Below are 123,766 nucleotides of genomic sequence, written 5' to 3' on the forward strand. Positions count from 1 at the left end.
CGGATAGGATAGGCTTCAGCCTATCAGGTGCCGGCGGTCCCCGGCCAATCAGAGGCCGGGGATCGCCGATCTCCGCCACGGCGCTGCTGCGCAGCAGCGCCGTATACATGTAAACACCGGGGAAGATCTTCCCCGTGTGTTTACATTTACCCTGCGAGCCACGATCGGAGGCTCGCAGGGTGTTCACGGAGACACCCTCCGTGAACTGACATGGAACGGCGCAATCCACTTCAGGATTCAGGGGCGTAGTTAAGCGTACGCCGAATCCTGAAGTGGTTAATTTATCTCAACTCTGGTACAGTTTAAATCAAATTTTACTCACCTGGGGCTTCTTCCGAGTTCGAGAGAAATCACCGCCGGGAGACTTGGGTGCAGTATACAGCCGGTATACAGCTTATCCTGCTGCTGCACACGTCCCGGCGGTGTTAATTACTATTCCCCCTCCAGGTCCGCATAGATAGTGGGGAATTATGTATCACCCCTCCAGGTCCGCATAGATAGTGGGGAATTATGTAATTCAGCTTCCAGCTATTGCTGGCGGCCGAATTACAGCGTTTAAAAAGTAACTTCAGCTCTGTCTTCTAACGGCGCCGAAGTTACTCACTGTGTGCTGTGATAGCCGTAATTTCCATTACAGCCTATGGTGGCGCCGGCTGCGCCCAAATCTCCAGCGCTCTAATCGACGTGCTGGCTTCTTCCAGCCCATAGCAGCAGTCTTTTGCCCTCGCTGCAGCCCTAGTCCTCTGCTGGCAGCCTGTGAAGATTGCGACCCACACCGGCAGATCGACTCTTCCACGCCCGTGCCGGCGAGTCCACATCTGGCATGTACTGAGCATGCGCACAATTACTGCAGAGGTGCAGTACGCGCAGGGTCACGATCTTCATGAGCAGCCAGTGCGACAATGTGGAGGACCAGGGCTGCGGTGAGGGCAAGAGACTGCTGCTATGGGCTGGAAGAAGCAAGCACATTGGAAGTCCTTTAAAAAAAAATTTCCTTTGTTCCTTGGTTGAACTCGATGGACGTATGTCTTTTTTCAACCAAAATAACTATGTAACTATGTAAAGCTGATACAAATCCTGCAATAAATATGGAATGTGTCTACTTCCAGCTTTCATGGAAGCAGACATATTTTTAAAGGAAAACTGTAGAGAGAGGTGTATGGAGGCTGCCATGTTTATTTCCATTTAAGCAATACCAGTTACCTGGCTATGCTGGTGATCCTCTGCCTTTAATAATTTCAGCCACAGACCCTGAACAAGCATACAGCAGATCAGGTTTTTCTGACAATTTTGACAGATATGAGAAGATTATCTGCATGCTTGTTTCTGGTGCGATTCAGCCCAGGGCTGTGGAGTCGGAGTCTGGCAATTTTGGGTGCCTGGAGTCGAGTTGGAGTCGGGAAAAAATGCACCGACTCCGACTCCTAATGAATTTGTAACTGTAATTAAAATAGAAAATATGATAAAATGTTCTATTTCTCAGATAATAGTCATCAAATCATTTATAGATACAGTAATAGCTGTGCTAATCCACAAAAATGAAATAAACCAATCAAAATTAGTTACTTGTGCTGCTTCAATAAAGCAGTCCCCGTATTTTTAAGGTCAGATATACATATCTGATTGTGACTGTATATATAATGTGTGCACAGGAATCTCTTATATATACTAAATAACATCTATGCTGTAAGAATAAAGCCTGATGTGTAGCTGTGTCACTAATAGAGATGGTCAACGAGATGGAAATAATTCTGCATTGATGCTGGTTTATGCAAATGGATGCACTCTCTTTGCTGATGAAATCAAATAATTTGATATGTTGTTAAAATTTGGTTTGGTGACTACAAATTAAAGGGTACCTGAGACGGTTGAAAAGAAGAGTGTTATACATACCTGGGGCTTCTTCCAGCCCCCTTCAGGCTAATCAGTCCCTCGCTGTCCTCCACCACCCGGATCTTCTGCTATGAGTCCTGGTAATTCAGCCAGTCAGTGCAGTCTGGCCGCATGCCGCTCCCACAGCCAGGAGCATTCTGCAGCTGCGCAATAGTGCTGCACAGGTGTAGTATGCTCCTGGCGGCGGAGTGTGTGCATGCGCACTTCACCCGACTGGCTCAAGTACCTGGACTCATAGCAGAAGATCCAGGTGGTGGAGGAGGACAACAAGGGACTGATTATCCTGAAGGCGGCTGGAGGAAGCCCCAGGTCTGTATAAAACTTTAATTTCATCTGTCTCAGGTTTACTTTGTACACAGTAGTACTATACTCTACATATGCACTCCCCACAGAGCTGCAGGGAATCCACTGAGAATGCTGTGCACATTGAACACAGAGGTGTTGTCTGTCACCCATAAACCTGGTTCAGATTGTGCATGAAGAATGTGTAATAGAGGAAGAATCTCCTTATTCCCCTGCAGAGTACCTGCACATCACTCTTACATGTACCCACAGTTACATTGCCTAGGGCCTGATAGATGTTCTTTGTTCCGGTCTGCACCTTATACAAGTACTCTTACCAAGGACTAGTTTTAGGCTGCTTACACACAGGGACGTTACAGGCGCACGTTAGTGCGCCTGTAACGCTCCCCCAACGCACAGCAATGTAACACAAGTGGGCTGTTCACACAGCCCACGTTGCGTTACATGTAACGCTGCACGTTCTGTGCAAAGTGCAGCATGCTACGGCGTTGGAGCTGCTATAGCCGCGTTAGACTGTTTGCACATGCGCAGTGGGGGGCGGAGAGGAGGCGGGGAGAGCCAGCTACAGTAGCCGCGCACATGGCTACTTAATATTCACTGCACTGGCGGGCGCTGATTGGCCGGCGGGACCACGTGATGCGGAGTGTCTCGCTCCGCATCACGTGGTCCCGCTGGCCAATCAGCGCCACTCTGGGAGACATTATAGGACTCGAGCCGCCTAACGCGGCTCACTCTACCGTCGGCTCTTGCAGCACCATACGTTGTGTTAGGTGCACGTTATGCGACCTTAACGTGCCAACTAATGCAACGTCTTGGTGTGCAAGAAGCCTTAGTCTAAAGGGAATAAATATAGTAGTCTACATATCCTTCTCACTTCAGTTTTCTTGTAAAATTCCTAAGCGTTGGCAGTTAAGAGATGAATTTCACGTTACATACTGTTAATCAACAAAATTGTAATATGCAAATTAGAGGAGTCGGAGTCGGTGGATTTTTGGACCGACCCCACAGCCCTGATACAGCCACTACTTCAGCCAAATAGATCAGCAGGGCTGCCAGGTAACTGGTATTGCTTAAAAGGAAATAAATATGGCAGCCTCCATATACCTTTCAGTACAGTTCTCCTTCCTGTGCTTTCAAATGACATGCTTATCTGCCATGGCAGTCAGGTGATAGCTGCGAGATCAAATTAAACCTTTGATTAGTCACAGATGAGGGGGAATTAGACAGACTAAACTCTCTAAATACATGCAGGGTGCATTTCTCTGCGTTTTCCTTCTGTCCTGTGCAAGAGTTCAGCTCCACCTTAACTGGTTCTTAAAAAAACAAAACAAAAAGATTCTTTCATAGGTAACGTAGATCACATTGCCGCAACGGCAGAACCACTTTAATATATAAAGGTTATATAAACTGTACATTTCTCAGGGTCTATTTATAGATAGATTTTTCTTTTTAAATTATAAAATTGCAATACATATTTAAGCATTTAAATACACCTGGCTTGGAGGCCGAATTCCTCCTTTAAAAAATAAAAACGCATTAAAATCACAAAGTCCGATAACGAAAAGAAATAGCGCTCCCGTGTGCGAGATGTGATATTGCTGTGCAACACGGCAGGAGACAGTCTGTAGTGCGGGGAGCCGCCTCTATCATCCAGCAGAGGGCGGGGCTTCCATCATGTGACAGTCACGTGATAACCGTACAACGGAGACATCACAAAATGAGCCTCTGATTGATTATTTTTCGGTTAATTTCTGCTAGTGCCACGGAGAAAACAAACGCTTTTTCATCTGAGAGGTTGGCGTACATATCCACTTCTTTCTCTTGTTTTTCTGGAGGGGGGAAAATAAAAACATAAATACAAGACATTTATAAACTGCAGCAATTTACTACACATACAACTAGTTTAACGTGGAGCTGTCCGCCATACTATCTCAAAAAAACAAAAACACACATAAGTAGAAAAATACTTGCTCTACTCAGGGCCAGCCCTAGACTTCATGCTGCCTGAGGCAAAATTAGAAAAAAAAAATCGCCCCCCCCCCTGTGGGTGGGGGGCCGCCAAGCTGGAGGGGTAGCGGGTAGGAAGGGGGTATTGGGCCTAGCGGTGGGGAGGGGGGTCGGACCCCCCCCTCCCTTGCCTGGGTCTCCCGATCTGCACTCCCCTCCAGCTTTAAAAAGTGAAGTACCAGCTCTATGATTCAGAGGCAACGGGCGGGGGATCACTCACCTTTTCTGCGTTCCAGCGTGCGCTTCACTGACGTCACTTCCGGCAACGCCGTCCACTTACAATACAGTGGGCGGCGTTGCAGGAAGTGACGTCAGTGGAGCGCACGCTGGAACGCGGTAGAGGTGAGTGATCCCCGCCCTTTGGCTTTTAATCATAGAGCTGGTACTTCACTTTTTAAAGCTGGAGGGGAGCGCAGATCGGGGGACCAGGTGAGGGAGGGGGAGGGTCCGACCCCCCTCCCCACCGCTAGGCCCAATACCCCCTTCCTGTCCGCTACCCCTCCAGCTCGGCGGACGGTCCCCCGCATCCGTAGACAGGCGGGTGCCGCCCCCAGAAATGCCGCCTGAGGCAAATGTTTCACCCCGCCTCAAAAGCGGGCCAGCCCTGGCTCTACTTACATACAGGGATGCTCAAATCTGATCCGGATGAAATCTGGATAGTAGCTATTCGGATTTCATCCGGATAAACTCAAATCACCTGTGCTGACTGGGAGGGGGGTTTAATCTTACCTATCATGACATCTTCTTCGTCCATCCCTCGGCGCCTCCCACGATGCGCTCCAATCCGGCGTCACGTGACTAAACACTTCCTCCTTCCGGGTTGAAGGAGGAAGTGTATAGTCACGTGACGCCGGATTGGACCGCATCGTGGGAGGCGCCGAGGGACGGACGAAGAAGACGTCATGATAGGTAAGATTAAACCCCCCGCCCACGTTTACTGGGTGAAACCCGGATAGCTACTATCCGGATTTCATCCGGATCGGATTTGAGCATCCCTGCTTACATAACATGTATTGCACTGTCCACATTTTGATTTTAGTAATTTTTCTATAGTAGAAAAGAGAAAATCCTTCTTAGGATTTTCCATTATGACTGTATCTTGAAGCCAATCCTGACATCATTTCCTCCCTTACTCTGTGCATCATTGCCCACCCTTCTCCCAGTCTTCAGTAAAAAAATTGCATTGTATGAGAAATATTGGCCAATCAGAGAGGACCAGAGGTGTGTGTGTGTGTGTGTGGGGGGGGGGGGGGGGGGGGACAGGAGGGAAAGAGGCTTCAGCCAATCAGGCTGCATTAGTTAAGACTGAGGGGAAAGTAAAGAAGAAAAAAAGGCAACCCAGTATGTCCTGCAACCTTCTTTGTGCTGCAATGTACCAAATAAGAGCCAGGGAAACTGGGGAATGATCATTTATCAACAATAAAAGTAAAGCCTCTTTTTCCACGGACTGTTGATAGGCAGTGAAATGCCTCTCAAACTCTCACAACTGCTCACTGCTGCCTGGTAACTGCTCACTGCTGCCTGGTAACTGCTCACTGCTGCCTGGTAACTGCTTGCTGAGCACACAGTTCAACTGTCCGTGGAAGAGAGGCCTAAGAGTGATTTTTAACTTTTGTATTGCCTGGTTAGCATCCTTATTACTTGTTTACCAGATAAAAATAAAGAATAGTTTTTTGTTTGTTTTTTTTGCCTGAGTTACACTGTAAAGGAAACCTGATCACATCCAGTCCACATGTAGTGAATGACAGGTATTTCACAACAGTAATCGCAGCAGTTTTTGCACACCACCTCCCCGGTAACTTGGTAGAGTCGTACAAATCTGTCACTATTAAAGCACAGCTGACCAGAGACAAAGCTACCTAAGGTAAACACTGAGATATGTTTATGATGGATCCACACACCTCTGTGCACTGTCCATTCCTCCCTTCATTCCCACCGGTCCCTGTAATCACTCCTTGAAAATGTGACTTTAGCCCAAATTAGAATTTTACAGACAGGAAGAGGCGGACTTGCTGTGATGTTCCCTCCCATTCCCTCCTATTAAGAGGAGTGAATTGGGTGGGGGAGGAGTAGTGAATGGGAGGGTGGTAGTTTGGCACTTTGCTGCAAGCCCGCCTCTTCCTGTCTAAAAATGTGACTTTAGACAAAATTAGAATTTTTCAAGGAGTGATCTGGGGCAGCGTTTCTCAACATTTTATTGGTATGTACCCCTTGTAAAACCCTGTACACACCAAGTACCCCTAGCATAGTCCGGAGGGGAACAAGGAGAGGAGCGGACAGCGCACAGAGGTATGTAAGCATAGCATGAACATATATCTGTACTTACCTTGGGTAGCCTTAGGGCCCTTTTCCACTGCGTTTTTTTTAACCTATTTTGATTTGTGTTTTTTGTGGGGGGTTTTTATGCGTTTGCGTTTTTCTGATTGGCAAGTGTCTTGATTTTTGAAAATAGATACTAGTGGTTAAATCGAAACAAAACGCAAGCGCATTTCTATGCGTTTTTCATGCGTTCCTATACTTTATGTTGAAACGCAAAACGCATCATAATTGCACAGACATGCATTTGTTTTTTTAAAAATTGGTACGCAGCAGTGGAAAAGACCACCCAAGATTCTTATTTTAAACAGGCAGAACTTAAGAATCAGCAAACGTATGCGTTTTTGGCAAAAACGCAGCTAGTGGAAAAGGGCCCTTACCTCAGGTCAGGTGTGGATCAGAGATAAACTTTTACTCATTGCAGAATTGTGTTCCTTTCATATAGTTTATAGGGCATTACTCAAGCCAAATACTTTTGTTTTAATACTCTAATTCCCTATAAAACTAAACAAGCCTCGCCCACAGCTTCTCCAGTGCCTTGGCACTCTCAGCCTTAGTAGCAAGGGCTTATGGGAGCTCAGTCTGGGCAGGAGGAGGAGGAGGAGAAGGTTGCTAGCCAGAGATTTCAGAGGCAGAGGGGGAGGAGGGAGGAGGAGAGGGGAGTGAAGTTTTCTACAAGGGAGGCGAGTCCACCAACAAGCGGTTTTTAATCGCTTTTACTCTTGTTGGCGCCTCTGTTATACTGTTTCACTTCATTGCATGGTTGATGGTAGCAAGAGCAGGGAGAGGAACAAGCTGCTGCAACAGGTATTTTGTTAAAGTGGACCTGTACTCCTGCACAGGACATTAGGAAAACCTAGATTCATCCACCCAGTTTGTGTTTACAGTGAAGAGCAAGTTTAATTCCCCCTCAGTGGCCAGTATTCACATTGTAATTTGATCTCTCAGATGCGTCAGCGCAGGAATCCGGGCTAGCATCGTCAACCTTCGCTAATTTGTAAACATAGGATGTTAACCCTTTATCTGCTTCCATAAATGCAGGAAGTAGACACACTGCAGATTTACTGCAGGATTTGTATCAGCTGTCACAAAGAGATGTTTTTTTAAAAGGTTATTATGCTGTTGCTTATCTTTTTGAGAAGAGAGGAAGTTCTGAGGTCAGGTCCGCTTTAAACCGGAAACTGCATAGCTAATAAATGTTAAATAAAATAATAAATGTTGATTAGTTAAAAGATAAAAGTATAATCCTTGGAACTGAACGTTTCTCTGTCTATACAAGGTTAAAGTGGGCTAAAACTCCATATTAACTAAAAAAAAAAGAAAAAAGAAAATCATCCCCAAAAAAATTACTTATTTAGCTTACCTGTCCTGTCTAAAGGTGCGTACACACATGCGACTATAGTCGTTTGTAACAATCGTTCCCCGATCTTTACCAACGACGATCGTTACAAAAAACGAACCACCGACTATTAAGGCAAACGACGAACGAGCCAAATCGCTACAAAAGAAAGTTCTGTCTCGGCGGATTTTAACCAACGATGATCGTTTGCAAAAGTGGTACATCGTTGGAGAACGGTCGTTCGTACTAGGCTTGACATGCGCATTTCGCTATTTCTCCATGGAACTTCTCATTTTTATGCGCAAGCGGAATAGTTGCTTTACGGGATGTAACGTTCGTTCTAACGATCAGATCGTTACACACATTTTAAAACTAACTTTACTTAGGTCGTTCTTTCATCAATTAAAAGTTCGTTCGTCGTTCTCAACGAACGATCGTTGTCGCATGTGTGTACGTAGCATTAGTGTCAGATATAGGAGAAATGTGACATAAAAAAAATAATATTTCTAGTGGTTTCCATCTTTACTGTTTCTCTGTGATGCCAAGTGTGACATCACTTCTGCCCTTTTTTTTTTTTTTTTTTAAACAGCTTAGTGTTAATTTTCCCTCCCACAGCAATCACCTCCTAGAAAACAGGCTTGCATCACTGTATAAACTCTTCAAAGGGAGGGAGGAGTTTCAATTAACTTCTGGTCGTAGTGTCCTCATTTTATCCAAAAAAAAAAAAAAGGAAGCTTTCTGTTTGCATGCTGAGATGAATGTGTTACTCTAACAAAACAAAAAAAAACAAAAAAAAAGGCCCACAATCCTGCAGGCCAGACCAACTAGAAGGGAAAAAAAATGGAGGACATATAGGGGCCTATTTTAGAGGGGGGGAAAAAAGAGCGGTTTACATATATTTTTGGGGCACTACCTATTTTTTGGGGCAAATATTTATTTTTGCATGTAACAAAGCCCTATAAGACCCATTGACTGTCTCGTTTCCTCTTGGCGGATTGAGGTCAAACAACTGCTCACCACCTATTTCCTGTGAACTGTCCAGTATTGCCTTTTCATGGCCTCTATTGTTCCGTCTACTTTGGGTTTCATTTGGTGACTTTACCCGCTAAAAAAATCCAGCAAGCTGCCATGTAGTGACAAGCACATTTGACCCATGAAGCAGACATTCGGTCCACCACTTTGCATCTACAGGCAGTTTATAATCATTCCGCAGTTTAATTGCAAATAGAATTGGCCTTCAATAGTGTGTTCATCTGGGCTATAACTGGTGATAAGTTCAAATGTAACATACATGCAAATTTCAGAGATTTGCAGATGAACCGGAATTTATCAGCAACTTCCAAAGTTGATTTGCCCCAGCCAAAGGACAACCTAACTCCGTGTTCTCCCCAGGGTCTTTTATCCGGGTGCTCCACCCGGCTAATTCTGGGGAGCACCCGGCTGTCACTGACTCACCTCCTCATTGTCTTCATATGCTATAAGCAGAGTTGTGCCGGCACTGCATTCCCCCGGTTTCGCCCCACCCGGCTATATTTTCATGCCACCCGGTTGGGAAAAAAATCTGGGGAGAACACTGCTAATTTTTACGCAAACACTGGGAAGGAATAAAGCAACAAGTGTACTAAATGACATGGCAAATAATATCACTGTGCTGTGATTTGCCAAATGTACTTTCATGATGGTGTATCGAGAAGACACATCTACTGAAGGCTCCGCCACCCAACCACTTGTATGTATATATGTATATAGCGTGAGAAACAAGAGACAAACCGCAAACATCCAATGAGGCTGCTTCTGTTCGGGGGCATATATGTTAGCACACATCAGGAGCAAGAGGAGGGAGAGACACTCTCACTGCTGTAACAAACTATTGGCTGATCAGAATAAGAGCAAGAGTGGTTGTCTCTCACGCCTCACACTATACTGCTACAGCCTTCATGTGCTTATAGGACAACTGTGCTGAGAAGAATATGGAGGCTGCCACATTTCTTTCCTCTTAAAGGACACCTAATGCTGGGAATACACGGTGAGATAGTTTGTTATCGATCGAGCCGCTGATGGCTCGATTGATAATTTCCGACAGGTCCGATCCCCGCGCGGATCGATTCCCCGCTGGATACCCCGCGGGGACGAGCGGGAGTCGATCCGGGCAGCCGCTGGGAGGCGGCAGGGAGTCGATCCGGTGGCTAATTGAGCCGCCGGATCTAACCGTGCGAGGGCACCATCCAGCTTCAGGGGGCTGAGGGATGCCCCGGGTGAGTAAATATATTTTTTTTGCCTTAAAGGGAACCTTAACTGAAGGGGGGGTAAAGAGTTTTACTTACCTGGGGCTATTACCAGCCCCCTGCAGCAGTTCTGTGCCCTCGGCACCGCTCTGGAATCCTCTGGTCCCCTGCTGTCACTTAGTTTCGTTTTTGACGACTCACCAGTCGCCGGCCGCCATGCGTATTATTGGACGCATTCACCAATGCAATTAGCGCTATTGCGGACCGCAACGCGTACAAAAATACACGTTGCTGCATTCCGCACACGTAGATATGCGGCAACGCGTATTTCTGGACGCGTTGCGGTCCGCAATAGCGCTAATTCAGCCCGTTCAGTTAAGGTTCCCTTTAAGTATTCCTTTAAGGCATCCCACGGTATTATTTTAAATTAAAATCTACATTTTAAGTTACTGTGTCTGAGTCTGCTCAACGACACATGCATTGAAGTAGGCCACAGCTAAACTCTATGAACCATTGACCCTTTTTATCTCTTTCCTGCTCTCAGAAGCCATTTACTGTCAGGAAAATATTTTATGGCTGTAATTCCTTATCAGTGACTGTTACGCTTTAGCCCAACCCAGTCCCAACCTGACAAACTGTCACTTGCATTCATGATTAACTCTTTAAGGCACGGAAATAAAAAAAGGAACGCAGCATAGTTATTTGTACTGTACATACACATGGCTAGCTCATCATGTCACGTCACCTCGGATGTCCTTTGAACAGTACCAGTTGCCTGGCAGCCCTGCTGGTCTATTTGGCTGCAGTAGTGTGTGAATAACACCAGAAACAAGCATGCAGCTAATCTTGTCAGATCTGACAATAATGTCAGAAACACCTGATCTGCTACATGCTTGTTCAGAGGCTATGGCTAAAAGTATTAGAGGCAGAGAATCAGCAGGATAGCCAGGCAACTGGTATTGCTTAAAAGGCGGTAATCCTGAGCTAGGGTCGGGGCGGAAAACCACAGCTAAGAGCTGTAATCCCGACCTCTGCTCGGGGTAGCCGCTGGCGATTCTACATCCCTCCCGGGGGATCCCAACGTCGGCTGCCATTCTTCTTCCTCTCCTCCGGGGCTCTGCTTCCTGCTGGTAAAATAGCCGGCTGTTGTCATTATGACAGCCGCCAATTTCACTTTAGAGTTGCAGCGCCACCCGGAGGATGGAGGCATAACTGCAGCGCTGGATCCAGGGAGGCGAGTGATTGTAGAACTGCTGCAGAGCTCCCTGGCAGCATGATTTTTTCCCAGGTTTTAGGGTCTGAAAGGGTGTAAAAAAATTGCACCGCTTTCACACCCTAAAACCCAGAAAGAATCATAACGCCAGTGGGGATAACAACATGCGGTTGGGTGGGGGAGCCTTCAAATAGATTGATCCATTCTGTGATTCTATCACTTGCGTCCCCTGGGATCATGAACTCTTCCTCATGGGGACGCCATCAGTATCTTCTCAGGACAGTCCTGAAGGTACATTTGACAAATCAAACACATCAATATTATATGCAGTGTCCTTTAGTACGCTCGTTGCTTTATTCATTCCAGTTGTTCATCCAAAAATGTTTAATATTGAAATTTGTCCTTTAACTGAAAGCCGATTAACGCCATGCAAAGCCAAGCTTCAGGTCTTGCAAATTTAAGTCAATGCCGAACCAGAATATACATATTCCTTAAAGGGAACCTTAATTGAGAGGGATTTGGAGGTTTCCCCTTAAACCATACCAGTTGCCTGGCAGCCCTGCCGATCTCTTTGGCTGCAGTAGTGGCTGAATCAGACACCTGAAACAAGCATGTAGCTAAATCCAGTCTGACTTCAGTCAGAGGACCTAATCTGCATGCTTGTTGAGGGGCTGTGGCTAAAAGTATTAGAGACACAGCATCAGCAGGAGAGTCAGGCAACTGGTATTATTTTAAAAGGAAAAATGCACATCCTTCCCAGTTTAGGTTCCCTTTAAAAAAAAAAAAAAAAAAAAAAATTTAGATCATTTCTGTTTCAAACTCTCAGACAATTTAGGGCGTTGGCGGCTGTAGAGAAAAGAATGATGATTGCAAGATAGCAAGCAGAGTCCGATGAGCAACATTTATCAGTTGAATCACAAATGTGGAATTACACAAACATTTACTCAGAATGGATTTCCAAGTCTATAAATTACAAACAAAACTAACTATGAAATGAGTACACTCCTACCAGCCTCAATGTGGTCTTGTTTTATAAAAATGATTAAAAACCTTTGGACCAAATAAAAAGATGGGTCCCTAAATACTTCATTTGAAAGAAAAAGAAAAAAGGTCCAAAAAGTCACATGACCCCTATTGCTCATCAGAGCAATCTTTCCCACAATGCAATTGCTCACAAGCAATCACCTTACCTTCTCCTACACCCTGCTGCCTTCTACTCCGGTCAGCTCTGTGCGTTCTGGTTTCCTCGCTGTTCCCTCCCGACGCTCTGTCAAATCCGGTCTCCTTGCCGCCTCCCGCTGTTGCTGCGGGGTAAGACTAAGGGGTTAGGGTTAAGCTGCAGGGGGGGGGGGGGGGGTGATGTTAGAAATGAGGGGGGAGGAAGGGTTAGCTGTAGGCAGTGCAGCGTTAATATGTAGATCTCCTTAACATACCCTGACATATAAAACTCCCAAAAATTGTAATCTTAAGGTTTACCAATAATAATAATAATAAAAGGACTTGTGAGCATGGGATTTTGCATTTAAACTGCATTTTAATAACATTTCATTAGTGTTTGAACATGGGTTTCATTTGCCTCTGTGTAGCATTACAGCACTACAGTGAATGGGATCAGTGATGCGCTCAGCCTAAAAATGCGTGCAGCAGTACGATAGCGCATCATACTGCTACACAGCGCATACGATCTGAACGGCAGAATTGCTGTCTATGCAATTCTGCCATTCTTGCGTGTTACACACTATACAATGCACACAGCAGCGCGTATAGTGGAAACGAGGCCTTAACCTTATTTCAGCTCACATACAGTGTTTTTATATGCTTCTAAAATCTCCGCTATGTATAAAACACTGGCTCATAGGCATGACCAAATCAGCGGGCACAAATCTGCATAGAAAAACGGAGTAATGGCTTTCTGCTTTGTGCAGTCAATTACTCATGAAGCTCTGAGAAATCTGTACTCCAAATAGAATACGGTAGCCACGGTTACTATGCAGTGCAATTTAAAGAGGAACTCCAGTGAAAATAGTGTAATAAAAAAGTGCTTCATTTTTACAATAATTATGTATTAATTATTTAGTCAGTGTTTGCCCATTGTAAAATCTTTCCTCTCCCAGATTTACATTCTGACATTTATTACATGGTGACATTTTTACTGTGGGCAGGTTATGTAGCTGCTGTTAGCTGTTTTGGCTGTTAGAGACAGCTGTAAACAGCTAATTCCTGTCTGTGAGCTTTGTTACATTGTAACAAACTACCAAAAGTACCGCTGTCCCAGAGCTTCTTGTGGGAGGGGTTTCAGCACAATATCAGCCATACAGCGCCCCCTGATGGTCTGTTTGAGAAAAGGAATAGATTTCTCATGTAAAAGGGGGTATCAGCTACTGATTGGGATAAAGTTCAATTGGTTGGAGTTTCTCTTTAAGCTCTCAGTGTTGGAAATTCATGTTTGGCTGTAAATCAAAGTGGAAATATACATTTTTCAAGTAGTCAGTGCTGATCTATGCCAATTTCAAAATGAATTGATAATTTCCCTTTAAAATACATATATACATTTATTTGTCTAGCTGGTATGAGCGATTGGCTCTGGAAGGCGGGGTGTAAGCAGTGCAGGAGTGATTGGCTCTGTGTGTGGAAGGCGGGGTGTAAGCAGTGCAGGAGTGATTGGCTCTGTGCGTGGAGGGCGGGGTGTAAGCAGTGCAGGAGTGATTGGCTCTGTGCGTGAAGGGCGGGGTGTAAGCAGTGCAGGAGTGATTGGCTCTGTGCGTGGAAGGCGGGGTGTAAGCAGTGCATGAGCGATTGGCTCTGTGCGTGGAAGGCGGGGTGTAAGCAGTGCAGGAGCGGCTGGGGAAGGTAAGGCAGGATGAAGCGGCAGAAGCGTTGTCAGGCTGGTGTGAGGAAGCAAGCGAGAAACAGGTTAGGATGAAGCTGCAATGCATTGGTGGGAGTGCGTTGGTCTATACTTACCTCCACATATCCAGCGCAGGTCTCTGACTCATCCAGCGTCTAAATGCTCTTCACAAACAACAACATTCCCAACAACTACATACAGCTGCTTCTAAACGCATTTGAGACTTTATTTTCCTACTTTTGCCAAGCTTAAAGCATATCTGAAGTGACGTGATGAGATAAACATAGGCACATAAAGTACCAGCCCTAGAAAGACATTTTCTGAAGCTTCTTTTTTCCAGTACAGCAAGAGTTAAAAACAATCATTGAGTTCTTATCTATGCAAAAGAGCTCGTAGACAGCTTGTCATATTCAGTCTGGTTTCCTGAAAAGTAAATAGGGGCTAAAACAGCTGAGAAACCATGAAATAGGGCTCGTTTCCACTATTGCGGTGCGGAATCGCCTGGATTCCACCGCTGATGAAATCGCATGCAGATGCGATTCCGCATGCGTTTTTTGCTGCGAATTCGCATAGGTGAGGGTATATGCGATTTTAACCATGTCACTGCCTGTGTGAATTTACATTGGTACCTATGCGAATTTGCGGCAAAAAACGCATGGGGAAAACGCATGCGATTTCCCTATTAAATACATTGTGTGCGATTCGCCTGCATTCCACATGCAGGCGAATTCTGCAGGGTGTTCCGTGCAGATTTTCTCTGCACAATAAAACGCTCCCGCAGACGCATAAGTGGAAACAGGCCCATTCACTTATATTGTCTATGCGAATCCGCATACGCAAGACGCATGCGGATTCGCGATAGTGGAAACGGGGCCATAAGGTTTCTAATGAGGTTTAATTGCCGCAAAGTTCAAAGGGTCATCACTTCTGTTTCAGTTTAACAAGGCAGAGTGTGGATTCTAAACAGCAACTGTGACAGTCTGATGCAATCTTATAAATTAAGCCATGAAACTGAAAATCAAAAGATAAGACTCATTTCCTGGTTACTAAAGTTCTATTTATCGCCCATAATATACATGTAATTAATTATCTCACAAGTTTATTTTCAAGTCAGATTCACTTTTACCACTTCCAGCCACTCCATAGACATGCCGAGACGGGCGCCCCGCAGCATGCGTGCAACGTGAGTGGATGCGCAGTTCAACAAAATAGCAGTTTATAAAATGTCCTATTTGCACTAATTAGGTAAAAATCAGACGTTTCAAAATGTCCATTTTGCAGGAAGTGGTTAATGAATATCAAATGACAAAAAAAAAAAAAATTAAAAATGAAAGGACACCCGAGGCAAAAATAAAGTAATGATATAAACAATTGTATCTATCTTCCTTCTCCTAAAAATGACTTTGCAAGATATTCCACAGTTTTATTTTATGTTTAAATCTACTTTTTTTAAGTTTTAACAGTTTTTTATTGTTTTTGCTCAGAGCTAAAATGTATGAACTATTGAGCCTTTTTATCTCTTTTCTGCTAGGAAAGTTTTTTACAGTTGGAATTTCTTATCAGTGAGGGTCACACTGTAGTCACTTCTCGTGTTAGCCGTGGTAACTGTACGGTCATCACTAACTATTCATTGACACTTACTTAAAGGTTACCAGAACTGACATGTAACGTGATGCGATGAACATGAGAACATATCAAACCTATCCTACTTAGAATATGACCGTTCACTTTTTTTCATTGCAGGAATTAAAAGGAACCAGAGGTGAGAGGAATATGGGGGCTGATATTTATTACTTTTTAACCTCCTTGCCGGTTATCCCGAGCTCAGCTTGGGGTAACCTGCGTAGGAGGATTTTTCAGGCCCCGCTGGGCCGATTTTCAAATTTTTTTTTTTTTTATTGCATGCAGCTAGCACTTTGCTAGCTGCGTGCATATCTCGATCGCCGCCGCTGATTCGCCGCTACCCGCCGTGCCACGCCGACCCTTCCCCCCTCCAGACCCCTTGCGCAGCCTGGCCAATCAGTGCCAGGCAGCACTGAGGGGTGGATCAGGATTCCCTCTGACGTCGGTGACGTCATCCCGCTATGGCGACGGGGGAAGCCGAGCAGGAAATCCCGTTCTGAACGGGATTTCCTGCTTTCAAAGATCGCCGGCGGCGATCGAAGTACGTAGGGGGAAGTCGCTTGTCAGCGGCTATCATGTAGCTAGCGCTAGGCTAGCTACATGAATTAAAAAAAATAAATTTAAAAAAGTGCTGCGCCGCCCCCTTGCCGATATAATTGGAACGGCAAGGGGGTTAAACAATGTACATTGCCTGGCTGTCCTGCTGACCCTCTGCCTCTAATACTTTTAGCCATAGACCCTGAACAAGCATGCATTAGATCAGGTGCTCTGAGTGAGGTGTGACTAGATTACCTGCATGCTTGTTACAGGTGTGTGATTCAGACTCTACTGAAGCCAAAGAGATTAGCAGTATGACAGGGGCATACATGTAAAAATGGTGTTAATTACTATCCCCCCTCCAAGGAGCCATACAGTGGGGGGGTAAGAGGCAATTTGGCTCCCAGTGAATTGTGCTGTTTTTATCGTAATTTGGGCTCTATCCTTTGTCAGCACCCAAATTACTGCGTGAGCCCTGCTATAGCCGTAATTCATATTACAGCCTGTGATGGCCGCCAAATGACCCCGGCCATGTAGTGCCCTTTTTACCTGTCCCGTGCCAGGCAACTGGTATTATTTAAAAGGAAATAAATATAGCAGCCTCCATATCCCTCTCACTTCAGGTTCCCTTTAACAAACAAGTGCTATATTTTCAGTCAGATTGCAGCTCTCCTGAAAACTAATTAGAGACCATAAAACATCTGAGTTGTTACAATCATTAATGATGGTAGGAGAGTAATAAATCGTTCAAAAAGTCATCAGGGGACTCCAGGAAAGTTCTATTTACTGTATATTTGGACCATAAGACACACTTTTTCTCCCGGGGAGTGGGTCTGAAGGTGTCCCCCAAAAGTGTCCCCTCTGTCCTCCTGTCTCTGTGCCCCTGTGTCAGTGGTGTACTCCCAGTGGCGAATTATATCCTTGCCACCGATCCAATGGTAAATTCAAATGATGCAGCAGGAGTGACAGGGGGGACACAGAAGGACACCACAGGGGAACAGAGGAGACACAGGGGGACAGAAAAAGTTGACAAGGGAGGCAAAGGAGGACACCACAGGGGGACAGAGGAGGATAACACAGGGGGACATAGGAGGCCACCACAGGGGGACATAGGAGGATAACATAGGGGGACAGAGGAGGTACAGAGACTGACACGAGGTACAAACAAGGTACAAAGGGGACACAAGAGGTACAATGGGGACATAATTGTGAGGATTGAGGGGAGAACGTTCACAAGATACCCCTGCACCATGGATGCACCAAATTTAGTATATTTTTTACCTTGGTTTTTGCCCTCTAAACCTAGGTGCGTTTTATAATCCGAAAAATACGGGTAGGATTAATGGTACAGATACAAGTAATCATTTATTTTCACTTCAGGTTTGCTTTAAAGTGACACTGAAGCAAAAAAAATAAATCATGAAATAATGAATTAGTTGTGTAGTACGGATAATTAATAGAACATTAGTAGCAAAGAAAAAAGTCCTTTTTATTTTCAGTTATAGTTTTTTTTATAACATTGCATCATTCTCTAATATTTTCAGTTTACACAATACACTCAGCATTCTAAAGTATTTTACAGAGCAGGCCAGTGAACTTTTGAACTGTTCTCTGCAGAGAAAAAAAAAAAAAAAAAAAACAGTCCCAGACACTTGAGATAACAACAAGCTTCAGAAGACAGAACTCTCTGATCGTGGAGCTCAATGGCTCTTTTGCATAGGTAACAACTAGCGTTTCTTGCCTCTTCCTGTACTGGAAACAATATTAGACTCATGTCTCTGCTCCTAATGTTATATTTCTTAGCTGTACTACACATAAAAATAATCATAATTAGTTTTTTCTTCAGTGTCTCTTTAAGTCCCTGCTGATGTCACTGAACAGTAAATAGAACCCTTCTGTATCAGACTGCGACGACTTTCAGGTCCAATTTTAAATGTGATTAAAAAGAAAACAACAATGAAGAGCTTTAATTCCTACAGAAGTATGTAAAGTATAATCAACCAATTACCAAATAATGCATTCATCATAGAAAAGGCAGCTATGACATAAACAGTGTTTCAGAAATAAATGTGTGCAGACAAAAAACAAAAAGGATATATGATATGCAAGTACTGTTATAACTGACTAAACACTGAGGCCGGCGCCCGCTGGGAGCAGCACTTGCGCAAGTACTTTTGGTCACCGTTTTGGCCAAGATTTTCGTCACAATTTGAGATTTGTATTTTGTATTTTGAATAAAGTTTTTACGTGCTTGTTCCGGCTTCGGTAATGTTGCCCCACCCCTTGCACGTAATGTCATCACTTCTGTGCAAGGGGGTGGGGCTACATGTCAGAAGCTGACGCACGCACCCAGCACGTAAGTAAAAACTTTATTCAAAACACTCCAAATGCACACAAAATCACTGCAAAAAGCAACTTTGAACAGAGATTCAAAATCGATTTTGCAATGCTCCTATACATTATTGGAGTGCAATCGCTCCAAAAAGGTTTTCCCAATAGGGTTTGGGGACATTTACTTTAATTAGCCTAGCACTGTAACTGCATGTTGAAAGCATGCAAGCATACAGTGCATCAATCTAAGGATTAGGAGCACATATCCTGACGTCCTCTTCTGGGACAGATAGTGCATCAAACTAATCCCACAAGGGAGCTACTATACACACCTATATGCACCATACACACCAGCATGAGCTGCGTGCATGCAGACTATGGCCACAGACAGGGGAAGAGGGAGAGCACCGGATTAAACTGGTCATAAGGATAAGTTACAAGAAAAAAAAAACAAACAAAAAAAAAAAACACAGAATCCAGGCTCATCCCCTTAAGTTAAGACATTTAATAAAGTGGACCTGAACTCTTGCACAGGAGAGAAAGAGAACACAGAGAAATCCACCCTGTGTGTGTTTATAGGGAACAGCCTGTCTAATTCTCCCTTCTCAGCAAGTAATGAGCCAGTGTAATTTGAGCTCTCAGGTGTTTGCCAACTCTGACGAGTTGAGAGCTAATATGTAAACACTGGAGGTTAACCCTTTCGGTGCTCCCAGCAAACCAAGAATTAACTACACTGCAGCATTTCTGACGGAGCTCTATGAGCTGTAACAAAGACATGTTTTTCTTTAAAGGTTATTATGCTGTTGCTTATCTTTTAGAGCAGAGAGGAAGTTCTGCGTTCAGGTCCACTTTAAAGAAGGTAATTATTGGCTTCCTCAATTATTAATTATCCTTACTAATCAGATCACAGCAGCAGTGAAATTATCTACTCCAGAATGTAAATATCTCCAGAACAGATGTGCTATTAACAAGGGTGGTCGTTCAGATTTATAATGTAAAAAGTTGGTCCTAAAACTTCGAAGAATGCGGCATTTCTTATTCTCTGATGACAAAACACTTTTGAAGAAAAATAAAAAGAAAAAGAAAATGCTGTCATTTGAGAATCAGACACCCATGAAACCATTATCTGAAGAGAAACGGAATCCTTCTTTATTTGCACTGAAAGTTCATCATGAAAGTGCCTCAAGTCACATCAGCCAAACAAAACACAAACAAAAAAAACACACAGAACAATAGACTTTCACAAAGCCAGAAACTAAAGCATCTTACCAGCAGCTGTTTTCCCAGAAGACCTCCATGAGATCCCATACCCCAGGGGCTGGCCTCGTCTACCTACAGGGACAAGTAAGAGGATAGTAAGGCAGCCTATCTGAGTATTCCACACAACAAGGAGCAGGGGTGACTCATCTTAAAGGAACACTATCGTGAAAAATTGTAAAACTTAAAAACACACGGTTAAATTAAATGCAGTATAAATGGCTTTTCTCCTGTGTTGCTGAAGCTCACAATAGACAAAATAATGACAGGTTTTAGACTAGTTCATCTCCTTATAAAGTGATTTACAGCATTTTCTTTATCCTTTACAAAAGCACTCTAAGGCCACATACACACATCAGATCATAGTCTTTTGAAAATGAAAGATCACAGATCAATTTTACCCCCTTCCATGTAGTATGAGAGCCATACCTACACAGTCTATTCTATAGAGCTGGACTCCCCATCAGACAGAAATCTTTGCAAGATGCTGAACACATTCAACAGATCAGTATCTGCAAAAGATCCGTTCCTGCAAAATGCATTCATAGTCTATGAGATCTGCAGATCCTCATACATACCTTGTTTAACAGACATTCATCTGCAGATCAGACCATCATCTGCAGATCTGAAAATCCATCCTGTTGGATCTGATCTGCAGATGAATGTCTGTTAAACAAGGTTTGTATGAGGATCTGCAGATATCATAGACTGTGAATGCAATTTGCAGGAACGGATCTTTTGCAGGAACAGATCTTTTGCAGGAACTGATGTTTTGCAGATACTGATCTGTTGAATGTGTACAGCATCTTTGTGTGCAGCATCTGGCAAAGATTTCTGTCTGATGCGGAGTTCAGCTCCATAGAATAGACTGTGTAGGTATGGCTCTCATACTACATGGAAGGGGGTAAAATTGGTCTGTGATCTTTCATTTTCCAAAGACTATGGTCTGATGTGTGTATGCGCCTTAAAGTGAACCTTAAAGGATACCACAACTGAAATGTGACATAATGAGATAGATATGTGTATGTACAGTGCTTAGCACACAGATAACTATGCTGTGTTCCTTTTTTTCTTTCTCTGCCTGAAAGAGTTAAATATCAGGTATGTAAGTGGCTGACTCAGTCCTGACTCAGACAGGAAGTGACTACAGTGTGACCCTCACTGATAAGAAATTCCCCTTTTTTACCTCTTTCTTGCTCTCAGAAGCCATTTTCTGCTAGGAAAGTGTTTTATAGTTGGAATTTCTTATCAGTGAGGGTCACACTGTAGTCACTTCCTGTCTGAGTCAGGACTGAGTCAGCCACTTGCATACCTTATATTTAACTCTTTCAGGCAGAAAAATAAAAAAAGAAACACAGCATAGTTATCTGTGTGCTAGGCACTGTACATACACATGTCTATCTCATTATGTCACATTTCAGTTGGGGTATCCTTTAAGTGATCCAAAGAAATTGAGTTTTACTCACCTGGGGCTTACCTCAGCCCCCTGCAGCTGATCGGTGCCCACGACGACTTGCTCTGATGCTCCGGGTCCCGCTGGCGGCCACTTCCGGTTTCGCCGTCAGGACCCGTCAGGCTGGGGAACGCGGCTGATACTACGCGTTCACAGCCTAAATAGCACCCCTACGCGGCCTATGCGGCCATATGGCCGCATAGGGGTGCTATTTAGGCTGGGAACGCGTAGTATCAGCCGCGTTCCCCAGCCTGACCGGTCCTGACGGCGAAACCGGAAGTGGCCGCCAGCAGGACCCGGAGCATCAGAGCGAGTCGTCGTGGGCACCGATCAGCTGCAGGGGGCTGAAGTAAGCCCCAGGTGAGTAAAACTCAATTTCTTTGGATCACTTAAGGATCACTTTAAGGAATGAATCCATGGAAACATGCCAGCCAGCCAGCCAGCCTACTCATTTGCACACTGTTTTGACAGCTATACTTCAGTAAGTAAAGAAAAACCTGAGAGTCCCCCATGAGGAGATGGGATAGTCCACCCCTATGGGGAGATATTTTTTTTTTTTAGACTGTAGATGGACTACAGTAGCGTACATTATATACTCGCGTATAAACCTAATTTTTCAGCAAAAAAAAAATGTGCTGAAATGTTACCACCTCGGCTTATATGCGAGTCAGCGGAGCAGAAGGGATGGTGGAGCTGGTTTGTTACTGTCAGAGGAGCGTAAGGATCGTGCACTAGTGATTTCTTGCCAGCTGGCCCCCTGCTGTGTCTGTGCCCCCCATCCCCTGCAACATGGTGTGCAGAGTGCGCTGCTCAAGACTATCTGTGTCCCCTGGCTTGTGGAGCAGAGCGTGCAAGCAATGTGTCAGAGGTGCAATGATCAGGGATTCTGCCTGTGTGGCAATTGCTGTCTCTCGTATCTATGACGCCATCTAGCGGTGTCTGAGACACAGCTGTATCATCCTTGGGGCACATCTGGCTACTGTGGAGGGGGCTGACTTGTACTGGGGGAACATCTGGCTACTGTGGAGGGGGCTGTACTGGGGAGGGGGCTTATACGCGAGTCAATCACTTTTTCCTGCTTTCTGAGGGAAGAGTGGGTACCTCAGCTTATACATGGGTCAGCTTATATGCGAGTATATACGGTACCTTTATAGTAAACTCCAAGGGACCAAGAAAAGTAGTTTACCACATCAGAAGTTTACTATATCAGAATTGGTGTATATTATATATATATATTGTTCTCCCCAGTGCTCCACCCGGCTAGTATTGGTGAGCACCCGGCTGTCATCGGCTCACCTCCTCCTATGCTGTAAGCAGAGTTACACACAGAAGCACCGGCCCAGCATTCTCTCATCTCGCCCCACCCGACTACTATTTCATGCCCCACCCAGCTGAAAAAAAATTATGTGGTGAATATATATATATATATATATATATATATATATATATATATATATATATATATATATATATATATATATATATATATATATATATATATATATATATATATATATATATATACACACACACACACACACACACACACACACACACACACACACACACACACACACACACAGTGGGTTGCAAAAGTATTCGGCCCCCTTGAAGTTTTCCACATTTTGTCACATTACTGCCACAAACATGCATCAATTTTATTGGAATTCCACATGAAAGACCAATACAAAGTGGTGTACATGTGAGAAGTGGATCGAAAATCATACATCATTCCAAACATTTTTTACAAATAAATAACTTCAAAGTGGGGTGTGCGTAATTATTCGGCCCCCTGAGTCAATACTTTGTAGACCCACCTTTTGCTGCAATTACAGCTGCCAGTCTTTTAGGGTATGTCTCTACCAGCTTTGCACATCTAGAGACTGAAATCCTTGCCCATTCTTCTTTGCAAAACAGCTCCAGCTCAGTCAGATTAGATGGACAGCGTTTGTGAACAGCAGTTTTCAGATCTTGCCACAGATTCTCGATTGGATATAGATCTGGACTTTGACTGGGCCATTCTAACACATAGATATGTTTTGTTTTAAACCATTCCATTGTTGCCCTGGCTTTATGTTTAGGGTCATTGTCCTGCTGGAAGGTGAACCTCTGCCCCAGTCTCAAGTCTTTTGCAGTCTCCAAGAGGTTTTCTTCCAAGTTTGCCCTGTATTTGGCTCCATCCATCTTCCCATCAACTCTGACCAGCTTCCCTGTCCCTGCTGAAGAGAAGCACCCCCAGAGCATGATGCTGCCACCACCATATTTGACAGTGGGGATGGTGTGTTCAGAGTGATGTGCAGTGTTAGTTTTCTGCCACACATAGCGTTTTGCATTTTGGCAAAAAAGTTCCATTTGGTCTCATCTGACCAGAGCACCTTCTTCCACATGTTTACTGTGTCCCCTACATGGCTTGTGGCAAACTGCAAACGGGACTTCTTATGCTTTCTGTTAACAATGCCTTTCTTCTTGCCACTCTTCCATAAAGGCCAACTTTGTACAGTGCATGACTAATAGTTGTCCTATGGACAGAGTCTCCCACCTGAGCTGTAGATCTCTGCAGCTCGTCCAGAGTCACCATGGGCCTCTTGACTGCATTTCTGATCAGCGCTCTCCTTGTTCGGCCTGTGAGTTTAGGTGGACGGCCTTGTCTTGGTAGGTTTACAGTTGTGCCATACTCCTTCCATTTCTGAATGATCACTTGAACAGTGCTCCTTGGGATGTTCAAGGCTTTGGAAATCTTTTTGTAGCCTAAGCCTGCTTTAAATTTCTCAATAACTTGATCCCTGACTTGTCTTGGACCTGTCTTGTGTGTTCTTTGGACTTCACGGTGTTGTTGCTCCCAATATTCTCTTAGACAACCTCTGAGGCCCTCACAGAGCAGCTGTATTTGTACTGACATTAGATTACACACAGGTGCACTCTATTTAGTCATTAGCACTTATCAGGAAATGTCTATAGGCAACTGACTGCACTCAGATCAAAGGGGGCCGAATAATTATGCACACACCACTTTGCAGTTATTTATTTGTAAAAAATGTTTGGAATCATGTATGATTTTCGTTCCACTTCTCATGTGTATACCACTGTGTGTTGGTCTTTCATGTTGAATTTCAATAAAATTGATTCATGTTTGTGGCAGTAATATAACAAAACGTGGAAAACTTCAAGGGGGCCGAATACTTTTGCAACCCACTGTATATATATATATATATATATATATATATATATATATATATATATATATATATATATATATATATATATATATATATATATATATACACACACACACACACACACACACACACACACATATATATATATACATATATATGTATATGTGTATATATATATATATATACACACATATACATATATACATACACACACATACATACATGCATACATTTGCTGGGATATCCAGAGGTTTAGTCCAAAACCTGTAATATCTGTCAGATTTTTGAAACCCACTGTGACAGCGACATGGGGAAAAATACATTTATAGGCAAATTTACTCTGAACAAATGTACATCTGTATACATGTGCATTTTAACATTTTTCGCCATAGTGGTGGTTTCATTCTACTCTAGGGTGGGAAGTAGTGGAGGGGTCATGGAGGACTCCTAGAGATACAGTCAAACGGAAAACAACATTGTGTATGACCAGAATGACATGCAGAGAATTTAAACAGGACAGTATCAGAGGAACGGCTGCCGGTGTCTGTGCAGGTCGTTTACCACCATGTCCGTAAAGCACCAAATTAGGGCTGCACGATTTTAGGGAAAAATTGAAATTGCGATTTTTCTCTCAGAAATTGCAATTTCGATTTTTCACGATTTTTTTCCACTGGTTGTGTGACAGAGAAAAGATTGGGGGGGGGGGGGGGGGGTCATTCTTTGCTGCCGCACACCCAGTGACTCACACAGACCCCGCCACTACTAGGCTCCGCCACCCTCATTCACTGCATTACGGTGTGTCACAGTGTGTTCAGCCTCTTCCAGCCAGATCGCAGACCCTGACCCCATACACTACAATATCTATATATATATTTATATATGTGTGTGTGTGTGTGTGTGTGTGTGTGTGTGGTGTGTGGTGTGTGGGGTGTGGGGTGTGGGGTGTGGGGTGTGTGGTGTGGGGTGTGGGGTGTGTGGTGTGTGTGTGTGTGTGTGTGTGTGTGTGTGTGTGTGTGTATATATTGTAGTGTATGGGGTCAGGGTCTGTGATCTGCGCCTCCCTCCGCATTTAGCATTGCAACATTGTTACACTCGCCGCTGCACCTTTATTAACTTTTCTGAACTCACAGCGACATCACAGGCTTCTCTGCATGATGTGTGTATATATATATACACACATCATGCAGAGAAGCCTGTGATGTCGCTGTGAGTTCAGAAAAGTTAATAAAGGTGCGGCGGCGAGTGTAACAATGGCCTCAATTCACTAAGATTTATCAAACACTTTATCAAACGTTTGATAATTTACCTCATGTGTAAAATCTAATTTTGAATTCACTAAAGTGTTAAATATTTATCAAATGTTTTATTGATAAAACGTTCAATAAATATATAACATAATATAACACCTTAGTGAATTAAAAATTCGTTTTTACCCATGAGGTAAATTATCAAACGTTTGATAAAGTGTTTGATAAAGCTTAGTGAATTGAGGCCAATGTTGCAATGCTAAATGCGGAGGGAGGCGGGGGGTGGATCCACTCAAGTCAAGCGTGCCGCCCTGTCATACATAAGCTTGCTAGTGATTGGGCAGAAGCGGCGTACAGCTCCACCTACCGCCGCTGCCGTCATATCGTTGCTAACAGGCGGTAGGCGGAGCTGTACGCAGCTTCTTCTGCCCAATCAGTAGCAAGCTTATGTATGACAGGACGGCACGCTGTGGATCCATCCCCCACCTCCCTCCGCATTCAGAACTGAATGCATTCAGGCTGGCAGAGCCGTACGGGCACTCGGGCAGGCGAAACCGCGATTCGCAAAAAACTGACGATCAGAAGATCGTCTTCTAATGGATCGCGGTTTCGATTTAAAACCGAGAAACCGTGCACCCCTACACCAAATAATGCATTAAATTAATCATAAAAAAGGCAACTATGATATAAAGAGATGGCTTCAGAAATAAATGTGAACAGATAAAAAACAAAAATTATATGTAATAAGCAAGTACTATTATTACTGACTAAACACTGAGGCCGGCACCCGCCGGGAGCAGCGCTTGTTAAGTGCTTCCTAAAGCACAAGCCCTTTGGTCAGCATTTTGGACAAATACCTGAAGCAGCTGACTGATGTATAGTCAATACGAGGCAAACTTTCTCCTTTCAGAACTTTTCCTGACGAGAGTTGGCCAGCCAAGCCCCGATGAAAGGACAAAACAACAAAAGTTTAGTGACCGCGGTATCTGAAATTCCCAGGCTCCTCAACCCGCCCAATTTTTGCCTGTTGTCCTCTCACCCTCCAACTTCAAGGACTCCAACTTCTTGTGCTGGTATGATGGGTTTTAAATGCCACAGTTCTTTTAATTTTAATTTTTCTATCTTTTCATTCATTTTTGTGCCATATGCTGTGTAAGATGGAATTCACTGTCACTATTCATTTTATTTGCTTTCAGGTGCTGGCTTTAAATGCCACAATTCTCTTAAGCTTAGAATTAATGGTGCATGTAACCAGCCCAGTTACCATTTGGATTCGGAATTTACCATGTCTCTTCATCACCAGAGTCTGCTTATGTCATGTTGAGGATTCTATTGATCTTATCAATTTAGATAGGATGCCTGGGGAAGTCTCCTCAGTAACAGTTAAAGAGGAACTCCAGTGAAAATAATTTAATATAAAAAGGTGCTTAATTTTTACAATGATTATGTATACATGATTTAGTCAGAGTTTGCTCATTGTAAAATCTTTCCTCTCCCAGATTCACATTCTGACATGTATTACATGGTGACATTGTTACTGTGGGCAGATTATGTAGCTGTTCTGGCTTTAACAGACAGCTATAAACAGCCATTTCCTGTGTGTGTCATTGTTACATTGTGGCAGTTTGCCCAGAGTACCATACGGTACCAGAGCCTCTTGTGGGAGGGGTTTCAGCACAAAATCAGTCATACAGCGCCCCCTGATGGTCTGTTTGTGAAAATCATTATATTTTTCATGTAAAAGTGGGTATCAGCTACTGATTGGGATAAAGTTCAATTCTTGGTCGGAGTTTCTCTTTAAGGCATCTAATTACATTTATGTTTGCTAAAGAATGTTTCTCCTCTGTGTGTCAGTGTATATAAGCTGTGTTTTTCAGTTCTGGTCAGGAACCAGTCCGACGAAGGATTTTTATAAGTCGAAAGCTCACTGTTTATCCATCTCTAAGTTAGCCAATAAATGGTATCATCCTGATTCAAAACTTCTTGCTTGTCCTCTCACCCTGACAGGAGGAAAATAGACAGGGCAGCGCCTGTGTGTTGCCTTTCCAGCGTTTTATTGCGGCCCTGTGTTGCCGGTTTTTGCTGCTGTATGGGCAACATTTTCATATGGCAGTGAATACCGGCAACACAGGGACTGCAATAAAACACAAGTGTTTGTGTTCAATAATAAATCACATCCCGTTATGCCTTATTGTGGTTTTTCCACAGTTGAATCTTTTACTCTACACTCTAATGCAGGAGTGGGGAACCTATGGCTCGGGAGCCAGATGTGGCTCTTTTGATGACTACATCTCACAGACAAATCAGTAGGGGTTAATTCGCTGAGCTACTCTGCTCAAGCAGCACAGATTAGTGTGGCAGAGAAAGTAATTTTTTTAAAGCAGGCACGCTACTGCTGTAGCATGCATTACTAATTTCCTCGCGCTACCCAAAAACTTGGCCCAATAGGCTGCCTGTCACTTGACAGGCAGCCGCCTATTGCGCTAAAGTGTGGGGTTCTCGTCATAGTGAATCAACCCCCAAGTCAGCAAGCTAATTGTAGAAGCTGTTAGTCGGTATTTCTCCTGTCTGACTCTAGGGGGAAATAGCTGATGTTGCTGATACCCAATAGAAGCTGAAGATGTGTCTGACTCTTCCGCTGCCCGGAGGATCAATTGTATACACATCACCATGGCAACAGGGATATGAGCCCTCTGCTGCGCATGCGTACTGTCCCAGTTTGGAACCTATTGTATGGCTCTCACGGAATTACATTTTAAAATATGTGGCGTTTATGGCTCTCAGCAAAAAAAGGTTCCTGACCCCTGATTTAATGGATAGAGGGTCTCTTGGAAGGAAGGAGTTACAAACCTCTTTCCTCTTCCTGCTTCTTGACGGATGTGGTTTTCGGCCTCCCCCTGCCTCGGCGTTCCGATTGGCTATTGGACCGCGACCTCCTCCTGTTCTCCAAGTCTCTGCTGACTGTGATGGTTATCCTCTCTCTTCTTATCCGCTCCGTGCGCCGTCTTTTAGGGTCCGATCTGTTTTCTGAACCAAAGCAAAAACTATTAACTCATGATCCGTCTGCCGCTTCCATGGGCAGGACAACATAAAAACATTAGTGAGGAAGAGGATGGAGTGGGCGGGTACCTGATGTGGGATGTACCCGCTCTGTCTGTCTGGCGTGTAGCAGCTTCCTGCTGATAAATATGTAGCCACACGGACAGGATTTGCAGGCCACAGGAACCTGGAACACAAAAGGCGTGAGAATGAGGATTGTGTCGCTCAGTCGCACATCTCTGCAGGTACAGGTAGTCCCCGGTTAACGAACGAGATAGGGATTGTAGGTTCGTTCTTAACCTGAATCTGTTCTTAAGTCGGAACATTGTGCCATCTTTGTCCCCTGTACCTCCTCTGTGCCTCCAGTGTCCCCCTGTGTCACCTCTTTCCCCTGTACCTCCTCTGTGCCTCCAGTGTCCCCTCTTCCCCCCTGTACCACCTCTGTGCCCCCCTGTGCCTCCAGTGTCCTCCTGTGTCACCTCTGCACTCCTCTGTGCCCCCGTGCCTCCCTGTGTCACCTCCTTTGTGCCCGCCTGTGCCTCCAGTGTCTCACTCTATGTCACCTCTGCCCCCTGTACTCCCTCTATGTCACCTCTGCCCTCTGTACCTCCTCTGTGCCCCCCTGTGCCTCCAGTGTCCCCCTCTACCCTCTGTACCTCCTCTGTGCCTCCCTCTGTGTCACCTCTGCACCTCCTCTGTCTCCCCCTGTGCCTCCCTCTCTGTGTCACCTCAGCCCTCTGTACCTCCTCTGTGCCCCCCCCCCCCCCCCCCCCCTCTGTTACCTCTGCCCTCTGTACCTGCTTATACAAATTTAAAAGCTGTTTTTTTCTTTGAATTTTTTTAAATCAATTTTCTCAAAAACTAAAAGTACAATTTGAAACATTTTTTTACTTGTTCCCATGGAAACACAAACCATGCTATTCGTATCGGCGGGTCGTTCTGACATAATGATTTGTATGTGTAGTACAGCTAAGAAATAAAACATTATTAGCAGAGATATGAGTCTCATATTGTCTCCAGTACAGGAAGAGTTAAGAAAACTTCACTTGTTATCTATGCAAAAGAGCTTCTCTGAGCTGTGACTTTATAAAAGTTGTGGACAGCACTGTCTTATCTAAGCACTTATCTCAACTGTCTCATTGTTTCTTCTTTATGTTTTTTTCTGCAGAGAAAAGTTCAAAGGGTCATTTATCCTGCTCTGTGAAGTCATTTAAATGCTGAGTGTAGTGTGGGAACTGCAATTATTAGAGAATGATGCAATGTTATAAAAAAAACAGCTATATACCGGAAAATAAAAAAAAGACACTATTTTCTTTGCGACTAATGTTCTATTAATTATCCGTATTACACAACCAATTTATTACATCATGAGGTTTTTTTTCGGTTCAGTGTCACTTCATCGGGACCATCAGGAATCCCACACAAGCCAGTCACTAGCAGTCATGTACAGGGGACAGCCATGTCCTAGGGCTGGTGCACACCAAGAGCGGTTCTGAGCGTTTTTGTTTTTTTTTTAAACCTTGCGGGGGGAAAACTGCTTGGTTAATGTTAGTTAATAGGATGGTGCACACCAGAGCGGTTAATTTTTTCCCCAAATGCAAACTCCGGTCCTGCAGCATTATTGCTGTTTTCTGAGGCGTTTCTGCCTCAATGTAAAGTATAGGAAAGTGGAAAACCGCTGAAAGACGCTAGATCAGAGCGGTTTGCCAGGCGTTTTTGTTACAGAACCTGTTCAGTTACAGTTTTACTGTAACAAAATATAAAATCTGCTACAAAAAAACGCTCCAAAACACGCTAGGCAGGTTAGAAAAATTGCACCAAACATGCCTAGAATCGCTCTGAAAAACCTCTTCAAAAATCGCTAGCCTTTGCAGATCTGCTAGCAGTTTTTGGTGTGGCCCCTACAGAGCTTTACAGAGAAGACCCACTCAATTCAAGCTCACTAACAAAAAATATTATTTCTGGCTTCCGTCAGGGGAATGGGGTCAGAACCTCAAAGCAGATCCAGATGTTCAGAGCTTACAACACATGTATAGACCCGATGCCAATGATCATTCAGCCAATGTACCACCTTCTCAGCAATATAAATTAGGCCCAGATTCTAGCTACATGCCATCCTTAGAGTTTTACGCTAGGTCCACAGCGGATATGCAGTGTTCTGTCACAGCGCCCGGCAAGATTTTCATACTACTCGCCATTGTGCATCCAGTCACCCACTGCCGCCATTCGGGCCATCCGCCACTGGGCTCGGGGGGACAAGAGCCGGTACATAAAATCAGTTACGGCAGATGCAGGCTCCCTTACGATGGTGAAAGACAAATGGGAGACCTACCTAGCAACAGGAAGGATTTTGATTGGTCTACCACTCCTCCATGGTGCTAGGAAGGATTTGCGCTGGACTTCTGCAATCCAATGGGAGGCCTATGCTTCTGCTGGGTCTCAGATAAATATGTTACAGAGCTCAGACGTGGTGGACCCAAATGATGGAGGAAGACACAGAAGACAGGTTGAGTAGAGCTGAACTTCTGTGGGCATCCACAGCATCTGCGGTGTCCTGAATCATTCACTCTAGTCCCTCGTCCGTTCCATTTTAAGTGGTGAGTAAAAATGGATCTTATGCTTAACATAGGATAGATTACCATATTAGCTCATACACTGGCCTAGTGTGAAGCGGCCCTTATAGAGGACCCAGTTACATCATGGTGAACCACAAGGTATTTTTAAAGGAACAAAAATAATCTAAAATCCTGCTACTTAAACAAAAAAAAGTGGTTAAATATAAATGCAGTGTTCTCCCCAGGCTTTTAGCCGGGTGCTCCACCCGGCTAGTTTTGGTGAGCACCCGGCTGTCATCGGCTGACCTCCTCCTATGCTGTAAGCAGAGAAGCGCCTGACCTGTATTTTCTCATCACGCCCCACCCGGCTACTTTTTCACACCACCCGGCTGGAAAAAAAAATTCTGAGGATAATACTGAAATGTCTATGTCCTAGTAATCCAACAGGCAGACGGCTGTTTCAGGCTTTAGTTGGCCTTCACCAGCTTTCTACAAGTTGGATTACATGGCTCTATAAAATGAATAGGCCACTGGCACGCCACACACCAGCAGTTCTGCATGGATGCCTAGATTTTAAAGGACGTAAAGGAATGATTTGCATATTCACTCACTGAGCAGAAATGATGCATCATGGGAGTTCCTGCTTGCGAGAGGCACACATCTTCCTGAGCGTTTAACAAGCAGAAGTGAGAAAGTATCACCACGTGGCCAAAAGTTTTAGCTCAAGGGTGCAAACTAATATCCCTCTGCAGTGTCTCCCCAGAATTTTTTTCCAGATGGGTGGTGTGAAAAAGTAGCCAGTAGGGTGAGATGAGAGAATGCAGGGCAGGCGCTTCTCTGCTTACAGCAGAGGAGAAGGTGAGCAGATGACAGCCGGGTGGTCACCAAAACTAGCCGGGTGGAGCACCCGCCTAAAAGAGCCTGGGGAGAACATGGCTCTGTACTTTGAACTACAAGACAGAAGCACTCTGAGTTTCAATGCTGGATTTGGCGATATTTATTCTGAGGCACTCCGAATACTCACCACAGGATGGCAATTTCTGCAGTGAAAACAGGAAGAGGCAACCACAAAAATGAAAGACTTTGAAATCAAAAATGAGGCTTAACTCAAAGATTACACAAGTTATGGACAAAAGTGAAAGCTTATTCACCCTATTATTTGCACTATGACAACGCGTTTCACAAACACATACTGCTCACTTCTCAGGTCAAATATCATAGCCTAAAAACATTAAAATGATAACAGGTGCTCAATGCTAAAATTCAGGTCATATGAATATTTTTAGGCACTGACATTACACCTGAGGAAGTTAATCGTACTTTCTCACAAAATGCGTTGCCATAGTGCAAAAAATTTTTTTCCATAACTTGTGTGTCTTTGAGGTAAGCCAACTCTTAATCGATTTAAGTGTTTTATAGTATTTTTCCTGGGCTTCTCTTCCTCCTGTGATATTCCACACCTTCCATTGGAGGGTGCCTTCCTGACAGCACTCTGCAGCTGGTAGGGTTGTCACGATAAAAATCAAATTTCAACAGCAACTAGTCTGAGTGTATTAAGTGATAAAGATGCTAATCCTGCATTCAAAACTTGCAAAACTTTTTCTGCTGTTATGGTTTGGAGTTATCACATACCTTAGGAGCACTGGCACTTTAATTGCCATTGCCTTCGGCTGGCAATACCAGGGCTGTGGAGTCGGTACAAAAATCCACCGACTCCAACTCCTCAGTTTAGGATTCCACCGACTCCGACTCCTCTAATTTGCATATTACAATCTTGTTGATTGAAAGTATGTAACATGAAATTTGTCTCTTAACTGCCAACGCTTAGGAATTTTAAAAGACAACTGAAGTGAGAAGGATATGGAGACTGCCATATTTATTCCCTTTAGTCATAGACTAAAACTAGTCCTTAGTAAGAGTACTTGTAAAAGGTACAGACCGGAACAAAGAACATCTATCAGGCCCTAGGCAATGTAACTGTGGGTACATGTAAGAATGACGTGCAGGTACTCTGCAGGGGGATAAGGAGATTGTTCCTCTATTACACATTCTTCATGCACAATCTGAACAAGGTTTATGGGTGACAGACAACACCTCTGTGTTCAATGTGCACAGCATTCTCAGTGGATTCCCTGCAGCTCTGTGGGGAGTGCATATGTAGAGTATAGTACTACTGTGTAACAAAGTAAACCTGAGACAGATGAAATTAAAGTTTTATACATACCTGGGGCTTCCTTCAGCCCCCAGTGTTCTCCCCAGGATTTTTTTCCAGCCGGGTGGCATGAAAAAGTTGCCGGGTGGGGTGGCATTGGGAAATTTTGGCGGTGTGGAAAATTAAATATGCACTAATTATGTCCTATACATGCGCCCATGTGTACGCTGGCAACCACGTGGGGCATGTGTATGGATGATGGACGCAGCCCAGAGCTAGCGGTGCACACGGACAGATAAAGTATAGGTGCGGGGGCACACTGCATATTAGGGGGATAGCGGATGCGGATACTTACAGGCTTGACAGTAGTGTCCGTGCATGATGACAGCCTCTATGCATGCCTCTGCAGACTGTCTACTTAGCCTTGGGCGCTGGTCTCGCCTCTTACTACCGCTGAGCAAATGACTGCACAAGCTCACCGGGAAGCGCGAGATCTCATGCACAGAGCTGTGCAGATTCGGGAGCAGCGTGCACGATAGCCGGCCACACTGTGATGGCAGCTGGGAACGCAGCCAGCCGGGAGGTAATTGATTTTACCAGGGCCGCCCACCTGTTTGATCCTGGGGAGAACACTGCATTGGCATATCTGTGGTTCAGGTATGCACACAACATTGATGACATCTTATTTTGAATACATTGCTACGACAGCACGTCAGTATCATCAAGTTGTGCATGTAGATTCTCACAGCTCCACTGATTCATCTGCTGCTCCAGCCATGAGATCCATAGCAGCCTGGACCTCCCCCCCCCCCCCTCCTCCCAGTGACCCAGCCATATTTCGAGTGTAACCCTGACCCCCGATTGCCCCCTCTGCCAAATGCCGGGCAGAATCCGTGCTGCAGAATCTCAGCTCAGTGAGCTGATGTGTTATGTCCCGCCCCCTCTACTCGTCTGAGTTTTTAAACAATCCCCGGCAGAGCAGAGTAGTCGGCTAACAGCAGCGTGTCCGTCCCCCGCTTGCACGTACAGGCTCTATTAGCAGAGAAGTTTTCACTCACCGCTCCTCGCCGTTCGGGTTTCCCTGCTTTGCCTGTCACCGGCTCACATCTATGTCGCAATGCAGTGGTGCCTCGAGTCGCCACTAGAGGGCATCATAGGTATGAGCCGGTGACAGGCAAGCAAGGGATACCCGAACGGCGAGGAGCGGTGAGTGAAAGCTTCCGCCGTACACTCTAATAGAGCCTGTATGTGCAGGAAAGGGACGGACATGCTATGGGTAACACCTACTTTGCTACTCTGCAGCGCTGCTCTGTGCAGATTCGGGAGCAGCGCTGGTTTTTGCTAAGTAACCCAGTGCGATAGCTGGCCACGTGGTGATGGCAGCTGGGAACGCAGCCAGCCGGGCGGTAATTGATTTTACCCGGGCGGCCCGCCCACTTGATTGATCCTGGGGAGAACACTGAGCCCCCTTCAGGCTAATCAGTCCCTCGCTGTCCTCCTCCGCCACCTGGATCTTCTGCTATGAGTCCAGGTACTTGAGCCAGTCAGGCGTAGTGCGCATGCACACACTCCGCCGCCGGGAGCATACTACACCTGTGCAGCACTATTGCGCAGGTGCAGAATGTTCCTGGCTGTGGGAGCGGCATGCGGCTGGACAGCGCTGACTGGCTGAATTACCAGGACTCATAGCAGAAGATCCGGGTGGTGGAGGACAGCGAGGGACTGATTAGCCTGAAGGGGGCTGGAGGAAGCCCCAGGTATGTATAAAACTTTTCTTTTCATCCTTCTCAGGTACCATTTAATTTGTAGTCACCAAACCAAATTTTAACAACATATCAAATTATTTGATTTCATCAGCAAAGGGAGTGCATACATTTGCATAAATCAGCATCAATGCAGAATTATTTCCATCTCGTTGACCATCTCTATTAGTGACACAGCTACACATCAGGCTTTATTCTTACAGCATAGATGTTATTTAGTATATATAAGAGATTCCTGTGTACACATCATATATACAGTCACAATCAGATATGTATATCTGACTTTAAAAATACGGGGACTGCTTTATTGCAGCAGCACAAGTAACCATTTTTGATTGGTTTATTTCATTTTTGTGGACTAAGCACAGCTATTACTGTATATATACCGTATATACACATTATTTATGATGACTATTATCTGAGAAATAGAACATTTTATCATATTTTCTATTTTAATTACAGTTACAAATTCATTAGGAGTCGGTGCATTTTTTCCCGACTCCGACTCCAGGCACCCAAAATTGCCCCGACTCCGACTCCACAGCCCTGGAAAAAACAGTTGCATGCTGGGGAGACTTTTTATCTATAATATATTCCTCCTCTTCCCTTTATCTCCCCCTCCTTCTAATGACATAAGACAGTGCAATTCCTAATATAGACCTCAGTGGGAGTGGGAGGACTCTGGGAGGAGGGCGGGTAACAAATACAAAATTGGCAGGAGGAGAAAAAAAAAAGAGCAAGGGAGGAAATGATGTCAGGATTAGCTTCATTCAAAGGTAACCAGGGCTGTGGAGTCGGAGCAATTTTGGGCACCCGGAGTTGGAGTCGGAGTCGTGGTTTCAGAAACTGAGGAGTCGGGAGTCTGATGATTTTTGTACAAAATCCACAGCCCTGTTAAGTATTAGACTAAGGAGTCGGAGTCGAAGAGTCGGAGTCTGAGCAATTTTGGGTACCCGGAGTCGTGGTTTCACAAACTGAGGAGCCGGAGTCGGAAGATTTTTGTACCGACTCCACAGCCCTGAAGGTAACCAAGATGGAAACTGCCTATAGTAGGATTCTCTGCTTTTCCTTTATAAAATTCACATGAATCATAAAGTGGACAGTGCAATACATCTGTTATGTAAGCAGAACAAGTATTTATCTACTTATATATGTGGATTTTATTACTAGGTTAGCATGGGTGTCACTTGTTCTTTAAAGCGGATCCGAGATGAAAAACCAACTATAACAAGTAACTTGTCTATATATCTTATCTAAAGTTTAGATAGTTTACACAGCAAATCTAGCTGCAAACAGCTTCAATCAAATATAATTATTTCTTCCTGTGATACAATGACAGCAGCCATGTTGTTTGTAAACATTACACACATGCAAGCTTATCTGCATCTTCAGCACTCAGCCTGTGAAAAAAACCTAATCCCCTCTCCTCCTCCCCTCTGCCTCTGAAATCTCTGGCTAGTAATACCTCCCCCTCCTCCTGCCCAGACTGAGCTCCCATGAGCCCTTGCTACTGTCTGAAAATGCCAAGGCTCTCTGAAAATCTGTGGGCGAGACTTGAATAGTTTATAGGGAATTAGAGTATTAAAACAACTATATGGACTATATGAAAGAAACACAATTATGCAATGAGTAAAAGTTTATCTCGGATCCACTTTAAGAGCGCAAACTACAAGCACAGAGAGACCTGAGGAAACTGAGTGGAGATGTTTATTCTCCACAGACCCCTTTGGTTGGTTGCTCGGGCTGCTCATTTTGCGACTACCATTATATCTTAAACATATCTTCCTATTATCTGGACATACTACATCAGTTGGACTCCTGCTCTCTCAGTATTTATTCATTTCAAGGTTTTGTTTTCTCGTATCTCTCTAACTTCTGTAGTGAACTCATGATCTGTTCCATTATGAGCAAGCTACACTCACAAATTCATTCTGTACAATTTTATAAAAACCTTCCCCCTGGTCTCATAAAGCTGAATAATGGCAAATAACTTCTGTTTTAAAGGAGAACTGTAGTGAGAGGTATATGGAGGCTGCCATATTTATTTCCTTTTATGCAATACCAGTTGCCTGGCAGCCATGCTGGTCTAATTGGCTGCAGTAGTGTCTGAATCGCACCAGAAACAAGCATGCAGCTAATCTGGTCATATCTGTCAAAATTGTCAGAAACACCTTATCTGCTGCATGCTTGTTCAGGGCCTATGGTTGAAAGTATTAGAGGCAGACTATCAGCAGGACAGCCAGGCAACTGGTATTGCTTAAATGGAAACAAATATGTCAGCCTCCATATACCTCTCACTACAGTTCTCCTTTAAGAAGACAAAATTTCCATTTAGCACCCCTGTTGGAAAAAAAAGGAGGAGCTGCAATACGAATGAGAAGACAGTAGATGGCAGACTTGTCCAGAAATTGTTTTATATAATGTCGAGATTTCCATATGGCGTAATATCGTTTTTCCGATAAACTGAACTGTGTATAATCAGATACACATAGACCTAATAATTTCCTTTCCTTAGGTTACAGAAGACAAAGACTTCTTAATGTAGGGTGATTATAGGTTAACATATACATTGATCATTGAGAAAGGCAGAGCATATTTTAATATGGCGATGTAATATTGCCATGCAAGGCTGACTTGTATGTGTCTCTAAAGGAAGGTCAGATGTTGAACAACAGGCAGTCAGCTGATGTGCTATTTGCAATGGGTAATCCCATTCACCTTACTGGGAACAATGATATCAGACCATTCTTTGTTTTAGGTCAAAACACTTGACAAGATAGCAAACAAGAGGAGTCTGAGTGACAATAGTGTGTTTAAAAATGGACTAATATCTGTATACAATGGCTCAAACCTGGCTACATTGAATGTGAAACCAAAACCCATGCAAGGTTTCTATGCAATATTTGTGTTTCCAAAGTCCAGACACAAACACAAGGCTTAGGAAATACCTTTATTTTTCTTATAGCTGGGCAAACCAGTAACAATATGAAAATGTTATTGAAAATGTATACGTGTTAATATAAAGATTCCCTGAATGAATATATCCAGAATGGTATAGAAATGTTATATGGTTACCAGTGTTGTATATTAAACAATAATGTTAGAGATATAAAACCATGCTAACAAAAACAATGTTTTATATAAGGAGGTCCATGGTGGTTTTCAATATGCCACTATGATTTTGGATAAAATCAAATCTATCTTGGATATGATAGAAAAGGTCACTGTATAATAAATAATAACCAGTGATCCCATCCAGATCAGCTATCCATAAGATATGAAATGTTTATAACATTGATTCATTCACTGTGGGCTATAATAAAACACAATCAAAATGTCTTTAATTTTGCCACATATCCCATTAATAAGGTGATTAGTTAGCCAACAGCACCTCCAGAGGGTGAAATCCAACATTACACTTGAGTTAAAGATTAGTGACTGATCACTCCCATTGGTCACTCCCACTGCCCAGTGATAGGCTAGAAGATTTAATCTCCTGGGCAGGACCATAGGTAGTGAGGGGAATAAGATGAGAGGGGTCATTCAATGAGGATAATCATCAGACCATCAGGAGATCTGAGCAGACCAGGACATAGAGGATTCATGCCATCTGAACACAGCCACGCCTAAGAGGAACACGCCCAGAGGCCATCTTGGTGACTATACTTGAACCCAGTTCTGATTTTTCTTTTTAGTCATATGGCTTATCACAGCACGAGTATCTGAACTTTTGATTTATTGACGATTGTCTTTCTTAAGTTTATAGTCATTTATAGCCAAAGGGAGTGCGTTCTTCCAGTGCACAGGAATTACTCATTCCATATATTTGATAAAACCCATTCAGTGGGTATATTTTTCTGTCGTTTAACACAACCAATAGTTCGAGAATCGCTGACTGTGAATGCCATAACTTGTTTTGGATAAAAGCGCTAGATACTTTAAGCTACCTCCTCTAGATATTTTGATACTTTGCCGCAGCATGTGCAAGCCACACCTAGCCAAATTTAGGACGACTCAATAGATATCTTATTCCAAAATTATATGTATTTTACCCGCTTGCTCTGTGTAGTATCACAGGCCAGCGGAGGTTAAAGTGTAGACAGAGGGAAAATTCCTGTCACTTATAGTTGATTGCATAGCGATTGTGGGGCAACGCCCAGTCGTCAGATCCACTGAGTCATCCTAAATTTGTTATATTGAATGGTATAGCTGACATCAGCCAGTTTATTTTGGGATAGCGCATTTTTGATTTTGGACTGCGCAATTTTGATTTTTGATAGCCACCATTTTGTTTTTGATAGCCACCATTTTGTTTTTGATAGCCACCATTTTGTTTTTGATAGCAGCCATTTTGATTTTGATAACAGCCATTTTGTTGTCGTTCAATTCATCCATTTTGTCTCCAGAGACCCTGTGGTAAATTGAGTAACAGGGCCGACGGCCATATTTGATGAGTCATAACTCTGCACTGTATTTGAGTTGACTGCTAATTGGTTTAAGCCTTTTGTATTGGTGAATAAGTATAATAACATTTTGATGTTTTACTGAAATTATTATCCAGCTCATTGCTTATTATAAGAATGACCTTATGAGTTTTGTTTTATATCAAAAGTGCAATATTATATTGTTTTGATATTGTAATATTTATTAAATTGATATTTTTATAAATTGGTCCACATTTATTTGCATGTTTAAACCAGTACTGTAAAACCTCGGAAAACAAGCTCACACAGTTAGGCGTATGTTTGTATTTTAGCTCCTCCTATTTTCCCAGGAGCATTACATTTACATTTTTGATTTTATATTTATTTTTAAACAAGTTATACAAACATTGACAAAACGCCCGACAATAAGCCATATAAAGACTTGTACAGTACTGCTGCACGTCTTCAGAGACTTAAAGGGAACTGTAAACTTTTACTCCTAGTCATAAAACACCCCCTGCCATTTACTGTCCTCACCTCTTGGGCTGGCTCAATCCCCTGACACTGACACCGGCCGAGTCGCGGTTGTCCTGAATACGGAGTTTCAGGACAAGCTGCGCTGATGTCTCTATTCTACCATTGTTGCAAACTGATACAAAAAACGCACTGCAGTGGCACACAGAATGGTTCAGGAAACGGTTTATCCCATTGATGTCACAAACTAGGCTGTTTTGGCATGTGGAATTCTCCTCTCAGAGAATACTGGGAGACCAAGTATATTTTGTACTGGCTTTGGAATTTTCAGAAACAAACATTCCGCAAAGCTGCACCTGACAGGACTAAAGATGTCGCCACCAGTGATACATTTCAGAATGTCAATCAAAATGTGGACAGATTTTACAACACTAAATAATTTATAAATGATTAAAAATAGGCAATTTTATCCATCATATTATTTTCCCTAAAGTTCCTTTTAAAGATCACTGAAAAAGTAATTTTGTAACTGAATGCCTTTAATGTGCTGTAACGTTGTTCTGACAATTAGCTGGGAGCAATGGGAGCCGGGCTAATGCTTGGAGTCAGACCAAATTCTCCTCTGTCTGCCCCATTGCTTCATAAGTCTGCAAAAAGCAGTAAGTAAAATGCATTTCTCCCTTCACACCTGTACTTTACAGCAGCGAGCTACTCGTCACATCTACGGGGATGGTAGCAACGCAGCCGATGGGAGGTATCGCTCCAATCTCAGTGACGGCTGCCTCATATGAGTGTTGTCCGGGGTTTTTCTGATCCCAGAGCATTCTGGGAAACCAGGTATATCTTCACCAGGTGCTAGAGTTTCTAAAAGCTTCGTAGAAGCACTTTTGTAATGAAATCCCATGTGCGGGTTCTCACATGAGCGATGAGCTTTTCCCCCCAATCGCAAACACAGGTCCTGCACCATTTTCTGGGTGATTGTGCTTAATCACTTTAAAACCGCTTTGAACAGTGATTTTGTGTGCGTTTTTCAAGCAAAATTTGCTTTAAAAGACATTCAGTTCTTGTTCATCTGCGCACACAAAATAGTTTGCCAAAACCGCAAATCGCCCTAAAAATGACAGGAATTGTTTGAGACAAGAAGTGTCTGAGGTACCATACTTACCTGGGACTTCCTCAATCCCCCTAAAGGCTGCTTTGTCCCTTGCCGTATCCCCGGGTGGCTCTGGGCCCCCCGCATTTCAGACTGAAAGCTTGGCCGAGTTGCGCTGCGTCGCGCATGCACAGCCCTGCGTGCTCCCGCAGCTGCGACCACTTTGCGCTTGCATAGTACTACTAGACAGTACCGCACAGAAGGCTCCCAGGGACGAGTGAGCACGTCGATAAAATATCAGTACATGAATTATATTTTACAACAGCTTAATTATTCTCACCCCCTCCCTGGACTCCCAACCTTATCCACCCGCCTCCCCCTATGCCTAACGTTTACCACCCCCCGCAACAAAAACTTTAGGCCACGGCCATAGGCGCCCATATAAATAGCGGCTATGGGCAGAAATGTGGGCGTCTGCGGCACCCGATAAAAGCAGGCGTCGGGGCTGCCTGCAATGCAAACTGCGGCAACAAATAGCAACCGCCATTTATTGGGCTCTGTGGTCACCCAAATTTCTTCTTGTGTTGATGGCATCCAGGGAAAATCGGAAACGGAAATTGGATTTGCGATTTGCAGTGTGCAAGAGCCCTGAGGACTGTTTTTGTACCAAAGAAAAAAAAATAAAGGAAAAACACACACTTAAAGCCTGAAACCCATTCGAGCGCTTTTTTGAGATTTTAGGGAGCGCTTTAAATTACTAGCGATTTCCCTAAACGCTCTGCCAATGTAAGTAAATGTAACAAACTCCACTGTAGCGATTGTGATTAGCAAAATCGCAATCGCAGGACAAGCAGCTCATGAATCGCTACACACAGTGATTTGTGCGTGATTTTAAATTGCTGCAAACTTTAAAAAAAAATGTATAATAATTTGAAATGATCAATCAGAATTAAAATCGCTAATCACAAAGCTTACACTTTTTAAAATCGCTACCAAAATCGCCGGTAAAAACGCTCAAGAAATAGCTTCGTAGAAGCACTTTTGTAATGAAATCCCATGTGCGGGTTCTCACATGAGCGATGAGCTTTTCCCCCCAATCGCAAACACAGGTCCTGCACCATTTTCTGGGTGATTGTGCTTAATCACTTTAAAACCGCTTTGAACAGTGATTTTGTGTGCGTTTTTCAAGCAAAATTTGCTTTAAAAGACATTCAGTTCTTGTTCATCTGCGCACACAAAATAGTTTGCCAAAACCGCAAATCGCCCTAAAAATGACAGGAATTGTTTGAGACAAGAAGTGTCTGAGGTACCATACTTACCTGGGACTTCCTCAATCCCCCTAAAGGCTGCTTTGTCCCTTGCCGTATCCCCGGGTGGCTCTGGGCCCCCCGCATTTCAGACTGAAAGCTTGGCCGAGTTGCGCTGCGTCGCGCATGCACAGCCCTGCGTGCTCCCGCAGCTGCGACCACTTTGCGCTTGCATAGTACTACTAGACAGTACCGCACAGAAGGCTCCCAGGGACGAGTGAGCACGTCGATAAAATATCAGTACATGAATTATATTTTACAACAGCTTAATTATTCTCACCCCCTCCCTGGACTCCCAACCTTATCCACCCGCCTCCCCCTATGCCTAACGTTTACCACCCCCCGCAACAAAAACTTTAGGCCACGGCCATAGGCGCCCATATAAATAGCGGCTATGGGCAGAAATGTGGGCGTCTGCGGCACCCGATAAAAGCAGGCGTCGGGGCTGCCTGCAATGCAAACTGCGGCAACAAATAGCAACCGCCATTTATTGGGCTCTGTGGTCACCCAAATTTCTTCTTGTGTTGATGGCATCCAGGGAAAATCGGAAACGGAAATTGGATTTGCGATTTGCAGTGTGCAAGAGCCCTGAGGACTGTTTTTGTACCAAAGAAAAAAAAATAAAGGAAAAACACACACTTAAAGCCTGAAACCCATTCGAGCGCTTTTTTGAGATTTTAGGGAGCGCTTTAAATTACTAGCGATTTCCCTAAACGCTCTGCCAATGTAAGTAAATGTAACAAACTCCACTGTAGCGATTGTGATTAGCAAAATCGCAATCGCAGGACAAGCAGCTCATGAATCGCTACACACAGTGATTTGTGCGTGATTTTAAATTGCTGCAAACTTTAAAAAAAAATGTATAATAATTTGAAATGATCAATCAGAATTAAAATCGCTAATCACAAAGCTTACACTTTTTAAAATCGCTACCAAAATCGCCGGTAAAAACGCTCAAGAAATAGTTTAAAAAAAACGCTAATTCAAAATGCAAGTGATTGCGATAGCGCTTTGTAGTGGGTTCCAGGCCTAAAGGCGCGTACAGATGCCGGATTCCTTCAAATTATGGCCGATCGGTCAAAACCAGCCTTATCAGCCTGCCGATAGACTGTACGCACGAGGATACTGTCGTCAGAACGGCCGCCCTGCGGGCAGGTCTAACCCGTCGTTTGAAGGAATCAGGCGTGTGTACGCGCCTTTAGTCACATACACACAGAACAATAGTCTTGCAGCACTGGGCAGTAACATGCAGCCATGGACGGTAGCCCAACCCTAACATTTATATATCGATTTTCTCCAGTCGGACTCAAAGCGCTCAAGAGCTGCAGCAACTGAGGATTTGTTCACATGTAAAATTGAAATCTCCGAAGGGCGTGTTTTGTGATTTTTTGCACAATTTTTTTTCTCATCCCGGCGCTCACCTGCGCTGCAATTTTGTGTACAGCGCTTTTGTAGAGCGATTCTGTTTTTTCACTTCCTGATGTCAGTCAGGAAGTGAACTCTTTGACCCGGAAATTAATACAATTTATTTATTCATCAAAGCGCACAAAGCAATTTTGTGGGCGTTCTGCACTTTTCCTATACCTTCCATTGTATTAAAATCGCCCTAACAAATGGTACAGGCAGCGCTTTGCTGAGCGGATCGGAGATGAACCGCTCAGATGTGAACGTTCTCATAGGGAATCATTGCACAAGTGCTTTCAGGGCGATTTTGCAAGTCGCCGGCGCTTAACAAATAGCGAACACGCCCTAGGTGTGAACAATCCCTAATAGGGCGCTCAAGAGGCCACCCTGCAGTGTTAGGGAGTCTTGCCTTGAACTCCTTACTGAATACGTACTGACCCTAGCCAGGATTTGAAACCTGGTCTCCCATGTCAGAGGCAGTGCCCTTAACCAGCACACTATCCAGCCATCAGAAATGGTTTATACGCTAGCTCTGTCCCTCTTTATATTGTGGTAGGCATTCTTTTGCTCTCAAAAAAAGCCAAACGTTACGCAATATAGAGAGAGATGCAGTAAAAAGGTTTTCCTGATTCTACTTGGCACGGCTGCTGTATTGCTTTACACCCTCTAAAAAAAATATCCCCAGTGTTTCTCCTTCTCAGTGCTGTAGCAATGTTCTCACAAGCCCGGAAGGTATTGGCAGATATGCCCTTGTTGAAGGAAAATTTTCTTGAATAAGTGATAATTATAGCTGGTTGCTAAACAAGACTTAGGCCTCAATTCACTAAGCTCATCTCCTGACTTTAATAACATTTCTAGAGTGGTCACCATGGTGATGAGGCATGTCCTATTCAGGAAACATTTTACCTCAGGCAAACCTACAATTAACTGTTCTGTCTTTAAGTTAAGGTGAGATCTCTAAAGTTAACGCTTCAATCTTTAAAATAAATCCAGAATTCTAAAGTTAAAGACAGGCTGTTAATTACCTGCGTGTGAAAATAACTACAGAGGAGGAAACTTAACTACAGAGGAGGAAACTTAACTACAGAGGAGGAAACTTAACTACAGAGGAGGAAACTTAACTACAGAGGAGGAAACTTAACTACAGAGGAGGAAACTTAACTACAGAGGAGGAAACTTAACTACAGAGGAGGAAACTTAACTACAGAGGAGGAAACTTAACTACAGAGGAGGAAACTTAACTACAGAGGAGGAAACTTAACTACAGAGGAGGAAACTTAACTACAGAGGAGGAAACTTAACTACAGAGGAGGAAACTTAACTACAGAGGAGGAAACTTAACTACAGAGGAGGTAACTTAACTACAGAGGAGGTAACTTAACTACAGAGGAGGTAACTTAACTACAGAGGAGGTAACTTAACTACAGAGGAGGTAACTTAACTACAGAGGAGGTAACTTAACTACAGAGGAGGTAACTTAACCATGGAGGAGGTAACTTAACTACGGAGGAGGTAACTTAACTACAGAGGAGGTAACTTAACTACAGAGGAGGTAACTTAACTACGGAGGAGGTAACTTAACTACGGAGGAGGTAACTTAACTACGGAGGAGGTAACTTAACTACAGAGGAGGTAACTTAACTACAGAGGAGGTAACTTAACTACAGAGGAGGTAACTTAACCATGGAGGAGGTAACTTAACCATGGAGGAGGTAACTTAACTACAGAGGAGGTAACTTAACTACAGAGGAGGTAACTTAACTACAGAGGAGGTAACTTAACTACAGAGGAGGTAACTTAACTACAGAGGAGGTAACTTAACTACAGAGGAGGTAACTTAACTACAGAGGAGGTAACTTAACTACAGAGGAGGTAACTTAACTACAGAGGAGGTAACTTAACTACGGAGGAGGTAACTTAACTACGGAGGAGGTAACTTAACTACGGAGGAGGTAACTTAACTACGGAGGAGGTAACTTAACTACAGAGGAGGTAACTTAACTACGGAGGAGGTAACTTAACTACGGAGGAGGTAACTTAACTACGGAGGAGGTAACTTAACTACGGAGGAGGTAACTTAACTACAGAGGAGGTAACTTAACTACAGAGGAGGTAACTTAACTACAGAGGAGGTAACTTAACTACAGAGGAGGTAACTTAACTACGGAGGAGGTAACTTAACTACGGAGGAGGTAACTTAACTACGGAGGAGGTAACTTAACTACGGAGGAGGTAACTTAACTACGGAGGAGGTAACTTAACTACGGAGGAGGTAACTTAACTACAGAGGAGGTAACTTAACTACAGAGGAGGTAACTTAACTACAGAGGAGGTAACTTAACTACAGAGGAGGTAACTTAACCATGGAGGAGGTAACTTAACTATGGAGGAGGTAACTTAACTACGGAGGAGGTAACTTAACTACGGAGGAGGTAACTTAACTACGGAGGAGGTAACTTAACTACAGAGGAGGTAACTTAACTACAGAGGAGGTAACTTAACTACAGAGGAGGTAACTTAACTACAGAGGAGGTAACTTAACTACAGAGGAGGTAACTTAACTACAGAGGAGGTAACTTAACCATGGAGGAGGTAACTTAACTATGGAGGAGGTAACTTAACTACGGAGGAGGTAACTTAACTACAGAGGAGGTAACTTAACTACAGAGGAGGTAACTTAACCATGGAGGAGGTAACTTAACTACGGAGGAGGTAACTTAACCATGGAGGAGGTAACTTAACTACGGAGGAGGTAACTTAACTACAGAGGAGGTAACTTAACTACAGAGGAGGTAACTTAACTACGGAGGAGGTAACTTAACTACGGAGGAGGTAACTTAACTACAGAGGAGGTAACTTAACTACAGAGGAGGTAACTTAACTACAGAGGAGGTAACTTAACTACAGAGGAGGTAACTTAACCATGGAGGAGGTAACTTAACCATGGAGGAGGTAACTTAACTACAGAGGAGGTAACTTAACTACAGAGGAGGTAACTTAACTACAGAGGAGGTAACTTAACTACGGAGGAGGTAACTTAACTACGGAGGAGGTAACTTAACTACGGAGGAGGTAACTTAACTACGGAGGAGGTAACTTAACTACGGAGGAGGTAACTTAACTACGGAGGAGGTAACTTAACTACGGAGGAGGTAACTTAACTACAGAGGAGGTAACTTAACTACGGAGGAGGTAACTTAACTACGGAGGAGGTAACTTAACTACGGAGGAGGTAACTTAACTACAGAGGAGGTAACTTAACTACGGAGGAGGTAACTTAACTACGGAGGAGGTAACGTAAGGACTGAAGAGATAAGATAACTCTCTCACTGTGTGGTGGCAAGCTAACTCTTGCCTTATTATCTCCAACATGATCTTAGTGAATTGAGGCTTTTGACACACTAGACAGTGCGGGGAAGGTAGCGTTTTGCTGCATATGCGTTTGTGCATTTTAGTGCGTTTTCCGTGAGTTTGCGTTTTTCCTGCGCACACATTTTTCTTGCGTTTTGTGTGCATTTTAATGCGTTTACAGTTCGCATATATCAATCACATATGCTTTTTTTAGTGCGTTTTATGCAAATCACTTTGAAGTCAACAGGAAGCGGAAATACATCAAACTTGTTTTTTTAAAAGAACACATATAAAATAAAAAAAAATAAAAAAACACACTAAAAACGCAATACCTCTTCGTCACCATTGACTGTGATTATGTGTGTTTTAGAAAACTATGCAGCAAGACCAGCATTTTTAAAAACGCACATTGTAGAACACAAACATATACGTTTTTCCATGCGGCCCATTGACTTGCATTATATGCGTTTCCGCAACGCTAGCGTTTCTGCCTAGTGTTCCGAACCTTTTTGCAATTGAAAATAATTTAAATGAATCGTACCAGATTCCATCTGCAGCCAACTAACAAATGCCAAAGCTGACAACCACCTCAAACGAAGCGGCTTTGCAACCCTGACAACAAGTGTTCTCTGAACTCTGTACTGTTCTCACGTTTGGAATACTGTTGTCGTAACCAGGGCTGTGGAGTCGGTACAAAAATCCACCGACTCCGACTCCTCAGTTTAGGATTCCACCGACTCCTCGACTCCGACTCCTCTAGTTTGCATATTACAATTTTGTTGATTGAAAGTATGTAACATGAAATTCGTTTCTTTACTGCCAACGCTTAGGAATTTTAAAAGACAACTGAAGTGAGAATGGCATGGAGACTACTATATTTATTCCCTTTAGGCATCTTGCACACCAAGACGTTGCGTTAGGTGCCACGTTAAGGTCGCATAACGTGCACCTAACACAACGTATGGTGCTGCAAGAGCCGACGGTAGAGTGAGCCGCATTAGGCGGCTCGAGTCCTATAATGTCTCCCAGAGTGGCGCTGATTGGCCAGCGGGACCACGTGATGCGGAGCGAGACACTCCGCATCACGTGGTCCCGCCGGCCAATCAGCGCCCGCCAGTGCAGTGAATATTAAGTAGCCATGTGCGCGGCTACTGTAGCTGGCTCTCCCCGCCTCCTCTCCGCCCCCCACTGCGCATGTGCAAACAGTCTAACGCGGCTATAGCCGCTCCAACGCCGTAGCATGCTGCACTTTGCACAGAACGTGCAGCGTTACATGTAACGCAACGTGGGCTGTGTGAACAGCCCACTTGTGTTACATTGCTGTGCGTTGGGGGAGCGTTACAGGCGCACTAAAGTGCGCCTGTAACGTCTTGGTGTGTAAGCAGCCTTAGTCATAGACTAAAACTAGTCCTTGGTAATAGTACTTGTAAAAGGTACAGACCAGAACAAAGAACATCTATCAGGCCCTAGGCAATGTAAGTGTGGGTACATGTAAGAGTGATGTGCAGGTACTCTGCAGGGGAATAAGGAGATTCTTCCTCTATTACACATTCTTCATGCACAATCTGAACATGGATCAGGCCCTAGGCAATGTAACTGTGGGTACATGTAAGAGTGATGTGCAGGTACTCTGCAGGGGAATAAGGAGATTCTTCCTCTATTACACATTCTTCATGCACAATCTGAACATGGATCAGGCCCTAGGCAATGTAACTGTGAGTGCATGTAAGAGTGATGTGCAGGTACTCTGCAGGGGAATGAGGAGATTCTTCCTCTATTACACATTCTTCATGCACAATCTGAACATGGATCAGGCCCTAGGCAATGCAACTGTGGGTACATGTGAGTGATTAGAGGGGAGAACAGATGTAAATAATACACTGGGGAGGTGATCGGAGGGTCTAGGAGTGATCTGAGGGTGTGGGCGGGTGTTTGGGTGCCCGCAAGGGGCAGATTAGGGTCTGATCTGATGGGTAGCAGTGACAGGGGGTGACAGGGTGATTGATAGTTGATCAGGGTGCGATTAGAGGGGAGAATAGATGCAAGCAATGCACTGGCGAGGTGATCGGGGGGGGGAAGGGGTCTGAGGGCGATCTGAGGGTGTGGGTGGGTAATGAAGTTCCCGCAAGGAGCAGATGAGGGTCTGATCTGATGGGTATGATGGGTAGCAGTGACAAGTAGTGACGGGGTGATTGGTGGGTGATCGGTGGATGATTAGAGGGGAGAACAGATGTAAATAATGCACTGAGGTGATAAGGGGGGCTCTGAGGGCAATCTGCGGGTGTGGGCGGGTGTTTGGGTGCCCGCAAGGGGCAGATTAGGGTCTGATCTGATGGGTAGCAGTGACAGGTGGTGACAGAGGGTGACTGGGTGATTGATAGGTGATCAGGGTGTGATTAGAGGGGAGAATAGATGTAAGCAATGCACTGGCGAGGTGATGGGGGGGGGGGGATCTGAGGGTGTGGGCGGGTAATTGGGTGCCCGCAAGGGGCAGATTAGGGTGTAATCTGATGGGTAGCAGTGACAGGTGGTGACAGGGCGTGATTGATGGGTGATCAGTGGGGAGAACAGATGTAAACAATGCACTTGGGAGGTGATCTGAGGGCGGGTCTGCGGTCGATCTGAGGGTGTGGGCGAGTGATCATGTGCCTGCAAGGGGCAGGTTAGGGTCTGATCTGATGGGTGGCAGTGACAGGTGGTGATAGGGAGTGACTGATGGGTGACTGACAGGTGATCAAAGTAGGTGATTACAAGGAAGGATAGATGTATACAGTACACAGGGGCTGGGGGAGGATCTGAGGGTGTGGGGGTGATCAGGAGCCCCCAGGGGGCAATTTAGGACCTAATCTAAAATATAGCGTTGACAGATAGTGGAAGGGAGGGATTGATGGGCGATTAGGGAGGTGATTGGGTGCAAACAGTGGTCTGAAGGGGTGCTGTGGGCGATTAGGGGGCAGGAACAGTGTTTGTGTGTGCTTACTAGGGGGGCTGCCTCCTGCCCTGGTGGTCCCTCGATCACTGGGACCACCAGGGCAGGAGGCAGCCTGTATAATACTGCTCGCGATCCCCGCCAATTCAGTCCCCCAGGTACCGACACCTATGGGTGTTACGCGGTCCTGGGGGAGCCACTTTGCTGACATCCATAGGTAGTGGGCAGTCGGCAAGTGTTTAAAGAGACTCTGTAACAAAAAAAAAAAAAACATCCCCTGGGGAACTCACCTCGGGTGGGGGAAGCCTCAGGGTCCCAATGAGGCTTCCCCCTCCCCTGTAGCTGCAGGCAGTTCAGCGCTGGCTCCCCCGAAGTGTCCTGGAATCCTCCCTCGACAAGCGCTGACAAGGCCTGGCTCCAGCGGGGGCGCTGTTGCGGCTCTCAGCACGGAGATAGGCAAAAATAGTCGATCTCTGTCGGGTCCCCTCTACTGTGCAGGTGCAGGAGACTTGCGCCTGTGCAGTAGAGCGGTCCGACAGAGATCGGCCATTTCCGCCTATCTCCAAGCGAAGAGCCGATACTGCGCCTGCGCTGGAGCCAGGAAGGTAAATATTTACATCCCCGCTGTTCGGAGGGGCACAGCGAGACCGCCGTGGGACACAGGAGGATGGGGGAAGCCAGGATAGGATCCGGAGGCTTTCCCCAACCAAGGTGAGTATCCCCCAGGGGAGGTTTTTTTAGTTACAGGTTTTCTCTAAAACAGGATACCGAAGCTGTTACAGGCAAATGGAGGGGAACGCAAGAACAAGGGAGGTGCAGTAAAGAAACTGCACACCTCACCATACACTAACATAGCGTCTTCCCCTCAAATTATAAGCTCTCCCCGAAAATAAGCCTCAGCACATCTTTTGGGGGTAAAATTAATATAAGACAGTATAACTTCTAACAGCAATGAGGAGGATGTGTGAATATAAACATTGTACATAAACAATGTAGCCCAGAAAAGCTTTACTGTGGGCCAAATGGGACAGATTCTGCGGTACAACTTGCTTTCAGAATCTGCCTTTTCAAATGTTACATTTAGTTGGGCTTTTGTAACAGCTGTCATATCCGTGTTTGGTAAAAATAATGACTTCCTCTACAGCATCTGAACAGCTGAGGCAAAGAAAAAAAAAACCCTCAAACACAATAACACACACTGTAAGACACACAAGGCTCCTCCCTGTGGACACTGCGACACCCCTGGGAAGAAGATTGCCGAGACTTGCACAGGATCCCTGCAGAGTGCACAGCGGACTGCCATGGATGTCACATAATCCTTTCAATCCCAAGGAACCTGAAGTGAGAGAGATATAAAGGCTGACTTTTTTTTTTTCCTTTTCAGCAATACCAGTTGCCTGGCAGTCCTGCTGATCTATTTGGCTGCAGTAGTGACTGAATCACAAAACAAACCAGCATGCAGGTAATCCAGTCAGACTTCAGTCAGATCTGATCTGCTTGTTCAGGGTCTACAGATACAATTATTATGCTAGGAACACAACACACATTTTTTTGGCAGATAAGATGGTTCGATAAATTCCGACATTTCCGATCGTTTTTCTGGTCGATTTCTCACAGAAGTGAATGGAAATTAATAAGAGAAGATAAAATAGCGCAGAAAAGCTTCTCCACTCGAATCTCTCATCAATTTCCATTCACTCCTATCAGAAATTAAGCAGGAAAACGATCGGAAAAATAATATCGGATATGACGGAAATTATCTATCGAAACATCTTATCTGCCGAAAAAAACCTTATAGTGTGTTCCTAGCATAAATCCACATCTACACCATACAATTTTTGGTGCGATTTGATTCATCGATTTGATCCGACATGTCCGATCAGGATTCAATTTGATTTGCCATTGCAAAACAATGTATGATTGAATCGAATCGCACAAAAAAAATTGTATGGTGTAGATGGGGCTATAGAGGCAGAGGAACAGCATGACAGCCAGGCAATCTGTGTTGTTTATAAAGGAAATAAATATGTCAGCCTCTACGTCTTTCACCTCAGGCTCCCTTTAGGCAACTCGAATCAAAATGCAGTTAGGCCCAGCAGACACAGTGATAAGAGTTTTCCTGATCTAAGTACCAAACACCACCCTCCCTGCAGCTATCAGTAGTTACAGGTATTAAAGGGAACATTACCTGTGAGGGAAAAAGAAAAAAAAAAAAAACGGGTTTAACTTCCCCAGGGCTTCTACCAGCCCCCTGCAGCCTCCCTGTGCCCGCGCCAGGACACCCGATCCTCCGGTCCCCCGCAGTGCCTTTCTTTTGCCTGGTCGGTGCACCTCCTAATCACGCTCCTGTGGGCAGGACTCTGCGCATGCACAGCACGAAAAAAAAACCCTACTGTGGATGCGCAGAACGCTCCTGGTGATTGAAGTGTGATTGAGGATGTGCGCACAGTGCCCCGTCGACCCGCCACTTGGCTGGCTGGAAGAGGGTCGCTGCGGGGGACTGGAGGAACACTTAGTGACAGCGTGAGCACAGGGTGGCTGCAGGGGACTGGAGGGACACTTAGTGACAGCGTGGGCACAGGGTGGCTGCAGGGGACTGGAGGGACACTTAGTGACAGCGTGGGCACAGGGTGGCTGCAGGGGACTGGAGGGACACTTAGTGACAGCGTGGGCACAGGGCGGCTGCAGGGGGCTGGAGGGACACTTAGTGACAGCGTGGGCACAGGGCGGCTGCAGGGGGCTGGTTGAAGCCCCAGGTAAGCAAATTTTTATTTTTCCTACAGTTAGAGCGCAACTGAATATTTTAAAGAGTCTCTGTAACAAGTTTTCTACCATACTACAAGTTCCTAAACCTATTCTAATGTGCTCTGGCTTACTGCAGCACTTTTTACTATCACCGTCTCTGTAATAATTCAATGTATCTTTCCCCTGTAGGATTTGTCGCCCTGTGTCTGGGAGGCTGCCAACTCTTCAGTGTTGTTGATCTGTTATGCACGCCCCCTCTATGCACACTTCCGTGTGTTATTTACATTAGGCAGCCTCTCTGCTCTCTTATCTTTTACAAGCTGGATAAATCGTCCTCGGTTAGGCTGTGAAAGGAGCTGGCTGCCTGGGCTGTCACATGCTGAGGAATTACTGACATCGGGCAGAGCTGTCTGCAGGAAGAAACAATCAGCCTGTCACTCTTCAGTGGATGAGAGCTGCAGGGAGAAGGTAAACACACAAATGATCTCTTGAGAATTCAAAAGGAAGGGTGTATACAGCCGGCTTGTGTATGAATGTATTTTCTATGTGTGGACATACTGTACATCAACCTTCTTCCGGCTTTGGTGGCCATTTTGTTTGTTTATAAACTTTTTAAAAATATTTTTGACCACTTTTAATGCGGCGGGGAGCGGCGTAATTGTGAGAGGGGAATAGGAGATGTCCCCTAACGCACTGGTATGTTTACTTTTGTGCGATTTTAACAATACAGATTCTCTTTAATAAAACAAAGTATTTCACTTACCTGGGGCTTCTGCCAGCCCCGTCTCTCTGGGCCAGTGCACAGCAAAAACCTCTAGCAGATCCGCAAAACACTAGGTTTTTGGAGCGGATTTCAGAGCGATTCTAGGCATGTGTAGAGAGGTTTTCTAAACATGCCTGGAGCGTTTTTGTGTAGCAGATTACATATATTGTTACTGTAAAGCTTTTACTGAACAGCTACTGTAACAAAAACGCCTGGAAAACCGCTCGGATCTCGCGTTTTCCAGAGCGGTTTTCCACTTTCCTATACTTTAACTTTGAGGCAGAAACGCCTCAGAAATCGAAAGAATTCTGGAGGACGGGAGTTTGCGTTTTTGGAAAAAAAATGAACCGCTCTGGTGTGCACCATCCCATTGAAATACATTAGCCAAGCGGTTTTCAAACCTCTAGCGTGTTCAAAACCGCTTGCGAACCGACCCCCTATCTCTCCTCTTTCTTATCTTTTTTTGTTTGTTTGTTTGTTTAGTTTGTTTTATCTAACTTTTGCTTCATTCTACTGTATGGATGTTTATATCACAGTATATTGAGATAGTAGCAATAACATAACATACTGTATATCAATATGTATGTTTATTTATTTGATGCGTGAGTTGAAACACCCCCCTCCCCAAACTCTCCGAATGCAGAATTATTTAACCCCCACATTTCCTCAGGGCTCGTTCCCACTGTAAGCGTTTTTGGGGGGGTTTTACACCCGGGCGATTTTTAAAATCGCCCAAACGCTTGTGCAATGAATGTCTATGAAAAGGTTCATATCAGCGGGGGTCGTGCGTTGTCCGTTCAGTAAAGCGGTGCGTGTAAAATTTTTGAAGCGATTCCTCCTCAATGGAAAGTATGGGAGAAACGCAAAACGCACACAAAATCGCTTTGTGTAGCGACTGCGGTTTTAAGAATACATACATTGTATTTATTCTTTTCCGGGTCAAAGAGTTCACTTCCTGAGTTGCGTCAGGGAGTGAATTACAAAACCGCAAAAAAACTCTTAGAAAACCGCTAAGCACACAAACAAATCGCCCACCCCAGCACCGGGAATCGGAAAAATAAGACGCTCAAAGCGGACGGACACGCGAGCCGAACGCAATGTGAACAAGGCCTCTAGGCCGCGTGGCCAAGTCAATTGAGAGGACATTGGTCACTTTTAGCCAATTACGATATTCAATGCAATATGTTGGCGATCTCCAGGACCATCATTCATTTTTGGTCTTTTATCTGCTGCTTAAACTCGGTTGAATTGTAAGCGGAATGATATGTTCTGATCTGTGTTAGTTATAGGATTTTGCATGTATGCTTTATTAACTTTTAACTTCAATAAAAAGTTTATTGGAAAAAAAAAAATATGCACCTTTACTGTGCCCTGAACACCTGCAGTCTAAAGAGCGAGCTAATTCTAAACATGGCTGCTGCTGCACTTTCATAGTCTGCTATTAAAATGGATCTGAACTCAGAACTTCCTCTCTGTTCTAAAAAAGATAAGCAACAGCATAATAACCTTTACAGAAAACATTTCTTTGTAAGGCCCAGTGCACACCAAAAACCTCTAGCAGATCTGCAAAACGCTAGGAGGTTTTTGAAGCAGATTTCAGAGCGATTCTAGGCATGTTTAGGACACATCTGAGCGATTTGCCCGCGATTTCGGCAAAACGCTCAAGCGATAGCGCTTTTTAAAGCGCTAGTGCCATAATACCCTATGGGCCCGTTCTCACTTGGGCGATTTGCGTTAATCGGCGGCGATGAACGCAAATCGACAAACGCAAATTTGTATCCTGCACCATTTTCAGGAGATTTTCTGGCGATCGCGTTTAGTGCTATAGAAGCGCCAAATGCGATCACGGAAAAAAAAAAAAATCGCCATTCACATTTTTTTTTTCGCATTAATCACCAAAAATCGGCAGAGCAAAACGCTAGCAAAAGTGCTCGCGTTTTTTAAGTGTAAACGGGCCCTTAGAGAGATATTCTAGCATTTGGAGCATTTTTGTGTAGCAGATTTCATATATTGTTACAGTAAAAGCTGTTACTGAACAGCTTCTGTAACAAAAACGCCTGCAAAACCGCTCTGATCTGGCGTTTTCCAGAGCAGTTGGAGCTTTTCCTATACTTTACATTGAGGCAGAAACGCTTCTGCAAACCGCAAAAGTCCTGCAGGAGCCACGTCTGCGGTTTGCTAAAAACCTCAAACCGCTGGTGTGCACCATCCCATAGAGATACATTGGCCAAGCGTTTTCACAGGCGGCAGCGGTTTTGAAAACGCTACCAAAAACGCTTGGTGTGCACCAGGCCTTACAGCGGATACAAATCTTGTGATTACTCTGCACTGGTTCTACATTCCTGCTTTCATGGAAGCAGACACATTGTTAACATCCTGTGCTTTCGATTGAGCTCATCTGCCATAGCAGTCAGGTGACACAGGGGAGATATCAAATTACAACTTGTGATTAGTCGCAGATGAAGGGGAATTAGACATGCTAAACTCTCTAAATACACACAGGGGGCATTTCTCTCTCTTCCTTCTGTCCTATGCAGGAGTTCAGAGTATGCCATTATCTGCTGCAGCTGGGCTGCTTCACATGACTGGATTTCACAATCACGCGAAGCCTCTGTGGACAGGAATAATAGATGTAACATTTGGGTTCCCTGATTACTCAGCTATTATATGATATATTTAGATCTCTGCCTGGAGACTGGCTTTTCAGCAGTGCTGGGGTCTATTATTCTGTATACAGCCATCTGGTATTTATAGGTTTAAGCTGCAGTGACTCAGTCATGATCGCAGAGCGCCAGTTTGGGCATTGCTGGTTTATAGGCATTTAAGAGAAAATACTTTTCTACGAATTATGTCTTAAAGAGAATCTGTATTGTTAAAAATCACACAAAAGTAAACATACCAGTGCGTTAGGGGACATCTCCTATTACCCTCTGTCACAATTTCGCCGCTCCTCGCCGCATTAAAAGTGGTTAAAAACTGTTTTTAAAAGTTTGTTTATAAACAAACAAAATGGCCACCAAAACAGGAAGTAGGTTGATGTACAGTATGTCCACACATAGAAAATACATCCATACACAAGCAGGCTGTATACACCCTTCCTTTTGTATCTCAAGAGATCATTTGTGTGTTTCTTTCCCCCTGCAGTTCTCATGCACTGAAGTTTTAGGCTGCTCGTTTCTTCCTGCAAACAGCTTTTCCCTTGTTTGTAATTCCTCAGTATGTGAAAGCCCAGCCAGCTCAGAGGACGATTTATCCAGCTTGTAAAAGATGAGAGAAGAGAGAAGCTGCCCTAATCTAAATAATACACAGGCAGTGTGCATAGAGGGGCCTGGAAGGGGGAGATGCATCACAGAACCACAACACTGAAGAACTTGGCAGCCTTCCAGACACAGGCCGACAAGTCTGACAGGGGAAAGATACATTGATTTATTACAGAGACTGTGATAGCAGAAAGTGCTGCAGTAAGCCAGAACACATTAGAATAGCTTTTGGAACTTGTAGGATGATAAAAAACAGGATGCAATTTTTGTTACGGAGTCTCTTTAAAGTTGAGCTGACAGCCATACTATCTCAGAAAAAACACATATATAAGTAGATAAATACTTGCTCTACATACATAACATGTATTGCACTGTTCAGCTTGAGTCCTGGAACCCACTACAAATCGCAAATCACTCACGTTTTTAATTAGCGTTTTGTAAGCGATTTCATTTGTGTTTTCAGGCGATTTTTGTAGGGATTTGCAATAGATTTTGGGTACTTAACAATGCAAAATTTATTGCAAAATTGATCAGAAATAATTTGGACGTCTACACACGATGCAATTCCTTATCAGATCACCGGTCGATCTCATGTGTAGATGAGGCTTTAGGCTAAGTAAACAGAGATTTTCTGGCAGATTCACTGTCAGATCGAGTATTTCCAACCTGTCCAATCTGATTTCCTATTGATTTCCGACTGTTTTCTGTTCACTGCTATCGTAAATCAGATCGGACATTATAGCTGTTGAAAAGACTTAGGCCCCACCCACATAGAAAGCACCTTACAGCTGATGAGCAGACTGAGGCCCCACCCACATAGGAAGCGCCTTATAGCTGATGAGCAGACTGAGGCCCCACCCACATTGGAAGCGCCTTATAGCTGATGAGCAGACTGAGGCCCCACCCACATAGAAAACACCTTACAGCTGATGAGCAGACTGAGGCCCCACCCACATAGAAAACACCTTACAGCTGATGAGCAGACTGAGGCCCCACCCACATAGGAAGCGCCTTATAGCTGATAAGCAGACTGAGGCCCCACCCACATAGAAAGCACCTTATAGCTGATGAGCAGACTGAGGCCCCACCCACATAGGAAGCGCCTTATAGCTGATGAGCAGACTGAGGCCCCACCCACATAGGAAGCGCTTTATAGCTGATGAGCAGACTAAGGCCCCACCCACATAGGAAGCGCCTTATATCTGATGAGCAGACTGAGGCCACACCCACATAGGAAGCGCCTTATGATGGGCAGACAGGCCCCACCCACATAGGAAGCACCTTATAGCTGATGAGCAGACTGAGGCCCCACCCACGTAGGAAGCACCTTATAGCTGATGAGCAGACTGAGGCCACACCCACATAGGAAGCGCCTTATAGCATGATGAAAAGACTGAGGCCCCACCCACATTGGAAGCGCCTTATAGCTGATGAGCAGACTGAGGCACCACCCACATAGGAAGCGCCTTATAGCTGATGAAAAGACTGAGGCCCCACCCACATAGTAAGCGCCTTATAGCTGATGAGCAGACTGAGGCCCCACCCACATAGGAAGCGCCTCATAGCTGATGAGCAGAGTGAGGCCCCACCCACATAGGAAGCACCTTATAGCTGATGAGCAGACTGAGGCCCCACCCACATAGGAAGCACCTTATAGCTATAACTAACATAGAAATCAAAAATCAAAGACCTGGCGCTCCTCACTGTGATCCTTACTCTCCTCTCTCCTATAACAGTCTGGTTCGCTTACTGCATAAAAAGTGTGTGTAACACTCACAGGGTAAAAGATATTAAAACATAAAAGCAGAGCGATCAACAGTTAACATAAACTACAGCACTATTGCTGCCTAATGCTCAAATGTCCTTTTTGGGGTAAGCCTAATGCCGTCCAAAAAAAGTTCGTCCACATTTCATAAGTGTATATTCTTCACTGTAAACCTCCTCCAGAGAAATTGGCCAAATCCTGTCACAGCGCTTATCAATATACGCTCACCAGATCGGTTGGCCAATCCTTTCAGATCAGCAATCAGCGTTTTTGGCCTTGCCAGCAAAGGTTCCTCCGGTCACTCCACCAGCCTCTCCGGGCATCCAACCATATACTCAAAATAAGATAAGGGAAATGCAATAGTGTGATACCGTTTAAACGAGTCGTAGTATTAACACCAGTGCACCCCTTCCCTCAACAGTGCCACCCGACGTGCTTCCACCAACATAGATACACAGGGCGCTCACCAGATGCACTGGCCAACCCGCAACAGACCAGCAGTATAACGTGTTGATATAGTTTTAACTCCAATACTTGGGGTAAAGAGCATCCTAGGACTCAAACAAAGCCGACCATAGCATAATTCCGTTTGATTTTAATAAGTAGTAAAAAGTAGTGCACTTACAAATTTGCAGTAAAACATGCGCATATAAAAACACAGCACAGGATCCTCCAGCGTCTCCTCAGCTGCTTAGGCTCCGCCCTACTAGTTTCGTCCAATGACTCATCAGGGGCTCGACCATTCAGAGCTGAGGGACGCTCTAAATACTCTCCACCTCTATCACATGACCAGCTGCCTCAGCTGGATTCATTCGCTGCTGCCGCTGCTGTCATAGCCAAACAGCTGATACAATAGGCTGTCCATTTTGGACTACAGTACCCATATTACTTTGAGGCTACTTCCGCATTACGGGTGTATATAAAACAATACCCAGATTGCTCCAACGTTTATGTCTACTAGTTTATAGAGTCTGACCTCCCTTCAGGTTAACATAGGTGACCCCGTTGTCAAGCCACAGTGCGCAGATAGATTCACCGCACTGCTCCGCTATACGTCCCCCACCTACTAACTAAGGACTACATAACCCAGAATCCCCCTGTTTAACAGCGGCGGCCATCTTGTCTCTTACTAACTACATAACCTAGAATCCCGAGTCAAAAGCGGCGGCCATCTTTAGAAAAAACGGACTACAGGGACAAAAATGCCCTCTACTCCGTATTAAACAGCACTTAGACAGAAGATTCTGCCAAATTATGCGGACGTGAAAACATGGGAGTGATAAGTAGCCTCAAAGGATTAAACATATACAAAACATCCGAAAAATAAAATAAAATTAACTAACAAAATATTATTATTAAAAAATGTAGAGAGTAAGGTCATATCATTAAAATAGGGACATCAGGGAGTTCAAAACCAGAGGTTATCATAATTGGACAGTATATCCATAAGATCGAAATCCTTATCATCTGTCCCACCATAAAAGGAGGGTCTTATGTATAAAGGGGTGTGGTTACCGCGTGACTCAGAATCCTCCCATGGTGTACCCCCAGACGACCGCCTATCGGGGCCCATCCACTAAGGTATACACAGTGTTCCCCACTTATCTGAAGACATGAACTCCCCTGTTTGAAAAACCATAACATTACAATGGGCCCTATAGTGTGAACCTTGTCTTTTTTCACAATGTAGAATAGTGCGGCTCATGAATCCAGCCTAAACAGTGGGAAAAATACCCTATAGAATACAGTTTATATATATTACAACTACCTCACCCCCCATACACCCAATAAAAACCTAATCATCTGCAATAAAGCAGTTTATGTCAAGTTCCACATTCAAACCCCCAGGTGTCAGTGTCTTGAGCTCATAAATCCATCTCGTTTCCATTTTAGATATTTCCCTAACCTTATGGCAGCCCCTCCACCTAGCCGTTAATTTCTGTAACCCACAAAAACTAAGTGACGCCGGATTTTTACTGTGTTTCTCCAAAAAATGTTTAGAAACACTATGCCCCCCAAAACCTCTCGCGATGTTGTTGATGTGTTCCCCAATCCTCCTTTTCAGGGTCCTTTTCGTGCGGCCCACATATTGCAGGCCGCACGGGCACCAAAGGAGGTAAACCACATATTTGCTACTACAATGAATAAACTCCTTAATTTTGTGACTCCTCCCAGTTTGCAAAGAATTGATTTACTGTTTCCTAACACCATGTGCTCTTTCACAGGCAACACATTGGTGACACGGGTAGAAACCCACGTTTCCCCATGCGTCAGTTCTATCTCTAACTTTAGGGCCATCCACGTATGTTTTAACCAATTTCTGCTGTAAATTACTTGCTCGCCTGTAAATGAACTTCGGCTGCTCTGGTAGAGACCTACCCAGAACAGGGTCATTCCTCAGGAGACTCCAATGTCTCCTATAGCTCCTTTCCACCTGCTTATATTGTGAATTGTAATCCATCAGAACCGCATATTCAAAGGCATTGGACCCATTATTTCCCTCTCTTTTATCCTCTAAATAATGTTCTCTCTGCGCGTTCAAAACTTCAGTGGAGATTTCATCAAGATGATCCCTGCTGTACCCCTTTTCCACAAACCGCTCAATGAGCATTTCTGCTTGCATAATATAATCTGTTTCAGTACTGCAGTTTCTCCGTATTCTACTCAGTTGGCCTTTAGGGATGTTACGCATCCAGTTGGGGTGATGACAACTCTGTATCGGGATATAGGAATTCCGGTCGGTTTTTTTAAAAAAAAGTTTTCGTTCCTACAGTCCCCTCCCTTTTCATAACCACCACATCCAGAAAATCTATTTGTTCTTGACTACATTTCATTGTTAGTTCAATCCCCCATTCATTATTATTGGCCCACTGTATGTATTTTTCTAACTCCTCCTTATCACCACTCCAGACCCAAAAAAGGTCGTCAATAAACCGTTTCCAGTTAGATACTCTACTGCTTTCCTGTGCCCTCAATATCCTTCTCTTCCACTGGTCCATAAAAATATTTGCTACACTCGGAGCAAACTTTGCCCCCATGGCACATCCAACAGCCTGCACATAAAATGCGCCGTTGTACCAAAAATAGTTGTGTGATAAACAGAATTCCAATAATTGCAAAATGAACCCAATTTGGTCCTCACCTACCTGCCCAGAATCTATTAAAGCTTCCCTTACAGTTTCCAATGCCCTTGTATGCGGAATGATGGTATACAACGCGGTTACGTCTGCCGTCACCAACATATCACTATCCCCAATTTCCATACCATTGATGGTCCGTAAAAAATCTTTAGTATCCCTTAATAAATACGGTAAGGTGCCCACTACTGGCTGCAAAAAAATGTCAATATACTCACCGATTCTCTGGTTAAGTGACCCTATCCCACTCACAATGGGTCGTCCAGGTGGGTGGGTTTGACTTTTGTGGATTTTAGGGTTAATGTACATAACCGGGATTCGTGGGGCATCCACCATAAGGTATTTAAACTCTGCATCCCTTAGGATCCCTTTCTCCAACCCACCCCTGAGGACTTTCCTCAATTTTTCCATATACTCACTTGTTGGATCTCCCTTGAGTTTTCTATAGGTAATACTGTCACTGAGAATATTTGTCATCTCTTGTGTGTATTGTTCATGATGCAAAACGACCACCCCTCCCCCCCCTTATCAGCTGGCCTCACCAAAACATAGAAATACCTTGTAGCTGATGAACAGGCAGCACAGAACACCATCTCTCACTTCAGATGTCCTTTTACCACTCTGCGACCACTTAACGCTGATCAGCGGCTGCAGAGTGGCTCCCCCAGGACCGCCTAACGCCGATCTGCGTCAAGTCATGGGGGCGGAGATTAGCAGGGACCGCTCACTCGCATGCGCGATCGTTCCCTGCCGAGATGCGGAGCCAACAGGCTGTATAAGAGGAAAGTATTTCTATGTACAGCGCTGCAATCTCCTGTGTCAACCTCTGTCACTGAGCTGTCCCCTTGAGTGGCTTACAAAGTGATCCCTCTCATAGGCTAATGCCTGTGAGAGCCAATAACACTGATTGGCTCTTTTGGGGGGAGGGGAAGAAAAAAAGAAGTTAATTAAAAAAAAAAAAACACACACATTGCAGCAACAATCAGATGCCACTATCTGTTGGTTGCAAGTTAAAGGAGGCAGATTAATTTGAGTGGTAAGTTGTATGGCCATGCAGCGAACTGCTAAAGCTGCAGAGCGCTGAATTGTAAAAATTGGCCTGGTCATTAGTGGGTGTAAGTCTATGGTCCTCAAGAGGTTAAAGTTGAGGAATTTGCAAAATAAAGAAATATTTCTTTAGAGGAACTGTCGCGAAAATCTTAAAATTTAAAACGCTTACAAATAAAAAGTACACTTCTTCCAGAGTAAAATGAGCCATAAATGACTTTTCTCCTATGTTGCTGTCACTTACAATAAGAAGTAGAAATCTGTCATTACCGACAGATTTTGGACTAGCCCATCTTCTCATTGGGGGGTTTTCTTTATTTTTAAAAGCACTTAAACGGCAGGTGCTCCGTCCAACTGCCAATATTGTGCAGCGAGCAGAGAGGCTGGCCAGCATCTTTGTATAAATCTTTTTCAGGAAATATTTTTGTAAAGAATAAAGGCCATGCTGAGAATCCTCTATGGCAAGATGGACTAGCCCAAAACCTGTCGGTAATGTCAGATTTCTACTACTTACTGTAAGTGACAGCAACATAGAAGAAAAGTAATTTATGGCTCATTTCACTATGGGAGAAATGTACTTCTTATTTGTATGTGCTTTAAAGTGTAACTGTCGGGCATAAAATCAAAAATCAATCCTTTATTTTTATCTGGTAAACAAGTAATACGGATGCTAACCAGGCAATCCAAGAGTTAAAATCTCTATTACTTTTCTTGTTTATAAATGATCATTCCCCAGTTTCCCTGACTCTCATTTGGTATGTTGCCGCACAAAGGAAGTTAGAGGGCATGCTGGGTTGTCTTTTTTTGCTTCTTTATTTCCCCTCAGACTTAAAGTGAACCTTAAGTGTCCAAAAAAAATTTGAGTTTTACTCACCTGGGGCTTACCTCAGCCCCCTGCAGCTGATCGGTGCCCACGACAAGTCGCTCTGATGCTCCGGGTCCCGCTGGCAGCCACTTCCGGTTTCGCCATCAGGACCCGTCAGGCTGGGGATCGCGGCGGATACTACGCGTTCCCAGCCAAAATAGCACCCCTATGCGGCCATATGTCCGCATACGGGTGCCTATGCGGACATATGGCCGCATAGGGGTGCTATTTTGGCTGGGAACGCGTAGTATCCGCCGCGTTCCCCAGCCTGACGGGTCCTGACGGCGAAACCGGAAGTGGCTGCCAGCGGGACCCGGAGCATCAGAGCGACTTGTCGTGGGCACCGATCAGCTGCAGGGGGCTGAGGTAAGCCCCAGGTGAGTAAAACTCAATTTTGTTTGGACACTTAAGGTTCACTAATGTACAGAAGCAAAAAATGACAACCCAGCATGCCCTGCAACTTCCTTTGTGCGGCAAGGTACCAAATAAGAGTCAGGTAAACTGGGGAATGATCATTTATAAACAAGAAAAGTAATAGTGATGTGTAACTTTTGGATTGCCTGGTTAGCATCCTTATTACTTGTTTACCAGATAAAAATAAAGAATTGATTTTTGATTTTATCCCCGACAGTTACACTTTAAATTTTAACATTTTCGCGATAGTTCCTCTTTAAGTGTATTGATAACTTCTCTCTCCATGGAAATGCAAATAAATTATTTTGGACATCCAGCACCATCTCCTCCTCCCAGTTCTCAGCAAAGAAACTCTGTAGCCATGTTCACACTGGCTGTTGTGTTCCTTGTGACAGCGGGAACACATCTGGTCTACGGTGCCGCATAGTATTTCAGTACAGTGAAGCACACAGTCAATGCAAAGTATGCTTCACTTATATGGTGCACGTTTAGAGGTAGCATACTGCATTCAGTGCGTTGCGATGCCACAATGCAGCGGGCACACTGTGTAGCACAAAGTGGCCATGTTACAACGCAACACACCACTGACCGTGGCCTAAGGGCCGGTTTACACGGTTAGTTTTGCCAATGTAAACGCTTTTTTGCTAGTGAACATTTGGCATTATTTTCAATTTGTCAATGCGTTTTGAGACGCTGGCTACATGCAGCCCCGTGGAAAATCTGATAAACTGTGACACAAATGCAATCAACAGCAAACGCTTTAAGATGAACGCTACCATTCATCTCAATCTGGACATGGTGGATACTGGCAGTAAGCAAGGAGCAGGAACGCTGCCAGTCGCCCATGTACACTCTTACTGTACCCATACATCTAGCGATGACGCCCAGATTCGACCAAAAGACAAATCTCTCTCTAAAGGTGGCCACACACGATAAGATAAAATGATCCGATTTTACGGCAAGTCGATCAATATGATCGGATCTCCCCCCAAAAAAATCGAAAGTTTTTTTTTCATTCGGCTGAAAAGTCCGATCGGATTTCCCATTTTTTCCCCCCCGATTTTTATCCATCCGGAATGATGGAAATTTTTGTTACATTTTTCTAAAGATTGTATGGTGTGTGTTAGATTGTCAGTTTATTAACCTCCCTGGCGGTTTTTTTCATTATGTAGCTAGCCTATCGCTAGCTACATGATTCCCCCCTCCCTGCTCTCTCCCTCCCACCCTTCCGATCGCTGCTGGCGTGAATACCTATCAGGAGATCCCCTTCTGAACGGGATTTCCTGCTGGGCTTCGCCCGTCGCCATGGCGATGAACGGAATGACGTCATGACGTCACAGAGAGTCCAGATCCACTCCATAGCGCAGCCTGGCGCTGATTGGCCAGGCTGCGCAAGGGGTCTGCGGGGGGGGCCCTCTTTCGCGGCGTGTAGCGGCAGATCGGCGGCGATCGGGTAAGACACGCAGCTAGCAAAGTGCTAGCTGCGTGTATAAAAAAAATTATGCAAATCGGCCCACTAGGGCCTGAGCAATCCACCTCGACGTTACTAGATTAGCTGAGCTCGTCCGAAACGCCCAGGTGGTTAATATACACACCTTAGCAATTTTCTTAAGAGTTTCCAATCATTTTTATCATAATTGGGGAGAAATTTAACATATATGTGTGTCTGGTACATTGGTCAGATTTTTGAAATGTTACAATCAGTCAGAAAAATGGATTGCAATTCTTAAATTGAACAAATATTTAATTGTATGGTGTGTGGTCACCATAATTGAATCGAATTAGAGATAGATCTGTTGGCTGTCCATACACCGCAGACCGATTCCCAATCACTTTCAGCATGAAATCAATAGGGAATCGGCCTCGTAACGCCGCATCAGCCACCTCGCCGTCACACACGTGCCTTACCTAAGCAATCACGGACGGCGGAGGAGCCCGGAGCAAGCAGCACCTGTGGACAGGTAATCTATAGAGTGCACTGGGCTCATAAAACATTGGGGGGGGGGGGGCAGCGTCAGGTGTTTTGTCGCATTCATCCCGATATCGCTTGTCGTTACTGCCGCGCACCTGATCGAGATAATTGGCCCTACGTCTTGCAGCATGTCTGACCAATTTCAGCTCGAAATTGGGCGCATTGTTGGTTGGGCATGCACTTGGCAGCACCGATTTTCATCCGATTATAATAATCAGATTGGTTGGTCGATTGGCCACCAAGTCGGCAATGTATGGCCACCTAACGTTTTCTTTGCAGCGTGATAATAAATGAATACAGTGGCCGACATGAAGACAGAGAGAGCACCAACACAGCATAATAGATCTAAAAATAAGCATCCCCTGCCGACAATACGACTGAAGACAGACAAGAAGCAGCCTCCATTGCCGCACGCTGTAGTCTGCAGAGAGCGCAGCACTTCCTGGAATGCAGACTCAGGAATACAGACGCAGAGGGATCGGGGAGAATACACCATGGATGGAAAAAGCAGGCCAGGAAACAGAGCAGCCGCTTGTTGTGAAACAGCCAAGAATCTGCAGAAAGCTCAGCCAGCCAGGAGCCAGCGCTGAACTCCGGCAAGAAGTCTACACATGTGATTAAAACTATGTTCAAATGAAGAAAAGTTTGCAGTCATCCAATCGTTGCTGCTCGTTTGTAAACCAGCAGGTTTTTTAGGTCTTTTTGCCTAGCATTTCAATAGAAAGCTTTTCTTTCTGTGGATTTTCTTATCCGATTCATCTGCCGGGAATAGATTCCCCAAAAATTTCAGATCGATAGTTTTGATCGATTTTGACAAACTCATTCAAAAGTACTGATTGGACAGGGTAAAAAATTGAAACCAATTGGGGGTGGGGAAAGAGGATTGGCAGGTCGACGGCCTAGAGTTTTGTGTTGCATCAAATAGTGCAATCTGCTGGAAAATTCATTTTCAGAACAGAATGAATCGTTTTTGAACATTGGGTGGAAATGTATGTGTATGGCCAGCTTTAGGCTCCTTTCACACGGCAGAGTTCGTGTGCGATTTCCGGTCTGGCGAATTCGTGTAAGCTGCACATCTAAGTCAATGGCATCGCATTTGACTTGCATTGTTCAAATTTTCTGCAGAGGAACAAAAACTAAACACAAAAAAAAAAAAAGCCTACATATGTTTTGGGGGTTATTTTTAGCACCAGAGATGCAAATTGCATACAATGCAAGTCAATAGAAATGCAAGTTTTTGTATTTTTTAAAGGGGCACTACAGCGAAAAACTGTAAAATTTTAAATATGTGCAAACATATACAAATAAGAAGTACATTTTTCCAGAGTAAAATGAGCCATAAATGACTTTTCTCCTATGTTGCTGTCACTTACAGTAGGTAGTAGAAATCTCACAGAAGTGACAGGTTTTAGACTAGACTATCTCCTCATGGGGGGTTCACAGGGATTTCTTTATTTTCAAAAGCACTTAGGCTGCTTTCACAGTGGGACGTTACAGGCAGGGCTGTGGAGTCGGAGTCGTGGAGTCGGAGTCGTGGAGTCGGGCAATTTTGGGTGCCTGGAGTCGGAGTCGGAAAAAAATGCACCGACTCCGACTCCTAATGAATTTGTAACTGTAATTAAAATAGAAAATATGATAAAATGTTCTATTTCTCAGATAATAGTCATTAAAAATAATGTATATATACAGTAATAGCTGTGCTTAGTCTACAAAAATGAAATAAACCAATCAAAATTAGTTACTTGTGCTGCTTCAATAAAGCAGTCCCCGTATTTTTAAGGTCAGATATACATATCTGATTGTGACTGTATATATGATGCGTACACAGGAATCTCTTATATATACTAAATAACATCTATGCTGTAAGTATAAAGCCTGATGTGTAGCTGTGTCACTAATAGAGATGGTCAATGAGATGGAAATAATTCTGCATTGATGCTGATTTATGCAAATGTATGCACTCCCTTTGCTGATGAAATCAAATAATTTGATATGTTATTAAAATTTGGTTTGGTGACTACAAATTAAAGGGTACCTGAGACGGATGAAAAGTAAAGTTTTATACATACCTGGGGCTTCCTCCAGCCCCCTTCAGGCTAATCAGTCCCTCACTGTCCTCCACCACCCGGATCTTCTGCTATGAGTCCTGGTAATTCAGCCAGTCAGCGCAGTCCGGCCGCATGCCGCTCCCACAGCCAGGAACATTCTGCACCTGCGCAATAGTGCTGCACAGGTGTAGTATGCTCCTGGTGGCGGAGTGTGTGCATGCGCACTACGCCTGACTGGCTCAAGTACCTGGACTCATAGCAGAAGATCCAGGTGGTGGAGGAGGACAACGAGGGACTGATTATCCTGAAGGCGGCTGGAGGAAGCCCCAGGTATGTATAAAACTTTAATTTCATCTGTCTCAGGTTTACTTTGTTACACAGTAGTACTATACTCTACATATGCACTCCTCACAGAGCTGCAGGGAATCCACTGAGAATGCTGTGCACATTGAACACAGAGGTGTTGTCTGTTTACAATCTCCTCATTCCCCTGCAGAGTACCTGCACATCATTCTTACATGTACCCACACTTACATTGCCTAGGGCCTGATAGATGTTCTTTGTTCCGGTTTGTACCTTTTACAAGTACTATTACTAAGGACTAGTTTTAGTCTAAAGGGAATAAATATAGTAGTCTACATACCCTTCTCACTTCAGTTGTCTTGTAAAATTCCTAAGCGTTGGCAGTTATGAGACGAATTTCATGTTACATACTTTTAATCAACAAAATTGTAATATGCAAATTAGAGGAGTCGGAGTCGTGGAGTCGGAGTCGGTGGAATCCTAAACTGAGGAGTCGGAGTCTGTGGATTTTTGGACCGACTCCACAGCCCTGGTTACAGGCGCACGTTAGAGCAGCCTGTAACGCAGCCCACCGCACAGTAATGAAAAATCAATGGGCTGTTCACAGTGCCCACGTTGCGTTACATTGTAACGCTGGCCGTTCTGGGAAAGTGCAGCATGCTGTGCGTTATACTGGGCTTTAGCTGCGTTAGACTGCTTGCACATGCTCAGTGACTAACCACATGGCTAATTAATATTCACTGCACTGTGGTGATGTAACCTGGACTCCTAGTGTTGTCCAGATCATGAATGAATCCTTCAATTGATCCGGATCTTTTTTGAGAGTCGAATCATCCGGATAATCACAAAGAAAGATTCGGTTCACAGTGGATGTCTGTCTGGAAGAAACAGGAACATACAGAATGTACAGTGCAGGGAAAGTCCTGTCCTGCTAGTCAATTCACCCCCAGTCGGCTTCCCTAGTAAAATGATTCAAATGATTCGGTTCAAAGATCCGGATCTTTTTAATGATCCCATTCGAATCATCCGAATCCTTGAAAAGACCCGGACTTCCCATCACTATCCTGGAGCGGCTGCTCTATCAGTATAGATAGAAGGAAAACAGCGCACCAAGAGCTGCATAAGGCCCGGTTCACATTAGCAGTCGCTGTCCGGAATCGCCGTGCCGGAGCCGGACCGCATGCAGAAGACACGGAACGGACGCACGGCATAGCAATGAAAACCTATGCGTCCGTTCACATGCGTCCGTTTCATCCGGACCGGATCCGGACTCCGGCATAAGACCCAACCTGCGCTATTTTTTGGTCCGGCTCCTCCGGCAGCCGTATCCGGAGCGGAGCCGGACTGCACCATCCGGCCAATACAAACCAATGAGAACCGGAGAGCGCACAACACACTGGCTAAAAATCCGGATGTTCTACCCCACTTCCTATGCGTATTGTAGCGGCGATTTTGGATGGGGACACATGGGCAAGCATTTTGGAGTGGAGCAGCAGTGATTTTAAACGTGCTGGAGATGTTGGCAGTATGTCGGAGGTGGAGGTGAGTGCTAAACAGCGGAGGGCCTGATTCCACAGGTCCACCTTCTGCTGACCTCCCAGACCCCAACATTTTTATTCGGTTTCTACTATCTTTTGCCAAACGGATCCGGATCGCATCCTGATGAACACCTGATGCAACCTGACCGGATCCGGATCAGAACCGTACGGTTCCGGTCCGGATCCGGTCAGGTCACCCGGTCCGTTTGGCAGAGAACCGCAAGTGTGAACCGGGCCTAACACAGCTCAATCTGACGTCCAACTTCAACACCACCATACGTTGCGTTAGGGGCACGTTATGCGATCTTAACGTCCCCTAAAATGCAACGTCTTGGTGGGAAAGAGGCCTTAGGGAATGGCAGTTGCTCTGTCCAACTACCAAAAAACTGTGTAGGGAGCAGGGAAGCTGGCCAGCATCATTATATAAATCCTTTTTAGGGAATATATTTATCTTATTTTATATAAATTATCTTTATGAAGAAAAAAGCCTTACTGAGAATCCCCCATGAAGAGATGGACTAGTCCAAAACCTGTCACTTCTGTCAGATTTCTACAACCTACTGTGACAGCAACATAGGAGAAAAGTAATTTATGGCTCATTTTACTCTGGAAAAAATGTACTTATTTGTATATGTTTGCACATATTTTAAATTTTACAGTTTTTCGCTGTAGTGCCCCTTTGAATGCAAAAATTGGCATGCAAATGTAAAATTACAAACAAATTCAAGTAACTGAACTTTATCGGTATGCGTGGAAGAATCAGATTACAAAAATTAGCATTAAAAACAAAAACGTTGGATGCAGAAAAATACACATCTCAAAATGCAGAATTACAAATATGAAAGGTTGCTGGAAATCGCAGGGATAAGAAGGCGCAACTATGTTTTATAACAAAATCCTCTATTAGTATGGCACCAGGCTCAGGGCTCTGGCACACTATAAGCCCTTTTCTGAGCATTTGCGATTGCTGAGCACTTTTTAAAAAAATTGCTCCTATTCACTTGCATCAAAATCACGGTAAAATCGCATTCTTTTTTTACACGTTTGCAATCGCAGTGATTTGTACTTCGATTTTAATGCAAGTGAATGGGAGCGATTTTTTAAAAAGCACTCAGCAACCGCAAATGCTCAGAAAAGCGCTTAGTGTGCCTGAGCCCTGAATGTGTGTACACACACAAATTACTGTCTCCCGTCGAGATCGCGATTGGTGAAAATGCTGTACATCCTGGAGCCTAGCAACTCACTCTGTTGCTATGGAGGGGAGAGGAGGGGGGACAGTGCGCTGCGGCACAAAGTGGGCGGGGCGAGTCAGAAATGGCCTCGGCTAAGATGATTTGCCAGGCTGATCACTCGCCCACACACTAAGGGGTTATCAGAGGCCGCTATCTACATATCCGACTCCCAACTTAGGCAGCCGCAACTGGCCATACATGTCACTATTTATAACAGATACAATCACGATCTGAGGTGACAGGTACATGGAGGCTGCCATATTCATTTCCTTATAAATAATACCAGTTTCCTGGTAGTCCCACTGATCTCTTTGGCTTCAGTGGTGTCTGAAGCACACAACTGAAACAAGCATAAAACTAATCTAGTCACACCAGGCTTGTTTGGGGTCTATGGCTAAAATTATTAGCGGCAGAAGATCAGCAGGACAGCCAGGTAATGTGCATTGTTTAAAAGGAAATAAATATGGCAGCCTCCATATACCTCTCACTTCAGTTGCCCTTTAAATCTGCAAAGGATCTACTGACCCCAACATACTCAGTCGATCATTATTACAAGACATTGCCTATATTGTTTTCCAAAATTTCAACCTCCCTTTTTCATGCACCTAGAAAATGATCTTTAAATGTGATGCCAATCTGGGCATAGCTTATGGGCTCAGCTACAAGTCAATAACTGTAAGGGGCCCTTATGCCAGAGGCTTGCCATTTCCTCCTTGGTCCAGAGCAGTGTGTGAGTCCGCGTGATAAGTAAGCAGTGCACGAGCCTGCGCAGTAACCAGAAGTCGCTCGTCCAACAGTGCAGGCAACAGAGCCACACCTGATCCAAATTATTTTGCACCCACTTTGATAAATCAGCTCCAAAGCATACACAATGGCCGTTTCATTTACAGTCATGGAGTCACATTTGAGCGCGGACATGACATGTTATGGTTCTCTGCCGTGCAGTAACACCGCCACGTGTCAAGCACTGACAAGGGTGGTGTTACTAACACTGCCTTTCAGCTGCATTTATAAGAGGAACTGTAGTGAAAATAGCAATGAATAAAATGGTTTATTGTTTACAATATTTACAGATTAGTTAGCGTTTGCCCATAGAAGAATCTTTCCTCTCCCTGATTTACATTCTGACATTTATCACAGGTGGTGACCTCTTTAGCGGAGCAGTACTTCTCGGCGCAGCCATAGACTATAATGGGAATCAGTCTATAGCGGCGCTCAGTGCGTAACGTCGGGCCGTCAGAGGACGGAGCCGAAGTTGCTTAAAAAAACACAATAATTCGGCCTACAGCAATCGCTGGAAGCCGAATTATTTCATTCCCCCACTATCCATGTCGGCCTGGAGGGGGAAAAGTAATTAAATCGGCTCGGACTTGTGCAGAAGCCGAATCAGCCATATCAGGCTGTATCCTGCGCCCAAGTCTACCGGCGCCCATTTCAAATGTACTCCTGTTTAGTTCTGCCAGGTGATCTGTACAGATTGTTCATTACTGAGTGTTCTATGCACAAAGGGAGATATTGCTTGCTTGGCAGTTGGAAAAGCGGTTATTTCCCACAAATCCCTCCACACACTGTGCACAGAATTTCAATAGATCTGTCTCTGCGCATGTTGCCTGCCGGGAACAATACAACGCCGCCACCACCACCACCTTTCACAGTACGCTAAGCAACACATCTGCTTACAGTTACAGAGACACACATATACACTTTTCTCTTTAGCATTGCAGACACCAGTAAACAAAACACACGGTTATAACTATCTTGGACTCAGCATAACGTATAAGCCAGGCTCAGTCCTTGCTGAGACGTGTCATTCATCTCTCCTTTGTTTTCCGCAATATACACATATGCCAGAGAACAGCAGCCCCCTCTCCGGCCCGGTTCACATTAGCGGTGGCCGTCCGGAATCGCCGTGCCGGAGCCGGACCGCTTGCAGAACGGACGGAACGGACGCACGGCATGGCAATGAAAGCCTATGCGTCCGTTCACATGCGTCCGTTCTGCCGGACCGGAGCCGGACCGGAGCCGGACCGGATCCGGACTCCGGCGTCCGTTCCAACATGCGCTATTTTTTGGTCCGGCTCCTCCGGCAGCCGTATTCGGAGCGGAGCCGGACTGCACCATCCGGCCAATACAAAGCAATGAGAGCCGGAGAGCGCACAACACACTGGCTACAAAAACCGGACGTTCTACCCCACTTCCTATGCATTTTGGATGGGGACCACATGGGCCCAGCAAAGAGTGGGGCAGCAGCGATTTCATGCTGGAGCTCTTTTTGGCAGCAACATGTCTGATATGTTTGACAAGGAGGCGAACAACGGGAAGGAGAGAATTCCCAGGCTTACGAGTAAAAAATGCCTGGATCCATGGTCCCAACTGCAGTCTCTGTATCCACGGATAGTCTCCACACGTCCACCTGTCTCCAACAATGACCCCAGACCCTTCTGCTGACCTCCCAGACCCCAGGTATTTACAGGATGTTATCTCCTTAAGAAACCGGATCCGGACCGCAACCGTGTTCACACCGCACGGAAACCGGATGCAAACGGACCGGATCCGGACAGGAACCGTACGGATCAGGTCCGGTCCGGATACGGTGCGGTCCGGACATCCGGTGCGGTTTTTACTAAACCGCAAGTGTGAACGGGGCCTCCCAGCTCTGCAGCTCCATGTCCTCTGCACCCCTCCAGCCATGAACCGTAGTTCCTACATTTACTGCTGCATTTCCTAATCTTTCAACTGAAGTTTATAGCTCTGTACACACACTAGAGCGCGGTCACTGGAAACAAACAATAAACGAGGGGTCAGCCAGGAATGCAGTGTTCTCCCCAGGATCTTGTAGCTGGATGCTCCACTCAGCTAGTTTTGGTGAGTATCCGGCTGCCATGGGCTCACCTCCTAAGCAGAGGTGTGCTGGCCTTGCATTTCTCTCATCTCGTCCCACCCAGCTACTTTTTCATGCCACCCGGCTGGAAAAAAAATTCTGGGGAGAACACTGGAATGGTTTAAAAAAAATAAATAAATAAATGTGTGCCTGCGAGGGGAAAATAATTATCCTCCATGTAGACTGGCAACTCCTGGCATTCATACCAAACGATGACATCTGATCCACTCCAACTACTCATGTGTTGCTTACTTCGCACTTACGGGTTCTTAATTGTTACGCTTTGATCCGGACCATCATTGTGCCATCGCTGAATTCAAATGCGCGCCAACTTAATTCGGTCATTGCTAACCGGCAGGGATCACTCGTCTAAAGTGTATACAGAGCTTAACAACTAAAGGATCATACCCATGTCACGATTTAGTGTTTAAGTCTTCCGACAACCGGTTATTTTTTTGAGCGACAAGCGATTGTTTCCAGATCTGGCAACGTGGGTACGAGTACACGATTAGGCAAAGGTTTTGCGACGCACAGAAAAAACAACTCTCATGGCGGGATCAGATCTTTAAGATAGAGGCCTGCATCAGGTCGGGGACCCGCAGGCTACACGAAATACAGGTGGGTTCGAGTACCCATTTTGACTTTCATTGGATTGCGGGTCAGGTGCGGGTAGGGTACCAGATTCACCAAAAAGTGAGTTGCAGGTCGGGCGCGAGTAGCGGAGCTGCGGGCTCGGGTCTGAAAAATTCGACCGGCACAAAGAATCGGGTTGGGTACCCTCGGGTCAGGTTCGGGTACCCGCTTTGATTTTAATCGGGGTGCAGCTCGGGTGCAGGTAGCAGGGCTGCAGGTGCGGATCTGAAAAATTAGTCCGCACGGGGCATCGGGTCGGGTACCCGCAGGTTACCTAAAATGCGGGTCGGGTTCTAGTACCCGTTTTAATTTTAAATTTGGTTGCATGCAGGTTGCTGGTACCAGAGTCACCAGAAAGCAGGTTGCGGGTCGGATGCGGGTCTGAAAAATTACACCTACGCAGGCCTCTACTTTATGAACCCTGACGACTGTCGCGCAAAATGTCTCGGTCATTTGAACGCTCATTCACACCCATCACATGACACTGCGCATTCCCGCGAGCAGGAAGATGGATCGGGGAGCATCGCTGTGACCGACCATCCTGCGTCTTCAGGTGAGTATTCAGCATAAAGATGGCCACTAACGGTCCAATTTCTAGCGAAAAATCGTTCGAGCAAAAATTCTGATCGGACGAAAAATCGTTCACTACACCATCAACTAACCAATCATGGCTTCCTATCTATCACGACCAACAATAAAATCCAAATTTTGGTTCGACGAAAATTAAATCAGACGATTGTTTTTATAATCGTTCTTTATCGATTGTGCCCATCAACTGAGATTATTTACAACCAATCCGACTAGAATTTATGATCGCTCGAACGATTTTTTGCTAGAAATTGGACCGTTAGTGGCCACCTTAATGATACATACACACGGGTTACAACTGTCGCCGCAACCACATGGTTGCGGCAACAGGTCCCCCGTGTGTACAACTCCCGCGCCACGAACCGTCGCTAGTAATGGCCCATACTCACGGGCTACTTTTCTAGCCTGTCACTAGCACACGGGAGCGTGTGCGCGACAGCTCGTTGCCAGCTCCCTCCGCATACACACGCGGAAAAGGGATTAGTGAAGCGACGGAAGCTGTCGCCGACGTTCCTCCCCCCCCCCCCCCCCCCGCCGGAAGCGCCGTGAGTTCTTTATTGGTCGCATACTCACACGGACTAGCGACAGTTGCGGCGAAGTTGTGGCCATGCGATTGACCGCCGCCAATCGCCTGGCGACAGCAGCGACGGTTCGGGGTGCGCGCCTCATACTCACAGGCGACCTGTCGCCGCAACACGCGCGTGCCACATGGTTGCGGTGACAATTGTAGCCCGTGAGCATAGGCCATAAGAGCAATCGCCAGCAACAGCTGTCACCGTAACTTCAAAGCAACTGTCGCTAGTCCACGTGTGTATGCGGACTAGCGACAGCAACCCATAGCCGGAGCACGGAGCTTCCGGCGGGGAGGGGGGAGGAACATTCGGCGACAGCTTCCGCCGCATCTCTGTCCCTCTGTGCGCCGTGTGTACGGCTGCTGCACAGAGGGACCTGGCGACGAGCTGTCGCGCACACGTCTATGGTGTGCAAGCGACCAGCTACAACGGTCCCCCATGTGTACTTAGCTTAAAGAGACTCTAACATCAAAAAGATCCCCTGGGGGGTACTCACCTCGGGTGGGGGAAGCCTCCGGATCCTAATGAGGCTTCCCACGCCGTCCTCTGTCCCACGGGGGTCTCGCTGCAGCCCTTCGAACAGCCGGCGACAGACCCGACTGTAGCTTCAATATTTACCTTTGCTGGCTCCAGCGGGGGCGCTGTGGCTGCGCTCGGCTCCGAACTACACGGAAATACCCGATCTCAGTTGGGTCCGCTCTACTGCGCAGGCGCCAGAAACTTGTGCCTGCGCAGTAGAGCAGACCCGACGGCGATCGGGTATTTCCGTGTAGTTCGAAGCCGGCAGAGCGCCTGCGCAGGAAGGTAAATATTGACTTCATCTTTCACGGAGGGCTGCAGCGAGACCCCTGAGGGACAGAGGACGGCGTGGGAAGCCTCATTAGGATCCGGAGGCTTCTCCCACCCGAGGTGAGTACCCCCCAGGGGACAGTTTGACGTTACAGGTTGGTAATAGACACTAGCCTGGCCACTGTCTGCAGATATATGCCCCACTGATAGGGGGGTCTGTGGGTTGCTTGTATAGCAAAACAAAAACACACTTGCCCAATGGTAAAAAATAATAATAATGAGACTAATGGAGACTCAATGCTGCTGTGTCTGCACAGAGCAGCAGAGGGGGGAGCATGATATACCTAATACCCCCCCCCCCCCCCCCAGGTGGAGGCAGCACTCAGCTGTACCCCCCTCCCCCCAGGGGCAGAGTGACTACAACTCCCAGCATGCCCTCCGCAGCCCGGCAGCCCCTCACCTGTTGGTCGCAGTGCGGACACGACTTGGTGGCCATCTTCACTTTCTTGGCTCTGGCCCCGGACATGCTCGCTCCCGCTGCTGCGCGCCCCCCAGGCTCGTCCCCGCCCCAGCAGAGGAGGAGGCCGCTCCAGAGCGCGCCAGTGACGTCACTGCTGCTGAGGCGCGCCTGCCTCTCCCCGCGCATTGGCTGAGGCGGGAGGGGGAGTGTGGGCGTGTCCCCAGGCTGTCCGTCACAGCGCTGTGGGCGGGGACAATGTACAGATTTGGGCCAATTTGCTTGGAAGGCATAAATCACCCCAACAATGGCTGCAGCTGCTTGTGTGCCCGGATGTGATCAGAGCTACATAGTGACAGCACATTTACCAGCCTACTGCTATTACTGCCATGTGCTGTACATGCTAGGGGAGTTACATGTTATTATTACATTTATCATAGCTCCCAACTGTCCTTGTTTTGGAGGGACAGTCCCTCTTTGGGAGCCCCGTCCCTCTGTCCCTCTTTCCCACTCATTTGTCCCTCTTTCAGGACTTTGTCCCTCTTTCTATGCAAATATGTATATTTCTCTACTAAAAAATGTGTTTGAATGACTCTAAACTTTATTCCTATCCTTTAAAAGTATATATTACTAATTTTAAAATGTTAATATGACGGAAAATGAACCAGGATAGAAAGGACCAGGGTGGTTTGAATTATAAAACAACATATTTTTCTTATGAAATCTTTATGGTATGCCTGACTAGGGGGCGTAATCAGGGGGGTGAGGCAGGGCGTGGTTTAATTGTCCCTCTTTCTCACCTCAAAAGGTTGTGAGGTATGTATTTCAATATAATTCCTATTATTATACTTTGTAAATGTGCCCATTAACGGTATAATCCTGCAGCTGATTGATCATTTCGATCACCATCAATAGGAAACGATTGGTTGTGCCCATTAATGGCCAGATTCACGTTTTTTTAGATCAATCCCATCTGTCTGATCAGATTGGTCAGCTATAATCAATTGGCCAAGGGATTGTACTGTTATTGGCAGAGCCGGGACAAGGTCTTCCAGCACCCAAGGCTGAGACACCAAAGTGCGCCCCTCCATCCCTCCCACCCCAGCCGTCACACATTGATTGCTATTAGACTAAGAGGCGCCCCAGGGCCCCCAACACTTTAATCTCTAGTTATTTGGCTTGCAGTCACTGCCATGTATCCCCTTTTCTTATTTCTCTCTGCTTCAAACACAATAGGGGAATGATAGCTGAGTGAGTTGTGCGTCCCCTCCTACACTGCGCCCTGAGGCTGGAGTCTCTTGCCTCTGCCCCACCCTGCGCTCCCTCCTACACTGCACCCTGAGGCTGGAGCCTCTCTCGCCTCGGCCCCGCCCTGCACCTCCTCCTACACTGCGCCCTGAGGCTGGAGTCTCTTGCCTCTGCCCCACCCTGCGCTCCCTCCTACAGTGCGCCCTGAGGCTGGAGTCTCTTGCCTCTGCCCCACCCTGCGCTCCCTCCTACACTGCTTCCTGAGGCTGGAGCCTCTCTCTCCTCTGTCCCGCCCTGCACCTCCTCCTACACTGCGCCCTGAGGCTGGAGCCTCTCTCGCCTAGGCCCCGCCCTGCACCTCCTCCTACACTGCGCCCTGAGGCTGGAGCCTCTCTCACCTCTGCCTCGGCCCCACCCTGCCCCCTCCTACACTGCGCCCTGAGGCTGGAGCCTCTCTGCCTCGGCCCAGCTACTGGGCACTTTTAGGGCCTGTTCTCACCTGAGCGGGAAACCGCTAGCAGTTCTGCAAAAACCGCTACACAATGTAGCGAGTGTCAGTGTTCTCATTGCTGCGGTTGCGGTTAGCGTTAACCGCAACCACGCTGCATGCAGCGGTTTGCCGGCGACAAGCGTTCCGCGATTAGCGATCGTGATTAGCATACAAAGCTCGCTAATCGCGATCGCTCCAAAACCGCCGCAGTGTCCAGTGATTTTTACGCGCTAATCGCGGGAAAATCACTCCCGAAAAACGCCGGCGGTTCTGCGATTATAAGTGTGAACGGGCCCTTAGGAGTGGTCAACTGGATGCAAATTGTTCCAAGCTGATGCAATGATGTACAAATTCTGTAGGAACGTGTATGTAGTTTGGGAAATGGACCAAATCAAATCTTGCTGAGGTGGAATTTGATTGGTCCATTTTCAAGCTGCATAGATTTGCATATATAATTTGCATAATCTTGCATCACTTCAGAGCGATTAGCATCTTATTGACTGTCACTAGTTATTATACATTATTGCTATTCATCTAATATACTAGGTTCTTGCATTACGTATGAGGGCGTCGACCAGCAGCTGCTCTAAAAACGCCAGAAAACACTTATGAAATCGCTTACAAAACGCTAATTAAAATGCTAGCGATTGTGCGGCAGGAGGAGGTCGCAGCAGCAGGGGGAGCGGACATAATAGTTATAACACACCTTCTTTCAGCCGTTCCTCCGCAGCTTCAATGTCTTTCCTCTCCTGGCGTCCGTCGCATGGTAACAGCGCCCCCTGTGATGACGTACCGCATGTCATCACAGGGAGCGCTGTTACTAATGAGACAGATGCCGGGAAAGGAAGGACATTGAAGCTGTGCGGGATCAGCGGCGGAATGTGAGTTATAACAGCTATGTCTGCTCTCCCCCCCGCACATATTATCTAACCCAGGCATGGGCAAACTTGGGCCTCCAGCTGTTACGGAAGTACAAGTCCCACAATGCATTGCAGGAGTCTGACAGCCACAGTCATGACTCATAAAGGCAAATGCATTGTGGGATTTGTAGTTCCTTAACAGCTGGAGGGCCAGGTTTGCCCATGCCTGATCTAACCTATACTGCAGGCCGAGCACCTACCTATCTAACCTACACTAGGGGCACCTACCTATATAACCTATACTGCGGGAACCTACCTATCTAACCTACACTGGGGGAACCTACCTATCTAACCTATACTGCGGGAACCTACAATGGGGGAACCTACCTATCTAACCTACACTGGGGGCACCTACCTATCTAACCTACACTGGGGGAACCTACCTATCTAACCTATACTGCGGGAACCTACAATGGGGGAACCTACCTATCTAACCTACACTGGGGGAACCTACCTATCTAACCTATACTGCAGGCCGAGCACCTACCTATCTAACCTATACTGCGGGAACCTACAATGGGGGAACCTACCTATCTAACCTACACTGGGGGCACCTACCTATCTAACCTATACTGCGGGAACCTACCTATCTAACTTATACTCGGGGCACCTACCTATCTAACTTATACTGGAGGAACCTATCTATCTAATCTATACTTGGGGCACATACCTATCTAACCTGTACTGCGGGAACCTACCTATCTAACCTATACAGCAGACACATACCCATCTAACCTATACTGGGGGAACCTACCTATCTAACCTATACTGCGGGAACCTACCTATCTAACCTACACTGGGGGAACCTACCTATCTAACCTATACTGCAGGAACCTACCTATCTAACCTATACTACAGGCACCTACCTATCTAACCTATACTGCGGGAACCTACCTATCTAACCTACACTAAGGGGAACCTACCTATCTAACCTATACTGCAGGAACCTACCTATCTAACCTACACTGGGGGCACCTACCTATCTAACCAGTGGCGTAGCTAAGGAGCTGTGGGCTCCGATGCAAGTTTTACAATGGGCCCCCCCCAAGCACTCTATACATAACTGATACGGCGCACCAAAATCTGCCAATGGCAACTACAGTGTCAGTGGTGCAAGAAGGGGATGGGGAACTTTGTTTGTTAATAATTACCACTATTCAAAGCATCTATAGAACAGGCATGGTCGGAATAGCCAATTTCCGATTCCGCGCAAATTCCGCTTTCCGCAAACGATAAATTCCGTTACCGCTGTATTCCGGCGGTATTCCGCGGTATTCCGTGGAATTCCGCATAATTCCGCATACTACCTGTATGTCCATAATGCCTACGCGTATTTCCGTTTGCTTGTGTGTAGTCTGGTGAACAACTAATAAAGTTTTAGAAGGAAGCTGTTTTAAAAAAATTCGTATTTTAATACGAAAATCCGTTTTCTATAAACGCTGGCACGGATTGGCTGCTGCCGGGGCGGAAGTACGTCATCAGAGGAGTCAGGACTCAGGAGGACTGCACGTGGACGGCGAGACTCGAAAACACAGCTGCCTTGGGTGACTTTATCTCGTCCAGAGACAGTTCAGAATCAGCAGCACCTTTCTGGTAAGTTTAGTAATTTGTATTTATATATGTGTATGTGTGCAAATAGTATATATGTGCCAGTGTATGTATGCAATGTATGCAGCAATGTTTTTACATGCTTAAATTTTTTTTTCTCATTTTTACCTAACAACAGTTGTTTTTGTAGAGACAGTCCCTCCTAGTCCTTTTTGTATTTTTTTTGTTTTCCTATTTTTTCCCCCTCTTTCTGGAGTGCAGGGGTGTAGCAATATGGCGGTTGCAGAGGTTGCAACTAGGAATCGGGTGTTTGGGCCAGGGGTGCCCCAAAAGGGCGTGTCTCAAGTACAGGACTATTTCTATATTGATGGTCATGTGCTGCTAATAATAATCACTTCTATAGATGCTTTGCTGTGAATATTAGTAATCATTAAAGGGAACCAGAGAGGATCAAAGAAATGTTTTATACATACCTGGGGCTTCCTCCAGCCCCATACGCACGGATCGCTCCCACGCCGCCGTCCTCTGCTGCATGGATCCGCCGGTACCGGGTCCCGTCATTTCCGCGAGTCGGCCGGCGGACGCGGCCGATTCTCCGCATCACATGGCGCTCCCTCAATACAAGTACGCATGAGGCTGCCTACTGCGCAGCCGCATGCGTACGGGTATGGAGTGAGCCCCTGTGATGCGGACAATTGGCCGTGTCCACTGGAAGTGACGGGCCCAGTACCAGCGGTTCCAGGAAGCGGAGGATGGCGGCGTGGGAGCGATCCAGGCTTATGGGGCTGGTAGAAGCCCCAGGTATGTATGAAAGCGTTATCTATTTTAACAACCCATTCCTCTCTGGTTCCCTTTAACACACTGTTTACCATACCCTACTTGCACCTGTAACACTGTAGTCGCCACTTGCCAGTGACAGGTTTTTGTGTGCTGTACTATTTGTTACATATATAGTGGTTGTGGGCGGGCACCATTGTAAAACTTGAATTGTGACAAGCGTGAGGTGGGTCTGCCTGTTTCCCGCTGTGTGGTGGTGCCCCATAGGCCTACGTGTGACGTAACTGTGTGTGGGACGGTGGCTGCCGGTGTAGTGTCAGAATGGGCAGCCCCGCAGATTGGGCAGCCCCGCATGCGCATTAGCAGCCTGCGTCCCATTCAAATGTGCAGCCACGTACAACATCCTAAATATCTCCGCTTTCGCAGCACGTACATACCCGAAATTTTCAGGGGAGGGAGGGGACCCCCAGATCTAGCTCTGTGCCGAATTGTAGCCCCCGAGCCCGGCTAGTTCCCGAGACTGATTACAACAAACCGGGAACCAGCGGGGGTCGGGGGCTTCAATTCGGCACAGAGCTAGATCGAGGGGTCCCCTCCCTAATCTGAACATTACGAGTGTGTACGTGCTGTGGAAGCTGAGATATTTCATGAAAATACCTTCTACCTCCCCACTGAGCATGCGTGATACTCAGTGAAGAATGGAGCTTCTGTGCTGCCCATGCTGACATTACACCGGCAGAGGCGTCTCTAGACATTTTGTCACTCCCGAGTCCCGGCAAGAAATCCTTGGAACCCCCCCCCCCACCACCCCCCGTGATTGCAGCTCAGCGCCATCCCCCCACCCTCGTGGTGAACACTACCCCTGTGGTGAACCCCTCCCCCAAGACCACCCCAATACAGCAGCGTTTCACCCGAAATTCAGAAAATACACTTATTGCGGCATGGGTTCACCAGAAAATAGTTGTAATGCAGCAGAGTGTGTCACCATAAAATATACTTATTGCGGCATGCACTCACATATACCACACACACACAATATACAAATGCACACAGTACATACACTATACACGCGCGCACACACACACTGCACACAACACACACACTGCACACAACACACACACTATGCACAGTACACTATAGGCCTGAACGATTTTAGGAAAAGATTGAATCGCACGATTTCTGTCAGAAATTGCGATTTCGATTTGACCCACGATTTTCTTCAAATCAAGCTTTAGCAGGCTGTAAGCCTCATTCAGAATTCTACTGTGCAAAGGAGGCGGGCGCTGAACTGTGATCCTGTAATTCCATTTCCTAAGCCTGATTGCTGGCCAGTGGCCACACTATTTTTATCTGACAGGCCCAGCTAGCAATGGAGAGAGAGGGAAAACAAGCCCGTGTGTGGAGGCTCTGAGGTACAATAAAGAAGTAAAGCTTTACTTGCCGGCTTCTTCCAGCTCCTAAAAGTCTACCTGAGGCAGCTCTGATGTTCCACTGTCCTGCAGAGGAAAACAAGTGAGAGCCTGTTGGCGGAGTCTGATGCCCAGCGCCCGCCCAGCTGATGACACGCTAGGCAGAGGAAGAAGCCAAAAGAGCTGATGACGGAGGAGGAGAGGCGGCGCACAGTGGGAGAATGAAGTTTGCAGGCGAACCGCCGGGAATGAGAGCCGATGAGCTGCCGCGAATTGTACACAGAGCGGCAAGGGGAGTGCAGAGCGGGAGGGCGGGGGATATCGTAAAAATCGCCACTCTGACGATCACGGAATCGCCGTTTCCGTGATCCCGATTTCGGTTTAAAATCGATAAATCGTTCATGCCTAGTACATTACACACACACACACTATACACACGTACACACACACTATACACACACAGCACACAGTAGCCATACACTATACACACACACTCTGCTGCTGCCAGGGGAGGACTTGGACCTTTTGGCCTGGGGGAAAACATAGACTTGAGGCCCATTATCATGGCAGCCTCAGCCCAAATTATCAAGTCACAATTTCAAATTGCTGGCGATTGCTATTGTGATTTTGTCGTGCACTAGCACAGAGAGAGGAGGAATGGAGTGAGACTGAGAATAGCAGAGATGGAGCAGAGAGCTAATCTGTATTGCAGTCCCACATTACACAGAGTCAGAGACTAGTTGCAGGTAATAGGACTGCTGTCCCTGCCAGTCTTGCACACAAGTCAGAAAGCAGCCTTCCTGGAGTCTATGGCTATCCAAACTTTTCAACCTGTTTCACGCCTTATCTGCAATTCTTCACATGCATTCATTATAACAATGGAGATAGATCAAACAGATTTTTTTTCCCAAGGACCCTCCAGATCATTTCTGTATCATGCTGTGTATATTTACAAGCTTGCCTGCCCTCTAATTGCACTGTTATCAGCTAGCAATTTCTGATTTGATCGGGATCATCTCTACTATGCGCTACCTCCAAGAGAAGATGATTATAGTAATCTAGCCCTGCCTTATATGCTGGGAGATATGCCTTGAGGCTGCAAGCCCGTTTGGACGGGGATGAACTAGTTTTAATTGCTTTTCCAGACATTTCCCATCTCCCCATAGATGTAATTTTCACAGATAAAATTGTATTTTACCACACACATCAAAAGACTTCTTAGTAAGGTTTTCCAGGCTTCTTTAACATTCCAGCAGGCTGTCATATTTAAATTCATGGCTCCTGTGCTGGTTTGATCAATGCACACTGCATCCAGTCCAGGTGTTAATTCTGGACCCTGCCTGGCTAATAGTCTAATTACCCGTTTTCTTGTTATAGGCACTGTAGACTTCTCTACTAAAAGTTACAGGTGACAAAAGCAAAATACACATATGAGACAGTATTTCATAGCAGACCAAAGTGCTGGTTATTGGTATAATAAGCTATTTCCTTGACAGAGGGTAGCAAACCAATGTAGCATTTTCTGCTCCCACTATTCACAAAAGCTCACCTTTAGATGCAAATGTACTATACTGTCCTCTTAACATACATACACATCTGAAGTAGTACACAGCCGACAGAAAATTGGCAAAAATATGCTGCGGTATTATCCCAACATTATAACTAGCTGCTATATCATGACATAGTTGTTTAAATAAAATGTTAACCTTTGAAAGAATGTATTTCTTATTTGACAATTTTAATATTTATAGACTTGCCGGATTGCCAGTGTGCCATCATGACAGCTGCAGCGACGAGCAGTAGGAGGGAGAGGACCAGCACCTCCGCCCGCCTCAAGAAGGCTGAAAAAACTTTTATAATTAAAGTAATTTTTTTATTTACTGTATTAATGCCTGTCTTGCAGTGTTGCTTGGATACCTCATTATCCTATTCGAGTTTGGTCGAATTCGGATAGTAAACTATCCGAAATCACTTGAAGTTCAATATCCGATGTAATTGAATATCCGGTTCAAACTCGGATATCCGACGTCACTATCCGAGTCTGTATTCGAGTAAAATATTCGAGCTGGCCTTAAATAGCTTGTAAAACTTGTTTGGAGGTCAATGATGCATGAAACCACCTTTTTTTTCTGAAGAAAAACATCAAGTGATTAGGTGGTGATGTAGTAGTTATAAAAAAGATATAAAAAATTGTAAATTAACTTCATGAAAAGTGTTTGCATGAGAAGGTGGAGGAGTAATGTGTGTCAGGCAGTGTGATGTGACTGACATAATAGGCCCTGTTTCCTAGCGGTGGTTCTAGGGCCGTAAATGAACATCATGAGGTTCCTGACAGCGGTCGTGAAGCCCACATTGTGTCCAATACACAATTGGGACAGCACAGTTTTCAACCCGGACACCTCTAAAATAATTACATTTTTTTTTTCCCAAATTAATGCAGCTATTGTTGAGCGTAATAGCTGGTGGCGCATGGGCAGCAGCACCTTGTAATGTGTTCCCTGGCAGTGGAAACACACAGACAGCAGCAGGCAATACAGCAGCAGGCAGCGTGAGGAGGATGAGTGTGTGTGGCAGACTGGCATTTGGCAGCAGGCAGGAGTGCAGGTAGCGAGACATAGTAGGCCCTTGGTCCTAGCGGTCGTGAAGCCCACATTGTGTCCAATACACAATTGGGACAGCACAGTTTTCAACCCAGACACCTCTAAATTAATGACATTTTTCCTTTTTTTTTTTTCAAATTAATGCAGCTATTGTTGATCGTAATAGCTGGTGGCGCATGGGCAGCAGCACTTTGTAATGTGTTCCCTGGCAGTGGAGACACAGACAGCAGGATGAAATACAACAGCAGCAGCAGGTGTAGCCTGGTGTGTGCCAGTCGTCACTTCATGTCCCCCTCTCGCCGACAACAGGGGCCATGAATTCGCCTTCCACCCAAGCCTGGTTCATTTTGCGAAACATCAGTCTGTCCACAGACTTGTGAGACAGACGAGATCGCTTCTCAGTGACGACTTCACCGGCTGCACTGAAGCTACGCTCTGACAGTACGCTGGAAGGGGGGCAGGAGAGCACTTCCATGGCGTACTGCGCAAGCTCGCTCCAGATTGGCAGGTGCTTGACCCAATACTCCATGGGATCAACAGGGGCCACGCTGTCAAGCCCGCTGAAGGACCCCATGTAGTCAGCCACCATGCGGGTCAAGCGCTGCCTGTGACTGTAGAAGGATGCTGCTGCATGCACCTCCTCTCTAGTCCTTGGCAGCTCTACACTCATGTAGAGCTCTTGGGTCAGATACAGCAGGTCTGTGGTGCGCGTGCGCTTGCTGCTGGTGGATGCAGGCACCTGCTGCTGCCTCTGTGCTGGCTGGACAGTGGGGGTGGATGTCTGAGGGAAGGCTTCTTCCAAGCGCTCAACAAGGGACAGCTGCAAGTCCCTCATTTGTTGCGCACGGTCTCCTCCTGCAGGCAGGAACTGGCTGAGCTTCCCCTTCAGACGTGGGTCCAGCATCATGCAGATCCAGATGTCCTCCCTCTGCTTCATCTGGATCACCCTTGGGTCCTTGCGCAGGCACCTCAGCATGTGCGCTGCCATTGGGAAGAGTCTGGCCACGTCTGTTGGCACATCATTGGCATCCCCAGAGCCGAGAGTGCTGTCCTCCTCTGAGGCGGGGGGTTTGGGCTGGTGTGCCGGAGGATGGAAGCGGATCAGAGGAACCTGCAGCTGTTCCGCTGACCCTGCATGGTGGCACCACCTACTGCGTTGTTGGTGCTGCTGCTGCTGCTCTGACAGTGCCGGCCGATGCTGCTCCCCCCTCCTCACCCCCTTCCACCAAGCTGACCCAATGCACGGTGAAGGACAGATAGCGGCCTGTCCCAAACCGGCTGCTCCACGAGTCCATGGTGACGTGGACCCATTGACCCACCGCGTGCTCCTGCCCTCTCCCGACATTGGCCATCACAAGGTGAAGTGCAGGGATGGCTGTGCGTGCAAAATAATGTCTGCTGGGGATTGACCAATCGGGGGCTGCACACATCAGGAACGCACGCATGTCGCTCCCCTCCTGCACAAGGGAATAAGGAAGGAGTTTGGAGCACATGGCCCATGCCAGCAAGCCGTTCAGCTGACGCACGCGACGGCTGATGGAAGGCAGAACCCTGACCACCCCCAGGAAGGTGTCGCTGAGCAGGGTCTGGCGAGGCCTTTTGCTGGCACTGGAAGCAGTGGAGGGAGCAGAGGAGGCCACTTTCGGACTGCCAGGACAGGCCTCAGTGTCGGCGGCAGGAGTTGCAGAGGGAGGAGGAGCAGTGCGTTGCTGACACACTCCTGCTGCCGATGGCTTCGCAGTGGTGGCAGGTCTGCCACTGCCAGCTTCCTTCAACTTCACGAACTCCACATGCTCGTGAAAGGTGGTTGACCAGAGAGGTGGTGCCAAACGCAGAGGCCTCCTTCCCTCTGCTGAGCTGTTTGCGGCACTGGTTGCAGGTGGCATACTTGCACTCCAAATATGTAAGGGTGAAAAAATTCCATATTGGGGAGGTGAAGTTGCCCCTTCGGCTGGAAGGTGCTGCTGCCGCTGGTCTCCCTGTTGTGGTTGGGGGGGTTCTTGGTGCGGCTGGTGGTGGCACTGGCATAACTCGTCTCCTGATCAGCACGCTGTGTGGCCTGCATACCACACCCACTTGTGATCCTTCCCATTCCTGCGATGCTGATCTTTCTAGCAATGCACGCAGACGCATCCTCCTCCTCCTCCTCAGAGCTGATGACATCCCCACTCCCAGGACATGGCACCAAGTCTTTGTCCTGCACCCTGTCATCATCATCCTCCCCCTCCACAAACATGTCCTGCTGGGATCCCCCAAACTCCCCTTCTGCATGCATGGGCGGATGGACAGTCATCACTGTCTGACTGTCCAAAGCATCACCCCCCAAAGTGCCCATGAGCATTTCTTCCTCTGCCAATTCTTCCGCAAAAGCATTCCATAACCCCGCTGTGCTTTGGGATATAAAGGTGCTGAGTGACAGGGTGTTTATGTCGCCCGCTGGGGCTGGAGAACTGCACTCCTCCTCCTGCTCCCCAGGCAGTGCTGGTCGTCTGCTGCTGCTCTTGCGAACAGGAGTGGTGACGGGGATGGAGGACTCGTTTCCAGAGCTAATGGTGGCCTGCTCATCCACCATCAGTTCCACTACAGCGTCTGCGCCCTTCTCCTCAATAGGACGGCTACGACCTGCCGGTGGGAGGAACATCTGGGCCACATGTTGCTGCTGCTGCTGCTGTGTCTCTGCAGCGTGACTCCCAGCTGTTGGGCTGCCAAGGCGTCCACGGCCAGTGGCTAATGGCGGAATAGCCACTGGTGCAGACGCAGAACTGCACATGGTGATGGTGGCGCGGCTGCCACGCCCACGACCTCCTCTCTTGGCGATGGCCTTGCTGCCCTTGCTGCCCCTGCCCAAACCACGGCTGCCGGCGCCAGACATATTTTTAATATTATACAAATGAAAAATAAAACTTATGTATGTAAAGGCGAGTAATACAAGTGTGGTACTTTAATGTGGTGGGACTGGTGGTGGTGGGTGTGTGAGGTGACGGACAGGTGTACTCTACAGCAGAGATCGGTGTAGCGCTAACGAGTGAGTGCGCACTGCGCACACAAAGACCCTAGCTGACGCTGACTGACGGTGTCCCTATACACAGACTACAGTTAAAGTCAGCGAATACACAATAGAAGTAATATATAAACAATAGGACGGGTGTAGCACTAACGAGAGGGTGCGGACAGCGCAGATGTGCACTGCGCACACAAAGACCCTAGGTAACGCGGTGACGGACGGTACCTATACACAGACTAGAGAACAGTACACTACAGTACTACTAACTAAACAATAGAAGAATCTAGCTAAATAATACAACAGGTGTGACTAGATTACAGAGAGCAGATACAGCAGGACAGGTATAGCATTAAATCTGGGCCTTGAGAACTACAAAATAGTACAAATCTATTGTAACACAGAAGTAGTAGTAGTACAGGAGTAGAGTAGGACAGGTGATAGCACAGGTAAGTTAACTAGAGACTAGAGCACAGAGCAGGGCGGGCTGCCTTGCCTAGGCACAGGGCCTAACTGCTGGCTGCCTGCAGGCCTGCAGCAGCACCAGTGACAGTCTCTCTCCCTCCCTAGTCCCCCTAGTAATCACCCAAACTAAACTACCGAAAATACAATCTATCTACAATACAAAGCAATACAGTTGAAGATCAAGTGTTGGAGTGTAAAAACGCTAGGTTTAGAACAATAGCAATGCACTTGCACACAGACAAAAAGCACTGGAGCAGTTCTATCAGTACTATCAGTCAGTAAGTCGCAAGCAGGACGAGTGAGGCAAGATGGCGTCCGCTATTTATAGAGGGGGGGTGTAATGATCGCTGCTGCAGCAGCTATTGCTGGAAGTAGTGCTGCAGCTCAGGCAGTTCTGATCTATTTCCATGCAAGTTGCATAGCTTTGTCTGTCTTTCCCTGCTGTCGGCTTGTGACTGATTATCATTCACCTGTGTGGGAATCTGCATGTCTGCTCCCATTGGATGACCTCAGTATAAAGATCTGCTTCCTGCAGGGTTTCCTTGGGTTTTCATAGCTTCAGCTTAAGCCTGTCTTGCTGTCGCTTTAGCCCCCGATCGTGTTTCTTGTTAAAGATACTTTGCTGGTCTTTGCATCATATATTGGTTCATTGCCAATATATATGCATACCAGAACGTTTATTATTTTCCTTGTATTTGTGTTGCGTTGATTTATCAGTGTTGCTGATATATACGTACACGAACTGTTTATTTCCTGTGTTCAGTTAGTCAGTTTTCCAGCACGTTTTGGTAGGTTGCGCGTACCGTGAACACCCGTGCTGAGCTAGTTATCCTGTTCCTGGTCCTGTTTGTGGATTGCGTTCATCTCTGCGTAGAGATAACGAATCCTTCTGAATCCTGTTCTGTTACTGTTTGTGGATTGCGTTCATCTCTGCGAAGAGATAACGAATCCTTCTGAATCCTGTTCTGTTACTGTTTGTGGATTGCGTTCATCTCTGCGAAGAGATAGCGAATCCTTCTGAGTCCTGTTCCCTGTATTACTCCAGTCCTAGTCAGCGTTCCTGCTTATGTCATATATCGGTTCATTGCCGATATATACATATGTTAGTCAGAAGTTACAAATAGTTTCATTGATAGCTGTAATTGTAATACGCTAGGAAAACATACTTATTGTATATTTATCTGTGTTACGTTCATCTATCTTAATCCTGCTATTTCCTGACTATCCTGTCCTGTCTTTGTGAGGCACGCCATCGCCGCATCGCATTGGCTGCCTCATTCCAGTCTGTCTGGTTTTGGACGCTTGCTGTCGCTAAGTAGCCGCTAGCTAGCAAGCGTTCATTCTGTCTACCTGTCCTGATCTCCTCAGTTCTGGTTTATGCGCTCAGCGCTACTTTGCGCTGAGACGTTATAACGAAAGCATTGTTTGTGGCTGTCAGATCTGCACCGGCTCTGTGCGCCACAATCTCCTATTGGAGTCAGTCCTCCCCTCCACTATACTAGGGATAGCCTGTTTCCTTGTGCTAGTGTGTGTACCTCCTCCACGCCAGCTCATGCGTTGCATGCTGACTGTGGAGAATACACCACCAAGCCTCACAGGGGGCTTGTCCATGCTCCCCCTCTGTGATTGGCTGCAGTCAGAGGGCTTTGAGCCCTCTGATTTGCTGGTGAGGACTCGAGGTGACGTCTGGCGTGCCGCTAATAGCTCGTGACGCTATCCGAGCTCGGATAGCTAGGATAACTCCGGATAGCTGCTTGCTATCCGAGTGCGCTCGGATAGCACAGCCCAGATAGCTAATACTATTCGAGCTCGGTATTCGAATTAGAATAGTGGAAAAAGAGCTAGGATATCCGAGTAACGTGGAGATCCTAGCTCAGATGAGCACCACTGCTGTCTTGTAATACATTTCTCAATAACTACAATGAATGCTTCATCTGTAACGACTTTCATAGTCACCAGTGACAATTTTTTTTTTTTTTTTTTTTTGGACTTGTATTGATATTGTCTTTATTGCTGCATTTGATGTTTACAGTACTACTTACAACTTAGACAATTTATTTTTTATATATATTTACAGACCATGTTGGAAGGCCGTTATGATAAGGGCAGAAGAGAGGAAAAGAGGATCGTATTGGGCCAGCTCTCTGACGGTCTTCGCTCCAGGTTCAATCGCACATGGTCTGTAAAGAAATTACAGACCATGTGGAGTGATTTCCAATCTAAAACTCCAGGAGCAGTGAGGAGAATAAAACGTGACATTAGGAGATGTAAGTAAATTCTTTGTTTTGATATTTCTATATCATTTTTTATTTACATTGACTATTCTCATCTTTAGCATAACCAGCCCTAAATACACTCACCTTAAAGGGAAGGTTCAGGGAGGGGAGTAAAAAAATAGAAATCCATTTCCACTTACCTGGTGCTTCCTCCAGCCCGTGGCAGGCAGGAGGTGCCCTCGCCGTCGCTCCGCAGGCTCCCGCTGGTCTCCGGTGCCCGACCCGACCTGGCCAGGCACTTCTGCGTCCCACGCCGGCGCGCTGACGTCATCGGACGTCCGCTGGGCTGTACTGCGCATGACGTCAGCGCGCCGGCGTGGGACGCAGAAGTGCCGGGCATTGGAGCACAGAAGAGCCCGACCTGGCAGCCGGCCTGGCCAGGTCGGGTCGGGCACCGGAAACCAGCGGGAGCCTGCGGAGCGACGGCGAGGGCACCTCCTGCCTGCCACGGGCTGGAGGAAGCACCAGGTAAGTGGAAATGGATTTCTATTTTTTAACCCCCCTCCCTGAACCTTCACCTTTAATGATTTTTAGGAACACCATTATGGAGTTTGGCTCATGTTCACCTTCACAAGTGCCTTAATTCTACGTGGCATTGATGCAGGAAGGTGCTGAAAGCATTCTTTAGAGATGTTGGCCCATATTGATAGGATAGCATTTTGCAGTTGATGGAGATTTGTTGGATGGACATCCAGGGCACGAAGCTCCCGTTCCATCACATCCCAAAGATGTTCTATTGGGTTGAGATCGGATGACTGTGGGGGCCATTTTAATACAGTGAACTCATTGGCATTTTCAAGAAACCTTTTTTTTTTTTTTTTTTTTTGTGATATGGTGCATTATCTTGCTGCAAGTATCCATCAGAGGATGGGTACATGGTGGTCATGAAGGATGGACATGGTCAGAAACAATGCTCAGGTAGCCCGTGGCATTTAAATGATGACCAATTTGCACTTAGGGGCCTAAAGTGTGCCAATAAAACATCCCTCACACCAGTACATCACCACCACCAGCCTGCACAGTTGTAGCAAGGCATGATGGACATGGGCAGCACGGTGTTATAGTGGTTAACGCTCTCGCCTTGCAACGCTGGGTCCATGGTTTGAATACCAGCCAAGTCAACATCTGCAACGAGTTTGTATATTTTGCCCATATCTCCGTGTGTTTCCTCTTGGCACTCTGGTTTCCTCCCACATCCCAAAAATATACAGATCAGTTAATTGGCTTCTCCCTAAAAAATGTCCGTAGACTATGATGCCTGCACTATACAATACATACATAAACATATGATTATGGTAGGTACTAGATTGTGAGCCTCTCTGAGGGACAGTTAGTGACAAGAGAATACACTCTGTACAGCGCTGAGTAATATGTCGGCGCTATATAAATACTGAAATAAAGAAATAATTAATGATGGTTCCATGTTGTCATTCTTTTTACAACAAAATCAGAGTCTATCGAGAATGATAGCACCGGGCAACATTTTTCAAATCAACTGTCTACATTTGCTGAGCTTTGGCAAATTGTACCCTCTTTATCCCATTTGTAGTGGAGATGAGTGCTACCCGGTGGGTTCTTCTGCTACAGTAGCCCATGTGCCTCAAGGTTGTGCATGTTGTGGCTTCACAAATGCTTTGCTGCATACCTTGTTTTTAATGAGTGGTTATTTCAGTTAACGTTGCTCTTCTATCAGCTTGAATCAGTTGGCCCATAATCCTCTACCCTCTATGTAACGATAGGTGTAACACAGAGAGGGTCTGATTACCGGTGATCTGCAGTATCACCGAGAATGCAGATATATACCTGATTATTGATGATCTGCAGTATCACCGATAATCAGATATATCTCTAACCTCTGGACACCTGAGAGATGATAGTGTTCGGTGCAACAGTATATATTGAGCCAAACACCTATAGGATAGGTGCTAGACAGTAAGAGCAAGTACTCTGGATCAGATTCCTTCCACAGGCCTGATGCTCCCCAAGGGGCGGAGCCAGGCTGAGAATAGTGGGAAGGACAGAACGTGAGTGACACCAATGAGGGAGTGTCACTAACAGGTCTGGGAACTGCCTCTAACAGTGAGGCCAGTTCTCGAGGTCGGACAAGCCAGGTCATTAACACACAGACAGATAAGGTACAGATTCAGGAGACAGATACGTACTCCAATGGACAGGCAGAGTTCAGCAACGGGGTATCATAATAACTGCATTAATCATAAATTGAAGGGGTGTTCCTAATAATTCTTTAGGTAAGGCTATATACTTATATTGATAACGTCTATCATTCACTTTGTGTAGTTATTGTTCCCCAATGCAATGTTTACCTTTACTTAGTATGTGTTTTTTTTTTGATAATTTTCCAACATTCTTTTCCAGCTCGTCATCATCGTAGGACAGCACGACTGCAGGAGCCGGCCCGTTCCTCCTCTTCTCCACCCTCTTCAGCCAACATCACTCCCAGGACCAGCCCTGATCGCAGCCCTCCTACCGGTGACTCAGCTGAGCCAGTGGAAACTCCTGCTGCTGCAGATGAAACCGCTGCTGCAGCTGAAACGGCTGCTCCTCCTACTGCACAGAAACACAGAGGCCGGAGTAGGAAACGTAGGCGCCGTAGCCGATCGGTTGCATGTAAGTTTTTTTTTTCTTCATGATGTTGAAAGTAAGCATTGGTAAGGAAATGACCGCACTCTGTATGTTATCAAAGTTGTGAATCCGACTGCTTCAGCAGTTTTTTGTTTACCTTGTACTTCAAAGTTTTCATTTGCCTCAGTAAGTCACTGTCATAGACGGTTTCCATGCTGTAAGCAATATTTCTTAACAATGGCAGCAGTTATATTAATAACAGGGCACATCATTGTTTGCAAAACAGAGTTGTTCATGTTCAGTACTGTGCTGCAGTACAGTACATTACTTCAGAAGTAAGATAAAATAGGCAAAAGTGCAAAATAGAATAGAAGGCGTAAGTGAATAATACATATGGACTGTGTGAGGACCCTCTTCAGATGGTAAGCATTGTAGCAGGAACAGAGCAACTCCAAGCAGGTTTATATGCAAACATAAATCAAAGTTTATTTTGGCAGCAGGTTCACAAACAACAGTTTGCAGTTCAGTAATAAAGTAATTCCACCAAAACAAAGGTAAGGCCAACTCCGGCCGGGTGCTTACTTTCAGCGTTGAGTAACACACAAATGTCAGTCCAAACACATGCAGTCCCCTGCATCAGCTTCTCAGCAGAGCTACTTCCTGGAAACAAACGAAAACCTTTTCTGTCCAGACTGACAGAACCTGCTGGACACACCCTGTGACAAATCAACGTTTATTCGTCCTAAAAAAGTAGTTAGAGCCTTATAAAATATTCCCTGTTGCCACTATTAAAAAAATGACAGCAGATAGGGAAAGGCTTGGTTTATAAAAAGACCAGGGAAGCCTGGGGTTAACAGTTCCTCTCCCTGGTCAAATGTAGAAAATGCTCTTATTACCTAGTTTTTTCAAACCTCCGTGTGACAAAGGTTCCTGGGCATTCAGGGACCCCCAAGCAGGCAGAAAGAGGGAAATCTCACACCTCCACTGCCTAACCCAGACTTGGTGGCTCCTCAGCTCCTTACATGAAAAGAGCAGCCACAGGAGGTCCTGCTAACATCCTGCAGAAGCCACTTAGAGACTACAGCTGGCTTTCTCAGTGACTAGTAGGAAACCTATCTGTGACCTCACAAATATGAAATCCATCTTTTATCATAAAGATGACTTCCCAAATAGGCAACGGCCTGTAGAACCCGCTTATTCTGAAATTTTGAACCAACCGCACGCTTGGATGTTTCTGATTTCAAGGTAAGCCCTGCCAAAGCAGAGATATGCATTTTGGGGTCACCGTTCACTCTAAACCCCCCAAGTTTGGTATCAACGTTCTTGATAAATTCTGACAAACCTAAAAATGTTATTAGATTTAACATAACTTGTACGGTTTGCAGATGAGCACACTTATCATGATTCAGGTAAATTCTTGCCTCTATGAGAGGGGCAGAGACCTCCTGTTCCAAAGAGGTGTGTGATCCACGCCCCCTAACCCCTCCTTGCTGGAGTGGGGGCTATAACCAGACAGAGCCCAGAAAGCTCTGGGTCCTTTACCTTCAATCTGATGCCTAGTAACATCCTGGCAGCTCGCAGGGACACGGGCCAAAACCTCCATCTTCGAACTTTCTAACAAAGGCCTGTTGGCCGCATGGCAACCGCCATTTTGGGACTTTCGCCAAAGACTTGCGATTGCCGCAGGGACTACCAATAACGGTATTTAAACTGTATATTCAGACATTCTGTTTCTCTTCCTCTCTTCTCTCTGTCCAATCAATCTGTTCTAAAATAAGCTGTGTGTATGTAGTTTAGAAATAAACTAACGATTTTATCGTTCAGTTGTGTGCCTTTTCTGGTCATCTGATTGCTGCTATAACGAATCTGCCCTCTGAAGAGTCAGTCATACTACCGCATTGTTTTATGATTTGCTTATAAATTGTTTGCTAGCTAGGTTGTAAATAACCGTTTCTTCCTTCTAGGATTAGCTAGTACCAGATTTCCTGTGCGAAATCGATAACTTTCGTTTCTCGATTGTAAATACAATTCGAGATTGCATCATATAGGGACCCAGTAACCGTTCTTTAACGTCACATTGCTCAGTCTTTAAGCCGTCGGAAGTGACTATTCCCCGAACGGTGACTTGGGCGTGTTGAACGTGATTGGGCTGGCTACCGTATTATGATAGCGGGAGTCTTTTTCTTCCCTGAACTTGAGAGAGTGGTGGCAGTTTATTACCCGATTTCCAGCGCGAAACCGATATTTTTAGTTTACCGATTGTATATACAATCAGAATTGTACATGTATGGGCACCTCCAACCAATCTTAACCGTTTACTACGCACACAGTGAATTTGCCTCCAGCAGTCTCTAGTGCATGAGACCTGCATGTCAACAGTGGCCTAGTAATACGGGATTGGTGGATGTTTGTCCCATTACATATTGTCGGCAGCTGCAAGACCAATCCTTATTGTCAGTCTGTTCACCGTACTTCCTGCGTATGCTAACGGGAGCAGATTAGACGGGATTGGCATGCTCTGTCTCCTTTTTCATTTTCTATTTTACCTCTGACGATCCAGCAACCGATCTCGTTGTCCGTCTGCGCCCGTACTTCCTGCGTACGCTAACGGTAGCAGATCTCGACGGGATCGCGGGGCTGGATTGTCACACACCCCTCCTCACCTCTTCCTCTCCAGAGACTTGTTAGCTCTGTTGTTAACCCTTTGTGGGCTAGACAGGCAGCAGTCCACAAATATAATGCATACTATATTCCACCCAGGACCTGGCGACCAGATGCACCCACCCTGCTCTACATCTGGTCAGCTCCGGACCCTTCTCAAGGCTTTAACCCCTGTCACTCCTGACAGTCAGCAAAAGCCTATCCTCCGGAGCTGCTACAGGATGTAGCGCCTGAACCTGGGTGCAACATACCGTCCATCGCACATCACTTGTGACAAAGAGAGTGGCACCTTCCCAGCCACTTTGTCACAACTGATATAATATGGATTCATGTGAAATTTATAAAAAGTATATATTTAACAAGGGTTAATAGGTCAGATCCCAGTGTAGGTGGTGAAATGGTGTTATAATGGGTAATTAACTTTTTGCGCATTCTCTTGCCTTTAATGATTAGGTGATTGTCTTGCTATGCCCTGTTTAGTTCTTCAAGTTCTATTCAAAACTTTAAGTTTCATTTGACATAATAATTTATGTAAGGTAATCATTGGATTGCTGTATGTACTGTGAAAGGTTGAAAAGGTTTACCATTGTACTAGAAAGAATTGACTTGCACTGTAGACCTTGTCTGGTTAAAAAGCTATTTGTTCTGTAAAAATTTGGGTTTTTGTTGTAATTAGATCGTTCAGTCGTTTATAATACCATGTTTTTCATTTTCCATAGCTTCATTGTCTGTGGAACATAGGCACAACCTCCGCTGCGCCAGCAGGAGTACAGCTGGTAGAAGCACATCCACCACACCAGTTGATCGTAAGTTCGACTTACATTTTTATAGCATAAAGATTCAGCAAGTAGGAAGGAACTGATACACTACTGTATGACAGTTTTCATACACCATTTTTCTCAGCTGGCATTGTTCTACACTCCCATGCTTCTCAGCGTTATACACAACTGGGTTGTAACAAATGTATAGTATATAAATTACTGATAATGGTAATTTGTCGAATTTTTCCACATTAAATAGTTACACTCATTGGAAGGATTATTTTGAATGCCGTACTAATATGGTGTTTCACCCACTTTTCCCTTCAGACCACACTTAATTCTATGAGGCATAGATCTTGCATTTGATGGAGATTTGTGGGATGGACATCCAGGGCACGAAGCTCCTGTTCCATGACATCCCAAAGATGCTCTATTGGGTTGAGATCTGGTGACTGTGGGGACATTTAAGTATAGTGAACTCATTGTCATGTTCAAGAAACCATTTTGAAATTATTCTTTGTGACATGGTGCATGATCCTGCTGGAAGTGGCCATCAGATGATGGGTACATGTTGGTCATGAAGGGATGGACATGGTCAGAAACAATGCTCAGGTAGCCCGTGGCATGTAAATGATGCCCCATTGGCAATTTGGCACTAAGGGCCCTAAAGTGTGGCAAGAAAAGATCTCCCAAAAATTTAAAGAACCACCGTCAGCCTACACGGTGGTAAGAAGGCATGATGGTCCCAGGTTCGCAATCTTTTCTCGCCACATTCTGAATCTATCGAGACTCATAACACCAGGCAACATTTTGCCAGTCTTCATTTGGACAATTTTGGGAGACTTGCTCAAATTGTAGCCTCTTTCCCATTTGTAGTGGAGATGAGTGGTACCCGCTTGGGTCTTCTGCTGCTGTAGGCCATCCCTTTGATGGTTGTGCGATTTGTGGCTTCACCAATCGTTTTCTGCATATGTCAGTTGTAACAAAATGCATTCAGTGTTAATCAACAATGATTACACAGTGACTACTTAGATAACGGGCCAACTTCCAATTAGACCGTCGACCAAAAAATATTTGCAATATATCTGAAATCAATTTTCAAAAATCTGCACATTCACCATGTCAACATGAATAGTAGTATAAAACAAAGCTAAGAATTGACTCTTGGGCGCATGTGCAACACTATCAAAAGATAAATTTCATGAAAAAGGTTATCTTAAATATAATAATCTAAACAACATTTAATTTAGACATACAACACAAGCGGCTAAAACTTGCCTGCTGACATCATGTGAGAGGTTTTGGGGCTGCATTCCCCGGACCCGCTAACTAGTGAGGATTAAAATGTCCTTGCTAAGGGTCTTACAAGTTTATTCTAAGTTGGAAAATGGATGGTGTCATTGAATGATAAAGTTACAGTTGCAAAGCTTAAAATGAACCTCTGGACTAAAAATCTCCTCAGCAGAACTGAAAAGGCTTTGTGTTTCTAACAGTTTCACAGCATCAGAACTTTTTTTTTCTTACCAAAGAAACATTTTTTAGCGGAATTTTTAGCAAAGATCTGTCCTTCAAATAAAAAAAAACAGGGCTTTTTTACCCTGATTCTGTGAAGAGCATGATGGGATTTTCTATTTTGTTAATCACGTTGCCTAGCAACTGGGAGAGGTGATCAGGACACAGGACAGTTGGAACTGCGTGTCATGCTCCCTATCTCCTCCTTTCAAACAAAAATATGGCTGCCATCATGAAATCACACACCTTTGCCTGTCCTTTTAAAACAGTGTGCTTAAGAGATTATAATACCTATCTATTTTAATTTACATAACTACTGTAACTTGTACATATGACAGTATGTTTGTTTAGGCTAGAGTTCCTCTTTAAGGTCCAGTGTTAGTATCACAGATCCCCACAAGGCAAAAGTAGCACTTGAGAAAATAAATATTTCAGCTCGTTCTTTTGATTATTAGTAGTGCACACCCCCCCCCATTTTCTACACGCTACTCCTCCTACAGTTTTATGGGTAAAAGCGCCAAAATTTCCACACTTATTCGTCGTTTGTGCTTTATTAAGCGTTCCCACACTCTGGGCCCTTGCAGCGGATCCTGGAAGACCCCTGTTTCCGTATGGACTTTGACAGATAAAAATTTCAAATCGCTGCCACTCCGACAATTTTGAAGCTACAACCCCCTTACTCGGAACACATATTGTTGGTGTCAACCCAAATACAAATATTTTTTTTTGGGGGGGGGGGGGGGGGTCATCCCAAAGTGGGTGGAGTTATTAACGGCCAAAAAAAATGTATCAATTTCCTATACGCTACTCCTACCAGAGTTTAAGGAGTAGAAATCTGAAACCCCATATTTCAAATAGACTTTTATTGGAAAATTTGAAACTATTGCCACTCGTAAAGCTTTGTTACAGTTACAAGTTACACTCACCAAACTTGGGTCACTTGGTCATGGAGTGAAGCTGAAACATTATGTCACATTTTGGGGACTAAAAAAATAGGGCGGAGCAACAAAAAGTCAATCTCATTTTCCCTAGTGACTTCAATGAGTAAATGTAAACAGCTGTAATTCTCAACGTATTAAAGACAGACTTCCCATACTTGGTTGGCACACTGGGTCACTGGGTGACTGGGGTGAAAATTGGTCAAGTTAGGCGGAGCCACATACAGTCAATCAGACACATAGACAACATCATGTGGCAGTGTCGGACTGTGAGGGGGAAAAACTGAGCAAAAACTGGCCAAGCTGCAGTAACCCAATGCTATCACACCCAAAGCAAACCTTCAGCAAGTCTTCTTTACTGTGAGCAGCAACACTTGATTATTACTGCTGCTTGGCCAGCAAGTGTATTTCTTCAGTTTCTCCAGCTCCCGGTCCGACCCTGTCCTGTGGTTTCCTCTTAAACGACAACGTCTAGTTTTTACATTGAAATGTGATCGCAGTTGACTTTTATTAGTACTTAGGGTTAATGCATATTGAATTTTTTTTTTTTTTTTCATCTTTTGTTTTCCAGGCACAGGAAATGTCAGTGAACGTGTGGGTCAGTTTGAAGTTCAGGTTCAGGGTCTAACTTCAACACTAGCTTTATGGAAGTCAGAGTATGAAAGCGGGATGCAGCAACAAAGGGCAGAATTTGAAAATCGCCTGCAACAACTGGAAGCCCAATTTAACCAACATGTGGCGAATATGGTTCAACAAAGAGAGGCGGCAGAGGCAGAAGCTGAGGTTCAGCGGCAGAGGGTATTGCAGTACAGACAGGAGGCACAGCAGCTGCATGAGTCTTTTTCCCAGCTTGCTGGGAAAAGAAGAATGTAACTTGTTCCTGAAGTCTTGCTCAAGACAGAAGAAAATCATAGAGATGATAAACCTGAATGGTTTTCTTTTGGCTCTGTTTGTGCTGTGGGCGGAGAGAAGGCTTACTCTGCTTCACTCTCGCATACAGCATCTCCTTGTGTAAGTGTGGCCATAGGTTGAATGCTGCACAGTCACTGCATCAAGATGATTATGCAGGTCTTTTGTGTTGTTCTGATGATGGTTGACTCTGACTGTTCTCATCATTAATCCCTTGTGTTTATCTGAAAATGTTATTGCTTTTTAACTTCAAGCCTTACAGTGGTTTGCAAAAGTATTCGGCCCCCTCGAATTTTTCCACCTTTTGTGACATTACTGTCACAAACATAAATACTGTATATTCTGGCGTATAAGACTACTTTTTAAACCTTGAAAATCTTCTGAAAAGTCAGGGGTCGTCTTATACGGCGGGTGTAATTGATGCATGGTGACACGCTCTATCCTGTTACCGATTTTCATATCTCACTGCTGGGGACTGTAGTGAAACGGCGCAGGCGCACATGTGCGCGATCTGAGAGGCAGAGAAGGAGGTAAATAGGGGAAGGCCAGAAGGTGAAAGAGGCGTGTTTTATGGCCATAACGCAGTCTATTCTTCCATGCCGCTCTGATAAACAGGGAGACAAGGAGTGTTGACCAATCCAACCAGTCAATCGCCTATATACTGTTATATACTGGGCACCACGTACAGTACAGCACCAGTATCTGTTCATACATAGCACCAGCATATGATATTTTTTATTTGGTGTTCATTGGAAGAAGTGTAGTCTTATACAGCGAGTATATCCCAAACTCTATATTTTAACTGGAAAAGTTGGGGGGTCGTCTTATACGCCCTGTGGTCTCATACGACAGAATATACGGTAATTTTTTTTTTATTCCACCTCAAAGAACAGTATATAGTGTTGTATACATACACGTGAGAAAAGGCTCGAAAATCGTACATGATTCCAAAAACTTTTAAAAAACAAAATAAATAACTGCTTAGTGAAGTTTGGTGTGCGTAATTATTCAGCCCCCAAAGTAAATACTTTGTAGAACCACCTTTTGCTGCAATTACAGATGCCAGTCTTTTAGGGTATGTCTCTACCAGCTTTGCACATCTAGCGACTGAAATCCTTGCCCATTCTTCTTTGCAAAACAGCTCCAGCTCAGTCAGATTAGATGGACAGCGTTTGCGAACAGCAGTTTTCATATCTTGCTACTGATTCCCGTTTGGATTTCAATCTGGACTTTGAGTTGCCCATTCCAACACATGAATATATATATATTTTTTTTTACCATTGTAATTTGGTGCCCTGGCTTTCTGTTTAGGGTCATTGTCCTGCTGGAAGGTGAACGTCCACCCAAGTCTCCAGTCTTTTGCAGACTTCAAGAGGTTTTTTTCCAAGATTTCAAGAATGGCAGCAGTACAATTTTTTTGTCGACAAACGGCTGCTTTACATTTCTCAATAACTTTACCCCCGACCTGTCTGTTGTGTTATTTAGTCATCATGGTGTTGTTGCTCACAATATTGTCTTTTTCAACCTCTGAGGCCATCACAGAACTGACATTCGAATACACACAGGTGCACTGTAATTAGTCATTAGCACTCATCAGGCAATGTGTATGGTCAATTGACTGCTCTCTGACTGCTCTCAGAGCAAAGGGGGCTGAATAATTACTCACACCCCACTTTTCAATTAATTATTTCCAAAAATTTTTTGAAATCATGCATGTTTTTCATGCCACTTCTCATGGACACCACTTTGTATTGGTCTTTCACGTGGAATTAAAATAAAACAGATGCATGTTTGTGGCAGTAATGTGACAAAATGTGGTAAACTTCAAGGGGGCCGAATACTTTTGCAAGCCACTGTAACTTGAAGTGCGTTGCTGTTAATTCATTCAGGTCTGGGTCTGGGTGAGATGTCAATTCCAGAACGTTGTACTTGTACCTCTGCTGCATGAATGCCTTATTGCCTTAGTGGATTTTGATTAGTGTTTTGGGTCGTTGTCTTGTGGCAAGTTTCAATCCTGGCGCAGCTTCAGATTTATCACTGATTCTGAGACATTGGTCCCCTGATACTGATACTGAGTTGAATCCATGCGTCCCTCAACTTTGAAAAGATTTCCAGTCCCTGCACTACCCACACAGGCCAACAACAATACCAGCACCAAATTTTACTGTCATTAGCAGGTGCTTTTCTTGAAATGATGTGCTTTCTTTTTTTCATACATACATAACGCACCTTGTTATGAAAAAATAACCTAATGTTCTATCAGGCCGCAGCACCGTATTTCAAAATGAAGGTGGCTTATCCAAAATGTGCTTTAGCATAACTCATGCAGCTCTGTTTGTGGTGTGGGCAGGTAAAAGGCTTCCTCTGCATCACTCTCGCATACAGCATCTCCTTGTGTCAAGTATGCCGAATGGTTGCACAATACACAGTGACTCCATCTGCAGCAAGATGATGTTGTACGTGTTTTGTGCCGGTCTGTGGGTTGACTATGACTGTTCTCACAATTTGTTGTTTCTCTCTATGAGAGCATTTTGTTATTTTGCCATTTAAATCTTTAAATGGATAAATCTGTATATGTTTATTGTTGTTCATGTTTGTATATTTTATATTTATAGACACATATATATATATATATATATATATATATATATATTTTTTTTATTTTTTTTTTTATTGCAATTAAAATATTGCTTAAAAAAAAGTCCTTTTTTTCTTTTTTTTTTTTAAATTAACCAATTTATGCATTCACTAGCTAATGGCCTGGCGGTGGCCGGGTATGTTTTTGTCTGGTGTCGGCTCCAAAATTTATTTTGGTAATGGGGAGAAGTATCCAATATGTTATGTCTGTGTTAAGAATTTCATTGTACAACATTCAACAAATGTTGCGTGATCAACTAAAAAAACATTCTAATGTCCAATTTAACCAAGGCTTCATTTAAAATTTTACTCTTTCAAAAGATCGGTTGAAATTAAATCAGAAGTTTAATTGTCCCTTAAATTGTTCAGGATTTAAAATCTTCCTCTCACTCTACTACTTAGAATACTTTTATTAATTTGTGACGATCACAACACTTCTCTAACCTGGATTGAAGGGTATAAAGTCCAGCAGTTGAAGTAGTCACAGCAGCAGTGGTAGGTATCATGAGGTTTGACACAGCAGGTGGTAAGAAATAATTTCAGCGGCGGTACAGGCCCTCGGCCCCTAGAGAGACCTGGATTGAAGGTTATAATGTCCAGAAGTTGAAGTTGTCACAGCAGCAGTGGTAGGTATCATGAGGTTTGACACAGCAGGTGGTAAGAAATAATTTCAGCGGCGGTACAGGCCCTCGGCCCCTAGAGAGACCTGGATTGAAGGGTATAAAGTCCAGCAGTTGAAGTAGTCACAGCAGCAGTGGTAGGTATCATCAGGTTTGACACAGCAGGTGGTAAGAAATAATTTCAGCGGCGGTACAGGCCCTCGGCCCCTAGAGAGACCTGGATTGAAGGGTATAAAGTCCAGCAGTTGAAGTTGTCACAGCAGCAGTGGTAGGTATCATCAGGTTTGACACAGCAGGTGGTAAGAAATAATTTCAGCGGCGGTACAGGCCCTCGGCCCCTAGAGAGACCTGGATTGAAGGTTATAAAGTCCAGAAGTTGAAGTTGTCACAGCAGCAGTGGTAGGTATCATGAGGTTTGACACAGCAGGTGGTAAGAAATAATTTCAGTGGCGGTACAGGCCCTCGGCCCCTAGAGAGACCTGGATTGAAGGGTATAAAGTCCAGAAGTTGAAGTTGTCACAGCAGCAGTGGTAGGTATCATCAGGTTTGACACAGCAGGTGGTAAGAAATAATTTCAGCAGCGGTACAGGCCCTCGGCCCCTAGAGAGACCTGGATTGAAGGTTATAAAGTCCAGAAGTTGAAGTTGTCACAGCAGCAGTGGTAGGTATCATGAGGTTTGACACAGCAGGTGGTAAGAAATAATGTCAGCAGCGGTACAGGCCCTCGGCCCCTAGAGAGACCTGGATTCAAGGTTAAGTCCAGCAGTTGAAGTAGTCACAGCAGCAGTGGTAGGTATCATGAGGTTTGACACAGCAGGTAGTAAGAAATAATTTCAGCAGCGGTACAGGCCCTCGGCCCCTAGAGAGACCTGGATTGAAGGTTATAAAGTCCAGAAGTTGAAGTTGTCGCAGCAGCAGTGGTAGGTATCATCAGGTTTGACACAGCAGGTGGTAAGAAATAATTTCAGCGGCGGTACAGGCCCTCGGCCCCTAGAGAGACCTGGATTGAAGGTTATAAAGTCCAGAAGTTGAAGTTGTCACAGCAGCAGTGGTAGGTATCATGAGGTTTGACACAGCAGGTGGTAAGAAATAATTTCAGTGGCGGTACAGGCCCTCGGCCCCTAGAGAGACCTGGATTGAAGGTTATAAAGTCCAGAAGTTGAAGTTGTCGCAGCAGCAGTGGTAGGTATCATCAGGTTTGACACAGCAGGTGGTAAGAAATAATTTCAGCGGCGGTACAGGCCCTCGGCCCCTAGAGAGACCTGGATTGAAGGTTATAAAGTCCAGAAGTTGAAGTTGTCACAGCAGCAGTGGTAGGTATCATGAGGTTTGACACAGCAGGTGGTAAGAAATAATTTCAGCAGCGGTACAGGCCCTTGACCCCTAGAGAGACCTGGATTCAAGGTTAAGTCCAGCAGTTGAAGTAGTCACAGCAGCAGAGGTAGATATCATGAGGTTTGACACAGCAGGTAGTAAGTAAAAATGTCAGCAGCGGTACATGCCCTTGGCCCCTAGAGAGACCTGGATTGAAGGTTATAAAGTCCAGAAGTTGAAGTTGTCGCAGCAGCAGTGGTAGGTATCATCAGGTTTGACACAGCAGGTGGTAAGAAATAATTTCAGCGGCGGTACAGGCCCTCGGCCCCTAGAGAGACCTGGATTGACGGTTATAAAGTCCAGAAGTTGAAGTTGTCACAGCAGCAGTGGTAGGTATCATGAGGTTTGACACAGCAGGTGGTAAGAAATAATTTCAGCGGCGGTACAGGCCCTCGGCCCCTAGAGAGACCTGGATTGAAGGTTATAAAGTCCAGAAGTTGAAGTTGTCACAGCAGCAGTGGTAGGTATCATGAGGTTTGACACAGCAGGTGGTAAGAAATAATTTCAGCAGCGGTACAGGCCCTTGACCCCTAGAGAGACCTGGATTCAAGGTTAAGTCCAGCAGTTGAAGTAGTCACAGCAGCAGAGGTAGGTATCATGAGGTTTGACACAGCAGGTAGTAAGTAAAAATGTCAGCAGCGGTACATGCCCTTGGCCCCTAGAGAGACCTGGATTGAAGGTTATAAAGTCCAGAAGTTGAAGTTGTCACAGCAGCAGTGGTAGGTATCATGAGGTTTGACACAGCAGGTGGTAAGAAATAATGTCAGCAGCGGTACAGGCCCTCGGCCCCTAGAGAGACCTGGATTGAAGGTTATAAAGTCCAGAAGTTGAAGTTGTCACAGCAGCAGTGGTAGGTATCATGAGGTTTGACACAGCAGGTGGTAAGAAATAATTTCAGCGGCGGTACAGGCCCTCGGCCCCTAGAGAGACCTGGATTGAAGGTTATAAAGTCCAGAAGTTGAAGTTGTCACAGCAGCAGTGGTAGGTATCATGAGGTTTGACACAGCAGGTGGTAAGAAATAATGTCAGCAGCGGTACAGGCCCTCGGCCCCTAGAGAGACCTGGATTGAAGGGTATAAAGTCCAGCAGTTGAAGTAGTCACAGCAGCAGTGGTAGGTATCATGAGGTTTGACACAGCAGGTGGTAAGAAATAATGTCAGCAGCGGTACAGGCCCTCGGCCCCTAGAGAGACCTGGATTGAAGGTTATAAAGTCCAGAAGTTGAAGTTGTCACAGCAGCAGTGGTAGGTATCATGAGGTTTGACACAGCAGGTGGTAAGAAATAATGTCAGCAGCGGTACAGGCCCTCGGCCCCTAGAGAGACCTGGATTCAAGGTTAAGTCCAGAAGTTGAAGTTGTCACAGCAGCAGTGGTAGGTATCATCAGGTTTGACACAGCAGGTGGTAAGAAATAATTTCAGCAGCGGTACAGGCCCTCGGCCCCTAGAGAGACCTGGATTGAAGGTTATAATGTCCAGAAGTTGAAGTAGTCACAGCACCAGAGGTAGGTATCATGAAGTTTGACACAGCAGGTAGTAAGAAATAATGTCAGCAGCGGTACAGGCCCTCGGCCCCTAGAGAGACCTGGATTGAAGGTTATAAAGTCCAGAAGTTGAAGTTGTCACAGCAGCAGTGGTAGGTATCATCAGGTTTGACACAGCAGGTGGTAAGAAATAATTTCAGCAGCGGTACAGGCCCTCGGCCCCTAGAGAGACCTGGATTGAAGGTTATAAAGTCCAGAAGTTGAAGTTGTCACAGCAGCAGTGGTAGGTATCATGAGGTTTGACACAGCAGGTGGTAAGAAATAATGTCAGCAGCGGTACAGGCCCTCGGCCCCTAGAGAGACCTGGATTCAAGGTTAAGTCCAGCAGTTGAAGTAGTCACAGCAGCAGTGGTAGGTATCATCAGGTTTGACACAGCAGGTAGTAAGAAATAATGTCAGCAGCGGTACAGGCCCTCGGCCCCTAGAGAGACCTGGATTGAAGGTTATAAAGTCCAGAAGTTGAAGTTGTCGCAGCAGCAGTGGTAGGTATCATCAGGTTTGACACAGCAGGTGGTAAGAAATAATTTCAGCGGCGGTACAGGCCCTCGGCCCCTAGAGAGACCTGGATTGAAGGTTATAAAGTCCAGAAGTTGAAGTTGTCACAGCAGCAGTGGTAGGTATCATGAGGTTTGACACAGCAGGTGGTAAGAAATAATTTCAGCGGCGGTACAGGCCCTCGGCCCCTAGAGAGACCTGGATTGAAGGTTATAAAGTCCAGAAGTTGAAGTTGTCACAGCAGCAGTGGTAGGTATCATGAGGTTTGACACAGCAGGTGGTAAGAAATAATTTCAGCAGCGGTACAGGCCCTTGACCCCTAGAGAGACCTGGATTCAAGGTTAAGTCCAGCAGTTGAAGTAGTCACAGCAGCAGAGGTAGGTATCATGAGGTTTGACACAGCAGGTAGTAAGTAAAAATGTCAGCAGCGGTACATGCCCTTGGCCCCTAGAGAGACCTGGATTGAAGGTTATAAAGTCCAGAAGTTGAAGTTGTCGCAGCAGCAGTGGTAGGTATCATCAGGTTTGACACAGCAGGTGGTAAGAAATAATTTCAGCGGCGGTACAGGCCCTCGGCCCCTAGAGAGACCTGGATTGAAGGTTATAAAGTCCAGATGTTGAAGTTGTCACAGCAGCAGTGGTAGGTATCATGAGGTTTGACACAGCAGGTGGTAAGAAATAATGTCAGCAGCGGTACAGGCCCTCGGCCCCTAGAGAGACCTGGATTGAAGGGTATAAAGTCCAGAAGTTGAAGTTGTCACAGCAGCAGTGGTAGGTATCATCAGGTTTGACACAGCAGGTGGTAAGAAATAATTTCAGCAGCGGTACAGGCCCTCGGCCCCTAGAGAGACCTGGATTGAAGGTTATAAAGTCCAGAAGTTGAAGTTGTCACAGCAGCAGTGGTAGGTATCATGAGGTTTGACACAGCAGGTGGTAAGAAATAATGTCAGCAGCGGTACAGGCCCTCGGCCCCTAGAGAGACCTGGATTCAAGGTTAAGTCCAGCAGTTGAAGTAGTCACAGCAGCAGTGGTAGGTATCATGAGGTTTGACACAGCAGGTAGTAAGAAATAATGTCAGCAGCGGTACAGGCCCTCGGCCCCTAGAGAGACCTGGATTGAAGGTTATAAAGTCCAGAAGTTGAAGTTGTCGCAGCAGCAGTGGTAGGTATCATCAGGTTTGACACAGCAGGTGGTAAGAAATAATTTCAGCGGCGGTACAGGCCCTCGGCCCCTAGAGAGACCTGGATTGAAGGTTATAAAGTCCAGAAGTTGAAGTTGTCACAGCAGCAGTGGTAGGTATCATGAGGTTTGACACAGCAGGTGGTAAGAAATAATTTCAGTGGCGGTACAGGCCCTCGGCCCCTAGAGAGACCTGGATTGAAGGTTATAAAGTCCAGAAGTTGAAGTTGTCGCAGCAGCAGTGGTAGGTATCATCAGGTTTGACACAGCAGGTGGTAAGAAATAATTTCAGCGGCGGTACAGGCCCTCGGCCCCTAGAGAGACCTGGATTGAAGGTTATAAAGTCCAGAAGTTGAAGTTGTCACAGCAGCAGTGGTAGGTATCATGAGGTTTGACACAGCAGGTGGTAAGAAATAATTTCAGCAGCGGTACAGGCCCTTGACCCCTAGAGAGACCTGGATTCAAGGTTAAGTCCAGCAGTTGAAGTAGTCACAGCAGCAGAGGTAGGTATCATGAGGTTTGACACAGCAGGTAGTAAGTAAAAATGTCAGCAGCGGTACATGCCCTTGGCCCCTAGAGAGACCTGGATTGAAGGTTATAAAGTCCAGAAGTTGAAGTTGTCGCAGCAGCAGTGGTAGGTATCATCAGGTTTGACACAGCAGGTGGTAAGAAATAATTTCAGCGGCGGTACAGGCCCTCGGCCCCTAGAGAGACCTGGATTGAAGGTTATAAAGTCCAGAAGTTGAAGTTGTCACAGCAGCAGTGGTAGGTATCATGAGGTTTGACACAGCAGGTGGTAAGAAATAATGTCAGCAGCGGTACAGGCCCTCGGCCCCTAGAGAGACCTGGATTGAAGGGTATAAAGTCCAGAAGTTGAAGTTGTCACAGCAGCAGTGGTAGGTATCATGAGGTTTGACACAGCAGGTGGTAAGAAATAATTTCAGCGGCGGTACAGGCCCTCGGCCCCTAGAGAGACCTGGATTGAAGGTTATAAAGTCCAGAAGTTGAAGTTGTCACAGCAGCAGTGGTAGGTATCATGAGGTTTGACACAGCAGGTGGTAAGAAATAATTTCAGCAGCGGTACAGGCCCTCGGCCCCTAGAGAGACCTGGATTGAAGGTTATAAAGTCCAGAAGTTGAAGTTGTCACAGCAGCAGTGGTAGGTATCATGAGGTTTGACACAGCAGGTGGTAAGAAATAATTTCAGCAGCGGTACAGGCCCTTGACCCCTAGAGAGACCTGGATTCAAGGTTAAGTCCAGCAGTTGAAGTAGTCACAGCAGCAGAGGTAGGTATCATGAGGTTTGACACAGCAGGTAGTAAGTAAAAATGTCAGCAGCGGTACATGCCCTTGGCCCCTAGAGAGACCTGGATTGAAGGTTATAAAGTCCAGAAGTTGAAGTTGTCGCAGCAGCAGTGGTAGGTATCATCAGGTTTGACACAGCAGGTAGTAAGAAATAATGTCAGCAGCGGTACAGGCCCTCGGCCCCTAGAGAGACCTGGATTGAAGGGTATAAAGTCCAGAAGTTGAAGTAGTCACAGCAGCAGTGGTAGGTATCATGAGGTTTGACACAGCAGGTGGTAAGAAATAATTTCAGCGGCGGTACAGGCCCTCGGCCCCTAGAGAGACCTGGATTGAAGGTTATAAAGTCCAGAAGTTGAAGTTGTCGCAGCAGCAGTGGTAGGTATCATGAGGTTTGACACAGCAGGTGGTAAGAAATAATTTCAGCGGCGGTACAGGCCCTCGGCCCCTAGAGAGACCTGGATTGAAGGTTATAAAGTCCAGAAGTTGAAGTTGTCACAGCAGCAGTGGTAGGTATCATCAGGTTTGACACAGCAGGTAGTAAGAAATAATTTCGGCAGCGGTACAAGCCCTCAGCCCCTAAAGAGACCTGGATTGAAGGATATAATGTCAAGAAGTTGAAGTTGTCGCAGCAGTGGTAGGTATCATGAGGTTTGACACAGCAGGTAATGGCAGCAGTACAGGCCCTCACACACTAGAGACCTGGGCAGAAAAGTATAACGTCAGGTAGCTGAGTTGGCGGCCGCAGAAGTAATTTTGGTTAGAGGCAGCAGAAATTATTTTTAAATAAAATACATTAGTTCCAGCCAGGCAGCGGTTGCGAAGCCACAGTTGGACTCTCGCCACAGCTCGGACATCACTATTTTTCAACCCGGACAACACACAGAGTGCAGATACAGATCAGTTGCCTTTGTAATGGAGGAGATAGGAGTACAGAGTACAATATGCAGATATGCAGATTTGCATGCCTAGACACAGATAAGCGTGCCTGTGTGTGTAATTGTGTAATAGTGACAAGCAGAAAACATTTCTGCTCACATTTGTATCACGGGAAAAAATAATATTGTTGAAAAATATACCGTTGAAGCTGTTTACAGCTAGATTTGCTGTGTAAAACATCTAGGGCCTGATTCACAAAGCGGTGCTAACAGTTAGCACCCTGGTGAAAAGCCCTTTATCACGCCTAAACGCAGTTTAGGCATGATAAGTTTAGGTGTGATAAGTTTAGGTGTGATAAGTTTAGGCATGATAAGTTTAGGGGCCTGATTCACAAAGCGGTGCTAACAGTTAGCACCCTGGTGAAAAGCCCTTTATCATGCCTAAACTCAGTTTAGGCATGATAAGTTTAGGGGCCTGATTCACAAAGCGGTGCTAACAGTTAGCATGCTGGTGAAAAGCCCTTTATCATGCCTAAACTCAGTTTAGGCATGATAAGTTTAGGTGTGATAAGTTTAGGTGTGATAAGTTTAGCTATGATAAGTTTAGGTGTGATAAGTTTAGGCATGATAAGTTTAAGCACCAACTGCGTTAGCACCGCAGTGCACAGCTGATCAAAAGTTTTGCGCTAGCAAAGTCTGGTGCACTTTGTATAAAGTTTAATGGCGCTGCTTTGCGTGCGGGACTTTGCAAGCGATCTAAACTTATCTAAACTTATCATGTCTAAACTTATCACACCTAAACTTATCATGCCTAAACTTATCACACCTAAACTGGCTTTTCACCAGCGTGGTGCAATGGTTATCATGCCTAAAGTCTCTAACTGGGTTATCACCGCTTTGTGAATCGAGCCCTAGGTGTGATAAGTTTAGGTGTGATAAGTTTAGGCATGATAAGTTTAGGTGTGATAAGTTTAGGCATGCTAAGTTTAAGCGCCAACTGCGTTAGCACCGCAGTGCACAGCTGATCAAAAGTTTTACGCTAGCAAAGACTGGTGCACTTTGTATAAAGTTTAATGGCGCTGCTTTGCGTGCGGGACTTTGCAAGCGATCTAAACTTATCTAAACTTAGCATGCCTAAACTTATCACACCTAAACTTATCACACCTAAACTTATCGGGCTCGATTCACAAAGCGGTGCTAACCCAGTTAGAGACTTTAGGCATGATAACCATTGCACCACGCCGGTGAACAGCCAGTTTAGGTGTGATAAGTTTAGGCGTGATAAGTTTAGGTGTGATAAGTTTAGGCATGCTAAGTTTAGATAAGTTTAGTTCGCTTGCAAAGTCCCGCACGCAAAGCAGCGCCATTAAACTTTATGCGAAGTGCACCAGACTTTGCTAGCGCGAAACTTTTGATCAGCTGTGCACTGCGGTGCTAACCCAGTTGGTGCTTAAACTTATCACTCCTAAACTTATCACACCTAAGCTTATCATGCCTAAACTTATCACACCTAAACTTATCACACCTAAACTTATCATGCCTAAAATGAGTTTAGGCATGATAAAGGGCTTTTCACCAGGGTGCTAACTGTTAGCACCGCTTTGTGAATCGAGCCCATCACGCCTAAACTGGCTTTTCACCAGCATGGTGCAATGGTTATCATGCCTAAAGTCTTTTAGGCATGCTAACTGGGTTAGCACCGCTTTGTGAATCGAGCCCAAGGGGCCTGATTCACAAAGCGGTGCTAACAGTTAACACGCTGGTGAAAAGCCCTTTATCATGCCTAAACTCAGTTTAGGCATGATAAGTTTAGGTGTGATAAGTTTAGGTGTGATAAGTTTAGGCATGATAAGTTTAGGTGTGATAAGTTTAGGCATGATAAGTTTAAGCACCAACTGGGTTAGCACCGCAGTGCACAGCTGATCAAAAGTTTTACGCTAGCAAAGACTGGTGCACTTCGTATAAAGTTTAATGGCGCTGCTTTGCGTGCGGGACTTTGCAAGCGATCTAAACTTATCTAAACTTAGCATGCCTAAACTTATCACACCTAAACTTATCATGCCTAAACTTATCACACCTAAACTGGCTTTTCACCACCGTGGTGCAATGGTTATCACGCCTAAAGTCTCTAACTGGGTTAGCACCGCTTTGTGAATCGAGCCCATGGTGTGATAAGTTTAGGCATGATGGGCCTGATTCACAAAGCAGTGCTAATCTAGTTATCACGCCTAAAAGACTTTAGGCGTGATAACCATTGCACCATGCTGGTGAAAAGCCAGTTTAGGTGTGATAAGTTTAGGCGTGATAAGTTTAGGCATGATAAGTTTAGGCATGCTAAGTTTAGATAAGTTTAGATCGCACGCAAAGTCCCGCACGCAAAGCAGCGCCATTAAACTCTATGCGATGTGCACCAGACTTTGCTAGCGCAAAACTTTTGATCAGCTGTGCACTGCGGTTCTAACCCAGTTGGTGCTTAAACTTATCATGCCTAAACTTATCACACCTAAACTTAACATGCCTAAACTTATCACACCTAAACTTATCACACCTAAACTTATCATGCCTAAACTGAGTTTAGGCATGATAAAGGGCTTTTCACCAGCGTGCTAACTGTTAGCACCGCTTTGTGAATCAGGCCCGATAAGTTTAAGCACCTTGGGCCTGATTCACAAAGCGGTGATAACTCAGTTATCACGCCTAAAAGATTTTAGGCATGATAACCTTTGCACCACTCTGGTGAAAAGCCAGTTTAGGTGTGATAAGTTTAGGTGTGATAAGTTTAGGCATGATAAGTTTAGGTGTGATAAGTTTAGGTGTGATAAGTTTAGGCATGCTAAGTTTAGATAAGTGTAGATAGCGTGCAAAGTCCCGCACGCAAAGCAGCGCCATTAAACTGTATGCAAAGTGCACCAGACTTTGCTAGCGCAAAACTTTTGATCAGCTGTGCACTGCGGTGCTAACGCAGTTGGCGCTTAAACTTATCATGCCTAAACTTATCACACCTAAACTTATCATGCCTAAACTTATCACACCTAAACTTATCACACCTAAACTTATCATGCCTAAACTGAGTTTAGGCGTGATAAAGGGCTTTTCACCAGGGTGCTAACTGTTAGCACCGCTTTGTGAATCAGGCCCCAACTGCGTTAGCACCGCAGTGCCCAGCTTATCAAAAGTTTTGCGCTAGCAAAGTCTGGTGCACTTCGCATAGAGTTTAATGGCGCTGCTTTGCGTGCTTTAGTTTGCAAGCGAACTAAACTTATCTAAACTTAGCATGCCTAAACTTATCACACCTAAACTTATCACACCTAAACTTATCATGCCTAAACTGACTTTTCACCAGTGTGGTGCAAAGGTTATCATGCCTAAAGTCTTTTAGGCATGATAACTGAGTTATCACCGCTTTGTGAATCAAGCCCCTAAACTTTAGACAAGATACAGTATATAGACAAGTGACTTGTTAGATTTAGTTTTTCATCTCGGATCCGCTTTACATTAGAAAATTTTTGGGGAGATTGTATCCAATTAATATATAATTTTGCGGGAGAGCGTGCGAGGGATTATGACAAGACCCTTTTACTCACTCTCTGGAATCAGTGACAGGGCCTTTGAACTGGTCATTGATCCAGGACTCATTCATTTTAATAAATGTGAGTCTGTCCACATTTTCTGCGGACAGACGGGTCCGGTAGTCGGTGACCACCCCTCCTGCGGCACTGAATACCCGCTCAGAAAGCACACTGGAGGCGGGGCATGACAGAACCTCCAGTGCGTACTGAGCGAGCTCAGGCCAGGTGTCCAGCTTTTTCACCCAATACTCCATGGGGTCATCTGTATCCATATTGTCTGTTGCACTGGATGACCCCAAGTAGTCATTCACCATGCGAACCAGCCGTTGGTGGTGACTAGTACTACTGCTGCCGATAGTGCTGCTGCTGGTGGGAGTATTGGGTGATTGGGGCGTGTAAAATCCCCTCATCACAGCCAGCAGATTAACAGGTCGGGTGGGGTTGCTGCTCGTATTACCGCCACCACACCTCTGCTGGCTGTGACTAGCTGGCTGTCGCTGAGTATGGGAAAGCGGAGGTTCAGGTGGTGGTGGAAAGGCCTGCTCCACTCGCCTGATTAAATCCTGCCGGATTGCTGACATTCGGGAGCTAAATTGTTGGGTACATCCCATTAACTCCCCCACTTTCCCCTTGCAGCGTGGGTCCAATATGGTGGCCACCCACAGATCATCCCTCGCTTTCAGTCGGATGATCCGGGGGTCCTTCCTGAGGCAGAGGAGCATGTGAGCAGCCATGTGGGAGAGATGACCGCTTTCCAACTCTTCCTGGCTGTCAGAAAGGGCATTTTCTGCTTCATGCTCCTGCTGCTCATTAAGGTCGTCCCACCCCCGGACGATTAGCTCTCCCGCATGTTCAGGCCCTGACTCTGTCACCACCACCTCCTCCTCCTCCTCCTCCTGGGCCTGAGCATCCTGGGGCTCTCCACCACTTGCCCCAGCATGGCCTTCCTCCGCCAATTCTATCAGGTGGCCCAGTGTCCTGTCCAGCATTAGCACAAGGGGGAGCACTTCGGAAATGTTGCAGTGCTCCATGCTGACCACCTTGGTAGCCTCATCAAAAGGTGCCAAAACATTGCAGACCTCCCTGATCTGCCGCCACTGGTCCCCAGTCAGATTCTCCGGAGGTGGTCTTGACGAATGGGAGGAGGAGGCTGAAGACAGGTAATGGATGACCGCCATTTTTTGCTCCAACAACCTTCTCAACATGTACAGTGTGGAGTTCCACCGCGTCTGGCAGTCAACCATCAGCTTGTGCTGCGGCAAGCTGTGGATGCGCTGCAGTTTGGCCAAGGACGCGGTGGCGGTTGCGGAGCGTCTAATGTGGCCACACACTTTACGTGCCAAAAGCACCACGTCACTCAAACCCTCATAGGTTCGCAGAAACCGTTGCACGATGAGGTTGAGGACATGTGCGAGGCAAGGCAGGTGTGTGTAGCCACCAGTACGAATGGCGGCCAGAATGTTGGTGCCATTGTCTGACACCACATTACCTGTCAACAGATCTCGGGGGGTCAGCCACTGCTGGATCTGCTCCTGTAGGACAGACAGGATCACATCTCCCGTGAGACTCCTGTCTTGCACTGGCTCCATCCTCAGCACAGCTTGACAGCGCTTGTGCTGAAGATTAGCGTAACAGCGTGGCCGCTTGCTGGGAGGCTCAGCAGCGGCCTGACCTGCTACAGAAGAAGTGGCAGAAGGGAGGGAGACGGGCCTCCCCTTGACCCCCCGGGGCGGCACCACCAGAGCCCCACAGCTCATACCCTCCCCAGCGCCATGAAGGGTGACCCAGTGAGCTGTCACAGTCAAATAGCGTCCCTGCCCATGCCTGCTGGTCCAGGCATCGGTAGTGAGGTGCACCCTTCCACAAACCGCGTAGTCCAATGAAAGGGATACACGCCCAGCTACATCCAGGTGTAGGGCAGGGATAGCAACTCGGGAAAAGTAATGGCGGCTGGGGACCCGCCATTGTGGAGCCAAACAGCTCATCAGTTGGCGGAAGGGGGCACTTTCCACAAACTGATAGGGCAAGAGCTGTTGGGCCAACAGCTTTGCCACGAGCCCATTGTTGCGTAGCGCTATGGGATCATTAGGGGGGAGAGGCCTCTTCCGTGCAACCATCTCAGTGAGAGAGGCTTGGCGCTGGGCGGCAACATTTTGTGGGGAGGAGACAGCTGGTGATGAGCACACCGCCAAGGTCTGGTTGCCGCCACCAGCCTGGCGTGCAGAGGGAACAGCCATGCAGTGGGACTGCGCAGGTTGCACAGGACGCACAGAGGAACGGCTGAGAGGAACTGCTGCATCTCCTCCTGCCGCACTCTGTGCACTGCTGCCTTTACTTTGGCTGGTATTTTTTTTTATTAAGTCCCACTGCACAATATGACTCGTTTTAAGGTGGGAACGCAAACCTGATGTCCCAAACCCAGATGCTGCTTTCCCTCTGCTCACCGTCACACTGCACAGGTTACACACTGCACGGGAAGGATCCTGTGAGTGATCAGTGAAATAGTCCCATGCTTGGGAGGTCCGGCCCTTTCTCTTGGTGTTGACCGGTCGCTGACCAGCATGGGACTGGGTGCTCACAGATGGTGCTGCAGGCTGCTGGACAAGCTGCTGCTGCTGCTGTGTTTGGCCCTGCTGATTAAGCATGCTGCTGCTGTTGCCTATCACACCACCAGCGGAGTCCATGCCCCCCCTAGACTCCACCAGATGCACCCTCCTGACCGATGGACGCCTAACAGGTTCACTTTCACTGCTGCTGTTCGGTGAATTAGTTGGCGTCCAATTTTTGTCGGTCACCTCATCATCACCCACACAAGACAAATCGTCCTCCAAATGGGGACTTGACAATTCCCGACGACGAGTGACTGGGGCATTTCTTGGTGGAGTGGATGGAGAAAAAACTGGACCCACTTCATTCACCACATCCTCCACCAAACTTTGTGAATTGGGTCCCATAGTCTCATGCAGGGCTTCTCCCCACAATTGTCCAATATTACCCTCGTCAGCATCATCGTCCAAAAGATTGGGGGAGAAGCCAGACTCTGCAACATGACCAGCTGCCACAGAGTCTTCCCTGCTATTTGCACTGCTGCCACTGCACATCAGCTCTTCAGATTGGGTGGAGGGCTCCGCACCGATCCAGTCAACCAATGAGGCCGCATACTGCTTGCCAATGATGCGGCGCCCAGTGGTTGGGAACATAGAAGTGATCCGGGGAGTTCCCCTGCTGCGCCCAGGAAGAACCTCAAACTGATCTGTTTCTGCTACATTGCTGGGCCCTGCCTGCTGCTGGCGTCCTGATGAGGAGGACCCACCTCGTCCACCAACACTCTTCTTGATGTGCCTCATTTTTATATTTTTTTGGTAGGGGTCTGGGACAGTAGTGAAATTAAATTTTATTTAAGAAGAGGGAAGGGGACTTACAGGCAATCAATGAAGAAAATCAATGAAGTCAATGAAATCAAAGTGAAATGAAATCAAAATGAAATCAAAGTGAATGAAAAAAAGTATAAAAGAAAAACTGACACTATGAAAAAGGAAATAAAATACACTAGACTATCTAGCTTTATCTAACCACTCTCACTGACTTACTAATTTCAAACTACTCTCAGTCACTTGTCACTCAAACTGTATCTATCACACTAAATCTGTCTCTCACTCACACTACTAATACAGGCCTCATCTAACTTCAAACTGCTCTCACACTGTCTACAATCACACTACAATCAAATCTATCTCTCACTACTACTAGTATCTATCTAATATATATAGCAATAATAGCAAATTAGCAATCACAGTGAAAAAAAATGTCTCAACAGCACACAATATAATACTGCAGCTCTGAGCTCTCTCTTTCACAATTCTCCTCTAACTAAAACCCACACATGACATCAGCATAAGCCTGTCTTATATACTAGAGGGGTGGGATAGACTCTGATAGGTAGCTAGGATGTGGTTGCTAGGGCCTGTGATTGGTGTAAATTTATGAGGACAGTTATTGGACAGTACTTTTCCGTTTACATCAAATTTTCCGTATATTTATACAGATTTCCGCATTAAATATACGGAATTACGGGGTTTTTTTACCGCGCTACATTTCCTCTGATCATGATTGGTCAACTCATTCCGCATCTCCTCATTGGTCAATTCATTCCGGTTCCGTTTTGTCTGATTTCCGCGGAATTCCGAATTCCGGATTGTATATTCCGGATTCCGCGGAACGACCCGGAAACCCAAATTCCGACGGAATTCGGAATTTAAGCTTCCGCGGAATTCCGCGAGCCCATGCCTGCTATAGAAGTGATTATTACCAGCACAGGATCAATAGAGAGCTAATACTGTAGCTGAGGGAGGGCCCCTCTGGCCCAAATGCGGTCGCAACCTCTGCACCCCCTATTCCTACGCCCCTGTATCTAACCTATACTGCAGGCACCTACCTATCTAACCTATACTGGGGGCACCTACCTATCTAACCCATTCTGATGGCAACTATATGGGCTACCCTGTACTTGAGGACCTACATAGCTTTGAGTCCCCAGGGAAAAAAGCGCTATAAAAATATTATTGTTATTGTTATAGCTAACCTATACTGCAGGCACCGACCTATTTAACCTATACTGGTGGCAATTATACAAGCTACCCTATACTAAAGGCATCTACGTAGCTAGCCTATACTGCGGGCACCTATGCCTGGCTCCATGGGGGGGGGGGGGGGGGCGATTCTTACATCCTTGCCCTGGGTGAAATTTAGCCTAGAAACTGCCTTGCGTTATAATGCATGTAAATTGCAATGGAGACGGGACATAGCCTGCATGCAGCGAGGTAGAATATCGTAATCTGTTACAATGCAGAGATGCAAACAGCCCCAAAGAATTGTATAGGCAGTGAGTTGCAACACAACTGATGCACTGTAAACGGAGCCAAATTATTATCTCTTGGTTGTGACCAGTGCCGTAGCAATAGGGGTTGCAGAGGTCTTTAGCTTCCAATATAGTTTGCATGCAAAGTATATTATACTAGACACTTGCGCACATTGATTTTGCTTAGCTGCTCCCAAGGTTTTAAATTTAGGTTAGGTCACTTGCCCGGAGATTTCCCTCACCGTGGCGCAAGTGTCTAGTATAATATACTTTGCATGCAAACCATATTGGAAGCTAAAGTTCCTCCTAGTTTAATAAATGTTAGCACTTGTCTTGGATGCAGGGCATGCATTTTTCAGTCTGGCAGAGGTGGTGTACGCCTGTGCGATTAACCATTCAATTGCAACATGTGTTTAGGGATGCACAGCCTTTCCCCCCACCTTTCCTTAACTTTGTAACTATGTAACTATCAGGTTAGCTGCTCCCAGCCCCTCCTCCTGAGTTTCCTGTTTGCATGATAAGTAGTAGCAGATTTGCATATGATTTGCATCTGAATTGAATGCGAAGTGTGCAGAAAATCTATTTAGGTGCTGCACACTGAGCTGGTGGTCATTTCAGATGCAGCCTTAGTGGTATGCGCGGGCGTTCTCCTCGTTGCAGAGGTCTTGACCGCAACCTGCGCCCTCCCTCAACTGCAGTATTGGCTTTTTATAGGTCATGTGCCTGTAATGCTCACTTCTATAAATGTTTGAATAGTAGTAATCATTATTCCCCCATCCCCTTCTTGCACCTCTGAAACTGTAGTTGCCAATGAAGTTTTGGTGCGCCGTATCAATTATTATGTATAGAGTGCTTGGTGGGGCCCCATGTAAAACTCGCACCGGGGCCCACAGCTCCTTAGCTATGCCACTGAAAGTGACAACCAACCAGGTATGAGTGAAATTGAGTTTCATCTCCCGGTAAATGTAGCTGACCTGTTATTGGCCATGGCAGAGGATAAGCCACTTATGTCACCGTGCTGCTCTCCATCTTCCAGACCAGTGGTGTCCAACTGGCAGCCCGCGGGCCACATCTGGCCAGGCCACCTGCTGGGGCCCCCCAGGCTTTTTCCCCTAACATCCCGGAATGCACAGCGGCAGCGGAGCGATCTTAGCCCACACTGGGCTGGCTGTATGTGAGTCCCGAGATGATGCGGAGTGATACGCACTCCAACCGCATAACCCGGACTTCATTACTGGCTGGCTGAGCGTGAGGCGGGAGATTTGCCGCCAGATGTGCTGCGCAAGAGACTGCCTGGAGATCAGCGCTGGAGGAGTTATCTGCAGGGTGAGTTAATTATTTTTATATTTACAGGTTCCTGACCAAGGAATGTATATGGGGCCTGCGGGGGAAGCTCATTGGAGGGAGGGGGGATCGCTGTCTTATGTAATTTATTCAGGGGGACGATGCCTAATGTGATTTGTTTATGAGGGACACTGCCTAATGTTGTTTATCGAGGGGGAACGCTGCCTAATGTTGTTTTTTTGAGGGGAAACGCTGCCAGTCTATATGCATTTAGTGGGAATCTGCTGCCAATTGAATTGTATTATTTTGTGGGAATTTGCTAGCAATCGAATTGTATTTTTTTCCTTCGGGGGGGGGGGGGGGGGGGGGGAGGGGGTATTGAACACCAGGGAGGTTAAAGGATACCCGAACTGACATGTGACATGATGAGATAGACATGTGTATGTACAGTGCCTAGTACACAACTAACTAGGCTGTGTTCCTTTTTTTTCTTTCTCTGCCTGAAAGAGTTAAATATCAGGTATGTAAGTGGCTGACTCAGTCCTGACTCAGACAGGAAGTGACTACAGTGTGATCCTCACTGATAAGAAATGTCACTTTTTATCTCTTTCCTGCTCTCAGAAGCCATTTTCAGCTAGGAAAGTGTTTTATAGTTGGAATTTCTTATCAGTGAGGATCACACTGTAGTCACTTCCTGTCTGAGTCAGGACTGAGTCAGCCACATACATACCTGATATTTAACTCTTTCAGGCAGAGAAAGAAAAAAAGGAACACAGCCTAGTTATTTGTGTGCTATGCACTGTACATACACATGTCTATCTCATCATGTCACATGTCACTTCGGGTATCCTTTAAGCCCCATCAGAAGCAACAGGTTAGGAGCTCACTAAGGCCTCATTTACACTATATGCTGAAAAACGAATGCGTTTTAACTTTCCATAGCAGTGCATTGTGAAAAAGCTTTCAGTTAAAACGCGTATAGTGGGAACTGTGTCATAGGAAAACATGGAAATTACTTTGAAAATCAGTTGTTCTTTCAGTTATAATTGAGCGCAACTGATATAGTGTGAAAGGACCCCAAATACCCCTTTCCTTGGGTATTTGACTTTTGACCTGAGGTTCACCTCGTGTACACTTTGACAAGCTAGGATGAGACCTAGCTAATCCCTCCCCCCACCCCCACAGTCCTCTGTAGAGATGGAGTAAGGTGAAATGGGGCCCTAAGCAGGATAGTTTGTGACCACCGGTGATGATCACCTGGCACTGTTAGTGAGATTTGGTGGGGGCTAGCATGAACCAGGTCCTTGGACTCTGCAGGCCATAGGCAACTGCCTAGGTTGCCTTGTGGATGATCTGGCGCTGGTCTTCTGCATGTCTTTTGGTTTCCCTGGCAGAGTAACCAATACTAACGTAAAGGTAACTGGCCCCTCCTCCACAGTTCTCTATCCCCTTTTCTATTGCTTTCTTTGATGGACAGCACGGTAGTGTAGTGGTTAGCGCTCTCACCTTGCAGCGCAGGGTCCCCGGTTTGAATCCCAACCAGGTCACACATCTGCGAGGAGTTTGTATGTTCTCCCAATGTCTGCATGGGTTTCCTCCGGGTACTCTGGTTTCCTCCCACATCCCAAAAACATACCGATAACTTAATTGACTTCCCCCTAAATTGGCCCTAGACTACCAAACATAAACTACACGATACATACATTGACATAAGACTATACCAGGGATTAGATTGTGAGCCCCTCTGGGGGACATTTAGTGACAAGACAATATACTCTGTACAGTGCTGTGGAAGATGTCAGTGCTATATAAACATACCTCCCAACTTTTTGAGATGAGAAAGAGGGACACTTAAGCCACACCCCTGGTCACACCCCCAGCACACCCCTAGTCACGCATTCCATAGAGATTTTCTTGAGAAAAAAATGTTTTACAACTCAAACCACATTGGTCCTTTCTATCCTGGTTCATTTTCCTTCATATTAACATTTTACATTAAGAAATACATCCATTTAAAGTGAATGTTTACCACTTTAAAAATCAAAAAGTCAGATACTCACCTAAGGAGAGGGAAGGCTCGGTCCTAATGAGCCTTCCCTCTCCTCTCCCGGTCCCGAGCACGATCCCCCGTAGCAGTATTCGACCAGTTCGGTCAAATACTGCCACTTCCGCAGCCGAAGGGAGCTTTCGGAAGCCTTCGGGAGCACTCGGGCTCCCGAAGACGGGTCGCTCCATACTACGCATGCGCGAGCACCCTCTATGACGCACTCGCGCGTGCGTAGTATGGAGCGGCCCGACTTCGGAAGCCCGAGTGCTCCCGAAGACCTCCGAAGTCCCTGCGGCAGCGGACGCGAACGGGGGAGCCAGCGCAGCACCGAGGGCACCGGGAGAGGCTCATTAGGACCGAGCCTTCCCTCTCCTTAGGTGAGTATCTGACTTTTTTATTTTTAAAGTGGTACCCATTGGCTTTAAAGGATGGGAATAAAGTTTAGAGTCAAGCAAACCCATTTTTCAGTAAAGAATTACATATATTTACATAAAAAGAGGGACAACTGAGGAGGAAAGAGGGACAACTGAGGAGGAAAGAGGGACAGGGCTCCCAAAGATAGTTGGGAGCTATGATATAAATACTAAATAATAATAATAAAGGACCAATAGGTGTTGA

General features: G+C 45.6%; 2 protein-coding genes and 1 long non-coding RNA gene across 4 annotated transcripts; 2 read left to right on the plus strand and 1 right to left on the minus strand.

The window, feature by feature from the left end:
• Positions 1–3,549: 3,549 nt before the first annotated feature.
• On the minus strand, positions 3,550–77,421 carry C11H16orf87 (chromosome 11 C16orf87 homolog). 2 transcript variants are annotated; one of them, XM_068259521.1, is made up of 6 exons: positions 77,272–77,421; positions 28,898–28,994; positions 28,619–28,795; positions 19,905–19,967; positions 12,487–12,600; positions 3,550–4,025 (listed from the first exon to the last, which is right to left on the minus strand). In XM_068259521.1, the coding sequence occupies exons 1-6, from the start codon at positions 77,335–77,337 to the stop codon at positions 3,907–3,909; spliced, it is 636 nt and encodes a 211-aa protein (XP_068115622.1). In that variant the 5' UTR covers positions 77,338–77,421; the 3' UTR covers positions 3,550–3,906. The 2 variants fall into 2 exon arrangements, with proteins under 2 accessions (XP_068115622.1, XP_068115623.1); XM_068259522.1 differs by lacking the exon at positions 12,487–12,600 and having other exon boundaries at positions 77,272–77,416.
• Positions 77,422–81,404: 3,983 nt separating this feature from the next.
• On the plus strand, positions 81,405–91,864 carry LOC137538141 (uncharacterized). The gene is made up of 3 exons (XR_011024691.1): positions 81,405–81,519; positions 85,412–85,524; positions 91,804–91,864. It is a non-coding gene; the product is annotated as an uncharacterized lncRNA (long non-coding RNA).
• Positions 91,865–91,926: 62 nt separating this feature from the next.
• On the plus strand, positions 91,927–102,355 carry LOC137538636 (uncharacterized). Its single transcript, XM_068260913.1, has 4 exons — positions 91,927–91,993; positions 94,379–94,630; positions 97,966–98,052; positions 101,029–102,355. Exons 1-4 carry the CDS (start codon positions 91,927–91,929, stop codon positions 101,328–101,330), a joined length of 708 nt encoding a protein of 235 aa, XP_068117014.1. The 3' UTR covers positions 101,331–102,355.
• Positions 102,356–123,766: the final 21,411 nt, after the last annotated feature.

The sequence above is a fragment of the Hyperolius riggenbachi genome, chromosome 11, assembly GCF_040937935.1.
Source record: "Hyperolius riggenbachi isolate aHypRig1 chromosome 11, aHypRig1.pri, whole genome shotgun sequence".
Taxonomy (NCBI): Eukaryota; Metazoa; Chordata; class Amphibia; order Anura; family Hyperoliidae; genus Hyperolius; species Hyperolius riggenbachi.

Bases quoted from the DNA above. Each gene is read 5' to 3' on its own strand.
- C11H16orf87 (XM_068259521.1), bottom strand. From the start codon at position 77,337: ATGTCCGGGGCCAGAGCCAAGAAAGTGAAGATGGCCACCAAGTCGTGT. The intron at 28,995-77,271 runs GTGAGGGGCTGC...TTTGTGTTCCAG, and splicing joins GTCCGCACTGCGACCAACAG to GTTCCTGTGGCCTGCAAATC. The intron at 4,026-12,486 runs GTAAGGTGATTG...TCCCCCCTCCAG, and splicing joins GCAGCAGGGTGTAGGAGAAG to AAAAACAAGAGAAAGAAGTG.
- LOC137538636 (XM_068260913.1), top strand. From the start codon at position 91,927: ATGTGGAGTGATTTCCAATCTAAAACTCCAGGAGCAGTGAGGAGAATA. The intron at 94,631-97,965 runs GTAAGTTTTTTT...CATTTTCCATAG, and splicing joins CCGTAGCCGATCGGTTGCAT to CTTCATTGTCTGTGGAACAT. The intron at 98,053-101,028 runs GTAAGTTCGACT...TTTGTTTTCCAG, and splicing joins ATCCACCACACCAGTTGATC to GCACAGGAAATGTCAGTGAA.